This window comes from Sebastes fasciatus, chromosome 4 (genome assembly GCF_043250625.1).
Source record: "Sebastes fasciatus isolate fSebFas1 chromosome 4, fSebFas1.pri, whole genome shotgun sequence".
NCBI lineage: Eukaryota > Metazoa > Chordata > Actinopteri > Perciformes > Sebastidae > Sebastes > Sebastes fasciatus.
In genome coordinates this window covers 34,704,106-34,848,284 of record NC_133798.1, presented here as the reverse complement: position 1 = coordinate 34,848,284, position 144,179 = coordinate 34,704,106, and the positions used below count along the sequence as shown (strand labels likewise).

Below are 144,179 nucleotides of genomic sequence, written 5' to 3'. Positions count from 1 at the left end.
ATATAGTTTTTTTTAATTATTTCTATTTACTGGGGGAGCAACATTAAAGCCGTCAAGACACATGTAAGTATATATTTATTTATTTATCTTATTTTATTTTACTTTCATTGTTTATTTTCAAGCTACATTTCTTAAAATGGATTTTGCATATTGTATTGTATATATATATATATACATATATATATATATATATATATATATACACACACATATATATATTTCTATTTACTGAGGGAGCAACATTAAAGGTGTCAAGACACATGTAAGTATTTATTGATTGATTTATTTTCAAAAAAATCATTTTATTTTTTCATTTTTTCATTGTTTTTGGTAATTTAGACTATTTATTCTATTTTGTGTGTTTTATTTTATTATTTTATTATTTTTAAAGCCTGTCTGTAAGTTTCATTGTCAGGCAGTCAGTCACCCCCACCACCAGCAGCAGCAGCAGCTCTTCGTCATCCAGCAGGTCAGAAGTGAAACTAAACGAACATCGGGGAAGTTTCCACCTTCACAGAAAAAAAAAAACACCTTTTGTTTTGCAACAGCGACCTCGATGTCAGGCGGTCAGATCAGCAGCGTTTAACCGAGCAGGAAGGAGATATATCCGAAGAAAACCTGATCGATCAGCGACCTCACAGCTCAGCTGACCGCACAGACAACTGGCCACGGTGAGTTCACTCCTCTCTCTTCTAACATTTATCACTTCATTATGTTCAGAATAACTTTACTAGCTGAAACTGTGAAAGCTAATTGTGTTAATAGTATCTGTTAATTCACTGTCAGACTTATGAGACATGCCTGTTGAGTGTTTAAATTAATGTTCAAATGTCCTATTTTCTTTAAACTCTTGCAGATGTCTCAAAACAAACTCATCGTTTTCTTTGACCTGGAGACCACTGGATTAGGTAACATTACCTTTATATGCTTCTTAATTATCAGTCACAATGTCATGAATTTTATTTAAATATTTTATTTGCCTTATACGATAACAGATATCAGTGTTATATTATTCATCTTTTTAACAATATTTGCCTAAAATATATATTTTTTTACATTTTTATATTAATTCTAAGGTTCATATTTGATGTTGGAAATAACTGGATTTTTTTTCAGAGCTTTCAGCCAGATCTTGTTGTCTTCAATATCAAAATATTAATTAAAGTTAATGTCAAAGTAATTATTTTATGTTTTACATTCATTGTGTAGATTAGACAGCACAAACATTTTTTTATCCTTGATTTCTTTTAAACCAGTGTATGACTTGGCCTGGAATCAAGTAACAAACTAAGATAAAAAGATAAATAAAAATGTAGATTTATTTATTTATTTTTATATACTTTATTTTTTCAAGATTGTTTTCATATATGCAATTTACAGTTTATAAACAACTTTTAAAGAGACAAAACAAGATATACACAAAATGACAACATCAGCATTAGAAATGATGATAAAATAAATAAATAAATTGTAGTGTATTTAATGTTTCCTTCCAGTTTGGCTGCATAAAGATTGAACTGAGTTAAGTCAACGTCATCGTTGTTTTATCAATCTGGTCTGAAGGCTCCACCTGTTGACAGCTGGCTGAGCGTTTCAGTTTCTTCAGTTTTTTATTGGTTTCTAATCTCACATCTGTCTCTTCTGGTTCATGATGTCTTGAGAAATTAAAGTTTGGTTTATAAAAGGGCGGAGCATCGCTTGGCTGTTTGAACCAATGAGATTAGAGCTCAGACATCACACCAAAAAATCACAACAACGAGCAGTTTGCTGACTAAAAGACGTCGTTTTTATAATTTTGAATATTATAACATGCATCTATTTATATTTCCTTTTTCTCTATTTAATCCCCTCTCAGTCACCACAGTGTGTGACATCATCCAGGTGTCGGCCATCTGCGGAGAGAAGGACTTCAACGTCTACACCCTCCCCGACTGCGCCATCGATCCGGATGCCACAAAGGTGTCGGGCTTCACCGTGACAGATGGCGAGCTGTTTTGCCGCGGGACTCCTAAGGACACCGTCCCTCTCGTTGACGCTCTCACACGCTTCATCAACTTCCTTCGCTCCTTCCGCCGCCCCGTGCTGCTGGCGGCCCACAATGCAAAGCAGTTCGATGCCCCCATAATCTGCAGAGTGATGCGACAGCTCAACCTCCAGCAGGAGTTCCAGCAGGTGGTGTCTGGGTTTGTGGATACCTTCCTGCTGAGCAAGAAACTCTTTCGTGGTCTGAGCATAGGTCATTCTCAGAAGAATCTGGTTCGCCACTTCCTGGGGAAGTCCTACAACGCCCATGATGCAAGTGAGGATGCCACGATGCTGCAGGAGCTGTTCAACCACTGGCGTCCCAGTATATCGGACGTCGCGACAGTTACCTTCTCAACCAATATGTTTTAAAAAATCTGCAGAAAAAAACAACCAAAAGAGCCACGAAAACAAAATATTCTATTTAAAAATGTAACCTTTTCTTTCCGGTTTTGTTCTCATCATGTCCTCGTGTGGTTGGACAAACTGATATTTTTAACATTTAGTAGAAAACAAAATGACGGGTAGTTTAAATTTCTTGTGATTGGGGACAAATAATCCACATTACACCCCAAACTCACATATTTTGTATTGTTTAGTTTAGTTCTCTAATGAACTATAATGTTTAGAAGAAAGAAGAAACCTTTATTTGTCATAGTACATACAGGTACATGCATGAAATGTGACCTCTCCATTTAAACCATCCTAAGTATTTTAGGAGCAGTGGGCTGCTGTAAAGCGCCCAGGGAGCAACTTGGGGTGTCTCGCTCAAGGACACTTCGACATGCAGTCTGTATGAGCCGGGGATCGAACCACCAACGACCCGGACGACCTGCTCTACCCACTGAGCTACAGCCACCCCATGCTGCCCCACGTGTCATACTCACACGTGTTGTACTATTTGTCTTTCCAGTAAATTGTCCAAGTTTGTAACACAATTTTCGCACAATAACCATTAAAGTTACATTTGATTCTTTTAGACAACTTGGTATTTTTTTTATTATTATTATTTGCAGCCAGTTTCAGCCTCATACAAGGAGAAATCATAGAAATCTAATTCTAGTTGTAGTTCTTTTCTCCCTCTTCTCACCTGCCCAATTGCTAATTTAGGAATTTCTTCCTGACACTCCTTTATCTCAAGAGTGTCTTATTCCAATGCTTATTTAGCACCTCACTCCATCACGCTGTTTCGTACACAATAGTATACTTATTTAAGCAACTATTGTTTCAGAACTCATTTATTCCTTTCAGTGGTCCACAGACGATCGTACCCCGTCCACCAGATCACACTGAGTGCCAATCCGGTATAGGATATAGAGTATGACCTTCTTGCCAGTGATCAGAATACACTCACACACACACACCCTCAGTGCAAGAGGAAATACGTCTTCTCTACCAGGTCACGTTTAGGTGACGGTCCAGGACAGGTGTGCAACTCCTCCTCACCAAAGCCGGAGCTCTGTCTTCAATCACACTCACCAACACACACACTGGTTCTTCCCTACTCCAACTATATTGTAAATCCTTGACCTATTTCTAGATTACAGCCCCTCAGGTGAAGAAACAAGAACTATTCTATATTCTACAGACAGATTACCCTGAACTGCTTCCTTTCCTGAGTGCCAAGGCTGCCTATTAGAATACTTATCCCATCTTGGATGACCTACCAATCCTGCAGAAACCTCCTTATTGTAAACCTAGCTAGGAAAGCCATCCATCCTCTGAATGCTCCAGGTCTCTAGTTTGTGGTCAAGTTTCAAAATGGGGACTAACATCATCACACATGAATACAGATGGGCTATTGGAGCTCAGGAGGTAGACACAAAGACACACACAAGGCATGGTCAAAGGTAGTTTTGGAGCTTCTTTTCCTAGGAAGTCAGAGGTTGAGTGACAACATTTACTTAGACAGAGGGTGAATACGGGCATAATCAGTCAGACAATATGAGGAAAATCAAGTTTTTTTATAACATTACCGCATGTAAACATGTTCTAGTAGAAACCAAAAATACAAGTATGAACCTGAAAATGAGCATGATATGGGACCTTTAAATGAGCCGTCAGGATATCTGTAATTTTGTGACGTCACAAATCTACAATATTTAGACCATTTCACAGTTTTAAACATTAAAACTAAGTCTGCTTTTCACGTTTACACAGGACACACCAGCCAAGAGGCTGCATGCTTCTCCATCACACGTTTTCCTACGTCAGTTTGAAGAGGCTGTACAGAAATATATCACATTATTATTATTATTATTATTATTATTATTATTATTATGTTACAGAGGAAACAAATGTACATAGAAAGAAACTCCAGTGCTGCTCCGGGGTCGTTCATTGTTGATTAGTCTCTATTTCCTGTCTGCAAAGTGAAGTGTCCGGAATTCAGGTTCCACTTTTGTTTCTGTGCTGGTTTTCGCTCCGTTTACCGTCATTCGTTTTGTTTTCTCCTTTCCTATTTCACAATGAACAGAGCCGGCTTCGGGTGTCCTCGGGTCATACTCTTGAGAAATAATAATAATAATAGAAGGAAAAGCTGTCGATGTGCGCTCACAGTGCTACGCGTCTGGTGTCACGTTTACTTTACCTTGAGGTGTCAAATGTCAATCAGCCATAAGTGTATTGTCTTTCCCTGCAAGCTTTCTGTTTTTATCCAGAATCATCAGTGTTACCACGTCAGGACTTGAATTTTTTTTACATATATATATATAAATATATATAAATATTATTGCTGTATTATAGGTGTTGTTATTGATATCAAAGATGTTTTTGTTGTCAATATTGTTTAGTTTTTGACAGATGAAAGCCATTTTTTTCTTTCCTGTCTCTGTGTGTGTGTGTGTGTGTGCATGTTGAATGAATGATTCCTGCCACTGTATCAGCTCACACTTTGTGCATGTGTAGTCTTCTCTACACACACATACACTCGTGTTTCCCCCCTAAAAATATTGTTCTTGTAAAGGTGAAAAAAAAGTCTGTGCGACCATCAAGTGACACTAACATCTGATTCGACTGTTTATCAGGCCATTCAATAAGCGTTATCAGTCACTATAAGCACCATAGATGTGGGTCAGTAGGGGCCTACTACACCTACTACGTTGTAAAAGTGAACAGATCTACAGTCTTAGTTAAAGGCAGAATGATGTTGGATTTGTCAGTTGTGGTTTGTACATTCAAAGTTGGCCCCTCCTTCCCGGCTCAACGACATCAGAAGCACACGCCCCCTTACCGCGGTTACGGCGCTCGCCAGCGTGTGTAAGCCGACCCCAGATTCACTCTCGTTTTGGAACGAGCTTTGCCCCCTTGGCATCTCGCCTCGCTATATTTGCGGGTTTTATTCAGTGCTGTGTCCGCCATTTTCGTAGCTTGGTTTTGGATGCGTGCTGTTGCGTGCTATGTAAAGGATAATGTACAGCGAGCGAGACGGTTGTGAAAGAGGTTTATTATCCCGCTTATTACACGGCTACTTTCTTAAGAAATCCATAATTTGACACAAAAATGGTCCGCCAGATTCCGAGATCACAACCCCGTCCATAGCGGTCTGTTATACATAGCAGTGGTCTGCTATGAAGAAATAACAGACTGTCGAATGCTGTGATTGACCAATCAGAATCAAGTATTTATGTAATACTTTTTTATAGAGGTTGACGCCCAGAAACGTCCCGAACACACAAAATACAGGCAGAGGGCAGCGTCTCTGCAGATATAGACCAGTGGACAGCTCTGGGTCTGAAAGGTGAAGCCAATGCTGAAGTGCTTTAAACTTGTATTCTTTCTAACAGCCAGCAGGGGGCGACTCCGCTGGTTACAAAAAGAAGTCTGATTGTATAGAAGTCTATGAGAAAATGAGCCTACTTCTCACTTGATTTATTACCTCAGTAAACATTGTAAACATGAGTTTATGGTTTAAGTCGCTAGTTTCAAGTCTTCTTCAATACAGCATGATGTTCATTTAGTAAATTATGGTCCCATTTAGAGTCAAATAGACCATAAAGCAGGGGATGCCTTAGGTCGTGGCTACCTTGTGATTGACAGGTTGCTACCACGACGTTGTCCGGTCTGGGAGTTGTCCACATTTTCGTCTTAAAACTCCAGTTCATGAAAGTTAATTACAAAATTTTTGGTCGCCTAAAAAAGTCTTATTCAGCGTTCGGTTGTACTTTCCACTACTCTCCATCCTCTCGTGTCACTTCTGGTTGCAAAAAAACAAGATGACGACGGCCAAAAATCAAACTCAAGGCCTCAAAACGGCAGTCCACAAACCAATGGGTGATGTCACGGTGACTATGTCCACTTCTTAGATACAGTCTATTATACAGACACCACTTCTACTTGGCCATAAGTGATTTAATTCAAATTTAATTTTGAACTCAATTCAAAATGATTAGCCCTACTGTTACATACTGATGTAACAGTAGGAAAAGCCACAGGTGAAAATACTGAAATGATTAACCTTTAGTTGCATCAGTTTTAGGGTCCTGCCCATTGTTAATGTCACTAGCATCACCTGTGCTGTTCTTACCATGACAAGTCAAAATGTCTGCTGGGAAAAAGGCCTAACAACTGGTTTGTCAGTGTCCGGTATGGACAATAGCGTAATTAATGAGTTTGAAAACTGATACTGCGTAATAATATCACATGATGTGGCCTTTACTGTTCTGTGACTCAACTGTTCTGAATGTATTTGTTTTATCTAATGCATCATGGTATCACTTTCATTTCTCAAAAAACTGTCTGTGGTACTTTCATTCTTCATTTTTAGGCTATATGTTTTATTTTGAGCTAAAATTATTGAAATGTATTTATATGTTTATTGGTGACTTTAAATATTATATGCAATTATTTTATATATATATATATATATAGTTTTTTTTAATTATTTCTATTTACTGGGGGAGCAACATTAAAGCTGTCAAGACGCATGTAAGTATATATTTATTTATTTATCTTATTTTATTTTACTTTCATTGTTTATTTTCAAGCTACATTTCTTAAAATGGATTTTGCATATTGTATTGTATATGTATATATATATATATATATATATATATATATACACACACATATATATATTTATATTTACTGGGGGAGCAACATTAAAGGTGTCAAGACACATGTAAGTATTTATTGATTTATTTATTTTCAAAAAAATCATTTTATTTTTTTATTTTTTCATTGTTTTTGGTAAAGTAGACTATTTATTCTATTTTGTGTGTTTTATTTTATTATTTTTATAATTATTTTATTATTTTTAAAGCCTGTCTGTAAGTTTCATTGTCAGGCAGTCAGTCACCCCCACCACCAGCAGCAGCAGCAGCTCTTCGTCATCCAGCAGGTCAGAAGTGAAACTAAACGAACATCGGGGAAGTTTCCACCTTCACAGAAAAAAAAAAACACCTTTTGTTTTGCAACAGCGACCTCGATGTCAGGCGGTCAGATCAGCAGCGTTTAACCGAGCAGGAAGGAGATATATCCGAAGAAAACCTCGAGTTTCTGTTCCACTTAAATGAAAGTAGAGTTGAGTGTCTGTAAGTTTTGTAATGAAGTGTCAGTGATTCACCTGTTAAACTCCTCCTGGACGAGTCGATGCATGAAGAGAACCGAGATATCAACTACAGCTGATCGATCAGCGACCTCACAACTCAGCTGACCGCACAGACAACTGGCCACGGTGAGTTCACTCCTCTCTCTTCTAACATTTATCACTTCATTATGTTCAGAATAACTTTACTAGCTGAAACTGTGAAAGCTAATTGTGTTAATAGTATCTGTTAATTCACTGTCAGACTTATGAGACATGCCTGTTGAGTGTTTAAATTAATGTTCAAATGTCCTATTTTCTTTAAACTCTTGCAGATGTCTCAAAACAAACTCATCGTTTTCTTTGACCTGGAGACCACTGGATTAGGTAACATTACCTTTATATGCTTCTTAATTATCAGTCACAATGTCATGAATTTTATTTAAATATTTTATTTGCCTTATACGATAACAGATATCAGTGTTATATTATTCATCTTTTTAACAATATTTGCCTAAAATATATATTTTTTTACATTTTTATATTAATTCTAAGGTTCATATTTGATGTTGGAAATAACTGGATTTTTTTTCAGAGCTTTCAGCCAGATCTTGTTGTCTTCAATATCAAAATATTAATTAAAGTTAATGTCAAAGTAATTATTTTATGTTTTACATTCATTGTGTAGATTAGACAGCACAAACATTTTTTTATCCTTGATTTCTTTTAAACCAGTGTATGACTTGGCCTGGAATCAAGTAACAAACTAAGATAAAAAGATAAATAAAAATGTAGATTTATTTATTTATTTTTATATACTTTATTTTTTCAAGATTGTTTTCATATATGCAATTTACAGTTTATAAACAACTTTTAAAGAGACAAAACAAGATATACACAAAATGACAACATCAGCATTAGAAATGATGATAAAATAAATAAATAAATTGTAGTGTATTTAATGTTTCCTTCCAGTTTGGCTGCATAAAGATTGAACTGAGTTAAGTCAACGTCACAGTTTTTTTTATCAATCTGGTCTGAAGGCTCCACCTGTTGACAGCTGGCTGAGCGTTTCAGTTTCTTCAGTTTTTTATTGGTTTCTAATCTCACATCTGTCTCTTCTGGTTCATGATATCTTGAGAAATTAAAGTTTGGTTTATAAAAGGGTGGAGCATCGCTTGGCTGTTTGAACCAATGAGATTAGAGCTCAGAGGAGACATGTGTCTGTGCCAAACCACAAACCAACCAGAGGCTCTTCCTGAGCGACAGGATGCTACATGACAGCAACGTGCAGCAGCAGACACATTTATATTACCTCACAGTACATTTTGTCATATCGGCCTCTCCTACATCACACCGAAAAACCACAACAACGAGCAGTTTGCTGACTAAAAGACGACGTTTTTATAATTCTGAATATTATAACCTACATCTATTTATATTTCCTTTTTCTCTATTTAATCCCCTCTCAGACACCACAGTGTGTGACATCATCCAGGTGTCGGCCATCTGCGGAGAGAAGGACTTTAACGTCTACACAGTCCCCCGCCGCGCCCTCTCTGCGAGCGCCAAACAGGTGACGGGCTTCACCGTGACAGATGGCGAGCTGTTTCGCCAAGGGACTCCTATGGACACCGTCCCTCTCGTTGACGCTCTCACCTCCTTCATCGACTTCCTTCGCTCCTTCCGCCGCCCCGTGCTGCTGGCGGCCCACAGTGCAAAGCGGTTCGATGCCCCCGTAATCTCCAGAGTGATGCGACAGCTCAACCTCCGGCAGGAGTTCCGGCAGGTGGTGTCTGGGTTCGTGGATACCTTCCTGCTGAGCAAGAACCTCTTTCGTGGTCTGAGCATAGGTCATGGTCAGGAGAATATGGTTCGCCACTTCCTGGGGAAGACCTACACCGCCCATGATGCAAGTGAGGACGCCACGATGCTGCAGGAGCTGTTCAACCACTGGCGTCCCAGTATATTGGACGTCGCGACAGTTACCTTCTCAACCAATATGTTTTAAAAAATCTGCAGAAAAAAACAACCAAAAGAGCCACGAAAACAAAATATTCTATTTAAAAATGTAACCTTTTCTTTCCGGTTTTGTTCTCATCATGTCCTCGTGTTGTTGGACAAACTGATATTTTTAACGTTTAGTAGAAAACAAAATGACGGGTAGTTTAAATTTCTTGTGATTGGGGACAAATAATGCACATTACACCCCAAACTCACATATTTTGTATTGTTTAGTTTAGTTCTCTAATGAACTATAATGTTTAGAAGAAAGAAGAAACTTTTATTTGTCATAGTACATACAGGTACATACATGAAATGTGACCTCTCCATTTAAACCATCCTAAGTATTTTAGGAGCAGTGGGCTGCTGTAAAGCGCCCAGGGAGCAACTTGGGGTGTCTCGCTCAAGGACACTTCGACATGCAGTCTGTATGAGCCGGGGATCGAACCACCAACGACCCGGACGACCTGCTCTACCCACAATTTTCACACAATAACCATTAAAGTTATATTTGATTCTTTTAGACAACTTGGTATTTTTTTATTATTATTATTTGCAGCCAGTTTCAGCCTCATACAAGGAGAAATCTCTCCCTTTTTTCTGTCCTGCTGTCATTATTTTCATTACCTACTGTAGTTTACACGTGTAATAAAGTAAATCTTCAAGACTTTTCCCCAAGAGGTTGTTACACAACGTTTTGGAAAATTGAGGAAATCCGTATCTAGAATGAGATGAGGGGTGAAATGCATCATGTCCTTATTAAATTGGTCCTATAGTCATTATTCGACTCTTCAAGTGATTGGCTAAAGCTTGAAGTTCCGCGTGCAAACACTAAATTTGTGGAAATTGATTTTGGTGTTTGTGCTGCAAAAACTTGGAACAGTTTACAAAACACATTAAAACTTAACACAATTATAGCTATAGGTGATTTTAAATCCATAATTATAAACTACTCTGCTCTTGAATGTCACTTTTTAACAGTGTTCTATTGTTGTCTGGCTGTTTGCTTCTTGTCAACTTGTTGATTATGTTCTTGTGTGTATTTATTCTGTTTTTATTGTACTCTCGACATCATTGAGGGTGTGGCCTCAATGATTCCTCAAGATTTAAATAAAGGTTGAATTGAATTGAAAGTGAGTTGAAGTGGATCCATTCAAAGTTTAAGTGTAGATGTTTTACGCTGATTTGCATAACAAAAACATCGTCTTGCCCAGGATGACCAGTGGAGCTTTGTTACATAAATACAGTCTACATCATAGTTTACATAACGTAATAAAAACTTTTAATTATTGAAGAATACTTTGCTTAAAAAAAATATAATTAATTTTCTTATATTGAAGGGAAAATTATTATAAATCTAGAAGTGACATCACAGCTTTAACATAAAAAGAGGGTGTTAATACCAAATTAATAATCAAAATACATGTATGAAAATTATATCTATGACCAAAAAGAGTCTTTATCAATAACAGTTACAGCAAGTTTTTGTATATACTTTCAAGGAATCATTGCAATAAGGCAATTTATACAAAAAGGAAAGATAATAAATAAATAGATTAAAAATATATTTATTATTTGTGGAATTGCCCAGTAATAGATTTAATCTTGTATTTTGGAATGGGGGGATTACAAGCAAAGTAAGCAACAATGTTTTTGTTATTAAGGTATAAACAGTATCACCCAAATACTCCTCTGGCTTTAAATACTATATGCTAATACCTTATATAGAATTAAGAATACATGTATTGGTTGCTTTTCTTCTGTCTTACAAAATATACAATTATAATCAGCGTCGGTAGGCTGTATGTACTAACCCAGGGGTCTGCAACCTTTACTATCAAAAGTGCCATTTTAGGCAAAAAGAAAAAAAAAGAAAATCTGTCTGGAGCCACAAAACATTTGAGCATTGTGATGAATGAACAGTTTATAGTCTAAGTATATAGTATATAAGTCTAATACGGTGAGGGCCAAAGAGACAATGTACTACGGAGTATGAGGGCCACATTGAGGGAAAAAACATCTGAGATTTACAGAATAAAGTCATAATAATACGAGAATAAAGTCATAACTTTACAAGAAAAAAAAGTCGTAATGTTACGAGAATAAAGTCATAACTTTACAAGAAAAAAAGAAAATAACACATAAAATTACTACTTTATAATATTATGACTTATTTTTCTCGTAATATTATGACTTTGGTCTCGAAAACTCAGATTTTCTCAATGTGGCCCTAATACTCAGTCGTACCGTTGTACCATAGACCTACAACAATGATAAATAAAAATGAAAGATGTAAACAAAAACTTAATTTCCACAATTTTTTTTAAAAATCCACAGGGAGCCACTGGAGAGGAGCTAAAGAGCCGCAAGTTGCTCTGGAGCCGCAGGTTGCTGACCCCTGTACTAACCAAACAGTTAAAGATTTACTGTATGGTTGTATTGTTCATTCTTTGTATTTACGCCTCGTAACGTTGCCATGTATATCCTGTGGGAGGCAGCACTGCACCTGAGACGCTTCTATTTGGGTTATATTTCACAGAAGAAGAAGAAAGGGGACTAGTCTGCCGCAAATTCCAAAAGAAGAAGAAGAAGGGTTTCACTGCGCATACGCAAAACTGAAGAGTATTATTTTGAAAACACAGGCAGTATTTCTTGTTTTTTGTTGGAAAATATAACTTTAATTTACTACAAACATATATTGTACAGTTTATAGCTACATATGTTTAACGCAGTACAACTTTTAAGCGCGAGGCTGCGACTTTATTTCTATTGTTTTCTACCGTAAATTCATCTTCAACGAGGCTTTTGTTTTGAAAGTGTTTACTCTTCTCCGCGGCTGTTTAAAATTAAATTAAAGGTTTTCACGACGCCATTATGTAGCTAGATAAATACCTACTACCAGTGTCTCTAATGTGTCTTTATCTGGTTTATTTTACTAAACTGTGATGTGTTATAACCGTTGTTGAAGCTGGTTAGAGGATGTTACAGTCAGACTCAGACGGAGCTGAAGAGTCTCAACTGGTGTTCTTTGACTTGGAGACAACAGGACTGGGTGAGATCACTTTATGCTGCTGTTAGATCATTTATGACGGATTAAACTTTATGGTAATGGTATAAAGTTTACATGTTTTGTCAGGAAACGGTCCTCAGAGCATCAGGACACTCATGTCTTTATGTTCTATGGGGACTCTGGACACCACTCAGCATAATAACAAAAAGTGACATTTTCATGTCTTTTATATTATAAAGCAGGTTTAAGTGATATATAAATACTGTGAAAGTATCGAAACGCTCAATCCACAGATCAATACACACAGCCCGTATTCAGAAATTGTGCGTTTGAAACAAGCTGTCAGGATTTCTGTCCATTTGTGATGTCACAAATATACAATATTTAGATCATTACGCGGTTTTAAATGTAAACATTCTAAATGTGTCCGTATGTGAATGACATCAGCTGACAGGAAGTAAACATGGACCAAAGCTGTTGCCTAGCAACGCAATTCCGTTGCAATTCCGTTGAAATGTGCTAAAACGGAGCGTATTCAGGCAGACAGTATGATTAAAATAACGTTGTTGTTTTTATCATTACTGCATGTAAACACGTTCTATTATAAACATAAAATACAAGTATGAACCTGAAAATGAGCATGATATGGGACCTTTAGATGAGCCGTCAGGATTTCTGTAATTTTGTGATGTCACAAATCTACAATATTTAGACCATTTCACAGTTTTAAACATTAATCTAAATGCTTCGCGTCGGGGTGCAGCATCGCCCCGTCTGGGATTCTTTCACAACAATGACCGGCTCGCTGTACATTATCCCTTACATAACATATGTTGAATATGAATAATGAACAATGTTGTGGGATTATTCCTTATTTTATGGGCTATTTGGGAATTTATACTTTATTATTACATACTTGTATGTAAAAATAAATAAATAAACAAAGCATTCAAATACTGATTTGGAGGTTGATTACCATGGCAACGGTCGAAGCTTCGAAGCATTCGGATCAGCCCTAATCTAGTCTCATATCACGATATCAATATAATATCGATATATTGCCCAGCCCTGCTCTGACGCTCATGAAGTGATGCTTTTTACCTACACGTTTTATTTCACCAGGTCAGAGCTGTGAGATCGTCCAGCTGGCTGCAGTGAGTGGAGGCCACTCTCTCAACCTCTACGTCATCCCTCGGTGTCGGATGCAGCGCGGAGCAGCCAAAGTAACCGGCTTCAGGGTCCGCAGACAGAGACTGTACCTCCATCGCCAACTTGTCCTCACCAACTCCCTGCGAGAGGTTCTGGTTTCCTTCATAGCTTTCCTTCAGATGCTCGGACGCCCTATCGTCATCGGCCACAACATCCGCCGCTTCGACTGCCCGCTGTTGGCTCGAGCTCTCGACGAACTGGACCTCAGAGCAGAGTTTGAGTCGGCAGTCTCAGGCTGTGTTGACACTCTACCGCTGGCTCGGGAGATGCTGAAGGACCGCGGCCTCCAGAGTTTTCGCCAGACGAACCTGGTCAGGGAGCTGCTGGGTGTGAACTACAAGGCCCATGATGCTTTGGAGGATGTGCGGGCATTACAGGCACTGTATAGTGTGCTTCAGCCCACGCCAGAGTTGATCTGTCGGCATTGGTTTACTCTGGATACCATGAAAAACAAACCAGCTGTCACAGCTGCTAAATCTAAAGTGCCTCCAGGACAGCAGCCCCTGTGGGAGACCTTCAGAGAGACAGTGAAGGTCACAGAGAGCAAAGAAGACAAAGACACAAGGTAGATTGCTTGATGGCACAAAACAACAGGGCTGTTGTTCTTTCTGTGCAAACAGAGCTGAAGCTGTCAGTTTCCTCCAATGGATGATGGTGGAACAAATGAAAAACTGACTTCGCTTCAAACATCCTAATCAGTGAATCAAAAACAATGGATGATTTCAGCAACAGCTCGTGGAAGCTTTTGAAAGGAGAGGAAAGCTTACAAAGACAATGCATGCACATCTGATGCAGCACTTCAATTTGGGTGAGATGGGTTTGTTCTTTGCATAATAGAGCCTTTAGTTCTTCTAGACTGATCGGCTGTAAGCTTCAGTCACCCCCTTTTGATTATTTAAAAAAACATGCACTAATTTATTGCACAATACTGACCAGATTGGAGGCACCAGGCTCTGTTGCATTTCAAGATGATTGTTTAAATCTGTGTGCTGTTTTGCTGGCTCTTCACCATTTACTGTACTTCTGTCACAACAAACAGGCATAATGAGTATTTCTCAACAAAAAGCTGAGATTCAGACCTCTGTTTATGGTTTATGGTGAAAATGTAGTTAATAGTGGGCAGATTTTTCTCGTATTCCACTTTCAACCCAGCAGCTTGATTTTCAGTCATCAATGTGAGGAAATAGTGACGACTGTTGGAAATTTGCATTATGTATATATAGTTAGGTTACTGAGAAAATGTTATGTACTTTTGTTCTGAAGTTACTTCCAAGGTTGCGATGAGTTCTTAGGAATATTTATATTGGAGGTAAATTAATCTGTTAATAAATGTATTGTATTTCTACAGTGTGTCCCAAATGATATACTTATTATATATAATATTACTGGCTAGTGCTTGCTAAATATATTAATATATCAATCAATCAATATCAAAATCACAATATTAAGAAGAATGTTTTCATACGTTTTGATTTACGTTTTGCCCAGCTCTAATTTCAGGCAAGTTCACTGAGTTATCAAGACTTTAACTTAGCAAATAAAACCTTGAACCCCCCCGCCAACATCTGGTTCATGGTCTGATGTAAACTTTTTAGCGATCCAATCAAATGCGGAGGATCTGATTTAAATCCTTCCTAACTCTACACCACTCAAATATTCTGTTTCACTGGGGAATACTCACAGTACAGAAGCTAAAGATGCTCTAACTTCAGTTTTACTGGGATTTTAATATGTTTAGACAGTTACTGTAAGGATTGAACCACACACAATAGAGACGCAACACAAAAAATAGTCGAGTTCAGACGGTGTAGTAATGGAACAAGGCTTTATTAAACCACTTTTACATACACATGTTCTCTGCAGTCTCAGGCTACAGCATCAACCACATACCAAAATGCTAATAAACCATGCCCTCACTAGAGAAATGTTCTCACTATAGTTAAATAAAAGGTAAAACATTGTGGCCTTCAGGTTTGTGTGCATTTGAAGGACATGAATTAAAAGTGAAAAAAATAATCTAAAATCATTTCTGTGCAAAGTCCTGGATGAACAGTATGAAAACTAAAAGGTGACTCAAAACAAGATCAGTAACAAAGATGTGTGATAGTTATATTAAAAGTTAAAAATCAGATACTGTTTGCGAAAAATGACCTACAAGATTAGGAAAACATTTTGAAAAGATGGCAAATAGGAAGTTTGTTGACAAAAATAAGTGGAGGCTCTACAGTGTTAGAGATACAGAAGGATGAATATGAGGTAATGGATGCAGTATTTTAACTATAAACGTCCTTCCATCTCTTCATATTCTTCCATTTTTCAACAGTTTCATCAACAACAAACAACTAAAGGTTTAGTGCATCGCCATCTATATTCGGGACAAGCTCAGAGATCAACCTACGTCACTAACACGGTCATGAAGTAGGTAAAAGCATCACCAGCGTTGGTTCAATTCACTGTGGTCATTCATTCAGGTCAGACTATTAAGATAAATATTTACTCACTGGTATGTAGGACGGCAGGCAGATAGAGCATTCATTCAAATATTTAATTCAAGATGACCTATAAAAACTCTTACAACAAGAAAATCCACTTCATGATTGACTGAATTGAGATTGACCCTGGTACGAATATACGGAATATAATGCACCATACTGAAATAAATTTAGTAACAATATTGTACCAACATGTTGGAAAGTGGTCACCATAAAAGATTTTACTGTAACAATAAACCACTCACCCCATGATGTCATAATGTACAGGTAAAACCTTATAATACAGTGTGGTTTCAGGGATCATTTCTCTTTTTGTATGTAACGTCACATATTGATGAATCAGTACAAACAACAAAACATGCAAAGTCTGTAAAAAATCGGCTTCAAATACTCAGAAATACAGACGTTTGTTCTTATGATACTATAAAATTGAATGCAGCATTTTGTTGTACGACTGTACAAGACGCGGTTAACGGGCTAGGGTCAAATTGTGTAAGTATGCAACAAGCAGCAGTAGTGCATTTTCAGTCCTATATAATTAAGTTTCAATCAATATGCATTCCTGATTCAAATGTAGTCGTGCTTAATGGGACGGCAATGTTAGTGGCCCTCTTTGTTTTTTATCTTTATGATTGTTTTACTACTTCGAGGAGAACTTTCCAGACCGTAAACATGCGCTGGTAACAGTTAAAAGCAGTAATACTGTCCAGGGTTAACTAACTAGGCCCTCTCCAGTATTACTGCTCTAAATCAAACATGCACAGGCATCTCAGTATCACACTATACAGTATACTCTCAACTGTTGATATACTAACAAGGTATTTTTTTTTCCTCCAGAGGTGGATGTTTACTTGTTCAAGCTAAACTAAAATGATAAAGCAGTTAGTTGCACCAGTGACTCTGGGGAAAGAAAGACTAACTGCTGGCTCATATAACAGACATGCTCAGACCTCAACAAGGTGGTTCTGAAGTTGTACAAAGCAGTGAGTGTGAGGTGGTGTGCTGCACCAGTGTAAACATATCCCCCACCCTGCTTCAGTTGAATGTATAATAGAAACATGCAGCTGTATGTATATTAGGAATAAAAGGAAATATGTCCGAAACGCTGAAGGACAACCAATTTTAAGTTTTACCGGGCTCAGTTAACAAGCTAGATAATCACATGCAGTTTGGGGCAAGTCATAGTCAAGTCAGCACACTGACACACTGACAGCTCTTGTTGCGTGTTGGGCTGCAGTTTGCCATGTTATGATTTGAGCATATTTTTTATGCTAAATACAGTACCTGTGAGGGTTTCTGGACAATATTTCACATTGTTTTGTGTTGTTAATTGATTTCCAATGATAAATAAATACATATATTTGCATAAAGCAGCATATTTGCCCCCTTCCCATGTTGATAAGAGTATTAAATACTTGAAAAAAATCTCCCTTTAATGTACATTTTGAAGAGATAAAAATTGTGATTAATTTGCAGTTTATCGTGATTAACTATGGACAATCATGCGATTAATCACGATTCAATATTTTAATTGATTTAATCTATTGACCTAGTACTTTTTTTTTTTTTTAGAAAACAATCTCAGGTTGTTTTATCAACTTTCATACAACAATCGTTCGATCCTCATCAGAACCTGACAAAGGCTCAGTGTCACATGCACTTTTTTAGATTGGGTCCTGTTCAGTGTTGTGGACATATTTTACATTTTATTCGTAGTATGTGTCCTCTGTCCAGCACCTATAAAGAATTTGGGATGTGCTCATTTTCTATAAGATGTAATTGCACCACTACAGGTAAAAAAGACCGTTAAAATCAGCAGTGGATTATACTGCTGGATTTTAAAGCTAGAGAACGCTGCTGGAGCCGTCTGCAGGTTGAGTTTAGGTTGGGAGCAGCGGGCACATACAGGCATCGACACACTGTCTGAAAGCTCATTTAACAGACTACATACTAAAAAGTGCACAACGAGCGATCATTGGGCTCAATCCTTAACAACCTTTCTGAGTCAAACCAAACAACCAAACAAACACAGGTAGTACGAGCTTTAACACACAGACTCACAACTACAGGAGGCAGCAGGCTCGGAACATGTTCATCCCCGTCTGGCTGGTGATGTGCAGGGAGACGCTCTCGTTGGCCGAGATGAACAGGACGGTGCCCCGCCTCAGCGTGACGTCAGAGAGGGCAGCGGCAGAGGTTGCCGTGGCGTCGCCTTCAATGACCAGGAGGATGCTGGCGCTGTCGACCGGAGCGACAGTGTACTGCTTCACTGAGGCTGGGACCTGCAGGAAGGACGGGACACAACGAGGTCAGAATGATTAAGTATTACTCATCATACCCATCAGCAGACATTTAGATGATGTTCCCATTAGGGCTGGTGTATTTATTGTGTTTTATAAGGCCAAGTTCAAGTGGGACAATTTTATATCTGAAATTCACTGACAAAAGGTTTGAAAGCATCCAAGTTGTGCAGTTTTGGGTCTCCAAAACTTTTGAAGCTGTCACATCAGATTTTCCACACAACATAAATAATGAATACTGCATTTTTTTAGGTTTAATCCGAGGCCCAGATACTATGTAGGCTCTCCCTGCAATTACAAGTCAGAATGTGTGTTGTGAAAAAGGTATGAGAAGATATTTTGATATGTCACAGTAGGAAAAGCTCAGATGTAAATGATAAAACTAATCTTTCTACTAGAACATATTTACATGCTGTAATGTAATGCTGTAATGCTGCTCATACTGCCTGCCTGAATACACTTCAATACTTTCACAGTATTTATATAGCACTTAAACCTGCTTTATAATAAAAAAAGACATGCAAATCTCACTTTTTACAATATCGGACCTTTAACTATCACCATTTAGTTTCCATTTTGGGATATCCCTCATAACGTGCAATCATCTGGGTAGCTGAGGATTCCTACCTGTATCCTCATGACGGTGAAGTCTGGCACCGGGGGGTCGTACAGGGACACGCAGGGATCTGAAGCGTCCTGGACACATGGGAAGATTTTGGAGCTGGCGGGAGCTGGGCTGTAGTTCAGCATCTCACACAGCGTGTTGACATCAATGTACTTGGGTGTCAGACCGGCCCTCACCGTGTTGTCTGAGCAGGCCATGCACTCGATACAGTCTGGATGGATGAATAGACAGAACGTTTTAAATAGTAAAGTGGGCAGTCGAGTCTCCCTTAAATGGAAAAATCAATTCTCAAATACTCTTACGATGTTAGATACAGCTTAGATCAGCCTGTGAGGTTAAATGCATTACAGGAGCTATTTCTTCTCCTCCTCTTGCCTTATCTACTTTTATAGTTGGTGATTTCCCAGAATGCCTTTTGACAACGGGTGTGAATTTACACTCAACTGCAGGATGAATATATGGACAGGAATAGTGATTGCAAAGGAAAGACTGCCAGATAAAGATGAACTTTACACATCTTATAGCAAAAGACAAAAACATTAAAAACACAGATGAGCCACACTGTTGCACTAGCTGACATGTTCCTTCATGTACTGTAGTGAATTTTGACTTATTACACGGCTTTGTTGAATATTCGATTAACACATTGTCAGTTTTGGGCTTTTCATGGGATTGGTTGACAATATGAAAAATATAGAATAATGCCGGCCTTATCCTTTAATTCTACTGCAACTTCTCTGTCATACAGGAGCACCAGAGGGACGCCAAGTCACCAGTGTAGGAATTCAGGTACATTCTACTGTTGTTCTAAATCTCATGAACAGAAATAAAGAAGAATCATCTGACCTCCGTAAAGGTAAGCGTGAGGCTCGTTGGCTGCCAGGAACATGGCCTGGCCCGGCTCCAGGACCATGTAGTTGAGGAAGTAGATGGAGAAGCAGCCGATGTCTCCGGGATACTGGGAGTGGAGACGGAGCAGCATGTCGCCGTTGCTGCTTGATGTGTCCTTCCCTGCTGCACCTGCACAGGTCAGAAACACCCACGAGTGTGATTATGTAAGTAAAACATGTTTTATGTTTTTAAGCCCCCTGTTTGTAGGATTAGAAAATGTCTGATTTTGGCGCCTCCCGGTGGTAGTATCAGTGTATTCAGTGTTTTAACTGTCAGCTGTCTTTTGTAAACCTGAGAGGATGATGGCCCTCTTCTGTAATAGCTTTTAGGTAAACTTGTGCTTCAGTAAGTACCAAAACTTGGTGGATTGTTATGTTTTTCAACCGGTAGATATCTCTCTTTCTAACACACATGCATCAGATACCAGATTGTTGACTATGACCAAATTAAAGATTGTTTCCACATATTGAGCAATCCTCTCATGGTCAAATAGACTGCATGCAACAAAGAAAAGAACTGACTAAAATGCTACACCTCTACCTCTACACCTTGACTAACAAACTAAACTAACATTACATTTGTTTTCAGCTGTTGGGAGCTCATCTTTAGCTCCATCATTCAGCCTCCTCACCCTCTTCAGTGACTCTCTTGACCAGCATGTTGAGCTGATCGACGAACACCTTCTTCTCGCAGTTCATCATCCTGGTGAAGCACTTCTTCAGCACCTGGCTCGTGTGAACTGCATCTCCCGCGCTGCCTCGCAGCTCCTCCGCTGCCGCGTTGCCCACCAGAGCACGGAACTCCGGGACAGCTGATGGATGCACACACATAATAAGCACAAGGTACGAATTTATCTTTTGTGAAACATTTACCCTTTAAAGTACAGTACTTTTTCCTCCCCACCCATTATATAATATACAGTATATGTATATGACACCAAAAAGAAATATTTTTTCCCTTGTTTCTCCAGTAACTGCCCAAAATCAATCATAAATCCTCTAATGACGCTGTGGGACCTTGGGACTCACATTTAAGGAATCCCAGGATCTCCTCCACTGGTCTGAAGCCACAGAGGCCCTGAAAGCGGGTGAGAGCGATGGCCATCTCCGGTTTGTGGTTGTTGTCTGGATAGTGCTCCGGAAACTGAGCGTGGAGACGGGCAGCTAACTCCTGACCAAACCATAATGACAGAAAAGGAAGAGGGTTACTAAAGAGGGAAGAGTGTGTGTAGACTAAACACAGGACTGGTGGTTATACTGTTCAAACCAACTGAGCCAAATATACTACATGAAAAATATTAACATGCTAGTCGTCCTAAAACAATTCAAACCATGTTATAACAGTTCTTCTAACCATGCAGATTTGTGTATAGCACTCTTAGATAATTCTGCTGAAATTTGACTTCATCCATTTTTCAGTGGCCTTGGTTCCAAATAGACATTTCAGCAGACCACAATGTATAGCCTTTTTCCATACACTTGAGCTGGCTCAGTTTGACTTGGCGCATCAGCCCAGCTCTGCAGGAATTTGCATCTCCATTACAACAGGGCTACCCGCTTAAGGGTTTGTGTAGACATGGCTGTGACTAGTAGTCAAAGGAGCTGCTGTAAAACGGGATAAACACATTTTATTTCTTATATCCTTCACATTAAAAGTCCCCCGCTACATTTGCTACTTGTACTCTTCCTCCCTGCAGAACATTGAAGAATAGCTGCTAACAAAGCTCTGCTAATTCGGAATTTCATTTCCTTTAAATTCTTCATAGTAAAAGTTCCCCATTATTGTGTTATTTAAAAGTTTAAATCAGGAAATGTTGGGTTTTCATCAGCAGTAACTTAGAACGACTCCTACCGTATACAGCTGAAAGCGAAACAGTAAAATATAGCAGATATCTGAAAGCTCTTTCTGGAGCCACAAAAGGCTTAATACAAGCGACTTTTTTTTAGGACATTTTTCAGATCTTTTTTTTCAGACTTTTTTTGTCCGACATTTTTCAGATCTTTTTTTGTCCGACTTTTTTCAGATCTTTCTTTTCAGACTTTTTTTGTCCGACATTTATCAGATCTTTTTTTTCCGACTTTTTTTTCCGACATTTTTCAAATTTTTTTTTCAGATCTTTTTTTCAGACTTGTTTTGTCTGACATTTTTCAGATTTTTTTTTCCAGATCTTTTTTTTCAGACTTTTTTTGTCCAACATTTTTCAGATTTTTTTTTTTAGGACATTTTTTTCAGATTTTTTTTACAGACATTTTTTTCAGATCATTTTTTTCAGACTTTTTTTGTCCGACATTTTTCAGATATTTCTTTTCAGACATTTTTTAGATTTTTTTTCCAGACTTTTTTCAGACTTTTTTTGTCCAACATTTTTCAGATTTTTTTTGTCCGACATTTTTCAGATTTTTTTTTTCAGACTTTTCCCAGACTTTTTTTGTCCGACATTTTTCAGATTTTTTTTTCAGACTTTTTTCAGATATTGTTTTTCAGATTTTTTTCCCAGACATTTATCCGATATTTTTTTTCAGAGTTTTTTTTGTCCAACATTTATCAGATATTTTTTTCCAGAAACTTTTCAGATATTTTTTTTCAGTCTTTTTTTTCAGACATTTTTCAGATATTTTTTTCCAGACATTTTTCAGATATTTTTTTTCAGACTTTTTTCAGATATTTTTTTTCAGACTTTTTTGTCCGACATTTTTCAGATATTTTTTTGTCCAACATTTTTCAGATATTTTTTTTCAGACATTTTTTTGTCCAACATTATTTCAGACCTTTTTTTCAGACATTTTTCAGATCTTTTTTTTTAGACTTTTAGCAACTTATACAGTTAGTGGACGTCCCCTTTAAGGTTTGGGCAACAATCACAGACACATTTATATTTCCTTAGTAAAAATGTCTCCCGTTGGTAGGAACTCACTACAGTTGTAAGTGGTGAAGTATATCACAATTAATATTTAAATACTAATGCTACTTGTCTGATACCTATGTATATTCTGAGGACAGTGATGATAGTGTGAAATTATAGGTGATTTTTGTTTTACTGCTTTCTGGTTCATATTTTAATCGGCTGTAGTCAAACGCAAAAAACAGTATATTGTTTAATCCATGCTAAATAATTTCCCAATACAGAATAATGAGTCATTTTACGCAGAATTTGAACACTGCGTAGGTGTGTGTTTGTGTGTGTACTCACTCTGTTGGGGTGGGCCTGTATGGACAAGGCTGTATTGACAGAGAGGACTTTGAAGAGGAAGGGCAGCTGACCCTGAAAGGTGTCTTTGACCTTGGAGCCCAGGCAGGCGGGGAAGTGGGCGATCCACTGGCCCAGCGTGGTCTGTGAGATCCTGTTGTCTTTAATCTGGGCGTCACCTTTTGGGTGGGCACCCATCCACAACTGGAGGAGATAGCAGAGACAGAAATGTTATGTCCTATATTGGAATTTTTTCAAGTTATTGGTCTAGTGTATAGTGAAGGTTGATGTGTGAAAATCCTGATCTACAACTTGAAAGATGTGGACATGGCAGTTCTGTTGCTTCCCTCCTTTATCTTCTGTTAACAAGCTTCTGTCCCTGTTGTCCCCAGGCCCTCTGAGAGAAAGGCCCACTATCACACATTTACATTAAATCAATTTATCTAATGCTGCTGTAATCCAAAGTGATTTATACTCAGTGAGAAGAATCCTAACCATCTCACTGAGCGTAGATCACTGTGGATAAGAGGGTTACTCTAATACCTTAAATGTAAATGAAGGATACTGTCTCTCAAGGACACACACTTGTTGGTGGACAAACACTGACTGAGGCTCAAACCTGTATATATCTAGAGAGTAAATAAGGGAATTAATACAAAGATAAAGAAAGAAAGAAAGAAAGAAAATAAATCAATTTATGTCACATTTTATCAATTAATTAATGACTACATTTATTCTTAATATTATTTTTGTTACATTTAATGACATATTTATTTATTTATTTATCGAGTCACTTTTTTATTCATTTTTTTTATTTTAGGTTCCGTCCTCCATACCTTTAGGCAAATTAAAACAAAACACTGGAATGCAACTGAACAAATGTATAGGCAAACAAGGATCATGATCATCTCTCACCTGACATTTATGGTAATAATAGGACATACAACTGTTGCAGACGTGCTTAACGATAAGTCACGTACTGTAATGTAGTGTTAAACATCCGTACCACCCTCTGACTGTAAGCATGGAAGCTAATATGACAAACTATGTGATATTAATGTGACTTGTGGTACATGACAATGTCACAACCTGAACTAATGACCTTCATGACAAACCCTGCAGAGCTGCTGCAGCTAAATAAAGAAAGACTTATGAAAGGCATGACGATAACAAGGCTCTCTGGCAAGGCACTGAGCATTAGACAACCACATTTTAAACCCTGAAAATGATACCAGTGTCACACGGCTCATCTGATTTGTCAAATTTGGAAGGAATGATGGGTCTTTATACGGATGCAGAATGTGAACGCTGTAGAGAAAAATTACAAAATCTTATAAGATCCTATAATGCCGACAATAAGTATAACCATCTGTTGCTAAACAAGTGCAGTTATCCTAACAAACTACACTGAATGTCTAATAGGGATCCTACAATTTAATGTCAAATAATTAGTATGTTATGTGTCAGAAATCTGGAAGGAAAACCAATTTTCCAACTCTGTCTCAACTAAATTACATTAGTTGACCTCAGGGCTGCAACGGAAAATATATTCATTGTCGATTAATCTGTCAATTATTTTATCGATTAATTGATTAATTGTTTGGTCTATAAAATGTCAGAAAATGGTGAAAAATGCCGATCAGTGTTTCCCAAAGCCCAAGATGACATCCTCAAATGTTTTGTTTTTTATCCACAACTCAAACATATTCAGTTTACTGTCATAGAGGAGTAAAAAAACAGACAACAAATATTCACATTTAAGAAGCTGGAATCAGAGGATTTTGATTTTTTTTTTCTCCTAAAAAATTACTCAAACCAATTAATCAATTATCTAAATAGCTGCTAATTAATTTAATAGTTGACAACTAATGGATTCATCAATTAATCGTTGCAGTCCTAGTTAACCTAGAACTGCTGTTCACAATAAAATTAAAGCTACATTTCTGGGGGAATTACATGTTTTTGACATGTTAATTTTAAATTACACCTAAAATCAGCAATTTGTAGTCAAAAACCTGTTCATGCATTTTATATACACTTAATTTTCAACAGATACACCTCTGTTGCAAGTGTCTTTTTCAAGGTCCAGTCTTATGATTTGAACCAGTACCTTCCCAGTAATATATAACCTTACCTCTGCATAGTGCTTGCCATGCTCTACAACAGCTACTGGGTCTCCACCAATCACGAGTTTGGCCACCTCGCTGTCCTGCCCGATCTTCCCCCACGCATAATTTTGCACGGCACAGGTCAGGGGAAACACTGAGGAGGAAAAAAACATTCTCAACAAACAAACAGTGAATACAGAACTGAATCCAGTATATTCCAGGGACCTCCAATCCTTTATAACTGTGAAAACAACCCTCTTTTGTTACCCCTCCTACAGGTGTACTCTTCATCATGTACATGTTCAGCCTCACTGTTCATCGTGTTGCAGTGGTGGAATGTAACTAAGTACATTTACTCCAGTACTATACTTAAGAACAATTTTGAGGTACTTTACTTTAATATTTTAATTTTCTCCTCATTAATATTTCTACTGCACTACATATCAGGGGGACATACTGCACAACATGTATTTGACAAGTTTAGCTACTAGTACTTTTTACATTAAAAAACAAATGCTTTTATGATACGATATGATATGAATTGCATGTTTTTTGACATGTTTACTTCATTTTAACTATACTTAATATCAGTATATTACAACCTTACTGTATTGTCATTGTTGTTATTATATATATCTTGTCCTAATTGTCTCTAGGTGGAGGCTTCAGATAAGCTCTTTTTTGCCTCTTCCTGCACTGTATATTATTCTTTTTTATTTTTTTTTGTTATGTTGTATAGTCTTAAATTGTGCAAAAATAAATAAACAAAACAATAAACCTACAATTTGTAGTGAAAAACATGACCATGTGTTTTATATATGCACTCGTTTGTCAGTAATCTTCAGTAGATACAATGCACCCCTGTCGCAAGTGTCTTACTCAAGGCATATTTGTGACATGGAGAAATAATCACACACAGCTTCCCTAAATATAAACCCTCATTATAAAACAGTAGAACAGTAAAACAGTAGAACAGTAAAACAGTAGAACAGTAAAACAGTAGAACAGTAAAACAGTAGAATAGTAAAACAGTAGAACAGTAAAACAGTAGAACAGTAAAACAGTAGAATAGGGGGGACAGATTCAGTCTGGGAGACATTGACGATGCAACGTTCATTCACACAGTAGAAACACACAGTAAGCAGGGTTCTCTTTGTGAGGCTCTGAGTCTGTTCACCGGTTTGTTTAACATATAGCAACACTTCGGCTGTAACGTTTACGCATATTATATGTGGTCAAACGGCCTAGTAGCTAACGTTACATGTTATTTCCCTGTAGTGCTGCTAAACACCAGATCCGCCCACCATTAAACAAACAAACCGCCGGCTGAGATATTGATGCTCAACAACGAGCTTTATTGTTCAGTCCCGTCGTGTCAATAACCCGCATCAGGTATCCTGTAATGTAAATAAGTAAATAAACCGTTGCACCATCAGCTAGCTACATGTTTATCGACGGAACAGATGATTTAACAGAGTTAGTTCATGAAGGAGAAGATCTCACTCACCTCTCACTTCCTCCATGGCTGCTGTCACACTGGTTTGACCGTTGGTGACGTCACGACCCGACTAGCGATTTAGTGGAGTTTTTTTTTTTTTTACATTATACGTCACAATAAAAAAATCTATTTAATTATTCATTATTAATATTATCATTGTTATTATTATTAGTAGTATTATGATATTTGTTTTACATAATTAATCAATATAAAAAAATCAATTTAATTATTATTATTATTATTATTATTATTAGTAGTAGTAGTAGTAGAAGTAGTAGTAGTAGTATTATGATATAATTTGTTTTACATAATTCATCACTATAAAAAAATCAATTTAATTATTCATTATTATTTTCATCATTATTATTATTATTATTATTAGTAGTATTATGATATTTGTTTTACATTATACGTCACTTTAAAAAAAATCAATTTAATTATTCATTATTATTATTTTCATCATTATTATTATTATTATTATTAGTAGTAGTATTATGATATTTGTTTTACATTATACGTCACTTTAAAAAAAATCAATTTAATTATTCAGTAGTATTATCATTATCATTATTATTAGTAGTAGTAGTATTATGATATAATTTGTTTTACATAATGTTACTATAAAAAAAATCAATTTAATTATTCATTATTATTATCATCATTATTATTATTATTATTATTAGTAGTAGTAGTAGTATTATGATATTTGTTTTACACTATACGTCACTATAAAAAAAATCAATTTAATTATACATTATTATTATCATTATTATTATTAGTACTAGTAGTAGTATTATGTTATAATTGTATTTACATTATACGTCACTATAAAAAAATCTATTTAATTATTCATTATTATTATCATTATTATTATTAGTAGTAGTATTATATTTGTTTAACATAATTCATCCCTATAAAAAAAATTAATAATTATTCATTATTATTATTATCATTATTATTATTAGTAGTAGTATTATGATATAATTTGTTTTACATTATACGTCACTATAAAAAAATGTAATATTCATTATTATTAGTATCATTATCATTAGTAGTATTATGATATAATTTGTTTTACATTATATGTCACTATAAAAAAATCTATTTAATAATTCATTATTATTATTATCATTATCATTATTATTATTATTAGTAGTATTATGATATAATTTGTTTTACATAATTCATCACTATAAAAATTATAATAATTATTATTAGAAATTATTTTTCATATTATTTGAAAATTATTATTATTATTATTTGATTTATTGGTATGGATGTGATCCATTGATAATACAAATTACAGTTTTCATTATTATTATTAGTAGCAGTAGTATGATATAATTTGTTTGTCATAATTCATCATTATACATTTTTTGAAAAAATAAATGATTATTTTCATATTACTTGCAAAGCTGTACAGAAGCTTGATTTATTGGTATCTATGTGATCCATTGATAATAAAAATGACAGTTTTCATTATTATTATTAGTATTAGTATTAGTATTAGCAGTAGTAGTAGTATGATATAATTTGTTTGACATAATACGTCACTATAAAAAATCAATTTAATTATTAGTAATTATTTTCATATTACTTACAAAGCTGTACAGAAGCTTTATTTTATTGGTATCTATGTGATCCGTTGATAATAAAAATGACAGTTTTCATTATTATTATTATTATTATTATTATTATCATTATTATTATTAGTACTAGTAGTAGTAGTAGTAGTCAATATATATATACAGTGTATATATATATATAAGATAAGATATTCCTTTATTAGTCCCGCAGTGGGGACATTTGCAGTGTATATATGTATATATATGTGTATATATACAGTGTATATATATATATATATTGATAATGATATAACTTATACGTCTTTTGTATTGGACTTTCTATCATAAAGAAATTATAAAAAAAAAAAAAAAGAACCAACGCGTCACAGTCCAACTGACTGAGTGCGCATGCACCGTAGCTTCATTCGAGGAAGTGTCCTGAGAGGCAACTCTAACTGACGGAGCAGAGTTTGTTGTTTATTCCGTTCACAGAGCACAAACCGGCCCGCAGCCACATCAACATGTCGGAATTTGATAACAACCCGTTCGCAGACCCTGCCGGCGACAACCCTTTCAATGTAAGTGTGTGTTTTTAGATCATATTTAGCTGGTAAAGACTCAGTCGAGCTGTGACATATTCGTTAGAAGGTAGCCAGCACGTCAGGAAACTTGTCGGGTGGATGTGGGGGAGGGATCTAAATCCGCTCTCCTGCCAACCATTGGACAAAGATGACATGATTGACAGCGCTTAAACCAATCAGCGCTCTTTGTTTCAAAAGAGGGCGGGGCGTTCTGCTTGCTTAGTTGCAGGAAGTTAAACTGTAGCCAACCAGGAATGTGTGTCAAACCCTTTTTTAGGCACATTAAAACCTTTACTATTCACTTTGAGAGGGGTTTATATCATTGGGCGGATTTCCTAATATGTTGGATGTGATTTTATATAATTTTGGAGTCCTGTACATTCCCAAAAGACACTCTATTTCAGGCTAGCTACTGTACCTTCTGGTTAGCTCTCTGATTAGAAATGCTAACCTACAGGATGTAGCCTGGAAGTCTGTTCAGTCTACAAACAGCTCTGTAACTTCATTGTGTTTATGTCAGAAAAATGTATTGTATGTATGTATATCCGGATAACGTCTGGTCTGCTGTGTTCTGTTAGTATTGTACAGGGCTCAGAAGTTATAGGCCATCTGTCACTTTTGCTTCCATGTTCAAGTAGCTGACCTACAGATGAAAGTGTTTCTTTAGTCAAATGATGTCAAAGTGGACTTACTGATTAACTCTTCTGGACTGCACTGGAAATTAAAATTTTTATTTGATTTAATTTACTCTTTATTTAACCAAGTTAGTCCCATTGAGATTAGGAACCTCTTTTCCAAGGGAGACCTGGCCAAGACGGTCAGCAGCAAGAACACAGAGTTGCAGCCACAAATAGAGATAAAATACAATTCACAAACACTAAAAGCTCTAAAATTTGCATTACAAGAGAACAACAAAAAGACAAATGGGGGGACACAAACGGAACTTTTCTGGGTTTAAATGACATGATCCCTGGGATGTATCCTCACATTTCAGATGAAGGATGCATTCCAGACTTTTCCAAATTTGTTTGGACAAGTTGCATGCAAACATTGCTTATATTTTGTCAACATGGACCTTTAAAGGGGCACTCCAGTGATTGAATATTGCACATTCATTTTTTTTTGTGATCAATTTTTTATTGGTATTTAAGCAAAATTATATAGGGTGGGGTTACAAATTGATAGATCACCAATAGAGTAAAAAAAATATATAATCACAAATGTCCATGTACTAATCAATACAAAATTGGCAAGCAGCTACAGAAAAAAGAAAACGAAAAAAACAAATATAAATATTGCACATTCATAAAGTTTGGGTACTTGCGTGAAGCACATTAAAAGAAGAATGATTGTCATAAAAGCAGCAAAGGGCGATATATGTATATAATACAAGAAATTCATGTCAACATATTAGGTAAATCACTCATATCACACTACATATCAAAATGAAGAATCTGTGAAACGTATTTTATGATTATGATTATATAACGCAGACACTTTTACAGTAGTGCAGAGTCACACTTTACTATATCAGGTGCACACATTGCTTACATTATGTCAACATGGACCTCTAAAGGGGCACTCCAGTGATTGAATATTGCACATTCATAAAATTTGGGCACTTGCGTGAAACACATTAAAAGAAGAATGATTGTCATAGAAGCAGCAAAGGGCGATATACCGTATAAAAAACAAGAAATTCATGTCTCAAGAGCAAATGGCTCCACATATACCTTTGTAACATATTTGGTAAATCACTCATATCGCACTACATATCAAAATGAAGAATCTGTGAAACGTCTTTTATGATTATGATTATATAACGCAGTCACTTTTACAGTAGTGCAGAGTCACACTTTATTATATCAGGTGCACACAGTGGCCGTGACGTCAGTGTAGACCACGGTTTGTTTGCTGGGTATGGAAGTGACTGAATAAATAACCTACATGTCGTAGCAGCTGGATTATGTTGTCTATGGTGTAATGCAGCGGTTCAGGTGGACTGAAGGAGGGCAAAAATCAGGAGGGCAAAAATAATTGAAATTGGGCACCCTTTGTGACCTTGAAGTGCTTTTTCCCCCCCCTAATCTACAGTGCGCTTTTATGACCATGTACTTCCAAAAAATGTTGGCACTGTGAGTGACTTAAATCTATTAAGTAGCAATATCCAACTGCAGCCACACCTACTGTAGGCAATCAACAGTTATCACAGCAAGTTTCCTGGCACACAGACTTTGAGGTCAGAGTATCATGCTGATTTTATCCCAAATATACCTGTTTGGGTTATAATTTGTCACATTTTCAGACCTGATTGATATAAAGCTCTACATCAGTATCGGTAGAGAGGTGTTTTTGTGTGTGTTTCCACACCCCACTGCTGTTATTTTGAACATGGTGTCGTCTTGTTTTGGCTTGTCCCAGCTTAGTCCTTATTTCAGACAGGTTTAGATGTTGGTTATAGATTTCTTCATCCATTGCTGTCTATGCTGTGTCATCAAAAGACACAAGCTGTCTCTCAGTTGTGACTCAGACACACATTTAGCATAATATGCTGTTTTGAATACCTCCATAGGCTGTGACGATCAACAAAGACTTCTTAAAAGATGTCATCTGTCATTTAAATCCTACCCTGGCATGATGATATGTTTTGAATAATCCATAAGGATATGATTAGTTTTGTTTTTGAGCTATGTTTTTGCTCCAAACTGTCCCCTCAAAAAAGTTTGATGTATAGACAACCCTGTGTTTCCTGCTGGGAATGTTTACAGGTGTGTCATTAGCAGATAAGTAATCATGAGTAACGTCACACTTTTGATCACATGTCCAGTGAGGGGTGATGTGTTGTTGGGTTATCATCATGTGAGGTTCTTGTTCTCAAACCTAAAAAGGAGAAATTGACACAGATATATTCTAGAAACAGTTATGACATTTGTTAGTGTGGTTTAGCTATGCTTTAGTTTTATTGTATATCAACTAGGTCTGCAACTAACAATTATTTTCATTGACGATGAATCCTTTGATTATTTTCTTGATTAATCGATTTTCTATAAATTCAGAAAATGGTGAAAAATGTCGATCAGTGTTTCCCAAAGCCCAAGATGACGTCCTCAAATGTCTTGTTTTGTCCACGACTCAAAGATATTCAGTATACTGCCATAGAGGAGTAAAGAAACTATTAATACTAATATTTACATTTAAGAAGCTGGAATCAGTGAATTTACTCAAACCAATTAATCGATTATCAAAATAGTTGGTGATTAATTTAATAGTTGAAAACTAATTGATTAATTGATTAATCGGTTGAGCTCACAAAAGTCCTGCAATACCCACAATCCATTTTGCTGCCTTTTCTATTAAAACAACTGCACAGATGACAGATGCGGTAACAGATGTTACAAAAACAAAAAACAAAGCATTCAAATACTGACAAGGCACTTTCACAAGCCAACATTTAGGACCAACATTAGATTGGTTTTCAGCTAGTTTGCACGTGATGCATGAACTAAATTAGGATTTTTGTTCAACTGGAACAGTTGTGTTAAAAGTCCAGTGAGGCATTTACAGGTTTTTAGGTCACGGGTGTGCTCTGATTTAGTCAAGGAATGTCTTGGAAAACTCATGGAATTCATCAGGACCAAAATCTGCTCTAAACTTCTCAGACGCTGCAGATCGGCCTCTCATATCAGTCAGAAACTACTGAATTAATCATCACGTCTGTCATCATACACTTGAGTCAATTAATGTTTACCAAGCCTAACCTCTGTTAAGAAGGTAATGATTCATCAGAGGTTATTGCAACAACAGCTGGATGTTATCGTACTTCATTTTATGACTTGGTCAAAGATGTTTCCAGATTCCATAGTCTGGACTCACTTTCCTTTAGGTTTACCGTCAGTGTTTCAGGAAATGAAAGTTTCTAGGAAAAGGTTCTTCTGAGGATAAGATAAACAGCAGTAAATATTTGTTTTGGTGAAAACTGATTGTTCATTTGATTGTGTCTAGTCCAAGGTTGTACTCTTTTTATTTTCTATTATAATATTATTATTTATTTTTTCCTTAGTTACTTAGTTTATTATTTGTTTGGTTATATGTTTTCTATTTTGTCGCTGTTGTGTTATATAACACTGGGTGTTGTTCTGTTTTTGTACATAATTTACATGTTACATCCTTCTTTATTTCTCTTTTTTTACATTTCGTTATGCTTTTATATGCTAGCAACTAAAAACGTCCCAATTTCCGCCCGCGGATCAATAAAGTATTTCTGATTCTGATTCAAGCAATCGAGCAATTGAGATTGTTAGAATTCATTTTGTTAAAGTTGATCTGGTTTATGTAGATATATATTTGTGGTGATTAGCTGAGTGGCTGATAATGAAGAATGACACATGTTTTGTTCTGTTGTGTTCCAGGATCCGTCGGTCACACAAGCGACCAACATCAACACAGATCCAGTTGACCAGTACAACCCATTCCCTGCTCATCCCACAGTAAGACATCTAAAAGCTGTGTCCTTTATCAACTTGTTTTTTTTTTCTTCTACTTTTTTATCATTAAAGGGAGTTAAAGATAGTTCTGGTGTGATTGTATGAGGTATTTATCCATAGTCAGTGTATTACCTACAGTAGGTGATGGTCGGCACGCCCCCAGTTCGGAGAAACAGACAGAATTTACCACACTGAACCAAAGCAATGTACTGCTGTGAACGGGGCTGGCAGCAAAACAGATTTTAGCCACCTAAAAGAATATTAGTATAAGTGTACACTATATTTAGAATATTTTCACCGCTTTACCTCGCCGTCACACTGCCCTTTCCGACGGAGAATTGAAGCCGTTGTGTTCATCTATTCTCCGACCAAAGCCACCAGACTCCATTGAAAAAACATGTAATTCTACCTCGCAGAACACAGAGGTTATTGGTCTACCGCTGCATTGATCGTTTCATTTATTTGTGTGAATCCGAACTAACCAAAGTCACACAATAACACAAACTAACAGATCGAGGCAACGGTAGACCAGCAACTCCTGTGTTACGCTTGATAAAATTGCTGTTTTTTTCAATGGAGTCTGGTGGCTTTGGCTAGAGCATAGATAACGGCTTCAGTTCCCTGTCTGAAACATAGACTGTATAGCTGTCTCCCACCAAGGTAAACCAGTGAAAATATTCTAAATATAGCGTACACTTAAACCTATATTGATTTTTATAGGTTAGGCTTTTAGGGGGCTAAAATACGTTTGCTGTCGGCCCCGTCCACAGCAGTACATTGTGCGGTAACTCCTGTCTGCTCCAAACTCCAGTAGGTAATACACTGACTATGGATCAGTACCTCATACAACCTCACTTCAAATAACCCAAACTATCCCTTTAATTTTTTTTTCTCCTCATGGTCCTCATCTTTTTTCAACCTGTATTATTTTATCTGTATGTGTTTAAATGTTATTTTTCTTACTCACGTTTCACCACCCAATCTTTTTTTCTCCTCTTATTTGATCTTGATCATGCCCTACTTGCTGTTTTTCCTTTATGTTTTGTTCTTGTTCTCCTCTTCCTTGTTAGTCTCCTTGTTTTCTTTGTTCTCGTACTCCCCATCCTCCTCCTGCTTCCTCTTAACGCTCCCTAACTTTCATTTCCTTTCCTCCCTCATGTTCTCGTTTGTCTTGGTCTTGTTGTCTCATCCTTGTACATCTCCTCACAATCACTGTCATTCGTTTGCTTATTATTGTTTTTCAGGATGGCCTAGCTACTCATACCACTCCAACCGACGCCCCCCCTCCCTACCAGCCTGCAGTGTTACAGCCGTCTACAGAGCCCAGTCCGAAGGTGAGTCACCTATTACTGGACACTACAGTACATACTCTCTCTCTCTCTCTCTCTCTCTCTGCCAAACCCTCCACTTATCTGCTGCAGTTCAAAAATACTACTCTGAAGTAGATGTGAAGGGCAGTACTTCCCAGGGTCCTGTTCCTATTTTGTGTGTGCATATACAGTATATTGCAGCTCTGTTATTGTTCACACAGTTGGTACAGCTGTATGCTTCAGTTTTACACAAAATAAAGGCAGTACAAAAGAACACAGAACATGATTAACTAAGGTAGCTGAATTAAATAAATAGCTAAGTTAATGAACCAAATAAAGAAAAGAAAATACGACCCTACCCAGTAGCCACTACTGACCGATCCTCTGCCGGTTCCTATTTACTAATTTATATGTTTCAATCAATGAAGTTAGGCATCGTCAGTGGTGGGTAGTAACGAGTTACATGTACTCAATTAACCTTTTAGAGTAGTTTTACTTGAGTAGATCTTTAGAGAAAATTCATTACTTTTATCTTGTTACATTTAGATACATTCATCGCGCTACTTTTATTTATTTATGTTATGCATTCATGATCCGTGGTCGGCTGGTCTCAGGTCTGCTGGCGCTCTGTCATCCTACCTCAGCCACGCCTCCACATGGCTCCGTTCAAAGCAGCACGGCTGAAGCTACAGCTGGAGTAACGTTCTCTTGTATTGTTCTTTCACATAGCGATTATAGAAGTGTACAAAATAGGCTACGTCAAATTATTCCCAAGCGACATACATGAGGGGATCCCCGGCATATTCTCTATCTTGTAAGGGGTCAAAAAATATTGAGAACCTCTGCACTAGATAGCACCAAGGTTCCAAGAATCCGGTTCAAGATCCAGAGCTAATTACATAGACTTAAGACTAGAGAACCCAAAAACATCTGACATACAGGCAGCATATATTCAGTGTGAATTATACCTTTAGCCAACAGTTTGCTTATTTTAGACATGTAACTGTAATATTTATAATAACCATATGTGACTAAGAGCTTAGCCATCCATTCTGCCTCCCAGTACTGTCTCTTCAAATAGCAAGTGATACTTGAGGATGTTTAGTGGCTACACACACACACACACACACACACACACACACACATGTACTCAAGTTTACACAATATTATAATGAGTCTCCTTGTTCCACTGATCGTCTTATGAATATTTATAAATAGCACTGAAGATCACCTGTGTCCTTCCCTTTTCTGCCAAGTCAGACATCAGAGGATCATAAATATGTATTTTTGGTTTTACATACTGTAACGTGTCCTTTTTAAAAATACATGTATGCGTTTATAAACACTTGCAATACTCAGAATGGCTGTTGAGCTATGGAAGGCGGAACCTACTGAAATAAAAAAATAATTAATAAATAACTAAATGACTCGATAGATAAATAAATATGACATTAAATAAAGCGAAAATAACATTAAAAATAAATGTAGCCATTAATTGATAAAATGTGACATAAATTTATATTTCTGTTTCAATTTGCTTCTTTATTTATTTATCTTTGTATAAATTCCCTTATTTATTTACTCTTCTGTTTAATTTTCCCTTTTATTTATTAATGTATTATTTGTATATTTTTTAAATTGATTTATTTATGTTTGCATTTATTGTTTATTTATTTTGTATTATTTATATTATTTTTAATGTATATATGTGTTTATTTACATCTGTTATTCATTTATGCACGATTTTCCATCTGCCTTTCGCCCCTTATTTATGTTGACGTCTACATGCAGCTTCTAAAATCATTAACAGTGGCTCACCCCTTCCCTAGATATAGTGAATCATTTTTCATTTGTCCTGTTGTGTCTGTGCATTTGTATATAATGTGAAACTCCTGAGAGTTGCTGATGTGTCTCTGCACTAATGTCAGCAAGATAAATTCCTGCGCATTCAATGTGTTGTTGAGTAAAGTGTTTCTGATTCTCCTTCTTCGCCTTCAGGCGACTGCTGCTGCAGCTCAGGCCAATCTGCTGAGGCAGCAGGAGGAGCTGGAGAGAAAAGCTGCCGAGCTGGACCGCAGAGAGCAGGAGCTACAGAGCCGAGGCCCGTCAGGTCATTAGAGACAAAACCTCTCCTCCTCCCTCTGCAGCACTATCACAACACAATATGCAATGTGTGCATTATATGTATCAGAGATAATGTAAAAACATTCTTGCACACAGGCTGTGAAAAATACACTGAAGTGAAATCCATATCATGCACCCACCCAAAAAACACATTTTTCATAATATGATATAATGGCAGAGTATAAAATTCATATTAAACTAAATAAAAAATCTGAAAACTATTCTGGTGGCACCCATGGATGTTGTATCACCATTCAGCTTGGTTTTAAATTTACATGGATTTTCAACTTTATTTGCTGTTTGCCGAGTTAATCCATTTATCTCTATATATGTAGGAGATATAATAGTTCTGTGCAACTTTTATTTATATGGAATATGTAGATAGGAGCCCCTCAAATTTGTGTACTGAAAATACTAAAAATCCCTACATTTTTACTGCTTATTCTACGGCATTTTCTATCATTTTTGAAAAAACGGTAGTCCCATGTGCAAAAAAACTAAATATAGTTTGATAAGAAAAACTCACTTTTCGGTTTGACTGATTTTGAAAATTTTAAATTACGCCGTGGGCACAGATGGGATATAGCGCCGTCGCTGAAGTGTAGCGCCCACCCTTCTGTTCCCCGACCCCATGTTAACAGTGTTAGCTCTGTCAGCACTCTGGCTGTTGTTTGCACTGTTTGTGCTGTTAGCACAACACAGAATTACAAAATTGTGATCCAGATTCTTAGTCAAAGCTACTTATCAAATGAATATATCAAGCATTTGCAGGTTACAGCATCTGAAATGCAAAGATTTTCATTTAAAATCTCTATGTTATCAGATCATTTTAACTCTACTTCCTCATTAAAGGTTTAAATATGTAAATAGATAGAATTATTAATACATTTAGAATTACCACCTCCGCCAACCAGTCATGTTGCAGTTTACATCCATATATGTCCAAACTGACATCACTTCATCATTTTATCCTGTTAAGACATGTGTGAAATTGTCATAATTAGCATATGAATTCTTAAGTTATGGTCAGATCGAATTTTTGTCTTTCTTTTCCTCTAGGGGTGAGACAAGCTCTTTCTTTCTAACAGGACAGATGTTGTGTCTTGTCTTAACAGGTAAAATGAACAACTGGCCTCCACTGCCCAAGTTCTTCCCCATCAAACCATGTTTCTATCAGGACTTCTCAGAGGAAATCCCCCCCGAGGCCCAGAGAGTCTGCAAGATGATGTACTATCTCTGGATGTGTAAGTACAGTTAAATGATTGGTGTGTACTGTAAGTGTACATCAGGGCTGAGCTGTAAACATTTTTTTATGTATTAGCATTTTTACCTTTTTGTATTCAGAAAAGACACCTGAGATACCAAAACATATAGTGTGTTTCAATAACCAATGCTGGCAGAGCTGTAAAAATGCCACCTTGTGGCAACATAAACACTTTGCATGTAGGTAATACTGATACCTGCTGGTGCCATGGAGCATTTAACATTAAAATGTCTTTTTTCTTTGGACATTTATTTAGTCCTTGACTTATATTGACTTTTATATATATATATATATATTTATATATAAAGTATATAAAGTATATGAAAACTTGCACTAAATTTTGGCGAGGAAAAACTGGCATGGCCATTTTCAAAGGGGTCCCTTGACCTCTGACCTCGAGATATGTGAATGAAAATGGGTTCTATGGGTACCCACGAGTCTCCCCTTTACAGACACGCCCACTTTATGATAATCACATGCAGTTTGGGGCAAGTCATAGTCAAGTCAGCACACTGACACACTGACGGCTGTTGTTGCCTGTTGGGCTGCAGTTTACCATGTTATGATTTGAGCATATTGTTTTATGCTAAATGCAGTACCTGTGAGGGTTTCTGGACAATATCTGTCATTGTTTTGTGTTGTTAATTGATTTCCAGTAATAAGTATATACATACATTTGCATAAAGCAGCATATTTGTCCACTCCCATGTTGATAGGAGTATTAAATACTTGACAAATCTCCCTTTAAGGTACATTTTGAACAGATAAAAAAAATTAATCACGATTTACTATGGACAATCATACATGTCATCTTGTTTTGAGATAATCTCCATTTTAGTATTAGTACTGCTTCATATTGTTTTGTGTTTCTTTTTTTCCCACTTGGACTTTTTTGGCAACGGATTTGCAACAGATTTGTTGCCGTTGTTTTCCTTATTAGCGCTGCTAGCCCCGTTAACTGCGCAAGCCACCGGCTCAGTCACCGCCATGTTGAGGGTCATTGAGAGGCAATAGATCTGCTCTCGATTTCACATTTAGCACCTTTAAGAAGATTTCTTCAACGATTATTAGCCATTGGTCCTTTGTTGACAGCGCTACCTTTTCCCAGTTCCTTGTAATAGCTTTTTTACTTGCTAGTAACATTATTTCAACCAAATATCTGTAGCTTCCCTCTACACTGCCTTCAGAGAACCAACAACTCTTTTATGCACTTAATATACCATTTCCTAAACACAGTTATTTTCTGACATTTCCAAAAAAGCATTAATCTATGTCTGTAAATTGGTGGAAGTATGGTGAATATTCCACATGTTTTGCCAGTCATCATCTGATATTTCAAATTTAAGCCGTTTTTCCAATTTCTCTTTTATATATGCATTATGTTTTTTAAGTGCTTAGTTACATATACTATCATGTTTTTACAAGTTGTGGTATGTTCATCAGTATTTACAGCTTTTATAGTCATAGTAATAGAGGTGTTTCTGCTCTACAAATGAAGATGATGCTGATATTAGCAGCAGTAGTAGTGGTATTATTTTTGACTCTTGTCTCTCTCCGCTGTTTCTTCAGTCAACTGCGTGACTCTGTTCCTCAACCTGCTGGCTTGTTTGGCTTACTTCACCGCCGATACAGCCTACGGTGTTGACTTTGGCCTCTCCATTCTCTGGCTCATCCTCTTCGCTCCCTGCTCCTTCCTCTGCTGGTACCGGCCCGTCTACAAGGCCTTCAAGTGAGTCTCCACCTGTAAAATCGTAAAATGTGTGTGTGGCCTTTATAATACAACAGTCGATTCATGTAGATATCTATAACAAGTATAATCATACTTAGCTTGCCTGTTCCTTCAAGAGGAACTCAATGCTAAGTAACTGTGAGAAGAAATCTTATGTTTCCATGCCAGCCACTCACCTGTAATAACCTACATAGGCAGCTTATGTATTAGTGATAGCGGTAGATGTAACCTAGTCGTATAGGAATGTAATTTTCCTCATTTGCTTTAACTATTGTACATAAGGTGGTATTTTTTTATTATACTGTGGCCATGGAAAATACTGTTTTCTCTTTGGTTTGCATGTCAACACCTCATTCAACAGAGTTTTATTCTGTTCTAAGTAAATGCTTAAGGTATATTAAACTGTAAGGCCTGAATTTTCACTTTTATTTTAATGATTATTTTAATTATTTTATATATATATATATATATATATATATATATATATATATATATATATTATATATATATATATATATATATATATTATATATGTTACTTATTGTACTTTTTCTTATATTTAGCTCCTTTGCTCAATGTTGTATAACTTTTAAACTATTTTAATGTATTGTGCCATTTCTATTTTTTTAAAACACTTTATAACTTTATTTTGAAAAGTGCTGTATAAATAAAGTTTATTATTTTTATTATTATTATTATTATTGTTATTGTTATTGTTATTATCTAATAGTTAGCCATGGTATAAGCACAGTAATACACTCTGCGACATCCCAATATAGAAAATAATGGACTTGGCCACGCTATTCTTTGCTTCAACCTCGTCCTTTATTTTGTTGAACCCCGACACCTGGTCAGACATGCACAGCACATGCTTACTGAATTGTAATACATCATTTTTACAACAACAAAACCTAGTAGAACAAACAGTTGGTTGCCTTCTGTATGCATTCATACAAACATTATACTGATGGAATGACCTGCTAGTTCATACAGTAATGGATCAGTAATCTTCTCATGAGGTTATGCGTCACTTTTATTTTGAAATTGTCAGAGATTCTTTGAAAGTATTTTCCAAAGTGTTATATTTTAAGTGAAATTTATGTTGTTGTTGTTTTTTTCATTTTCAGGACTGACAGCTCCTTCAGCTTCTTCTTCTTCTTCTTTGTGTTTTTCTGCCAAGTGGTGATCTTCATCATCCAGTCTGTCGGCATCCCCAAGTGGGGCAACAGGTGAGTCACACGCTGCATGTTTCATGTTGACATTGGGAGAGTTTATGAAATAAAGCTAGGATTGTGTCCTCGGTGATCAGTGAAGTCTCAAAAGTGTGACATTTTTGTCAAGTTTAAGGTACATTCAGACGTAGCATGAGCCCCAAGTCCAGGCAGCAAGTTAAAAAATATCCAAATCCAAATCCCATTCAATTAATTTGTAGATTTGGCCACCACATTGGTGTGCACTGATCCATAAACAAATAGATTGTAATTAACAGTGGTTTGACTTTTTAAACAAGTTTTTTTATAACTTGATTACCTTACACACTTTTTCTTTGCCAAATCCTACTATGAATAATTAACACTAGTCAGAAGAAAAACATGAAAATCTGAACCAATCTGAACATGTTAATAACAAAATACTGATTGACTCCTGATTGATTTTAAAGGAGTGTTCCGTGTACTTGTGGTTCTTTGCCTTTAGTATCAGAAGTACTACCTTTCAGCCGGCCTATAAGCTGCTGTCCTCTCTCTTTTTTACTCTTTTTCTCATTTTTTCTGCATTCCTTCAGAGACTTTTCATCCTTCAGCCTCTAGCCTGCTGCCTCTCTGTCTGCTGGTTACTCTGTAAGTTTCTGCTGCTCACTGTCTCTGCTACGTTCTGCCAACACTCACCAGGGTTCCTACTTAAAACAGGGTTCCTACGCAGTAAGGAAAAGTATGGAATTTGATTTTAGTAATTTCCAGGTCTGGATAAGTATGGAAAAAAAGAAAAGAGAGTATGGAAAAACATTTTTGTTTCCAGACTTTTGCCCCTTTTCTGTTTTCTAAAATATATAATTCAGAATTTCTATAAATAAATTGATCATACTAGCTGAGTGTTTTTCATGACCTTTGGAGCAGCCAAAATGTTTACTACTATGTGAGAGAGCACCAGAGCAACCAGAGCGAGCTTGATGTTGTCAAAAGCAAGACAAGAAATAGGCTATGGCGTGAACGCACACACCTACGCAGAGTAAAGGAATAAAGTCTCAATGCAAATTCAGGAGGCAGATTCTGTTGAGATTTTCAAATCTTCAAGTCTTTTTCTCTGTGACCTGGCCCGTCCTAGTCTCACTGGCTGGGTAACATTCAACTGATTTCTGCTTTGATAACTAGTTATTGTTGCTACAGTATATGGACTATTTAACTCAATCATGTTAAATTACTGTATGTTTGGGATTATTCCCGTATACATGCGTATGTGAAGGCTCATAGTTCTGTGTCTGATGTTATATTTTAACCTGTAAAATGTGCAGACTCTTTTTCGTGATGCACACTTTTTAAATAAGCCATTTGATTTAAAAATATCACTTTCCAGAATGACCCTGGTCCAAGTGGCTCTTCATTTCCCCCTTCTTCATTTTATAACAGTACTTCTCATCTCATCATGGCTTTGCATAATATCAAAACAGACACAGTCAAGGGGACACTTACTTGTTTTTTAGCGCTTCCTTTGCAGATGAGATGCAAATCACAAAGCAGCACCGTTTTACCAACATATTCTGAAAACAACAGAGGCACTTTTATGTTAATTTACCGTCACTTTGAAATGTGTTTTATTTGATCTTCTAGAGCATGCACTCATGTTGTAATAATACCGCTTTTATTATGCTCATTATTGAGTGATATGAATGAGTTTTTTATTCTGCCTCTTCCTCTTGTATCATCTCAGCTTTTCTTTCACGCTGCTCCTTCAACACATTCTTCTTCTCTCCCTAAATGTAACCCAACTCTCCTCCAGAATATATACATACTGTATATGTACCTCTATACATACTGTTGAAGATGCCCGTCAGTTTGATTGATGTAGTTCATGACATCATCTAAAAGTTAACGGTGTTTGTTGACTCCAGTGGTTGGATCGCTGCCTTCACCATCATCGCTGCAAACAAGCCGGTGGGAGCCATCATGATCATAGTGGCCATCCTCTTCACCATCTGTGCCGTGCTGTCAATCATCCTGCTCAAGATGGTGAGACTTTATTCACTTGTTTTCATATGTTCAGTTCTAATTTGTGGGTTAAAAGCTACTGTATGCCCTTTGATTAATCTGTGCTTTTACTTTGAGTGTTTTGTTGTATTAACATACAAGTTTGGAATTTGACCCCAAAATTGCCGTTTGCATTGAAATCTCAGAACGACTTCAGCAGACGGAGTTTGACCAAAATCAATTAAAGGGGACATATCATGAAAAGCTCACTTTTTCAGTGCTTGTGCTCATACATTTGGGTGTCTGGAGTGTCTACCAACCCACAAACTGTGAAATAAGACAAACCAGTCAGCTTTTTTATGAGCTGTCTAGATCAGAAAAACATGTGATTCAACAAGCCATTCAGATTTGGCTCCCCTTCCTATGTCACATGCAGGCTCATTAGAATATACCGCCAACAGACCGTATGAGAAAAATAATGTGCTTTTTGAACGTTAAAGCATGTAAAAATGTTCTAGTAGAAACCCGTATGAACGTATGAACCTGCAAAAGAGCAAGATATGTCTCCTTTATACAAAAGCAGACGTTGAACCACTGTGACCGAGGGCAGCCTTTTGCTCACCATCTCTTCTCTCTTCAGGTCCATGGCATGTACCGCCGGACCGGGGCCAGTTTCCAGAAGGCTCAGCAGGAATTCTCGCAGGGCGTCTTCACCAATAAAACCTTCCAGACAGCTGCTGCTGGTGCAGCATCCTCCGCTGCACAGGGAGCTTTCCAGAGACCCTAAATGATGGTAGAATGAGCTGAGCTCCATTTAACAAGGTCAAGGTCTATACGTTATCAGGTCTAGATGATTCATTAAATCAACGCTGAGTGAATCAGGAAGCCGAGGTTCATTGTGTTTCTTCCCGTCTCAAATTATAATCTAACCTGATAACGTATAGACCTTGAGCTAGGTGAGGCTACATGATTAGTCTCCCTCCTTTCACCCCCACTATCAGTGCACATGTAATTCCCCCACCTTAACTTTGCTTCTCACATTCAGCGTGTCTCCTGCAGAGGGACTGCAGTCGGGGGGGGGGGAAGTCTCACATTGAGTGCATTCTGAGGTGGAAAGCATGAATGAAGTTGACTGATCGCTATTTCAGTTTGTCCTGGCTTTGTACATTTTGTGTGCACTTTTTGGCGATGCTCTTCAGTGTAATATGTGACTGTGTGTGTGTATGTATGTATGTATGTATGTGTGTGTTTACTGGCATGCTGATCACATGTCTTCATGTGGGCGCAGTACGCTTTTGTTTCTCCACACCGCTGGTGGACTCCGATCCTGTAATATAAATAAGATGAAGTGGTTTTTTTCTGTCTCAAAGGCATTTCTCTTTGTTGTTGAACCTATTTTGGCGAAATATCTCTCTTTTATGTGCTGCAAAATATCATTCTAATAAGGAAGAAAAGTAACAGTTGAATCACACAGTTAATCGTGATCTGTATAGCGTTAGATTTCAAGATTTTATCACTATTACTGTAACTGTTCATTTAAATCTGTGGGAGAAAACACACTGGATTCCCATCACTTTCAGATTGTAGTACTAAAACATGTGCCTTTGTCTTTTGTCTGGAGCCAAACTTTTGCCAAGATCTTTCTGAAAAACCACTGTGGTGTCAGAAAACTGGTAGAAATCCTGTATATTTTGGTATTTGGTCACATGATAGAGTTTCTACATAAAGATCATATCCACAGAGGAAATCAGAGTGTTTTACTTCCATTAATTTCTTGCTTGTAAACAGCCAATTTAGGCCAAATTACTTCATCCGATTTTTGTTTCCTATCATATACATACATTTTTTATGAAGCAGCTTCAGCTTCTTTGATCACTGCCTTTGAAGAGTTGTTTCTAAGGAAACCAAAGCAATACGGGCGTATAAAAATGGAACATTTTGCTAATAAAATTAGTTTACAGTTTGCTTTAATGGGCTGAGCCTATTCTATTGATTTTACTAACAGACAGTAAATGCAGGAGGAGGAACGGTTTATTTTTCATGAAGATTAACAGTGTAGAAATGTATTCAGCTCTAATGAGGTTTGACAGGAGAAGCAGGACCTGAATCCCAAATTTCCCTGATGTGTCTCTGATTTATAATTTCTACAAGAGCGGTGTAACCTTGCCATAACACTTATCTTCCTTTAAAGAGAACCAGTGTCTCAACATCACCAGTATGCAGCTGCTGCTGCTACTGCACTTTTTTTCCACATAAAAAACTTCTTGAAAGAATTTCAAGTCTTCCTTGTACCTCTCAAAGACGACCACCAATCTCTAAATTATTTGTGTACTGATGTATATTTTCTATGTGATTACTTATATTGAAGAACATGCACACGTGTGTGTATTTGATGTACTGTTTTAAAACATCAGCTTGGATGTAAACACACGTTGGCAGTCCTGAAGAACGACTCCGATCATCGAGTGATAGCGGTCTGATTTAATGTTCGATCTTACATCCATAATTACATAATAAAAGACTTGTATTAATTCACACATCGCTGTATGCATCGCTTCGAGAGAACGAAATCCAGTGCCTTTTGTATTTCAATATAGCATCTAATAAAATGCTTTGCTTTCATTTAAAGCTGTAATTGTTTTTTTTTTGCTTATAACAATTGTTTTTGATAAAGTTATGAATGCTTTACAAAAAATATGTAAAATTCTGAACATAACGTAAATAGATATGGCTTTGCTTTTAGTTTAACTTATCAGGTTGATGAAGGCTTGTTTGGCATTTTTGCACTGATGATATATTTAATCACCATTTAATCAATGTTTCACCATTATTCTCCTGTTATAAACATTCAGTCTGTTTCTTGAATAAAGAGAAGAGTTGATTCTGGTTATTTAAACGTGATAGTTTGAAATGGTAAAGGCACTTTTTACTGTTGAATCACGTCATGAAACGGATCTAAAGCTTACTCCCAAACTAACAATTTAAATTTATCACCCTGCAGATTCTCCACAATGGGGAGCTATTTGGTGACAAACATGCACCGTGTAAAGCGGCGGTGTAAGAATCAGAAATTGCTTGTTAACAGCGACACCTGTGGCCGTTAAGTTAACGAAAGTCAGCGCCCTGTTGCTTCCGTGTAGTTTGTGTTGGAGTCTGAGTCTGAACAGCGTAGCCACCCGCAAGCGCGCATGGGACACCGACCCGCAATGATTTATACTTGTAAGAAGTTATAAACAGTCCCTTTAATTAAAACAGACATTCTTAAAATAAAACATTGCACAAGTAGACATTACCTTGTTTTACAGGGTTGCAAGTCAAAAAGGATGGGAGACACTGATCTAAAAGAAAGGTTCTAACTGCAGCAGTTTAAGCTGCGTCTCATGGTGCCTTCACATGGGGTCGTGTTTACCGTGTTCACGAGAAGAGTCCATATGAACACCCACCTCTTGTCGTATTCACGACCTAGTAAGAGTAATGTTTCTGAAAGCTCCGAGTTCACGACTCGTGACGTGTTTGTTGACGTTGTCAGAAATGGCGCAGGCCATGGAGGTTAATTTTTCGGTGCATAATAAGTTAATATATTGTAATTTTAGTCAGTTATTGTTTTTCTTCGTAATTTTATAATATGTCAGGAAAATGTTGATATTCCCAACAGCCTCATCTTTTTCCTGTCATTATTATGTCTTTGCATTTACTGCATGATGACCCAGTTGCTAGTTTGCTAAATTGTTAGCCTCTGTGGCTTCTAGACGTCGACAGTAACGTTAATATTGCCGTTGCTTAGCGGCGGTGTTCTTCACGACTTAACCACTGGAACGCCAAGCATATCGTGTACACGACTTCCCATGTTGTAAACACAAGCTTCATTTGAAGGCACCATCAATTCAGATACTTCCATGTAGTACACCGTGTACACAATCTACTTCTTGTGTAGTGCGGGAATTTCAACGGGCTAGTGTTGTCTCAAATGAAACATGGCTGTTGTACACTCGCCGGAAATGACGATCGCCCTTTGTTAGCTAGCTAGCAGCGTTATCGTTTGCCGTTCCGAATCATTACAGACTGCTAAGTAAGAGATAACGTACAGCGAGCTGATCATTGTTGTGAAAGAAACCCCGACAGGGCGATGCCGGAGGGGTCTCTCATCGCCTTGAAGGGGATTCTTTCACGACAATGACCCGCTGGCTGTACGTTATCCTGCTTATTACACAGCTACTTACTGAAGAAATCAATAATTTGACATAAAAACGGTCCGTCAGAGTCCGACATCAGAGCTGCGCCCATAGCAACGGTCTGTTATACATAGCAACGGTCTGCCATAAAGAAATAACAGACTGTAGAACGCCGTGATTGACCAATGAGAATCGAGTATTCAACACAGCCGTGTAATAAATTGACCTAATAAACAATACTGATGGCTTCCATCTTCTATCTCTACAATATAGTGGTGCTTACATTTGTATAGTGCGGTGTTCAACGGAGCAACCGCAATCGCTGCTGGAACCTCCCCTATCCGCTACGTAGCATGGCGACCGTTGAGGGTGAGAAGTGTCCAACGTTCCACACTTGACCGTTTACACCATGCGGGTACTTATCTTGCATTTTAGCATACTTATGCACTCAAAATAACAGTAGGATGGAAGTATGCAAATTGGGATGCAGCATTAGACTTGACACCTGCAGACAATAAATGCTAGAGACTTTTCTTTAATTGTTCTTGCCTGTAGGTGCCCTGTAGGGGTCGGACTGGAACTGAGCAGATGGTTTTGTCTGGTGTCAGAGGGTTTCACATCAGTAGATTCTCTGATGTGTCGCTCGCTTGCTCAGGTAGTCCTGCCCTTAGACAGAACATTTAAATTCAATGAAACAACAGCTAAACCCTCTATAGACCGCTTACTCATCAACAGCTCCAGGCCATTTTCTCCTCTTTCATAGAGAGTCTCTCCCAGTTGCCTCCTGTCTATATTTAGGAGACCGGACACAAAGCAAAGAGGAGAGGCCGACCTTTGTGACCTCCCTGTGTCTGCAGTGACCCAGACAGCCTGTGGGGAATCTGCCCTGAAAGCCAAACTGCTGCTTCTACCATCTGTCACTCTGTCTGTCTGTCTGTCTGTCTGTCTGTCACTCAGTCTGGAGCTCAGAATAACTGCAGCCACTTCCCATCAAACACTGCAGCCATCGACAAACTGGGCCAGACAGGTCGGCGGCTACCTGAGCAGACGGGCGCTTTCAGAAGTACGACAGAGGCTGTAGCCAATGACTGGTGGATTTGTTTTTATTTTTAAATCAAGGTTTCCTTTATTAATGTCCGTTGTACAGGGGGGAATTCTACAGAAATATCTAGTCCATGTTTTGCTGAGGTACTGCCAGTAATGAGAGACGTGGAAAGGTCACATCCCAGTGGTTTTATCTCCAGCATACTAATCACCTCTACATCTAATCACCAACACCTGGCTGTCTCTAACAAACCAGCCGCTCTTTCTACATCAGTCATATCCTCAAATATTGTTCATCTCTTTCTATGGAATAAAATATGACCAGTAAACTTCAAATACCATTTAATTCTGCCGTTTTCTGCACTCACACAAGATAGGATGACCCACGTTTGTACAATTCCACATCCTGCTTATGATTAATATATAATATGGTTGCTTTATAGTCTGTGAAAGATGACGCTATTACTGCCAGTCTCAATTTTACAGGTGAGTGGGGTCTACCTCAAGTGAATTTGAAAGTAAATGCTAATCACACCTGACATTTCCATACTTAAATTCACTAGATTTGATTTAAAACATATTTACTGTTTATAGGTTTTTGAGTTTTGATAGAATATATGGATTAATTTAAATATTAGTCTGTTGGGTCAGAGGGATACTTATATGTTTATTAGTGATTTGATTCAACAATGTGCTTTAAAATTGGTTGTCCAGTAGATGGCGAGGTAGAGGCTGAGCTATAGCTGCCAAATCTTGAAACTGTAAACTTGACAATGTGGCGTTGGGATCAAAATGATCTAATCTGCTGCATGTTTAAAAAAAAAGTGTGATTTATCTGATTGTGGAGTGAAAATAGGGATTAGTTGTTAATTAAAAGTTGATTATTGGGAGCATCCTCCAAAATCATTAATATATAAATAAATAAATAAATAAATACAATTTAATATTGAATAAATACATGTAAAATTAAAAAATGAATGCAAAAATAAATAAATTAAAAAGTTAATATAAATAAATAAATACAATTTAATATTTAATAAATACATGTAAAATAAATAAAAAATTAATGCAAAAATACATAAATAAATTAAAAAGTTAATATAAATAAATAAATAAATACAATTTAATATTGAATTAATTCATGTAAAATAAATAAAAACATGAATGCAAAAATAAATTAATTAATTAAAAAGTTAATATAATAAATAAAAGGGGAAATTAAATATCCATCCATCTGTGAAATTAATACAAAGTTAAATAAATAGAGAAGCAAATCAAAACATTTTATTAATAATTAATGCCTACATTTATTTAATAGCATATTTATTTATCGAGTCATTTATTTATTTATTTATTTATTTTTATTTTGGCAGGGTCCGTCCTCCATAAGGAGCAATGCACTATTATCTAGTTTTACTAAAGTCACATTTTTCTATGGAACTTTACTTTACCAAAATTTGCTCTATGCCTGCTCTGATCATCTACTTCAAAACAATGTTTTAGTCTATGATTACATACTGATGATGATTAGTGTATGATTGACATTTGCTTTCTCTATTTTATTTTTCTTTTACAATAAAATAACCAATTTGAAACTGTACATTTTAGTGGGTTTGACACTTTTGTCAGCCATAACCTACAGATGTATTATAGCTGACATCATCCACCAGCTTGTAGTGAGTTGGGAGTCTAGTTTTCCACCACTAGAGGACAGCAGGTCTGTGGTGGTTTGGGTCTCTATGAACTGAAGTGCTGACTCACTGTCAGAGAGACCTGCAGCAAAAAAACACATGAAGTATCTTCACACCCTGCTACTGTAGGATGTTACACAGTTTATTTTTACTTCTTACAAACAGCTGATTGGTGCAGGTAGTGACTGAATTGCCCATTGATCATTGCAATATATTTAACTTGAATTCAGGAAGAGAATTTTTTTTTTTTTTAAATAAGATATGTTGGGATATTTGAGTTTTTAATCAGAAATACTAATAGAAAAAAGCACATAAAGCATAACTTTAATAAGAACATGAGCTAAATATTAAGGAAAGTATTTCCGATCTGCATCAATGCAAACTGGGACAGATCTGAACGTGTGCTTCTATTTGCAGATATCTCCCGCCACGTGTTAAATCAGTGATAATTACAGTAAAAGGACGGTTCAGCCTTACTCGTGAGGCCTAACAGGAGCTGGTGTGGAGCTCCTTATTATCCCCTCAGTGTGATGCTGACAGTTTATGCTGAAACGCCTTCGGCTACACGCTGAAAATGTGCCGAGCTCAAGGTTAACCAGGAGAAAAGCTGAATGAGGAACACTTCTCTGCAGAAGAAGAAAGAGGCTATTTTAAGGCTGGTCTGCTTTCTCTCTCTCTCGTCTTCATCGGTGTGCTTAAAAAAACACGTTTGAGCTCTGAAGGAAATTGTCCTTTAATTTTCTACAGATTATTTTAATAAATCCTCCACATTCACTGCACAAGACTGACTACATTCACACACCATCTGAATCCTAAATGGAGATTAAGGAGGAACAGCAGGGCCTGATTGACGTTTAGAGAGGTCTGATCCTGTTTTACTCAGAAATCCTGCCCTTTTTTCCATAAAATGTCTTTTTCCAGTGTTACAGTTTATTGTTACGCTCAAGCTGTTTCAGGTTTTGTGAGATTCCTAAACATTCGCACTGACACAGTGAAATGTTTCAGCTTCTAGGTTTTTACAAGGCCTTCTTCAATTTTAATACTTTAAGCAGCAAGATAGACTGTTGTGCAAGACTATCCTGTAACAAATTTACAACAAAGATAATAGAGTGAAGGCAGTTTGACCATTAGGGCTGCAACTAATTTTCATATTGTTAATAAATTTGCCAATTACTCTCGATTAATCGATCAGTTGTTTAAAATGTCCGAAAATTATGAAAAATGTCGATCAGTGTTTCCCAAAGCACAGAATGACATCCTCAAATGTCTTGTTTTGTCCACAACTCAAAGATATTCAGTTTACTGTCATAGAGGAGTAAAGTAATTATAAATACAGTTAAGGCTATTGTAATTAATTTATTAAAAAGCATAGAATACAAATGAACCCTGATCTGTTCCTGTTTTATCTTGTTCTTAAAGTGTATTCACACACATTATACATTTAATTTACTATTTTATTTTCATATTTTCTTGTTTTACTCTTTTAACACCTGACATTTTCATACTTTAATGCACTAGATTTGATTCCAATACACATATTTTGTTTATAGCTTTTTGAGTTTTGATAAGTGTAGAATATTTCGAGTAATTAAAATAATACTCTGTTTGGGTAGATATTCGGTTTACTGTCAAAGAGGAGGAAAGAAACCAGAAAATATTCACATTTAGGAAGCTGAAATCAGAGAATTATCCCCTCAGTGTGATGCTGACAGTTTATGCTGAAACGCCTTTGGCTACACGGTGAAATGTGCAGAGCTCAAGGTTTCAGGAGAAAAGCTGAGTGAGGAACACTTCTCTGCAGAAGAAGAAAGAGGCTATTTTAAGGCTGGTCAAATCGATTATCAAATCAATTATCACAATAGTTGGCCATTCATTTAATAGTTGACAATTAATCAATTAATCGTTGCTGGTGTATTATCCACTATCAACCAGTGGCTCTTTATGCATTTTCTATTGTAATGATCATGTACATTGCACACATGTAACTGTACAGAATGTAATATTATGTCAAGGTTTGTGCAATATTCATGTTTTTTTTATGCATAAGCATGCAGGATAGGAGCTACTTGCTGGATGCCAGATAGTATGTGAATGCATTGCAATTCCTTTCACTGGTGTAACAAAACAGGAATGCAGTTTATTAGGTACACCTACAGAGCTAAAACTAATGCAGTCTAATGTCTAATACAACAACAAATCCTGCCTTCATGAAGGTTCAGTTTTTGTTGAAACTGTTTTACAGATTCAACTTAATAATCATTTTGGAGGATGCAGTTTGTGGTGCAGTTGAACTATATTACAAAAAGAGGTGTTTCTGTTATTTAGCTCATTGACATAAATGTGGTGGACACAAAAATAGAAACACCTGTCAGTATAATGCAGCACATTCAGCAGCACCACAACCTACATCCTCCAAAATCACCATAAAGTTGTTTAGACAGTTTAAGCAACAACCTTAAGATAAGATAAGATAAGATAAGATATTCCTTTATTAGTCCTGCGGTGGGGAAATTTGCAGTGTACAGCAGCAAAGGGGATAGTGCAAAAAACAAGATGCATCAGCTAACACAGTAAAAAAAGAGCTAAATAAAGTGTAACAAAATATGAACCATTTAAATTGAAGGAAGTATAAAAAAAGGAGCAGTATATACAGTATTGACAATAAACAGACTATTAACAAAATTGCACAAGTGAAAAATGATATTGCACAGTGAGAATGAATTAATGAATGAATGAAATTCCACCTGAAAATATCAGGTTATTGTCAGTTTTTGGTGTGTAAGTGGTCTACTGGGAGCAGTGCTGGTTGTGGAGTCCGACAGCTACAGGAAGGAAGGACCTGCGATAGAGCTCCTTCACACACTTTGGATAATAATAAAAGTAGGATTTGTTTCATGGCTGTTTAATTAGTCTGAATTAAACTCAACAAGCAGGTGTTTTCCTTATTAATTAGTGGGCGTTACCTTGGTTACGAGAGTGATGGATTCTGGGTTGTTTGTGACTTTACCTGTGTAACTTAGCAGCAGCAGTCCCAACTCTGTCCAGTTCAACCAACAGTACAAGCTCAGCCTCCTGCTGGTTTCCAACACAAGAGCTCAGCAAAGCGAGTTTAACAGTTACCTGAGTTAATAACATATAATAATGGATAACTTTACCTTCACTCTAAAACACACCTGTCCAGCCACACAAAGGTAAGATTACTGCTCTATGGGAGGATATTAAAACAGTATGACTTGTAGGTTACATGAGAAAAGACTTCAATGATGATAACTAACTTATGAAATCTGCAGATATATATTGGGTAAACTTTAAAAACAGCAGGTTAAAAGTGCTGCATTGGCCTGAACTAAGGTTAGCTTGTTATTGAGATCTCGCGTGACTTCAGAACTCTCATTGCTGCGTGATTCGGTCACATGTCATTAGGTTAGTAAACAAAGGAGAGGTAAGTTTAAACTTTATATTTCACCTGTTATTTAAGAGCAGGTTACATCTCTTATGGTGTTTTCTTTATCTAACAAGTGTCTACGGTCAGTCGGGGATGATGAAATGTTTATCTGGGGTGATATTAACTTTTAAATTCAATGTTTTCACACCGTTAGCTAGCAGTGATCGGGAATATTATTTTGAAATAATGGATTTAAACCACTTTTTTTTCATTCAGGACAGACAAACATTTTTTTTTCTTAAACCCCACCATGTTTTGCTCAGCTTAAATGTTTGTAAATCGTATTCAAGCCAAACTAAATCCACAGATTCTAGTTAAATAAATATCTTATATAAATATATATATATATATATATATATATAATATTTCTATATATATATATATATAATATTTCTATATATAAAAATCAGGACGCCGGCTTCGCTGCCCAGGCTGCAGGACACAGAGGAGAAGGGCAACCTTTGGCCCCAAGGCTGTCCTGCTCCTCAACTCCTAACCATCCCTGTCCCTCTACCCCCACAATCTCCCTCACACACATACACACTTGCACATGGCTTCGGCCCTGGACAGCCTTTTCATTACCCGTTTTTTACATCCATATGTACCGTATATTGTGTATACTGCACTATTTGCACTATTTTAAGTATTTTACTAGTATTAGTACTATATTAGTATCATTGTTTTTTTTTAACTTTCAAGATGTTTCAAATTTCCTGTTTTGTGTTGTTAATTATACATCTAGCCTCATTCAATGCCAAACCCACACCCATTATCCACATCACACACACACACACACACACACACACACACACATACACGTACACACACACACGCACACGCACACGCACACGCACACATTCTTCAACCTGCTTTTATCCCCTTGTTTTGTTTTGTTTTGTTTTGTACTTTGTTATTTTTCTCTTTTTTATATATGTCCCTGCACATGTCTTCACTTGTTTTGTAATCACTTTATAACACAATAAAAAATAAATAAATAAAAAAAAAACACTCTTATTTTGGAAGCTCCACCGGAAATAACTGTTTTTTTAATAATGTGTGCTGTTTGACTGGTTATCCCCATCCTGTCTTCGTGTCATCACCTCTCTCCCCCCTCCTCACCTCCCAGCATCACCCCCCCCCCTCTTCCCCTCGCTCACACCGCTAGTTGTCATGGCGATGGAGTCAGCCTCTGCCTCCGCGTCGGCTCCAGGGGTTGTTGCCATGGAGATGCCGGTGCGAGGTGCGCTGGCGGTGGTTGAGGAAGACGAGGGCTGCACCGCTCCGCAGCATCAGCCGGGGTCCGAGGAGCGATACCGGTACCGCCGAGGAGCAGGAGGAGGGAGACGGCGGCGCGGTGTGCCTTTCAACCGGAGCGGACACTACATGCTGGTAGTGATCGGAGAGATCGGCACCGAGCTCCAGCTGGACGCAGCCAGAGCGCACATAGAGCGGGGTGAGTGATGGACGAGATCACCGGTCTGCAGCTGGAGGTTGTTCATCTGTTTTAGTGATGTACTGTAGCAGATTTAGGATGGAAAAGTCATGCACTGACACCATCAACAGTGAGAAGAAGTGTTTTGACGCAATGGACAGCATAGTATCCATAGGTAGAGGCAGTATGCTGCAGCATTGCACCATGGGACACCACGCATTTTCCTTTACCCTCTGGGAACTCTATCACTGTGAAACTGCAGAGTCAAGTTGTAGCTGCAGCTTTACTTTAATTCAAGAGATTCAATATTCACTTTATTGTCATTTCACTGAGTATTTGCATAAACAGAAGGAAACGAAATATTGTTTCTCCCTGCTCCTGTCAGTGCATTAAAAAGGATAGAATAAATAACTTAATATTAACATACCTAAAAATAACAATAGAAGAATAAAATAAGTAAACGTTTCAGACACAATTTCATACAATTTGCAGTCATACACCCAATTTGCAGTCGTGTTTAGCAGCAGAGAAAAGTGCTTTTATGTCCTTAGTAAAGTGCTGTTTTGCATTACTGTTCCAAAAATTGTCTTTGACATGTGATTAGCTTTAAAAACTGTTTCTGTGTTGATGCTGGGGGGTTGGATGCAAGTGTGTGTGTGGGGGGGTAATAGAGCAGTATTCTAGCAAGCTTGCTCCATATCAACAGACCTGACCAACAGGGAATGAAATTAGCACCTGCCACCTGCCAAATACAGGCTAAATGTTGGCTGTGGCAGGTAAAAATTTCAGGTCACCTGCCACCATGGCAGATAGGTTTTCCTTATAAAAATAACATTTTTAAAGTGTTCTACCTAGATTTCAGAAGTGGCAGACAAAAAAACTGAGTGGCCGGTAGAAATGTTCAGTGACCTGCCACTGGGGCAGGAGAAGAAAAAGCTTAATTTCAGACCCTGATGACCAATCAGCGTGGCTGGATAAGTTAGGTAAAAATAAGTAAAACATGTATTTGCGCCCTGCACAATAATGTGCCTGTCTGTGTTGCAGCAGGCTTGCGTGTGTGTTTTTATGCTTGCATGTGTGTCTACATGGTGTCATGTAACCTCAAACCAGTAAACAAACACAATGTGCAGGCTGTGCTCAGCAGCGAGAACACAACAGATAAACTAGGGGAAAAAAGTTTGGAAACTTGTGTTTAGTGGATTATTTCTCTGTTGTTACAATGCTAACTGGCATTGTATTTTACATCTTTGGGAAGCCTGTTTATATACCTTCACAATGATGTCCAACTTGTAAGGATCATGCATTCGTGGGATGAGCAACACAGCTGATTATGTGGGTAGCGCCCAAGAAAAATTTACCAAAATGCTCTGCCAATGGTAAACCGTATATTCTCCTGTTGGTATTGATTCTTGTTTTGAGTTGTTTGGTGGATTGGATGATTGAACTCTCTATCAATAACAAGGAACAAACAAGACATATTGTTTATTTTACACTCTATTCATTTAATACACCGTCAGGAGCCTCAGTAGCGGTGGAAGATCCATACGCAGCTACAACAGCCTGGCACCTCCTCCTCATGCTGGTCACCAACCTGGTCACATGTTGCTGTGGGATGGCGTTCCATTCCTCAACCAGGATTCGTTGCAGGTTATTATAAAAGAAATCACGTAGCTTTCTCTTTCCTGCTGGACTCTTTATTTCGTCACAGTGAGTCAGGCATCGTTACTCAGCTGAATATCTCTCGGCGAGTTCAAACCCCGCTTCTCCTCCTCCTCCGCTTGAGGTTTTTGCAGGAAGCTGCAGTCATCCTGTCAGTTCGATCCGTCTGAAGTTCAGGGATGTTGAGCAGTTGTGAAAGATGTTTGCTGTGTGCGGACTCTGGAGTATTGCCGGTCAGCAATTTTCTGCTGTGCCCGTTGCCAGTCTAAGCTGTTTTCAGTCCAGATGATCAATCACTCTTTTTAGATGCCAGTCTGGCGCCATAGCAACCCCCATCCATCCCCTCTGACCTCCTCTTACCGTCGTTAGGGACTTTACTGCTCTGTAAGCTTCGTATCCCCCTGCCTCCTCCCTCCTCCGGCTCATCACAGCATTGATTCTTTCGCCCAGGTCGGTGTTTTAAGTGTGACTCAGTGTGAATGTCATCGACTCTCATTACATGTTAGCTGCAGGGGCCTTTTATAAACCCGCAACAAGTCACCCACACTGCAGTGTTGTCGTCAAACAAGACTGAGGATAAACATCTTTTTATTTGGATTTCTTTAAAATCGGACTACTGGTGCAACTAATAATTCTTTAATTCTCTCTAAAATGAAATAAACTTTACCAAAACCCAATGTGGCGTCTTAAAATTGCTTATTGTCTTCAAATAAATATTATTTTTTAAATAAATTAAATTCTAAATTCAGAGCGTGGCTTCTTCCGAAATCACATAGTATGCTCTACATACTCAATATGTGTCCTATCGTTCAACATACTTTTATGTGAATAAACAGTAGTGTGCATCTTTTCGGAGGCAGTAATTTACGTCGTCACTTCCTGAGAGCTTCCTTGCCTGAGATGTAACCATGGTAACCCGTGCCAATCTCATGTGACCAAGCAACGATTTGTGAGAATCAAAGTCTGAATTAATTTAAAATATATGTATGCCTTGCAAAGTGCCATCTTATACTTACACTTAAATTGAAGCGTTAATGACGTTACAGAGCTGTCCGTCAACGTCTGTTATGAACCTTGTTGTCAATACCGCATTGCAATGTGGGATATTTATGCCACCGTAGTGTCCAGTGTTGCATACTGTAATATTTCACCGGAAATAATATGCAATTCACGTACTTTAGGTTTCATACTAAGGTTTCGTTTTACATACTAAAAAATGTCATGCATACCCTTTTACTGCACTGAATAGCTCTCAACATGGAGGCGGCTGAGCTGGTGGCTAGAAGCTAACAGTGCTAATAGCACGAACAGTGCCATCAACGGTAACAGTGCTGACAGAGCTAATAGTGTTAGTGTTTGATTTAGAAAATGTCAAATAAAACTCTGAAAAATGCCCATCACAATTTCCTAAAGGCCATGGTGACATCTTTGGATTGATTGTTTTGTTGACCAACACTCCAAAATCTAAAGATAAAGAATTCCGCAGAGCTTCACATTTGAGAAGCTGGAACAAGGGGATGTTTTCATTATTGCTTGAAAAAATATTTTAATGATTATCATAATAGTTGCAGAATAATTTCCTGTTATCAACTAATCGATTAATTGATTAATTGCTTTGGTTCTAATCCAACCAAATCCATAACCCAAAGGTCTTAGATTTACAATCATAAAAGAGAAAAATTGTCAGCTAATTTTCTTTTTAATTTGATAAACTAATCAATTAATTGACTTATCGTTTCAGCATCAAATATGGCAAATTAGCATGTTATCATTACTGCCCTGTCCAAATTAAATCTGCGCCGAAATGCTGTATTTCTACTACATTGGTTTTGTCATTCACAAGATCTCCGTATTTAGAGTGAATTGTCACAAACTCTGTCTGAGTTGCTTTACTATTCGTTCATGTTTAGTGAGGAAACGCCACCAGGATGAACGTTTAATGGGTACCACTGGGGTCTCTTAGGTTATTCCAAATACTTGTAATACAGAAACTGGTAGCTTGCACGAAATAACAGCATGAAACACAGCAGCTTTTTACACTTTTTAAGCCCTGGGCTAGCCGAAGCCCGAGGCCACAGAAAGCCCAGGGCTACTAAGTCTAGCACATGGTTATTTTTCAACCCTTGGTTTATTGTCAGCTACTTAAGGATTCCCACTTCCGGATTATAACTTTTAACCTCACCGTGCAAGTTAATTAAATTTGATCGGACATTTCTGTAGTCTTTTATTTCATACTTTTTCTTCTTCCCTCTGTATTCGACGATAATCCTCAAAATTTGAGAATAACCCCTGCAGCTTGAAAGATATGATACTTAATTTATATATCATTGCACTGCTGATATAATGTTATAGATGTTTTTTTGTGTATATGAGTGAAATTCCACCATCTATTGTCTTCATTTACTCTGAATTTGAGGCCCAGTTCCTTCGCCGTGTTTGTCCACTACTGTTTGTTTTCTGTTAGTGTCCCTGCACCAAATCCCTGGTACACTTTATTGTTCCTGGAAGAGAAAGTGTCTGTTCCTGAGATGAGAGGCTAATCAAACATCACTAACACATCCTGAGCTTGTGATTCTGTGTTTTCCCCAGAGGTGCCGGTGAAGACTTTCAGTCTTGGCACCTTTTAGGTTGAACAGATCTGAAACCTGGAGGCAGTGATATAGAAAATTAGTGCGACTTCTGACACTAAGCTCAATGCTCTTCCCCTCTCACCTCAGACAGCAGAAGACACCGTGTCCCCACTCTGAATTTTGTATTGGATATAACTTTGAAACAGTGTTACTGTCACCTTTTGCCCTCTGTACAGGCGAGTGTAGGTGTTCTGCAGCATTAAGCAGCCATGATGTTTTGGCTGCATCTCAAAGTGAAAAATTGTTAAATATTTTTACAAACAGTGCAGTTAATGACTCATTCAGTAACATATTTGTATTAATACCATTATTAACATTTCACAACTCTCCCATCCTCCCACACCTTACACCTTTGGTGTATCCGACGCTCGACCCCCTGTGGGTTTGAAAAGTGTCTGTAAAAACTTTGTTGCTTTGCCCTTCACAGAGAACGACGGCTTTGGTGTGTTATGACGGCCACAATAGAGCTCAACAGTGAGTTTCCAGAAGTGAAAATCCTAATCATATTCTGAATCTCAGATTTGATTATTAGCCACAATGTTGTAACCATCCAAGGTAGACTTAACCACGAGCTACGAGATTGTGAAACAATGGTATATGCTCCTTTAGAAGCCGCAAGTATGTATGATACCAACCTTGTTTTATTCGCGATTTCATGGAGAAGTACTACACTATCCACAATCCTAAGTGTAACAGCGACGTCTATGATTGGTGGAACTCGCGGCTACCATGGAAATGTGTACCGCACCCGTGAACAGCCAGTGAGGGTACATGCCATGGATGTATAGGTACCTGCTCGTACGTGTTGCTCCGTGGTCTGCTCCTTTATTTCAAACCAGGCCAACATGGCGACTCGTTTGTAAACTTTCTCTTATATCACGAAAATAGTTTGTCGAAATGTGTTTCTGGAAACATTTGAGGCCAAAAATAAGGCATGCAGCTGCTGAATCTGTCTTCATTTTAGATCGACAACGGCTAGTTTAAAAGTTTTTTCTGGAGTTTCCAAAATAGGCGAGTCGCCATTCACAATGGTTTATGGGATGAGTAGCTTCTTCACTCTTCAAATGTTTTATGGTCACGATTCATCTCGTAGCTGGTTGGCTTGGTTCCATGCTTAAATCTCTTTATATAAGAATTTTCTGAAACGTAAATTTTCACAGTGGAATTAAAATGTCAACAAAAAAATCTATCAAACCACTTCTGCATCATAACCCACTGCTCTGTTATTTATCTGCGTGCTTAATATAATCCTTGTCATATCTCTGCAACATTTTGACTGTCACTATTTGACTCCATTGTAACTGTCATAAATCAAACTGCTCCTTTAAAGAGGAAACAACAAACATATTATAGCCATCTTAGGAGACGTGCAGGAGAACTACGGTGGCCGATGTTATAACGCGAATGGTCCTATCGAGAGCTGTTTTAGAGAGTAGTGAAGGTCATTTGAAGCAGAGCAAAGTGCGTAGAGTGTGTGTCTATGTTGGAAGTGAGTGGTGAAGCAAGAGAGAGAGTGGTGGCGAATGTGTGTGAGCAAACTAGTGAGCGAGTGGAGCAGAAGACAGAGTTATAGTTAAGCTTTGAGAACATCAAGTGAATTTACAGTGGAAGTTGCTGTTTGTGCAGAAATAAATGCTGCAGCTCCTCCAGACCAACCGAGGTTTCCTGTGTCTTGTTTCCCGGCGGCTGAGTGGAGTGACGGCGGGGGTTAACTCCAGAGCGGGTAATGTTAGCGACTCCAGCCCTAGCAGGAAAAGTTAAGAGTTTGGTTTGTCCGTTCTGGGCTACTGTAGAAACATGGCGTACTGCGTGGAGAGGACCCGCTCCCTATGTAGCTCATTCTAAGGTAACTAAAACACGATTCTTATTTTCAGGTGATATACTCTGTCGTGAGCTATCGCTTAAATAATCACCTCAATCTCTAAACATGCTTTCCGCTGCGACTGTATGTTGCACTTTTGTTGCTATGTGTTTATTTTATGAAACCTTACCAGGTCTTATAAAATGAATAATCTACTTGAGGCCTCTCGTGGCTTCTTGCTTAATTTTAAGACGACAGCAGAGAAGTGTTTACTTAAAAGATTTTGGGTTGAGTATCAGGTGGATCGTTTTAATGCCCAGGACGTAGCTTTACTGGCTTCACTCTGGTTCAGGTCTTATTCGGGTTAATACTGAGTCGGTATGTTGCCACAGGCAAACCAAATAATTATAAATATTTCAGTGCACCTGCAGCGTGCAGGTTTGTTGAATTCAAAATGTCTCATCCACTGATGACGCAAAGATTTCACCTTTTTTGTGTTGCTAGTAAGTTTTTGAGTGCAGCTTCTTCTTTGCTTCATCCTGGTGTACCGAGCTGTAATTGGCCCATTACTGCCCCTCTGAGGCTGGAGAGCAGAAGAGATTCACTGCAGCCGGTGACAACTGCAGTCATGGTGGGTGTTTTCCCCATGTTGGTCACAAGGTGCAGCAATGAACCCATTCAACTCTAGAAGATAAACTTGTACGAGCCACACAAGGCTGACGTTTAAGCTTTATCAAACAGTATGTTTTAGTTTTACGAGTATGAAGGCTTCAAGGGCGAGATCGTAGCGTTTGATTTGGCAAATTGACATCTAATGAAAGTCCTCATCCCATAATAAAGAGCAGCGTACAGCCGCTTCTCAATGGGAAGTATAAGTCACTCTCTGCCATGCAGGGGAGAGTCATCATCATGCATATTGATGCGCAGGTCTGGATGACTCAGTGACTTTGAGCAGACGCTGACAAATAACAGTAAAAGCACAAACGAGGTTTTCACTCCACTTTATAAAATCAGTCTAACCAGCTCTCTCTTCATAGAAGAGTGAGCTTAATTGTGATAACATTGATTCAGCCACTAGATGACGTATTCTCCCTCCTCCGTTCCATTGCATTTACTTCACAACAAGTCGTTGCCAGGCACTTAACCGTCATTCTCAGACATTTATCCCTTTTTTTTCCCTACACTAACTGACGACCCAGAGAAACCACGTGATGCTAACGTTGTTTTACTATTGGCTCACAAGCCTTGTTAGAAGTGGGAACCAAACGTCAGATGTTTTCCACGGAGATAAACAAAACATTAATTTTGGACCTGCCAAAAATTTTTAAAATGATTAATTAACAATCATAATATTTTTTATACTTTTATTTGCCACCTTTCTAAAGGCTCTGTGGATGTATTAGTTAAAAAAATTAAAAAATAAAATATTCGACTACATAAATATGTTATCAATAACACCTTTTAACTGGCTTATTTTAACTGGTATAGTGCTGCCACTAATTATTGTTTTAATTATGGATTTCATTGTTTAATTCATTAATCGTTTAGTCTATTCAGTGTCAGAAATTACAGAAAATGTCCACCATAATTTATCAAGACACAAAAGATATAAAATTAGCTATCGTATAAAAGAGAGAAAAGCAGTAAATCCTCACATTTGAGAAGCTGGAACCAGCAAATGCTCGGCCTTCCTGCTCGTAGTAGTTGCAAATTAATTTTCTGTTGATGGACTAATTGATTGATCAGCAATAAACCGTTGTCATGTTAACGTACATCGACACAAAGCTGGTTACTTTAGTAATAAGCGATTGAAACTCTTCATGCATGGAGACACAGCCACTGATGGCTCTCCTGTCGTCCATAAACAGGCAGTCGTGTCTGAGCCTGCAGTAGTTTAAATGTTTGACACTGATATCATCCTCCAAGAGGAGCAGATTCAGATGTATAAATATGAAGGCCTCTTTTATTCCTTTTCTCTGTCTCCTTTGGAAACTAACAGTCTTTTTATCGTGAGGATCGGGTCGAAAAGGCATCAACATCAGAGTAGGAGGTTGTCATTTTTATGTGTCTGGTATAGTGCACAGAAAGACGTTCGCCAATGAATTCTAGCGAAAAAGTTAATAAGAGTGACGCAGCGTTTCTGGGAACAGACTGCAGACTGCAGTCTGCAGCGAGGGAACATTTTCTCCTCCGTTAAGGGCAAAACAAGGTCTTCATCAAAGAGTTTAGTACAGGGGTATGGATTTGAAAAATAATCTAATTTCTTGCTCTCGCTGAAGGAATCCACCAGTGGGTAAGATGAGAGGTGTCTGTGTTGGTTTCTATTCTGCTGGATGAGATCTGATCAGACACAAGTTCTCTCTGAAGTTTGACTCACTGCGGCTCAGTACGAGCTGTTAAAGCTGCTGTATGTATGTATGTGAGAGTGAGAGTGAGAGAGAGAGAGAGAGAGAGAGAGAGAGAGGGAGAGAGAGAGAGAGAGAGAGAGAGAGAGAGAGAGAGAGAGACAGAGAGAGAGAGAGAGACAGAGAGAGAGAGAGAGAGAGAGAGAGATATTATTACTGAGTCATTCCTTCTGATCCAGTGAACTCCAATTAGTTGTAGTGTTTATGTGGAGGATTTTACTTTTACTAGATATAATTATTACTTCATAAGGTATGAAACATTTGATGATGATGAAACGATAAAAGACTGATTAACAATTCAAAATTATATAATAAAACTCCTATTCAATACCTCAAAATATCGATATTACATCATCAGTTAATAAAATGTGTAATGTAAAAGATGTTGCTTGTAGTGACGAACACAGAGAACTAGAAGGGCACTCGGAGAGCGCAGACCTCCGCCAAGGCCATGCCCTATCTCGCAATGTTAACGAAAGGGAAAAATAATTTGTGGATCCGCTCCAACATTGAATGGCTTCTTCATTAGCCCATGCTACATCCTTCCACCAAGTAGTTTTTTTCATAATCCTGCTGGTCCACCTTAACAGTCCACCTTAAGAGAGTCTGAGCCGGAGTTGCAAGATACAGGAAGTTGGCTCCCATCTTGAGCTCGCTGGAGCGCAGTGGAGCCGAGGAGTTGTAGCTTCGTAGCATGTATTCACCGACAAATAAACTGTACACACACTGCTGCATCTACGTTCACAGCTAGAGCGCCACCAACAACCACACACACACACACACACACACACACGTGTATCATTACGGCGGGCGGCAGAGTGTCGTTACGCCGGGCAGACACACAGCTGACAACCTGCTAGACCAAACTAAATGTGCGCTGGAGACTTTTACTGAGAAAGTGGCTGCATGTCCGCGACACTACACGCAGCACCGTAGCTGCTACAATAACTCTCCCGGACGAGTGAACTGGGGACTCGGCAGACAAACACTGCAGCTGGCGCACCGCTGCATGCAACGCATCAATCTTGTCGGTTAATGTTTAATAATCGGTCAACGAGGGTCAGTTATCCGTTCATTTTTTTTGTCAAAATTTGCATCCCTACGTCTTGCAGTTCATTGTTTTGTTTTCTGGTCCTCAACTTTACTGTTTTGACTCTCTCCTCTCTCATTAGAGTTGTTTTCAGACCCAGGAGACTCCTGAGTTCCTGCACAGCACCAAATAATTCAGACTAATTTGGAGACTAGCTGGTGAACGTTGTGTAGCATTTATCAGCTAAAGAGCCAGATATTTCCCTCAGGAGGTGGTTGATACCAAAAAACAGAACTAAAAGAGAGTGAATATTGGACTTACATTCATCAGGTGGATGCAAACATGACTCCAGACAAAAGCTAATGTTGCTCTGAATCTGCTGGATGTGTGAATGAGCAGCTGTTGCCAACAAGTTCATCCTATCAATTTAAAAGGTGATGATGTGTTTACAGCTTGTTTCCACCGCCCCCTAGTGGCAAAAAAACACAGTTAATGCAGGTTTAAATTGGAGTTGTAAAGATTTGTAAAGACCTTAATAAGTGACTGATGACACGATACAAATGTATGGGATTAAATTATGTTAATACATGATCCATAATTTATAAGATTAAGAGTTTTATTACATTTTCTTTTCATTTAAAGATTAAGAAAAAATCCAAACACAGAATTGAAGACATTTATTGCAAACTGTGTTTTAGTAGGATAATTTGATAAAATCTCTCAGTGACTAAGCAAAATTTTTTTTTTTTTACATCAAATGAGAAAAGCAGAACATACAGTAACTATACTATGAAAAAAATCTAATTTCATGATGTATAAATGTACAAGACACATACATTAGAGCTGCAACGATTAATTGATTAGTTGTCAATAATTAATTGCCAACTATTTTGATAATCGATTAACCGGTTTGAGTAATTTTTAAAGCAAAACAAAGTCAAAATTCTCTGATTCCAGCTTCTTAAATGCAAATATTTTCTGGTTTCTTTACTCCTCTATGACAGTAAACTGAATATCTTTGAGTTGTTGACAAAACAAGACATTTGAGGACGTCATCTTGGGCTTTGGGAAACACTGATTCACCATTTCCTGACATTTTATGGACCAAACAACTAATCGATTAATCGAGAAAATATTCAACAATGAAAATAATCGTTAGTTTCAGCCCTACTATTCACATTATACTATATTATATTATATGAGTTGAGTGGAAAAGGTGGGAGGGAGGCAAGATGCAGCAGCAACATCTGGTAAAAGGTTGAGCATGTTTGTGCCTCAGGTTCATCAGATACCAATTCATTTCACTAATGTTTGTCCTTTCCTGCTTCACGTTGTCCTCAAGCAATCTTTCTCTTTCCTCCTTTCCTGGCAGGAATTCGATCCTGGGACGTCGACCTCAAGAGCTGCGACCTTGATCAGCAGCTGCAGCTGTTTATAACTCGACACTCTGCCCACTTCTCCTCCAAGGTCAGAGGTCAGTGTGATGTGGTGCTCTTTGAGCCGATGGACCAGTGATGAGTACAGTTATACAGTATGCGAAATTTAATGTAAATATAAACCTGTCTTACTAGCTGAAATAAGAGGCTGTTGTAGATAGATGTATATGTGCTTCTCCTTCTACAAGAAGGGATTAATTTCAAATTATCAGCGGCTGATGAAGCTGGTGTTACTTTAGAGGCGATCCTCTCTTCTCCCTTTTGTATTCTTTGGTACGAATCATCTCAGACTAGCTGGGCTGACCATGAGCGTGCTGAGTGCAGCTCTCTGATGTTACGTCAGATGATTTAAGGAATTTGAAATGCAGATTTGTGAAAAGAGTTAGTTGCTGCCATTTGGAGCTGAGAATGTGCCAACACGTTCCTAATGCAGAGAGATGAAGCCCTGAAAAAATACCAATATTGTGACATGAGACTAAATATTATCTATATTCTACTGTTCTATATGCTGATTTACAGTTTAGTGATCTTATTTGCATATTCCGTCTCTACCTGCCTGACCGTTATATTCACTGCATTTGTTTATTTTTATGCCTCCGCACCAGTGACACCCGTAGCCAGAGGCACGATGTTTACGGGTCGTCTGTCCATCCGTCCGTCCGTCCAATTCTCGTGGTACCTCGGGAACGCCTTGAGCAAATTTCAGCAGAAATGTCCACCTGGACTCAAGGATAAACTGATTAGATGTTGGTGGTCAAAGGTCACTGTGACCTCATAAAACAGGTTTTTGGCCATAACTCATGAATTCATTTGGTTATTATGAAAATTTCAAACAAATGTCTAACAGGATAAAATTATGAAGTGATGACATTTTGGACAGACATGGATATAAACTGCAACTTGACTGGTTGGCGAAGGCATACTGTACAACCACGAGGCGGTAATTCTAGTTTTACACTGGAAACGTTTTGATAATAAATGCTCTAAAAATGTATTCGCTGATTATGTAGGTTCAATGCGCCAGCGACAGCCGTGGCCGGAAGCATTATGTTTTCGGGTTGTCCATCCATGTAAAATTTCTTTAAATTTGGCACAAATCCACCTGGATTTCCACCTGGACTCAAGGATGACCTAATTTGATTTTGGTGGTCAAAAGTCACCGTGACCTCACAAAAGACGTTTTTGGCCATAACTCAAGAATTCATATGCTAACTAGAATGGCACTCGTAGAGCGCAGACCTCCGCCAAGCTGTCCGAGTATGATTGCCTCCCCCTCTCCGTGCAGCGTGCGCCATCATCCATATGTATTTTTGTTTATGTTGAGATCAGCTGTACGTAGCGGAGCAGCGTAAAACACTTTATTCAAACTGGACAGAAACTAAATAAAACTCACCTAAACCGTCGTCGTTACTCTTTCCAACAATCACCAAGTGTGCTTTGGTTGAACTCAACTGTAATTTCACAGAGTTTAATGTGAAAAAACGCCGATTCTACAGGTTTCCCCCCCCTCCCTCCACCCCCCGCTCTCTCTCTCTGTCCCTCCTCTCTGCAGGCAAAAGGAAAGAGGCAGGGTGACACGTCATCATTTACACTGCGCATGTCTTAAAGCCTGTGGTGTTAATGCACAGGCTGAGCAGAGTTATTAAAAAAATCCTGTATGGATTGTTCATTGTGCCACCCCCCACCCCTTTCATTCAAATCCATCGCGGACTTTTGGAGTAATCCTGCTAATAGACAAACAAACAAACAAACAAACAAACAAACAAACCAACGCCGGTGAAAACATTACCTCCTTCCTAGGCTTTTGGCCGTGGCGAGGTATTTATGACAATTTCACACACACATATCTAACAGGATAACATGATGAAGTGATGACATTTTGGACAGACATGGATGTAAACTGCCACTTGGACTAGTTGGTGGAGGCGTTCAACCACGAGGTGGTAATTTTAGTTTTTACTGGCAGTAGTGAGTTGCATTTAGTGGACATTTAATCCATCTGCATTGCATCAAAGCTGAACTGTTTGTGTATAATCACCATGGTGACTGTTCAGGGAGCCGTGGACCTGCAGCGTTAGGCCTGTCTGGAGTGTGTGTGTTTGTGTGTGTGTGAGTGTGTGTGCCTCTTATGTCTATGTGATGTGATGACTTAGGGCTCAGAGCCCAGGTTGAAAGTACAATAGATGCTGAATAGGGACTTATTTCAATCATCTTCCAGGTAAGGGCCTGATGGGATCAAACACACACACACACACACACACACACACACACACACACACACACACATATACAAATACAAGGAAACAGACAACCACAGGAGAGATTATTACTGCACTGGTGGCAAGTGCTAAGTAGAAGCAGGAGTCAGCAGAAAATGACACAGCATTTTTCAACACTATTGTTAAAACAGAGCAAATACCTTCAGAGGAAACAGGGATTCCTGTGAAACAATAAACATTATTAGTGTCCTCCGTCCATCTGTCACCCCGTCTGTCCTACTGGGTTACTTTCATAAAGAAAACACTCCTCCACTCCTGTGAACCAAAGTGAGTCACCTCCATTTGTGCTTACAACTGTTGTTTACTGATGAAACATGAAGATATTTTAGTGATTAATTCCTTCAGGTCTGCTCCATCTGTGACACCAGAGAGTCATATTTGATCTTTGAACGCAGGGTGATCTCAGGGGACAATAACATGTTTTGATAGATAATTATTTTGACATTGAATGGACCTTGGTTGGCTGTAATCATATTGCTTTGAGAGGAACTGTATTGATTTATAAATGGTATATTGTATTTCTAATGCTCTGTCCTTTAATGTGAAATAGCGTGGTGGCATAGCGTTCGGACAGGACGCCCTGTAAGTGTCATTGTTTCATTGTCCGATGACCTTAAGCGTCCTCCCTGCAGACGTGACGCTGAATCCCTGCAGGTCTGGCTGATGTTGGTGTTTCTGTGGAGGTTGGTAGTTTAAATTAGTGTTTCCTTTGGAGATAAACAACAAGGTATGGAGTCTTCTCACTGCCCTTTAGAGTGTAGACTGATATCACATCTTTCTCACTAGATGTTTACTGCTGCAGTCAGAGTGACGTCTGAGTCTGAGTCACGGTTTGAACTTCTCTGCTCTCTTTTTTTTTTATTTGTTTCACAACTATTTCTGTCACTTTTTATGTGAACAACAAAGTGCAAAACTATCAACGTCTTCCAGGAGACACTGTATGAAAATATATAAACTATAAACACTTTTGATTTCCCCCGGCTCATAGTGTATCTGTACTGTAACCCAAGTAGCCAGCAAACCGACCTGTAATTTCTGTTTTAGGCTTGCTAAAATGAGCTAACATCAGCCACCATAAGCTACTGGTCATCATACCAGACCAAGTAAGACTGCAGTGGTAAAACATCTGCATGCAATGGACTGAGCAAGGCTTCACTCTAATGCTCATGAATTAAACTTTTCATTTGTAAGAGGAACAATATGTTTCCTTAAAAAGTTACACAGTGGCACTTTTAATAACTAATGTATATAAAAATACTCATATTGTTCCTCACAATAGATGTAAAGCATTATGGAGCAAAACGTCATGTGTCATTCTCAACGGTTACGGTGACGCGTTGTACTGGAGCACCATATTAGTATTCAACATGCATACATACAGTACAGTATGTGGTGCTGAGAAGTCACCGTGTGCTGATAAGGGGAGATAATTGAAAATGCTTCATCCCTTTTGAAGACTGTGAGTTGTTCTGAGGCCGGGAGTATCGATTACACCCCCACCTAGTTTTTTCGGTACAGCACACAAGGCGGATCAATAGCACTTCAATGGAGAGCAATCCGATGGCTGCAGTGCAGAAATAGATAAGGGGATCACATTGCTTTGGGTTGGCGGAAAAAAAATTCCATTGTGGGAAAATGGCAGCAAACAGACCTCCCTCTCCACTCGGCTGATTTTGGACACAAGGTGATAAGGTGAGGGAGGGCTGATCGGTTCACTGATAAAGACCGGGAAGGTCCGGGTGAGTTGAGCGAATATGCTCTACTGTCTCAACTAGCTGAGGTGTCCTTTGGCTCCTGTTGTTTGACTGTGAGTCAGGGTGTTGATGGAAACAGCATATACACTCACCGGCCACTTTATTAGGAACACCTGTTCAATTGCTTGTTAACACAAATAGCTAATCAGCCAATCACTTGGCAGCAACTCAATGCATTTAGGCATCTAGACGTGGTAAAGACGACTTGCTGAAGTTCAAACCGAGCATCAGAATGGGGAAGAAAGGGGATTTAAATGACTTTGAACGTAGCATGGTTGTTGGTGCCAGACGGGCTGGTCTGAGTATTTCAAAAACTGCTGATCTACTGGGATTTTCACGCACAACCATCTCTAGGGTTTACAGAGAATGGTCCCAACAAGAGAACATATACAGTGAGCGGTAGTTGTGTGGACGAAAATGCCTTGTTGATGTCAGAGGTCAGAGGAGAATGGGCAGAGTGGTTCGAGATGATAGAAAGGCAACAGTAACTCAAATAACCACTTGTTACAAACCAAGGTATGCAGAATACCATCTCTGAACGCACAACACGTCCAACCTTGAAGCAGATGGGCTACAGCAGCAGAAGACCACCCGGTACTAGCAAGGTGTACCTAATAAAGTGGCCGGTGAGTGTACATGTATGCTCAGCAATCCTTTTCTGAATGAATGAATATTCTCAGTATTGTGGTACATCCCTGTAAAATTACGTTATGGCTGACATCTAAAATTCAGCTTTACAGACTACAGAACATTCAAGTGTTCATTTTCAAAATGTTGGAGGAGAAAATAACCATTTGCTTTTACAAGCATCTCAGTAATAGAGAGATTTGGTCTGTTTTTAGTGGTTATTTTCCATATCCCCAAAGCCCCAATTAGTTTCAGTTTTGTGTTGTGGTCCCCTTTGAAACATTCAATGTCATTTTATTGTTGGATTTCTCATTTGGCAGCAAAACTCTCGTCCTTGATTTCTCTCGATGCACATAACTACTTTGCGCTCATGGATGTACTGTTTTCTCCGAGGGGCAGTTGTTGATTAATTGAAAGGTGGGGCGACGGTTCATGGAGGTGTTTAGGGATGTGTGGTTTTTAAATTTATAATTGTTGTCCATCAAAACCCCTTTTTAGCTGCATCATGAGAGTCACACATGAGAAACAGTGTTGGGTTTAATGTTCAATTTAAAATGCTGCCAGCTGACGGAGTCGTCGGACTCCGACAAAGTTTGGTTTATTGTTCAAAATGAGATTTGCAGTCTCCCCGTGTTCATGCTACCTATCCCCACTTGTTAACTAACAACAGCAATTTAATCTCAACTTGTCAGGATGTTATTAAATTGGCAGAATTCAACATTTCTAATTGATATCATTTAAAATTACACCACGATCTGTTGAAACCGAGCTACAATAGTTTAATTATATCTTCAAATTTCACAGTACACTGGCTTTTAATAAGCATTTCCAAGGCCCTCTGCACTCGCGTAGAATAAGAAATATGTTTTCACATTGTAGTGGCAAAGCACCAGTTCACATCACAACAATACTGTAAGCCGTCTGTGGGATTTATTGGTTTTGACTGATAACGAAGATAAGATCACTGCTGGATCCGAAACACTACTGTTGTTTGTCCACAGCTTTGTTTCTGGTCTGTTTTTATCACTCGTTGTACACATGTCATTTTAAATGACTTTCTGTTGTGTTTATATTTCTGAATGCTGATTTCATAGGATGTATTTGACCTTGTTACTAACTATCTAACATCCTTTGTAACCTTTATATTTGTTTAAAAGTAGATTTGAATCCAGACGACAACATTGGGCCGTTGTAACAAACCTGAAAATAAATATAACAGATGCAGTCGGGGAAGTGTATTCATAAATTGTCTTTATTGATCGAAGATCTAAAATTCTCCCCCAGAGTTTCCATGCTGATCATTTTCCATCTAATGGGTTCATTTAGTCGGAGAGTGATGACGCTGCTGTTCAGTACAGCAGCCTTTCAGTAAGTAACACGATCACTCTTTTCCCTTTTTAAAAGGCTGATCAAGTGTAAAACAATATGCCAATATGAGACTGAGGGCTCTATTTAAACTATCTATAGCACATGGTCTAAAGCGCATGGCGCAAGTGCATTTAGGGCATGTCCAACTCCACTTTTGCTAGTTAAGCGGCACATAATCTGGTAAAGTAAGGCGCAACGGCTAAAGGAGTTGTATTTAGTCTCTTGCAAATGTTGTTTTTGAAAGGCTAAACACCTACAAATATGGATTGAAGCAGAATATTTTGTTAAATAAAAACATGTTTTGCATTTTGGAAATTATTACATCTACATTTTTTCAATAAATTTTGACTTTTGGACTTTACAACACTCTGGAAATGTTTACCTCAGAAACAATCCTGCGAGGTCACCACTGGAATCTAATTTTACAAATAATATAATACTAATGATATTAATGTAGTCTGATCTTTATCTGCAACTGTGCAGAAATACCGGCTTTAAAACAGAATGAATAGACGTGCAACAGAAAAGCTGCGCAGCATTCGGATGTTGATTTAATATTAGACTGTCAGCGTTATGAATTAAGCTTTCAACTGTTACACCCACTTTGCGTTGGGTGTAAGATAGGGCCCTGAATGTGACATATTTGATGAATAAAATGCTCCAAGTTTAAGTATGTCATATACAACATATACTGTACATGCTGTATTTATAGTTACAGGAAAGGTTTACTTCACTTTTACATGAACATCCCTCCATAACAAATATTACACAGCACTCTTAGTGTTGACATGGTGTAATGCAGTGATGACTTAGTATTTTTAGACAGGGACTGTCTCACTCACAAAGAAGCACAGATACTGTACAGCTGACAAACCCAACGACACTTAAGAGCCCTGTGAAGCTCAACCAGCCAATTTATATACAAATGCATAAATGCACACACCCACACACACACAGGCTGCCTACACAAATACTCCCGAGGACCGGGTAAGAGGCCATGGATTAGTGTCAGCGATTTACTCTGATTAACCCTCCCACATTGAATTCACAAAAGTGTGTGTCCATTTACAGTGTGTGTGTGTACCTGCAAATGACCTGTGGGCTCGCTGTGTTTTGTGGAGTTTGTGTGATTTCTGAATATCAGAGTTCTTATTTGATTTCTCTAAGTCACTGAAAATCCCATCTCCCTGCTGAGATTTTTCCAGCAACATAACATAGTTTCTTTCTTGGAAAATCTACCTTTTTGCCTGATTTTTAGTTTTGAAATTTTGCTGCATTGCTTCATGCAAAAGGAGTTTTAGTTAAAACTTTCAGAGTTATGGAAGGTGAAGGAAATGCGTGACGTGAAAAAGAATCACTTCCACGTTCATAGGGACAGGATGCAGTGGGGTTTATGGGAAATTAGTTCCTTTAATACCTTGATTTTGTCCCAGAGGGGACATGTCAGCAGCATCACAGACGCATCCATTCATCCGACCCTAGTCCAGGTACTTTACTTAGTGTTTTCATTTTGAGCAGTTTGTTCCGGAGCTTCCTATTAATGTTTGGTGTGTCTTTTCATTATTTATTAATTTATTCTATTTCCCCCAAAGCTTTATTATATAATCATAGTGAAACTGCAGGTCGTGAACGATTAGTAGAGTTCACAAGTTCACAACGTATTGAAAGTAGATGTACTGTAGAGTAAATGGCGGCCTACGGGGATTACACTTAACATCTATTTAGAGCCTTAAAAAACTCAGTCACTATTAATGAAGCATGACACACATCTCAGTGTCAAAGTGAATTTACAAACACAGTTGTAGGGCTGCACGATGTGAGGAAAATATGCAATAACATTGTTGAATGTAGAGCTGTGTGTTGGCGAGAATCCGGAGATACGATACTTATCAATATATTGCCGTACTGTAAGTATGGCGATATATATATATTTTTTTTCAAATCTAATTTTAGGAAAACTGGCATAGTATAAAGAACGCACCACCATATGTATAAAATCTGAATTAAAAAAGTCACTATATGAAATGGCATAATTACACAGTTGATCTCATTGGATCTGCAAGAGTCTCAGCTTTCCAGTCATAAACCAATTTATGTAATTCTAAGACTGTTTAGGGACCTCAGTATGCAGAAATATTCAAATACACCATTTTAGTCGAGGTGAAAATAACACATTTGTACTGCATTCAAAAACAACTGCATGTGATTATCATAAAGTGGGAAGTGCAGAAATATTAAAATACACCATTTTAGAATAGATACGTAGATACAAAATACATTTACTGAATTGTTATTTATTATTAAAATGATAAATCATACACCAGCAATTTGGTAAAACATTTTGAAAAATTAACAGGAATTATAATTCAAGTCTAAACCTTTTAATGCAGCAACAACTTGGTCAAAACTTACACGGGAATTTATATTCTAGTATATAGTGAACATAGGATTGAATTGAACAGATCGGCCCCGTGGTCACCGATACCTGATCGAGCTATTTAAGTCAGTATCGGCCCGATATCCGATCCCGTATTGGTGCATCCTTAAATATTGCGATCTTTCATGATGTGTTTATTGCACAAGTTGACATCATGATGACAATACAATTTTTTTTAATATTGTGCAGCCCAAAACTAATGCAGTCTAATATAATAGTCAAGGTAAAAACGTCCATCTTCATGAAGGTTATAATGTTCAGTTTTTGTTGAAACTGTTATAGAGAGATTCAACTTTGAAGCACTTTCAGTGGTCGGAAGACTAGAAAGACGTTATATAAATGCAAGTCCATAACTTCATTTTCTTCAACGTCATTTTGGAGAATGTAATTTGTGGTGCCGTTGAATTGTATAGCATTATACTGAGAAGTGTTAATAATATGTTGTCAATCATTTCCAAGGACTGTACAGTACATTTAGTCTGGCACTAACAATATACAGCATATAGTGGTTGCACATGCTACTATAGTAATAGTATACCAGCCTGTCAGTGCAGGTATTTCTCTAAGATGTTTATGAAACGTATTGAACAAAGCACCTAGAATGCTAATTAGGACTATAGCAGCGGTTGGTTTATGGGAAGCAGGCTTTAATGTCCCAACGGTCCTGAGATCCTTTGAAGTGAGATGTGAAACATCACGTTTTTCTTCCTCCTCTGTCTCTCTGTATCTCGTTGAAGGAGATGTGGGTGGAGAGAAAGGGAAAAGTAAAGGAATCAGTGGGAATAAACTCAATGTAATCGTTATGTGTGGATCCTCCCTCCTACACACACACACACACACTCAGGTTGAACTCTGTAAGATGGCTTAGTCAGGCAGGAGCTCGTGAAAGCCTATAGACATCCAGTCACTAATAAGAGGCTTCCAGGACATTCTGCGGTATGGACATTGTTTCATTCATGAAGGCAGTCATATTGCTAAGATTACACTTTCTTCTGTAACTTTTCTGTGGGAATCGGTGGACCTCTGGAAACAAAAACTACACATGAACACAATTAATGAGTGAATAGAGGGGATTTATCTTTCAACAAAAGTAATTCCAGGTTGCAGCTCTACTTTCGATAATTAGAAAAGTCCTTCGTAAATGGACTGTCGGTTGTGTACGTAGGTGTAGATGTAAGAAAATGATTTTTTTTTATTCCATTAGAAAACTATTTCCATTTTCTTATCTTCATGACTTTCCCTCAGCCTGACTCCTGTGTGTGCATTTAAGGAAACACACACACACACACAAGGGAGTGTTATCTCCATGGCATTGTCTGACGTAGATGTGGTAGGTGAGAGATGACCTGGGGACGACACAGAGTGATTAAAGATTCACATTCGATGGTGGAGCTAATTTGCTCCGGAGCCTGGGGTACCGTACCTTTACATGGCTGTTGCCGTAGCGACCTCTCCATCCCTGCATGAACGGGATGACGCCTGGAAGACCCTGAAGGCGTCAAAGATGAAAGGTTAAAGAGGCTGGTGTACTTTATTGATATATCATGACTGAGGTGGAGGATGGACAGGACCATAGATGGATTACTGAACAGGCCCACCGGGCCCAAAGTGTCAGGGGACCCCTGGCCTTCACCTGAAAAATGTCACTCGAAGAGACCCGTAGCAACCACAAAAATATGAAAAATGATCACAAAGAGACTAAGAGACACTGCTAAGAGACACAGGATGACTGCACAGAGACACAGGATGACTACAAAGAGATACAGAATGACAACAAACAGACACAGGATGACTACAAAGAGACACAGGATGACTACAAAGAGACACAGGATGACTACAAAGACGCAAAGAAGACTGCAAAGAGACACGGGACGACTGCAAAGAGACACAAAATGACTACAAGGCGACACAGGATGACTACAAAATTACCAAAAAAAGACACATTATCTCATGGACAGGATGCATGCTGACAATCTTAAGGAGGCATAGTATTTACCCGGCAAAGTAATATAAAGGTCAACTGTTCTAATCTCTAAAATAAAAATGTGACCTGTTGGTGGCGCTGGAGGGAAAGTGGAGGACCGACCAACCAGCTGTCAGACAGACCATCATTGTCCTCCCGGGAGCCATAAGACACATAAGCATGGCTAAAAAAAGGTTTTGTGTTCGTTTTTACCTTTCTCTTCTGCAATCAATTACAAAACAGTACAGCATGTATTGCTGTTAGCGACTGTGTACATGGATTTATGCCACAGTCTACTACAGCTTGTAGTGTCTTGGTTCAAGGTCCATATCAAATATTCATGCAGCTGCAGCTACTAGATACATGGCTTTAGGTAAAAGAGGAGTGTAAATCTTTTATATTAGCATTTAAAAAAAAATGGTGAGCACTTGGGGCGTTTCAACCTTCTGAAATAGTCACAGCAAACCTGCAGGTGTGTTATTGGATCCAGTGCTGTACACGAACATCTTAGAGTATTAGAGTGTGTTACATGACCAGAAACCATCATTATCTCAGGTATGAGAAGAAGACATTTGAAGAAGTCTGTTTAGATTGCCTGAAAATGTAGATAGTGTTTGTATCAAAGTGTAGATTTATTTAACCAAACAGTTTTGACCTACAATGGACTTTTCTTTGTGAAAATACTGTCTCACTTGCCAGTTTATTAGGTACACCTAGCTAAGACTAATGCAGTCTAATACAACGACCTTCATGAAGGTTATAATGTTTTTGTTGAAACTGTTTTAGAGAGGAGTTTCTATCATTTAGCAAACCCTAAAAAATCTAAATGCACTGCCATATCCGCTATATTAAACTAATGCTATTTAATTTTTTTGTGGTTAACAGACCATCCACTAAGATCAACTTAAAACCACTTATTTGAAATGTCAGGCTTCTTACTTTGGATAATGCCTCATCATCTGTTATCGCTCGACCTGTGCTAAAGTAATAGCATTGACTTTATAATCATTACTTTAAAAGCTAATGTAGAAGTTCACCCGACGGTCAATCTCCCAAAAACTCTGTCTTTTAAAGTATGAAGAATGGATGGGAAACTTTTCAACATTATATATTAGGAAGCAGTTCCTCATTTCTTCCTCTTCCCATTGTGTCACATCCCCTCTCCCAAATCTTCCCCCTCTACTTTCTATAATATAAGCTTATCTGGAAGTAAAGAAACCCCTTCTACATCTCCTGTAAGCTCTCATTGCTGTTATTTCTTGCACTTCTTTCTCACCTCATCATTCCAGGCTTAAATGAATATTTATGCACCTAAATCTGAGTGATAGATGGATTTAATTACTTTAAAATAAAATCCCTTCGATGTCTTTCCTCCGTTCTCATCATTTCTGTTCCTGACACTTTTCCTCTAAAAGGTCACTGCAGTATTTGCACTTTGGCTCTTACATATTATTTGTTTGTAAGGTTGAAGCTCTATTTGAATGTGTGAGAGGGAAAGTCTCATATTAAGGCACTAATAAGGAATTACCCACATAGATTAAGCAGCTATAATCTGTACTGTAAGAAGTGAACAGAAGTCCAAGTCATGATCCCCATCTATCCCGAACAGCTAACCAACAAATCATTTAGGCATCATCATTTTTTATTTATTCAGGGATGTTTTTGCTGACCATTTCTGTCTGAGAATGAGCTTTCCACCCAGATCGTAGAATAGCCTTGAGGGAAATGTGAGGGGGAGAGACGGGTAAACACATGATCTGACAGTATTTGGGCTGTAAGTGTGGCCCAGTTGTGGTTCCACTCTCTGCTGTTGTGGTAAATAAAAAAAGTGGCCAAGTAATTACCTCCAATTAGTGACTTCCAAATCAGAAGAAACCAGTTATGTCAACTGTAATTTTAGTTTAGTATACATTTGTGCTTTGAGTTCTTGGAGAGAGCACCACGTTGATACTGCTTACTTTGTGTCTTAAAAACAAAATTGGTTGGATCTGAGACAATCAAAGCAAGTAGGATAAAATGTATATGTTTTCATTTGAATAGTCATAATGAAACTCATCATAATGTGTTTTCGGACTGGAGGAACTTTTTTGTATTTCTACAAACCCCCTCTTTTTATTGTGTCCGAAACCGCAAGAACAAGGAACGATCATAGTTCTTAGAACGCCGTTTTGAGGGACTTCTTAGCTGTTTCAGAGTAGATACTCTCCCTGCACAAGACGACAAACCATGTCTGGCTATTTTGCTTGAGTTTATATGATCGTGGCATATAACAGATTTGTTTATCTATTCTTATATTGCTAAGAGAACTGTAGTTAACTAACCACTTACTCATCTCAGCTGGAGATGTGTGCGAGCAATGCCGGTCGGCTTTCGTCACTTCAACGTTCCTATTTGTGGTGTGAATGCAAACAGAAAAAAAGCCCTTGAAGGTTTGTAGTTCTCAGAGGACGCCGATAGCCTCTTGACCTTCAACAGGGTGAATCACAGAATATTATTCTGTAAATGATACGGTTGGTAAACAGGTGGGAGTGATCAACCATAAAGTGTGACTCAGAGGAGATTCTGCAATAAGAGACTTTATATTTTTGTATATTGCTGTATCTGCTGAGCCATACTTATGGAACATGATCCTCTGAGGTGATGATTTGTAATTGCTCTCATCATTGAGATCATAAATATTGGATCAAGGTAATAATAATAAAATCAAGATTCTGACTCATACTGTTCTATGATGACTTGACAAAACCCTGAAATATACATCAAATTGGAATGGTTAAAGAAGGCAAGATGGACTATTTAATTTGTATTTACACTTATTTTCTCCAGTATTATATAATACATGTTTGTCAGTGATTGGTGAAAGTTGTTGGAGTTGTTGTTTTTTATTTTTTTTATTTTGTAGTTTGAAAATGTAACAGTACTCTGGATCATCTCATATGAATTTGTGGTGTATTGGGCATAGTTTTATTACCTTTGCATGGCAGCTGGATTCTCACAATTTCACGAGAATCGCGGGATCACATATCAAATGAAAATCCATCTTGTCAGGGTTCAAGTAATGTGTTTCTGTCTGACCAGACAGTAAACTGAACAATCAGCTTCCTGTGAGGAGCTACTGGCAGCTACTGACAGCTACTGGCATGGTTTATTTGTGTGTGACACAACACAGAGAGGCAGCTGTATGTCAAAACAACAATGGTGACTCCTGAAGAGGTCAGCGTAGATGCTGCAAAAGCATCAGTTAATCAGAACTGGAGAGTATTCCTTCATTGAAAAGAAGAGCAAAGAACAGCACTGAAGCTTTTCTCGATGGAAAAGATGTTTTTGCTCTTCTCCCGACTGGCTTCGGCAAGAGTTTGATTGACAGATGGTTAATCCAATCACCTGCCAAGTATTTTTTAAAGTGTCTGCCCTTTTTCCAATCAGCTTCCAATGACGGCTTCTCAGATGGTTCTGTGTAAACAAACAATCTGGCGCGTCAGATTAATAGTTTTATGCATGACACAATAATAAAAACATCATTCATTCATTTATACAATCATTCTCATGTGGCAATGATTCTGCCGAATTTGCATTAGCAGGGAGATCTTTTGCATCAAACCAAGCGCTCCTAATTTGTCCCTAAGCTGTATATCTACCACGTGGCAAGCAGAGAGAGACAGAAGAGTGACACAGTGAAAGAAAAAACTCTGATGGAACAGCAAACATGAGAACAAAGTGTCTGGAAAAAAAATGTTTTTATTCACTTGGGATAAAAACATTGTTAGTGGAAGGTCCCCGCTGAGAATTGGAAAAATGTTTAGTTTGACGCCCTCTTCTCATTATTCTTCTCTTGTCTTTAATATTAAATAAGGATACTGACAGACCGATGATGGAGTCAGTTTTGGGAAAATATAACCCCATGGATTCTCTATCATACATGTATAAACATACACCTCACACTCAACCTGGTTGTCTCCACTAACCTGTGATGTTTGTCATGTTGTTCACGTTTCCATAGCCACAACGATGAAAGGGCAGAACCGTTTCTCATGTTTATGGTGCCATTGTTCCTTCCTATTCCCATCACCAATCACCTCCTGCCTCGGAAATATTTCTTCCTGTGTCAATCTCTGTGTCTGTCTCCTATATTGGACGGCGAGAAGGAGACATTTTCATCACTGTAAAGCTCAGCCGGATTGCCTTGAAGGAATCGATTGAGCACAGTGGCAGCAGAAGTTATGGTTTAGGAAGCTGGGAGCTCTGGAGACTGTGTCGGCTGCTTTCCGCCCGATGTTTCTGGGTGTTCCTGAGCTGAGCTTTTTTAACTCCTCGGTGTTTTCCTCTAATAAAGGCCTGCACAACAATTAGTCGTATAAAAATTACACTCCTCTCTTCTGCACTTTCCAGATTGCATGACGTTGCTGTTTTTATTTAGTCCCAAATGGCTTCGTAAACAAATTACTGTGGTGCTGTGGAGATTTAGGCAAGCTCAGTTTTATGACAAAATAGTCCTTGTTATTCAACTCACAATCAATATTCAGCTCACAAATTTGTTCCACCTAACATTTCAGGGAAATCGTTTTTTGAAGAAAAGCATTGCACTTGTAAACAATTCAGCATTATTTCACACCTATTTTATTTGTCAGTATTGCGCAGTGTCTCAAGTATCGATCGATGACTTGATAGTAGAGTGTTCATTATGCTTTGGGGCAACTGTTCTTTACATAATTAACTTCTTAACCTTCAACGTCCTCAGATTTCTCTGTAAGTAGCTTTTATTTTAAATGATTTGCTCGCTTTAAGGATTCTTTGAATCAGTGTGTTGAAAGTCTCTTTATGATCTTTTTTATTACTTACTTTTGTGTGAGTGGTGTCTGGCAATGAATTAACCACTTTATTTATACATTCTGTTTTTTATATTGATATAAAAACATCAGATGCATAGACGGAGTACTGCATGGGCAAAGTGGACACGTGCCCTGAGCTAATGGAGATTTATTATCTTTTTTGAATGTTAAAGGGACTGTTTGTAACTTCTTACACGTATAAATCATATCGGGTTGGTGTTCCATGCACACTCGCATGTAGCTACGCTGTTCAGACAAGACTCCAACACAAACTACACGGCTGTGTAGGGCTGTACCGAATGTCAGTGTTCATGATAATATGATATTTCTGTTGTTGTTGTTGTTATATAAATGTAATTTATGGCGCTGTTAGATTGCTGCTAGACCGCCCCGTTAATACAGGTGTGAGCCTGTTGTTTTTGAAAGGCTAAACGGCAGCAAATATGGATTAAAGCAGAATATTTTGTTAGATAAAAAAATTTACATTTGGGATAATTATTACATCTATCTTTTTACAATACATTTTGAAAAAATGGGAAACTGGCAAAATGTGTTAATAACAAAAAAAAAAGAAATACAACAAAATAAATACATGAGCAAATCGCTGTTGTTGCATCACTACAGTCAGCAGATGCTGTTCTTGTGTGAGGGGATCTACTGTACCAATAAAACTTACCAGAGAGAGGTGACGTGAATTATATAGCACATTATTACAGTTTTTCTCGATTGTTTACACACATTTTCTGAAAGCATGCCTCATACTCTCAGAACTCTACACACAAATCAAAAAACACACACACAATGGGCAAAACCCCTCAATTCTCCTGCAAAATGAAACTTTACATTCAAAACAATGTTATTTCTTCTCAAAATGGTATTTTGTTTTCAAATGACACACACAAACCATCATATGAATAGACATTTATAAGAACCAGTTGAACACTGATGTGCTCAATGTAAAACACTATGATGAATGGAAAACACTTCTTCTCCATTCATCATAATGACTTAGGCCTTTTTTTTGTTCAGTGTTACACTTACTACAGACAGTACATACATAAGTGTGTTGTAAAATATTTTAGAATATTGTTTTTATACTCAGAACACACAAATACACGGTAACAAATATATTTTATTTTCCCCACAAAAACAATGTACACAGTGTACATCCCAACCAACACAAAGTTGCACATACAGTGGTCTACATACAAAACAACAGAAGAATTTACTGTATACAGTTACAGGAAAAAAAACGGGGAAAAAAACTATGCTGCATCCTCTCTTCTGTTTCGGTCTGGCCACAGCACCTCATCCACATCACAAGCAATGTTTTCCCTGGCCAAGCAGTGGGGGAAATATCGCTTAGCATGTCGAATCCAGCCATGAAAAGCATCAACTGATTGCTAATTGTAACACTGTGTGACAGGTGTTTGCCCATGTGATGAGTCAGTGTGCATAGTAGGGCAATTGACTTTAGAATTTTGAATGACAGTGTGTTCCTTGTGAAAACGAGATTTTCTTCATGAAAATTGTGCCAAATGCAGAGAATTGTGTGTAGTGTTTTGAAAAAAGTGTGTTTTAGAACTGCAATTTGAGTGTAAAGCAGGAATTGTGCTTGTAGTTTAGCAGAATTGGTTCAGGGGGTTGGTGCATGAGTTACATGTTGTGGTCATTGTGTGTCAAGTACCAGTATTTGTGTGTAAACAATTGAGAAAAACTGTAAGCTCTTCTAGACCATCTCCTATGGGTGCTTACACATTAATAATCATCATCGTCATCCCAGCTGTGTATCATTGGCTGTTAACAGCACTCAAGGTAACTATTGTTTTAATTTTGCTGTGTAACAGTGTCCTGACCCAAACTGTGACACAGCACTTCTGTTCTCTCACCTTGTCGCAGCAGGAAAGGGAGGAACTGTGTGTGTTGTGTGTGTCTTTAACCTTTCTAAACAGACCTGCTGACAACACACACACTCACATACTCCTCTTTCTCATACAAGTACAGTAATGCTTATGTGAGTACTGTATGTTCACGCTCTTGTGGACGCAAACTCTGCTCTGCAAATACACACATCGCTATCGTCAGCTATCGTTATAACGGCGTCTGAGGAGCTGTCGGTTCCCATTTCGCTGCCCCTGAGATGAACCAACGTGGAAAGGCCATTTGCGCTTAGTCGACTCCTTTCTTTCCGCCTCTCTGCACATCGTCTTGTCTTGTGCTTTCTAGTGAAACACTCCCCAGTGCCCGGAGGCAGTGAGTGGGGTGAAGAGTTGATGTTCCCTCAAGTTCACGAGTGCCACTGGTTCCCATCGGTTAGTAGAACATAAAAATGTAATGTTTGTTTCTAGTATTCGTGTCGTCGTCAAGTTGTAGCTTTCATTCAGAATGAGTCCACCAAAGCATTTTTTCCCAGCTGAAAATACCAGGCGCTCCTCTGAAAACGGAGACAACTGGGAGCCGGTGGACGGATATGAACAGCGGAGTGATGTGTGCTGTTTTGGGTTGGTTGCAGACCAGTCTTGCTGCTGTGTTCTGGATCATCTGCAGAGGTTTGAATGTGCATGCAGGGAGGCCTGCCAGTCTAGAGTTGCAGTAGTCAATGCCCGATATTACAAGAGCCTGTACCAGGAGTTGTGTTACACACTGTGATAGCAAATATGTGGCAAATATGTGCCTAAGAAACTGAGGAAACTTCTGATTAAAGTGAATTAAAACTTATCTTGCTGTAACTTTACCCAGTTTAGGTGACGAGAGTACATTTAACTCTTTGGTGATGATGAAACTGCTCCGCTAGGAGCTGAACATGAGTGAGTAGCCGTGTTTACACTAATGCTAATCCAGCAGTGATTAAAGTGCAGCGTCATCATGGACTGTAATCTCTCACCGGCCTAACCCTCCCCATGAGGGCGAAAGAGAGGATGTGTATCTGTTATGGTGTAATATTTCAGTGTTGTGTCAAATTAAATTTCTTTCCTAAAGAAAAATAACCAAGAAGAGGCCGTTGCCAGAGTCCATTTTTCACTATGCGCGCAGGAATCTGTGACTGTGAGGGACGACATCTAAGAGAACTTTTTCAGGTAAAACACGTCTAATATTTGCTCTACTGCTGTAAAAGTGAGAAATGTCGGCACTCCTTGAATAATGAATACGTGCTCACTTTGACGTCTTTGATCTGTGGTGACTGTAGCGTTGGAATAAGTGCACTGCAGGCTAACAGGTTGATCCCTGTCATACTGTATGTTGTATTGTCTCTTGTATTGTGTTTTGTTAGCGTAGCAACAGGAGGAGCACATTTTCTCCATATGGAACTGAGACATGCAGGGAACAAATCTGAACATGGCAAACATTCATAAATTGAATTGAATGCTACACATTTATATCATTAATGCAAATAGCTGTGCAGGTAGACTTCATCTGATTTAGGGAGAGAGAGAGAGAGAGAGAGAGAGATCCTTCCAAAGTGGCTCATTGCGTCATACATTATTGAAGCAGCTGTTGAATTATGCAAAGCTTTGATATTGATCCCAGGGCTTGCCATCACTGCAGTCTGAGGGATAGAGAGAAAGTGAGTGAGAGTGAAAAAGAGGGGGGGGGGGATAAGTGAGGAAAATAAAGATTGGGAGAACAGGTAGAAGAGGAAGAGAGATGTATACTAGAAAAGGGACTTAAGGGTGGTGAGACGGAAAGAAAAAGACATGAAGAAAGAAAGAAAGGAGCGAATAATCCACTGAAAACAAAGTAAGAAAGAGATCAAGACACACTGCGATGTCCATATGGTGTGTGTGTGACAACAGGAATACATCCTGCATTCATGAGCTCATGTCCCACCTTTGTTTTTAAATTAGTTGTTTTTCACGAATAGAATCAGCACAAGAAGTTACATCAGAAGTGAGAAGACTAAGAAGTTACTTCAGAGGGAACAGAAAGAGAGAGAGATGTTTTGGAAAAAATATCATGCACATCATAAACGGCCTCCCTGAAGGGCCGAAGCATCAGACCTCGGCAGATACTGAGTTTCCATCTACAAGTAGACTGTCTGGCTTTCTATATTACTGAGGCCAGAGATGCACACAGGAACATCTGCCATCGATCACGAGCATGAAGTTGATCTCCAAGTGGCCTGGCTTGAATGTTGTTTTTGTTAAATGAGGTAAAACTCAGACTTGTCAGTGTTTTACTGCAACCAGTGAGTGAGCGGTAATACTGAAACACCATCTGCCCTAATGTGTTCTGCTCTGCGTAGTGATTGATCAAACGAAGGCTTCCAGAAACTACAGCCTCAGTCTGAAAGTGAGACATTTTTATTGTCTGTCAGAGGATAAGTCTCCTTTTTAAATACTAAGAGCTCACTAGATTAGTTATTTTAACCTTCAGTGTAGAGTTACCACTAAACATGGTAAGAAAGATGTCAGGGAATGCTTATCAATAAAGCTGGTTAAAGGCCGGGTTGGTAAAGATTTTAGAAGCATTTTTTTGTTATATTTGTTGATATTCTCTTTACATCCCGACAGCAATCAATAAATCAAATGATCTGACAAAAAAAAAAATCCGGTATATGTGCCTGTCACAGGACTGTAATAAAACCGTCCGAATGAAAGGATTGGACGGGCTACCTGCCTGTCTGCATGCACTCTGCTCGTGCACTCATTGCTCGTCACTGGAGTCTTCCACAAGCTGATAGCTTGACAGCTGTGAGTACAAACATTAGCCATGTTCACCGTTCACATTCATTCAAGTCGGTAACATTTCAGTGTTGCCGACTTGACGATTTTCTCTCTAGATTTAGGGACTTTTGGAGCTAGTGCTGCTAGCTACCATCACTCGGTTTTTCGGTTGGATTATTTTAAAAAATCCAGTTTACTCTTGCTAGTTTCTCAAGATCACCAACCCTGCCTTTGAATAAACGATGACGCATGAAATTAGTTATGAGTAATTATGAGTTATGGTAACAGGCATGGTCAAAGATTTCCAAAACACCTGTATTAATAAAACACTGACATTTACAAAAGACACACAGGGGACGCTAGGGGATGTTAACTACCATGTTAACTACCATGTTAACTAACATGTTAACTAACATGTTAACTAACATGGCTAGCTTGCAAATGTTACCCAGCTATCCCTCATAAGGTTATCTTGCTTCTATTATAGAGCCCAAACAATAAATCAGCTTGGCCATCATTATCACAGATATGTTGTCATATACGTCAGCTGAAAAAAGGTACTGTACAGAAAGGCCAAAAATATGTTTAAGGTCATTTAGAAATCGAGTCGCTACGACGTAGTTTGTCCACTGGAGCACACTGACAAGTGTATTTTGACTTTTAATGTCCCGTTCTGTACATATGTTGGTCACAGTTCTTAAGTAATCAAATTTTAGGTATCTTTCATATTTTGAGTTTATGTTAAAAATTGAAGATCAATTTATTATTTATTTTTTGTCTCACCATTGATATTTGCCTCAAAAATCCAGCATCGGTCGTTCTCTCTCTGCCAGCAATGCAGATAAACTCTATTACAGAATAAAGTCATCATGAACATGTTAAATTTAAGGCTTATTAGTTATATGGTTTGGTTACATTCATGTAGTTTGATCCGTTATGAGCAGTGTTTCAGGACAGTGTTTCAGGACAGTGATTGAACTGTTGACTATGACTCAGCTTTTAGTCCGACCCACAAACGCTCTGATTGTTTTGCTCGTTTCTCCAACAGCCATTCATGAGCGCTTCGCCTCACCTGTTTGCATCACTCCACAAAAAGAGATGTGGGTAGTGGAGTAAAACCAGGCTAGTATGACTCTGTCTCTGTCTCTGTCTCTGTCTCTGTCTCTGTCTCTATCACAGATGTGGCTGAGGTGCTTTGTTGCCAAAACCAGGATGGAAAATCTTTTTCCTCTGGTTGAAACTGCAGCCTTATCTCTTCAGAGACGTGTGTGGGGGGGGGGGGGGGGGGTCTCTCGGCTCCTCTGATTGGCTGTTTCGGTGAAGGGGGCGGGCTTAGTGTTCGGAGAGGTGTGGCCTCAACATCTACTGAATGAGCTCTGGTGATCTGATCAGCTGACTGGTTTTATTCCAGAAGGAGATGGAGAGATGGATAGATCCACACACACCTCTGTGGATTGTTAAACTGTTAGATGGATGGCAGATGCTGCAGTGTACTCGTGGCACCAAACAACACACACAGAGCAAACACATTTACATGACAACACATAACGGCCAACAACAACACATATTAAGTTCCTAATACACAACATACAAGCATGATTATATATAATAGCCAACACAATCACAAAGACACACAGAAGCTCACAATCCCCTTTACTGGAGCGTAAACATTGTCATAATTTACTTTTATGATTTATTTTAAGCTATTTTTATGAACACAGTGTGGCGGAGAGAGGTATGACAGATTAGAGAACGTGTGAGAGAGAAAGAGAGACGTTGGGCTGCTCTTGTTTGTCACATAACGTGACACAAAGTCAACAACTAAATACAAACTCATCAGTGTTGTGGGTGGACCTACTGCACACAGTTAGTGTCAGCATTATGATTAGGCCTGTTCAGGTCAGACTCTGTTGTTTGTGCATTATATTTCTCTCTTTAACTAGGATGACGCTGCATTCTCAAAATGTACGCTGTCCCTTAACATGCTGCTGTAACAGCCTCCGCTCCTCTTCTGTGAAGGCTTTCCACGAGATTTGCAAACGCGTCTGCAGGGATTTGCTCTCATTTGGCCACAAGAGCATTACACAAGAGGTCGGACACAGATTTTGGGCGATAAGTTCCTGACTCACAGTCGGTGTTCCAGTTCATCCTAAAAGGTGTTGGATGGGTTTAAGATCAGGGCTCTGTGCAGGCCAGTCAAGTTCACACACCTGAATGTGAAAACCATTTCTTTATGGACCTGGCTTTGTGCCTGGAGACATTGTCATGTTGTAACAGGAAATTACCTCAAACAAATGGAGGACTTTCAACCAGGAGAGCGGTGTTTAGATCCTGAAGTGTTGTGGAGTTATTCGGAAGTTACGTTAGTGACATTAGTGACGTGTTTTTCGTACTAATGTTATGTTGTTTATGTACGTATTTTACTTAGTTTACGTACTTATTTTAAGCCCAACCATGATGTTTTTCCTAAACCTAAGTAAGTGGTTTTGTTGCTTAAACCTAACTGCGGCTGTTACCATAGATTTGTTGCCTAAAACACAACCGCGACCGTTTCACTGATGTGGCGTTAAATGACACGCAAAAAGCCTAAAATGCCTTATCATGACACACAGACTATCCTTAAAATACCATGTTCTTTATATGCCTTCCCATGATATCAGGTACATAAAAGTATATCTGTCGAACAGTATTTATACTATACATAATATGACTAGCGAGTAAATTACCAACAAAGTGGGCAACTGCTGCAGAACTGCAGACCCACAGGAGTCCATAAGGCTCCAGGTTCACTACGAGGCAGTTAACCTGTTGTAAAGTGATTAATGGCACAATTGTTTTTACCACTAAAGCAAGTTTAAGGCCCCATTTTGTAGAGAGGCCCTGGGTTGAAATGTAGTTTTAAGGCCATTTTATTTCAGTTTAAGTGCTTTATGGCGCACATTTTGTATAAATGTGTGTTTACTGTGAGAGAAACTTAAGGGGTCATTAACTTGGTTTTGATAGTTTTGGTCCCTTGATGTTGATTCCTAATCATTTTGGTGCATCCCTGATCAGTCCTGTAGCGCCACCATCAGGACGAAATGGAATTTTTTTTTCTTCATTTATTTCATGAAGACAAAATGAACTGTCCCAAGAGTGGTTGAACTGTTAAGCATTCGACCTGGTTGGTTGCATTATGAACCCTTACAGAATATCCACGTAATGTTAATTCACACTTTGGCTCCTCTTGGCCCTCGGAACATACTCTTTTAATTTTTAAAGTGAATTCCTTAGAGAGTGAAGTTGAGGGCTAATCCTATGTGTACCCCCTATAATATTCCTTTAATTTCATATATAGTCAGTTAATAGCAAACTTTATTTGACAAATTTTTAATTTGCTGCATTTGTGTTTATATATATATATATATACATATATAGATATATATGTATATATACATATATATCTATATATGTATATATATGTATATATATATATATAGATATATATATATATATGTATGTATATATGTATATATGCATATATGTATGTATATATGCATATATACATATATATCTATATATGTATATATATGTATATATATATATAGATATATATATATATATGTATGTATATATGTATATATACATATATATCTATATATGTATATATATGTATATATATATATATAGATATATATATATATGTATGTATATATGTATATATGTATGTATATATGTATATATGCATATATGTATGTGTATATATATATATATATATATGTATGTATATATGTATATATATACATACATATATGTATATATATGTATGTATACATATATATACATATATGTATGTATACATATATATACAGTAGGCTAAACAGGGATATAGACATACAATACATAGGAATATACAGAAATATAGATGAAACGAAACCAAACAAAATAAATAAATATATAAAAACAATATTATTGTTATTATAAATATGTAAACCAGTTGTTATCTCTACCCTTACTCGGATACCATGACCTGGATGACTGAGCACCTTCACAAACTTATTGTCATCTCATGGTGTCTGATTGTCTGACAGCAGATGTTTTTATTGAGCTCTGTGAGATCTGGTGCATAACATCACTCACTCACAGACACACAGACACACACAGACACTCCGAGCTGCTGTCTCTCTCTCTCTCTTCTTATAAAAGCGGTCCACCCACCCTCACCGGCTCGGCAGTGAATGAGTTACAGCTGGTGCAGTGTGAGTGTGTGTCTGGGTGTGTGTGATCCTGGTGCGCCCCTCCCTGGTTGCATCGCACCACACCGCCGCTGCTGCTGCTGCTGCTCGGCTGTTTCTGCAGACGGATGTTGCCGCAACCCGGCGCGCTGCGCTCCGCTACCAGGCTGCCAGGTCCTCTCCAAATGTGCCAAATCTCCTCCTCTATTCTCCGGTCTCTGCCTGACGCGCAAACACACACAAACACACCTCTCCTCTCCGGTTTCTAGACACACTACTCTCCGGTAAAGTGGCTCATCGTCCATCACGGTATGTAAACTGTTTCTGATGTTTGTTTTTCTGCCTTTTGATTGCGACGCGCAGGTTTCTTGAGTGGGATGCTGTGGAGCGACTGATGCGTATTTCTGCTATGATTTCTCTCCACAAACAAACTGCGTTTCTGTTTTTAGCCTGCATGGTTTTGTTTGACAAAAAATCATCTCTTTTATTTGTGCGCAGTGCTTTTTTTTCTTCTTAATGTCTTGCAAGAGGGAGAGAGAGAAACGTCTGGAAGTAATTAGGGCATGAGACAGCATAAACTCGTTAAACAATCAATCCTCTCAGATCTACCTTGACATAAGAGGAGGCTATGCGAGGTTCAGTAAGTCCTTTTCTTTATCCAAAGTAACAGGATTAATGCAGCAGACAGAACAGAACAGTATGTGCCTATTTAACCTATTTTCTACTGAAAATACTGTACATGAGCCAGCAAATCAATAATGTGTATGAGCTTTTATGGAAAGGAGTGCAGCCTATACCTAGTTTTTTTTAATTTTTTATAAATTATATCTTTATTATGATACATAATTAAAAGATAAAAGGTTTCAGGTTGATGAGCCTCTTTTCTGCCCAGTCACTGAGTCGATATGGATCACAGACATGAAACCTTATACATGCAGTTGATGCAGCCTATACCTAGTTTTTTTTTTTTTTATAAATGAAATGATTATTATGATAGATAATTAAAAGATAAAAGGTTTCAGGTTGCTCTTTCTGCTCAGTCACTGTGAGTCAATATAGAACACAGACATGAGAAACACCTTATCCATGCAGGTGATGCGGATGAACTCAATGCCCCCTATACAGCTATGGGGTGGGGAGGAGGAGGAGATGGAGGGAACAAAAAAACCCAGTTCTGTGTTCGTGGTGTCATTGCTATGGTTTCCAGTTGGCATGCTGGTAACGTAATGGGGATGAAGTCAGACTCCAGGCTGTGTTTTGGTCCAGAGGAGGACAAATGACCGAGCAGGTTCAGACTTGAGTGAGCAAAAGAGAGGATAGAGGCAGCTTTTGTGTGAGTGTTTTGGTTGCGAAACAACCAACCATCATTTGTACTCTAAAATAGATAACTGTGTTTTGTGATGATTCATTCATGCCGAGGATGTTGCCGTTGCCATCGCAGTGAAACCATCCTTGTCTCCGTGTGTGTGTGTGTGTGTGTGTGTGTGATGACGATTGATGCCAAGAGAAAGCTGCTATTTTTCAGTATTAGTATTTATCATGTGTTATTGAGTTATCATCATGTAACAGGCTGCTCCAGTTTCCTGTGTTGGTTTTCTTGGGACTGGATGTTTCCAGTGACTCAGCAAAGGTGGTTCGATCCCAGCCAGCCAGTGTGTGTGTGTGTGTGTGTGTGTGTGCGTGCGCGTGCGTGCGTGTGTCACTGATCTGATTGACTGCGTGCTCGATTATTTTTGGCTCTGTGGTATAAACTGTGATGGTCTGTCTGTGTGTGGTCGTGTCTCAGTAATTACTTTCGCAGCATGCTAATCCCAACATTCATTTTGGGGATCAAATTGAACCGTCAACTTCTGTAATCATGTGTCATAAAAGATTTCCTCTGATGTGCAACTTTGATTTCCGTGGGTCAACGATGCTGCATATCAGTCCATCCCTGTGTTGTTGTTTTTTTTCATTTGCATTAGTCATGGAGTCCAATACTGTCAAGTTTGACTCTGATGACTTGAGAGATGGAGCTAGAGTACTTTAACCATAGAAGTAGAATCGCAGTAGAACGGGCATTCCCATTTTAATCAACGTAGCAGGATGGTCAGAGCGGCGGCCATTTTTATGTCTACCTTTGCCAATGCGACCGTTAGAGCGGGCTAACTTCCTTATAAATTAGTGCTGTCAATCGATTAAAACATTTAATCGCGGTTAACCACATCATTGTCCGTAGTTAATCGCAAAATAATCGCACGTTTTTTATCTGTTCAAAATGAACCTTAAAGAGAGATTTGTCAAATATTTAATACTCGTATCAACATGGGAGTGGGCAAATAAGCTGCTTAATGCAAATGTATGTATATATTTATTATTGTAAATCAATTAACAACACAAAACAATAACAAATATTGTCCAGAAACCCTCACAGGTACTGCATTTGGCATAAAAGATATGCTCAAATCATAACATGACAAACTGCAGCCAAGCAGGCAACAACAGCTGTCAGTGTGTCAGTGTGCTGACTTGACTATGACTTGCCCCAAACTGCATGTGATTATCATAAAGTGGGCATGCCTGTAAAGGGGAGACTCGTGGGTACCCATTGAACCCATTTTTATTCACATATCTTGAGGTCAGAGGTCAAGGGACCCCTTTGAAAATGGCCATGCCAGTTTTTCCTCGCCAAAATTTAGTGTATGTTTGGAGCGTTATTTAACCTCCTACCTGACAAGCTAGTATGACTCGGTTGGTACCAATGGATTCATTAGGTTTTTCTTGTTTCATATGATACCAGTATCTTCACTTAGCTTTAAAACTGAGCCCGCTACATTTCAATGTCGATTCTATTCCTATTCTATTTCTATGACTTTAACGCTCTGCTTGAGATAAACTGAGCTAACTTGGCCTTGTCAAAAGGGATGTACTGCTGTAATACTTGGATTGGATAATGAGTTTAATGTTACTATTTGTACTAAAGTAATATATGTCACGTTTATTTGAATTTGTACCAAAACTAATATCTTAGCGGAGACATCTTTATTACTTTCTAGAGTAGAATCTGGGCCCTGTGGCCCTACTGGCTGTTGGTAAGCAGCCAACACATTGTATACATGTTAAAGAAACAAGCTTAAAACTGCACGGATCAAATCCCCGGAGTAGGGACGCTCTGTGCTTCATAAACAGGTGCTGCTGAAGTACCACCGAGCAAGGCAGCTCATCATTGACACATGAATATCTGAGCTGCTTGGCCTGCCGGTGAATCAACAGCTAGTAGTTGCAGTGAGAGTGCTGAGTCACAGGTTGACATTTGCTTCCCACGATTCCGTCCTCACATCCCACACTGACTCACATAAATGCTTATAAAGGTTTCTACAGGAACTATAGAAAGTGCTGCGGACTGTAAAGAAACAAATCAAAGAAAAATATCTTCAGTTTTCCAACCATTTTTTTTTTGGTACCTTCTGGTTTTAGATGCAGGTCAGTCATCCACCATTTGTACTAGTCTTCTCTCATAAAACAGAAAGTCTATATTCATTAATAAATCCTCTTGGGTCTCCTTTTATAGTTCAAGAATCATAATGGAGTTTTGGAAACGGATATGCTCTCGATAGCCCTGGAGGGAGCACTGGTTTTAGTTTTAGGCTCTCTAAAGCTTTAGACTAGTGTTCCAGTTAATGGAGCAGCCGAAGCGTAAAGGTTAGAGAAGATTTTAAACCACAAGATAGAAATCTCGGTGGAGAAAGGGAAATAAATGAATGTAAATATCAACATCTGTGCCACCGAGCCGAGCATCGCATTTTCTCCACTGCTGCTGCTGAGAGCAGGTATTATTGGTTGTTAACGTATTATAGTGTTTTCCTGGACTTAACACTACACAGGTAAAAAAAATATGTGTTCATATTGAGGCACAGCAAAAACCTTTACAACCATCTCTGGAACGAAAATGTGAAGTTAAACATAAAAAAATGTCCTTTTGAAATCCACCAATACGGTTTTTCATAATAAAGTGTTGCGACCTGCACTCCACATAACTAATATTAAGGGATAATAATGTGATAGTTTTAATTGGCCACTGAGGAGGGTTTGTCTTTTCTTCTCCCCTCTCTTTACCACAAGGTCAAAGGGTCAGCTGGAAAACAGCTATTCTGGAGCTGATGGGTATTTCGTCTTTTTGCCCTCCAGCAGCGCAGGTGTTTGACAACATAGGTCGTCCAGTTGAAACATGGGTTCTGCTCAGGGACACCGGTACAGACTAATGTTCACAATACGAGCAACACAGCAACAGTCTACAAGTCACTTTTAATGGAAGTCGGTGATATTAAGCTACGGACTTACGACATTTGCCGCTGCCTAATGGGCGTGACGCGCTACAAGTAAAGTTGAGCTGGACTCACCTCTTTTCAGGGCTCCAATGACGCGGCGAAGCCTCAACCTGTTTCACCTTGTTCTGTTCCAGCTAAAACAAAATGCCATTAGCCAGTTCCCAGTGCTATTTAACAACAAAATACGTCAACGAGCTCTTGAGCAACACTTCAATAGAGACTCGCGACAATAGAGCTGGCGACGCTTGGCCGTTTTGTTGCTTTTGTCGCTCATTGTGTGAACACGGCATAAGGCGGCAACTGATGATTAATCTACTGATTATTGTTATTAATAGTGCAGTGCCCTTTTGTGGCGCGGCCGTTCGGAACAAACTGTTTGCTTGGCTCCCGGTATTGCTGCATTCACGGTTGTCGGGGGGGCGTGTCGCCATTCGGAGCACGCCCATTTCTTAGACCACGCAAGTGCTGCTTGCAGTATTGTCGAGAACTGTTCATCGCTCGTTGACTCCAGGGAAGTGAAGACGATTTCGGCTGTAATGTTAGTTTATCCAGCAGCAAAACTGAACTGCAGTCAGTGAGCCGCGGTCTGCTTCCTGCTGACGACATGCTCGACCCAATCCGCAGAGCCCTGAAGCCCCGCCCCTGCTGCTGCACAGAGCGCTTTTTTTAATTCAAAGTTTATTGATATTAACCGTGTCATGTGTCCAAATTGCACCAAATTTCACACTGACAACATACCCCGCCAAATGTGAAGTAGATCAGATGAACGGTTCTCGAGATATGCAAAGGACATCCACCCACATACAGACAAAGAGACAGAGATTCTTTGCTTTACAGTTTGTGTTTTTGATGAATTGATGAATTGTTTGCTCGACAAAATGTCAGAAAATTGTGAGCAATGTCCAACACAATTTCTTAAAGCCCAAGTTGACGTCCTCAAATTGCTTGTCTAAAACCGAAAGCTATTTAGTTTACTGTCACATAAAACAAAGAAAAACTGAAAATCCTCACAATGTAGAATCTGGAACAAGTGAGTGTTCATTTTTATTGTGATTGGCTAATCGACTAATCTTCTTTAGTTTTTGTTCCAGGAACTTTTTTTTAGGAAAACTGGCAGGTCGTTCCATCAGGTGATCTGACTTGATCCTGTACTATTCCACCTGCGTTTTCAAATCATTAACTCTTAGCTATTCAAGACGGTGCTTTTTTTTTTTTTAAGCTGCAAGGATTTGTTGGATTGTTGATGCAGACAATGAACCGCGCTCCGTCTCAGATTAGCCACTGGCATCTTACCACGGCGGAGGGTTAGGCGAACCTCTGGGGAAACTGATCACATGATAAACCTCATTTAGATTAAAGTTCATTGATTGAAATCATCGTCATGAACACACACAAACTCACAGCTGTACACATGTGCAACACACACACATACACCTCCATCACATTTAATATCTCTTAATGGTTTCACCGCTGACCATTATAAAGCCCTCATGACTCTCCCAGCGCCACTTGGCAGAGCCCGAGTTGCAGACCACTGTGATCGTTGACATACTTCATTAGGTCGTCTTATTAAAGTATTAGCCGTCTTATGTTGCTGGATAAATGCTCGAATGGGGACATTAGATGGCTTTCCAATTAGTGACCAACTCGATTATGTAAATGCAGTCGGAGGGCAGCGCTGTTGAAATCGGCTTCTCTTGCGTGCCAGCTGGACTTTGAGCGATCCTCTTGGGTCGGTGAATTGTCAAAAAGACCTGTTGTTACTTAGAAAAATAGTTTCTGCATGTAGCAAAGTCCAGTGATCTGCTAATAATCAGCTTCAGAGCGCTGCTTTACCACCACTACTTCTTCTACTATTACTCTGAAAACTTGCCGTTTCTCTTTTTCCCGCCACACCTGTCCAACAAAGCAAATCGTCCGGGTGCCTTTATCTGCTCTCCGCAGGCCCGGCGGGGTCGTCGAGCTGTTGGAGAGGCAGACTTCTAGCAGGAAAGTCGTGGCTTTTATGCCAGCTTCCATCAACAGCACCGCTTTTTTTGGGTTGGGGGGACGGACACGGAGCTCCAACCTGCTCAGTTCAGATAAGAGCATCCGTTAAATGCTTAAATGTAGTTCAGAGACACCGGGAGTGTGTTGCATTGTTAGGTGGACTGGCAGAACATTATAAAGCCGATGCAGAATACTGGCATCACTGTGCCGCTGGCTCATACCCTTGACAAAACCTGTCTGCATTTTGTGTAGTCTGTGTCCGCAATATATATATTTTTTGGCTCATCCAACTGGAAAACTAAAATACCAGCTTATTAAAGAGTTATTTTTAGTTTATTTGTTTTTAATCAATATATACCAGTTGCACCAGTCAAACATATTGTACCATATTAGTACAGGATGGGAAATACGTATTATCCCCATACAGGTTTTTTTCCTACATACATGTCATTTTACACACCCAACAACGTAAGAGTCAGCCAATCAAGAGGTTTTTAGCCACGCTAACTAACTACAACGATTAACCGATTAGTTGTCAACAATAAAATTACTCGCCAACTATTTTGATAATTGATAAATCGGTTTGAGTAATTATTTAAGAAAAAAAGTAAAAATTCTGTGATTCCAGCTTCTTAAATTTTCTGTTTTCTTTACTTTTCTATAGAGCTGTCAATCGATTAAAATAGTTCATCGCGATTAATCGCAAATTAATTAGTTTTATCTGTTCAAAATGTATCTTAAAGTGAGATATATATATATATATTTATTATTGGAAATCATTAACAACACAAAACAATGACAAATATTGTCCAGAAACCCTCACAGGTTCTGCATTTAGCATAAAAAATATGCTCAAATTATAACAAACTGCAGCCCAACAGGCAACAACAGCTGTCAGTGTGTCAGTGTGCTGACTTGACTATGACTTGCCCCAAACTGCATGTGATTATCATAAAGTGGGCATGTCTGTAAAGGGGAGACTCATGGGTACCCATAGAACCCATTTTCATTCACATATCTTGAGGTCAGAGGTCAAGGGACTCCTTTGAAAATGGTCATAACAGTTTTTCCTCATCAAAATTTAGCGTAAGTTTGGAGCGTTATTTAACCTCCTTCGCGACAAGCTAGTATGACATGATTGGTACCGATGGATTCTTTAGGTTTTCTAGTTTCATATCTTCACTCTAGCTTTAAAACTGAGCCGCTACAGCCTAGAAAGCGTAAGTTGCGTTAATGCGTTAAAGAAATTAGTGGCGTTAAAACAAATTTGCGTTATTATGTTAACTTTGACCGCCTTAGTTTATTCATATGTTTTACAATTCATTCTTACCTCCTTTAAAGGAATAGTGCATTCTATACCTTCCCGTGCTATTGGGTCACCCCACCTTTAGAAGAAACTGACATGCCTAAAATATTTTATCTTTCAAAGGACAGTTTTAGTGTCCTATTTCTAACTGCTGGGTCAGAGGAAACACTGAGTACTGCACTGGTATTTTAAGGGAAAGAAAATGACCATTAACATGCGGAACATCGTTACGAAACACTGGCTTACAGGCATAAACATTGGTACCGGCTTTCATAAAACATCATTGGTCAAACCCTTGCGAGCTTTACCTTTTTGTCCGAGCAACAGCATCTTGATAATCACTGTGTAATTTGTCATAATATAGTTAATCCTGTCTACTGGCGATATTTCTGTACGATAAAGAAGTGCTAGTTACATAAATAACAAGCAGGCACAAATCGCCATCGCCGCCGCCTAAATGTCTGTATATTATTTCTGTTTCTAAAAACCATGGGTAGCGTTTACGAGACAAAGGAGGAGCACAGAGAGGACGGGTACTGAGCCGAGAGTCTCGGGACTCGTCGACAACAATGGAGAGAAAAGGGGAGGTTCTGGCTCGGAGAATGCAGCAGTGAGCAGTCTTTGCAGTGTTTCGCACCTCCCTGTTTGCTCTGCTGCTTTAGCCGACTCTCCCTGCTGCTGGAGTCTCTGTGGGTGTGTGTGTGTGTGTGTGAGAGAGAAAATGTACAGATATGCAGAAAATAGCCATGCTGTGTTTGTATTATATTTATGTACAAAGAGACGGTTTGGACTCTTAGTACAGACCAATGCGACGAACTCCTCCGCCCCTCCCTCCTTTCTCCAGATCCCCCCTGCTGAGATGAGAGTCCCTGTTTTTCTGAAGAGATCTCAAGGTGCAGAAGCTGTATTCACTTTCTGTCTTCGTTCTGCTTGACGAGCTCTCTGTCTTTCTTTACATTAGCTCTCCCTCTGTCTGAATTTTGTCTTTTATTCTTTACCGTTGCAACCATGCGACCCACATCCGATGGTTCTTAAACATACAGCCGCTAGCCGGTAGATGAGAATCAGGGACGCACAGGGTTAAAAAACACAAATGTTTTTGTTCAATTTCTCTCGCTTTCTTTCTGCACCCCCAGGGTGTTATAGAGGAGAAATAGAGAAATAGATGTACGAACTGAAAGAGAGTAAGGAACATCATTATGCAGCTTTTTTTGCGGTTGAAGCTGCAGAAATTGAAGAGGCTGAATGACAACGCAAGAAAAAGAGAGAAAGATGGTCTGACACAGAGAGCAGAGTCAAAGTGAGAAAAGGAAATAAGGACAAAGAACAGTCTGCCTGTCAAACAATATTGAACAAAGGCACAACGACAAACACAGACGGACTGGAAAAAGAGAGAGTAGTCACACCGCAGACGGGCAATTCATGCTGATGGCAGCCATATTGGACCGGAGTGCGGAGGTGATGCCTCAGTGTCTGCCGTCGTTCCTCTCTGCCGTCAGAGGGGGAGAGCAGCAGTAAACATTGATCCCTCTGTCAGGAGTTGTTCCCAGAGGGCCCCGACCTCCGTCCGTCTGTCCTCTCTGATCTGCTGACGGGGATGCCACCGTGTATCCACTGTGCCTGACACACCCAGACTCTGAGGGGACGGACCTCAGCGAGCCAAGCAACGTATAGGCGTCGTGAATGTGAACCGTTTTGCTGCATTTCTGCCTGTTGTATAACTTACGTACCACTGCAGTTACAATGGAGGTTAAAGGATCATTTTTGATTTATTACAACTTGAGTCTTATGCTCCTAGTTTTGGCCATCAAGTGGTATCAATAACATTGTGATTACCTCGTCAATTGCTGAGATCAGGGAATGCGGGGACATTGTAAAAAAGTTTGACAAAATTGGCGCGTATATGCAGGTTTTATTAAACACGAGAAAACCCGCTAAAAATAGGCGGTAGACTCCTTTCCCGTAGAGATAAGCTGTTCCGTTGCACCGGCCTCTCTGTTTTTATATTTCCCTGCTGTATTGCGTTCGATGTCACTGACGTGCCGGCCGGCCACGGAAGCAGGGTAGTAAACAGTGAAATTTGTTATGTTGGTTACTTCTTTTTTATATACAGAGTTTCTCTTTCAAATTCTCAAACCAGAGTTGTTGATTGTTGGAACAGTGGAACGACTAACCAAGACGATTTTGACGAGTTTTATTGTTTCTGTCGCAAAAATATTTACCCAAACTGTCATCCTTGTTCAACTTTCACTCACCGAAATGCACCAGTGCAATGAGGGCTTATCACTGACAATTACGTGATCTTTAGAAATAACTGTATGAGAAACAATCCCAAATCAAGGTCCACTTACTAGCTTTTTCTAGAGCTTTCAACTGTATCACATGGTCTTAATCAGCAGATGGAGTTTGTCATGGAAATTCTGTTTACATGTGAGCTCGGTAGCACAATAATGTTTTTTAGGATGTTTCGTCCAATGTTCATTATTTTACTTGGAAATAAAAGTTTGACAAAAGAGACCCAACTTGAGGTTCAATACCAGCTGTGTTCCGGGCTTTCAAGTGTATCGCATGGTCTTCGTCAGCGGATGAAGTTTGAGACCCAAGTCAAGTTATCCCTCAATATCAGCATTTTTTTCATCACAGGAAGAAATCTGTAAAGGAAAACCCAGAAATACCTACAGTAGTTTTTAGCTGTTCCATCGTGGTTTTCAGTTTTTGAATGATATAAATAAATGTTATAGCTTTTGGTGGTCACATTTTCCACCCTCTATGGGAAAGTGGAACAAAGGCACGGCTTTGTTGTTTCTATAACAAGATATGATGTTCTCACTGTAAAGCTAAAAGGTGTCTATTTTTCCTGGAGGTTTTTGAAAGATATTCTGCTGAATGTATGAAAATGGCTCAGGGTGATGGTGCGTGATGCAGGAGAAGGAAGAAGTAAATCAAAGCATTTCATTACAAAATAACTCCTTTGATGAACTGAGCGGTTGAGACAAAGTCGATCTTTGAGGTTGAATTTTGTTTCCTCAGATCTGGACTGAAGTTGCACTGAGTTCAAGATGCCACAAAAAAAATGTTGGAGTGAACACTGGCAGCGAGTCATTAGATAAAACATGGACAAGAAACGCTGTCTATGTGTAAAAAACAAAAAACAAAACAATGACGAAGCTTAACCTGAGGACCTGCATCTTGCTGAACATTGCAGGTTTGAATGTGCTCTGCAACCAGGAGATGCAAATGAGGAGGGAGACAATAACTAATGAGGAGCCGGTGTCCATGGTAACCCGTCCTTCACTTAGCCTTGCTGTAATGTGAAATAACTTCTCTGGTTTATTATGTGCTGTGACAAAGCTGAGACAGACTCTTGTTTTCAACACAAAAGTGTTGGAGTAGCTTCGGCCTTGTAGCACCCAATAATGTCATAATTTCCTGAAAATGTAATAAAATTTGCACTTAACTTGATCGAAAGTGTAATAAAACCCAATAATGTAATAACTTGACTAATTATGTAATAAAACGTCTGATAATGTAATACTTTTTGACTGATAATGTAATATTATATTTCAGTCTAGTCCAGTTCTACATTTTGTTTTTTAAGATTTTAAGCATGATCAGGGGCAGCAAAAACCTTGATCGGGATATCCCTACTAATTTTGCAATTTAAATCTTCAAATCCTCCTGCAGACATTTAAACCTGCAAACAAAACAACAGATTGTAAAAACCTCCACCAGGCCAAGCTGGATAGTCCTGAAATAAGCCTGTGTGCATGTTGATCCAAATCTACGAGTAGCTGAGCCCAGAAAGGAACTAGAACACGCAGCTTTTTTTCCTTCTTTCATTATTACTTTGAATTGAATGCAGCAAATAAATAATAGTGAAAGCTGAAGCCGTGTGCTCCAGTTTCCTTTTGAGCTCGACTAGTCGTAGATTTGGATCTACATCATCGGCTTGTGCTTCTCTGAGAGCCTTTACTGCAAAGATACAGAGCTGTATAATCACAGTATAGTCATTAGAGAAGCTTCTGTATATGTTAGACTGGATCAGCATCCAAGTCATCGTCCATCCAAAGCCGTGTATCTATGAGGCTGTTGTTTCTGATAAGCTGTTACCAAGCGACCAGTCAGTAACTTGAACCGGCACGCTGGCACTTTTAAAGCCACCTTAAGCTGAGAGTAAATCCCTGAGGGCCAGCGCCTCACTGCAGAAAAAAGCTCCAAACAAATAGCCGTCTTTCTGCAGCCAATTTAACAGACTGTGACTTCTGAATGGCATTTTTATTTTCATTCCCATTTTCTCTTTCTCGAGCTTGTGATCTCTGGAGTGTTCTCTGTCGGGGGGAGGAAAGCTTCTTCTCTCCCTTTTCCATCGCTTTGGGTTTTCCCACCTTGAGGGATTGGATATCTTGTCATTGTGTGAGGGAAGGTCACATCGACACCTATTTTTCATAACTGTCTTCCCCCCCTCGCCGGTTTGCGTCTGACCCAGAGACCCTGTCTTGTGTCTGTCACCGTGATGAATGAGACGTCCCAGCTCGTCAACGCATTGCTGCTGACAACCAGTTTATAATCATTGTAGATCTCTCCTGGCACACCGCAAGACCTCAGCGATGAAAATGAGGAATGTCCTTCTTTTTTTTTTTAAAAGATGTGGGCATGCGAGTGTGTGTGTAGGTGTGTGATACAGCAGATATTTATGTCAGTGCCTCATAGTGAAAAATTAGTCTTCAATATGCTCAAGTTCTTTCTGCTTTTAGGCAAATTTTCTCAAGTTTGCATGCTGCAAATGTAGTGAGTCTAACTCTAGGTTGTGTTATATACAGTAGTGGACAAGCACCTCTTAAAACACTTTATAGCAAAATACCACAGATGGCATCAGCTTCCCTTCAATTGTAAAGAAATAAAGCATTTACACGGTCTCAGTTGGTTTCCATCCAAGTGTAGCATGAATTTGAACTGAATTTCCCAAAAAATCTGCAAAAAAAATATGAACATTTATGCGTGTTTCCAACCACTACTGTTATGCGAATGTTTTGGAGTTGGTTCAACATGATAAGCAGTAGGTGGCGCTAATACTTGAGTCAGGTACCATTATATCATTGCAGAAGAAGAGGACACTGAGATCTTCTGTGCGTTCCAATACCCTCACTAAAGAACGTATTTTGCCAAGAAGTGAAAGTCAATTGTTCATTCCATTACAACATCAGCGCCCAGCAGCAAAGCTTCACTTTCACCCGACGTCAGTAAAACGTCCGCCTTAAAAGTGTCGTCCAAAGTAAAACAAAATAACGTACTAAAAGTAACATTTTTAGAAAATCTGATGGAAATGTGGCATTTATGCTTGTTTCATGTATTAATTTGAGGAAGGTTAAAGTCTCCTCATCGCTCCACACAGATCTGTTGTTTTTAATGTCTTCAGTTGACACGTTTTGCTTTTATCGTTTCACCAACTTTTCCACCTCAGCCAAGCTCAAAAACGTTTTGGATATTTTTTTTATTTTTGGCACTTCCACTTTTATGTGCAAATTGAAAATGTGCATGGATTGAAACGTTATGAATTGTCAAATACGCAACAATTACAGAAGCAGTTGTTTTGTTTTGAAAATCTTGGGTCTCAAGCTCCCACCAACAATGCTAATTAAATATGTGTAAAAGAAAATCACACAAGATATAAATTAAAAATGAGAATCTAAGACATAAAATAGTGCATGTTAGAATATAGTGATAAAATATAACATGAATAAATATGAAATAAAGTAATATAGATCAAACATATTTGGAGAGCATATTGTAAATTCCACATTAACATAACTGAAAAATATTACAGCAGAAATGCTCTCTGTGCAATAACATCAGCATAGTCACAAATTGCTCCACATTAGCCAGCGTTAGCATTGCAAGTAGCATCAACAGCAGCCCTGCCACACACACACACACACACACACACACACACACACACACACACACACACACACACACACACATGCTATGACAACTTTTAATTAACAGATTTATGCATGAAAATCAATACAACTTTTGCTCAAGTTATAAAAATATAATTCACTTTACACTTGTTTAAAGTAACTCAACATCACATATTTAACAAAAACACAACGGACGAAGCACCAAAAATAAAATGAAGTTAAAAAAAATAAGTGTTGCTAAACTTCCTATTAAAACACAGATTATTCCCTTTAATATCAAACTGTATTAATTCTATAAGAACGTATTTGTTCCTATGAAACACATTAACAACTCTTTAGGAAATGTAAGAAAAGAGGTGATAACATGTACCCTTCAAAATAAAAGTCTCTCTTTATGAGGTCCATAATTTATGGCAGCAACATTACACACTGCCACACGAGCTCATTCAGGACAAATAACGCAGACGTGTGTGAATGTGACTTCTTGTTCTAGATACAGCCTGAACACAAAGGCTCATTACTGTGGGTATTTATACTGCTGGACAGCGGGGGGGGAAATGTTTGAGGTGGCCTGAAAAAGATGGTCTGACACATTTTAGTGTGATGTTTTGGCAGCATGTACTGTATTTTAATGTGTGTGTGTGTGTGTGTGTGTGTGTGTGTGTGTGTGTGTGGTTTGAATTTAGACTGCTTTCAACGCCTCTTTAGGTCTTTAGACGGTGGCAGGGGGGGAGTACAGGGGGTAGCAGTGATGTCATGGTTGGCACGCTGTGGACCGGACTCTAAGAGACGATGTCACTTTGCCAATATCCTCCTGCTGCCCTTTTCTAGCAGCAGCTCTCGCTGCATTTTCATGCTTCTCCTCACTCTCAGGGTGGTCAGTCGGCCCGTCGGTCTGTTTGTTTCTCTCACTGTCGCTCTCATTATATCTTCTTCTGCTCCTGTAAAGTTCATTATGAAGGTCTTTGGGTTTATTGGAGTGCTTCAAATAAATTTAGCATTACTGCAATTACAATTTGAAAGTATTAATCTAAAGCTGGTTGTGTGTGTGCCAACTAGGCTATCACACTATCATTGATCCTTCATTATTAATGCAGTATAAGTCAATATATCCCCTACAGTAGTCTTACAGTAATGTTGTTCTATCTGGGCCACGGCTTCATAAACTTTTAAACATGCTATTGCTAAACAGACTATTTTTTAGGTCATATAATTGTTCAGGAATGTGTTTAATTTCTACTGTAATCCATATTTTGATCTAACATTGAATGATTGTTGGAGAGTTTTTGTGTTCTGTGATGATATAAATGTCATTTCAAAGGCATAGTAATGTCCTCTCTTAGTAATTGACATTTTGGGCATAGAAGTAGAACAGCCTGACTAATACTTAGTTTTAGAGGCCAATATTGAGATTGATATTTTAGAGTTTCATTGAGTCTAATTACAACAGATCAGTCAGTATTCATTTTTTCAGTAAACATTGTTTTTTTGGGTAAGAAATCCTTAAATTTGATTGCTAAAGAATCGTGATCGTGATACGTACTGAGTGGGACATTTTATAGTTGAAAGATAAACAGTCGGTTCAGTTCTCTCTGGTAGAGGAGTTATGTAATGGTGACAATGTTTTTTAAATGACTTCAAACAAATCTTTATCATTTCCGTACTTCAATTCGACACCGAGCCCCTTTTACTCGCCAGGTGTGGCTTCATGTTCCGACAAATAAACGCAGGTCTCAATTAGTCGCCGAGTAACCTCTGTCAATATAAACATGCTACACATCGTTCCATCGGTTAGATTCTCCACAACTCAACCGTTCAGTTCATTTTACGGAAACCACGAGCACCAAAGTATAATTAATTCAGATTTACCGGCATGGTAAAGAAGGGAGACGAAAAAAAAGTGACGACAGTTTCCAACAACTATTTCTTAAAGATTACAAAACTACAAGATCCCATTTCATAAAGATTACGTTTAATAAAGATAACATTTATTAAAGATTACATTTCATGAAGGTTACATTTCACAAACCTTTAATACCACAATTTCCATAAAATTCCCTACCTTTTGAAGCGGTCATAAAGTCTGAATATGTGTCCATTTCTTGATTATATATATTCCTTTAGTCCGTAAATTCCTTTAATCCATGTTGTGAATATTGTCATGTGAAGTCCATTGCTAACTATCTGCTAAACTCGTCCGTCAAACAAAGACCAAATTTAAACTGACATTAAACAATATTGTTTTTGGGTATGCTTTTTTTTGTTACCTTGCTGGCTACAAAATAAAAGTGTCCCCACCTTTTTCTGATTAGTTTTCACACATTTTCGGTTTGCCAAATAGGCTCGTCGGGTAGGTGGTTCTTAAGAGGATAAAGAGAGGTGCTGGTCGATATACTGGGTGCTGTAAAACAAGCGTTGTTAACTTTCTAGATCAGTTTTGTGCGAAGGCCTGTCCCATATAAACACCTTTCCCAAATATACGCCGGTTGAGTTCTGTCATTGAAGCCAATTAAAGTCCGGGCATATAATAGCAGTTTTATGATATATATTGTCAATACCAGCCAAAATATCTGCTCTAGAAAATGTTCACATTTATGAGTAATAAATATCTGCAACTTCAGTCTAAAACTATTGTTATCAGACATTATTCATTCACATGAATGTGTGTGTGTGTGTCAGTGTGAGTGTGTGGATGTGAGAGCTGTAGGGCGTCACCATGGCAGTCTGCACCAACAAAGACTGAATGATAGACTTGCAAAGAGGCCCTTCAAGGAGCGGACGAACAGGAGGAGATTGGGATGGCTGCTATTACAGAAGTTGAACTAGCTCTAGTCTGCCCGGAAATACTTACAAACCGAAGTATCAAAGAGCTCCGACTCTTTCATCGACACGTCCTCGCCCTCTATCTTCTACCTCTTCTCCCTCCTATTGATTTCTCTCTTTTAATGTGTCAGACACGATGATAGTCGGCTAATACTTCAGCCCCGTGTTAAATCAGGTGAAAAGTTCTCCTGAAAAGACGTGAGAAGTTAGGAAAGTACTTTGCAATCTAATATTCTTTCCTCTCATCTCCTTATTCATGTGGTAACGACTCACATGCTGATAATGAGTTGGAGCTATTTAAGAACCTAATTTCAAGTTTTCAACCAGATCGTTTTTGCTTTGTTGTGAATTAAAGGGACGAGATGTAAGAATCAGAAATTGCTTTTTAATAGCGACACTTGGTGGCCGATCAGTCAGTGACAGTCAGCGTCATCTTCCTCGTGCTCGCACTACGTAAAAACGAGCGAGCATCGGTCAAAACTGTGAGGCGACACACACAAGACTGAACCTGATTGACAGCTAAAACCACAACATCACTATATATTTCACTTGCATGTGTTAGTAATGTTAGCTTACCTGTCCAATAGGGTTTTTGCCAGCTCGGGGTCCGTTTTGATTCCCGGAGGTCCCTCCATGAATCGAAGAGTTTGTGTTGGAGTCTGAGTTGTGGTGGGGGCTGGTCGTTTGTTGGCGTTGGCGGACTCCATTTCTAACCGAATGTTAGCTATCGTTGCACACTGTTAGCCCTGTAGCGGAGCTAAAGAGAGTAAAGACACTAGCGAGCGTGCATGACGACAAATCCTTTGGATTTTCCCAGAAAAAAACGTCCCGCATTCTTCACATTAAAAGCAGTTTATAGGCTGATAGAGGAAACCCAGAAAGTTGCAGAAGGTCTAATTGTTTAGGTCACGTTTATATGAGTAAAAACGTACATACAGTCCCTTTAAATTATATTTTATCATAATCGTTTTATGGCATTTAATGTTAATAAGCGAACATGTAAATTGATTATTACAACATCTCTATTGTACCATGATCATACTGTATATACATTTGTACGTGCTTTTTTGTGTCTTATTGCAGCTTTTTGATTTTAAATTTCACAATTACTGATAAACATGACTTAAAACTAGCCCCTTTTTTTAAAGTGAATTGCTGGTGAGCACACCTGTTGCTTTAGTTAAAGGATTTAATCAATGTCTAAAAGAAGAGCTTAATCACTAATTTGGAGAAATCCTTTACAGTGGCAGAAATAACACAGTTAAACAGGTTTACATTTATCACGTTTTTGTTGGATGTTTTCAAATGTGTCCTTCTTTCAAAGTGCTTGTTTCTAAGGTGCAATTTACTGCAGCGTCATGGCTCGCTGTTTGACTTACAGTAAGCCCCAAGCAAGCCATTTACGACCATACTGGCCGAGTACATTGACAATAGACAATTTATCAGCAGCAGTTTGCCGTGGTGAGAATTCAGTAGGAAGATTAGTTTTGAGAAAACTCTGTGTACATATTTAATGCCAGACAAGAGGGACCGAAGTTTTTTTTTTTTATAGATAAAATACACTTTAACTGATCCCTGTGGGTATATTTGAACGATTTGCAGAGGCTTTGATATGTAGTTTCTCATTAAACCAACATTGTACTCCTGACTCAACAAAACACCACTTTACTGCATCGCATATCAAAGTTAAGTGGAATTTGTTGTGTTGAGTATCTCTTACACATACTGTACATATCCCACTCTGTTTGTAGATAAATGAGCATTAGTTATCCCCAGAGCCAAGAAGAACTTCTTAAAACATACAGTTACGTACATGTAGAATGGAAGTTATTAAACAGTATCAGAGAATCAGAAAGTGCTAACACTTTTAAAAAACAAATGCAGGTGTACCTAAAGCAGACTATATGACTGAAGGAGGCATTGTTTTTTTGGGTTGTCTGCCCGTCCCATTCTCTTGAATGCGATATCTCAGGGATGCCTGGAGGGAATTTCCACTGCAGTTATCAGGCCATTAGATAGGTGTTATCGGTCGCTATAAGCACCATAGATATGGGTCATTAGGGACCTACTACGCCTACTACGTTGTAAAAGTGGAAGCAAAACTTAAAATTAACACGTTCTAACACGTAAAACTGCATGAAACGCGACGTTTTGAACACAAACAAAAAGGCTTTTTTAGGTTTAGGCAACAAAATCACACAAGTTTAGGGTAAAACATCATGTTTTGGCTTAAAAAAAAAAACGTTTCAAAAGTGAAAGCGAAACTTAACGCGTGTGAACACAAAGACAACTACATGCCGTTGGTTTCACCCAGGAACCCGACCTCCACCCCATATGGAGTTTCAAGCTGCCTGACTTCCGCTTCTGCTCCTGTCATAATTATACCCCCGCAACAACGTAGTCGGGGGTGTATAGCGCTCCTCATGTCCGTCCGTCCGTTCGCGTGTCACACTTTCATTCCGGAGCAGAACTCGGACACTATTTAACTTAGGAACTTCAAATGTGGTATGATGGTTGACAGTGTGGTGTATTTGTGTCTTTTGAGGGTTAGAAGTCCAGGGTGCCCAAAATGTGACAATGAATACTGCATAAATGTTTTTTTTTCTCTTTTCCTAGAGACACTATAGCTAACTGTAGCTGGTAAAAAGGCTTTAGGTGGCTTATCAACAGCCAAACATTCAGCGCTGCCAAATCACAGGACCAGGATTAGCATCAGGAACTAAGACTCTGGCTTCCTGTTGCTGTTGTGAAGTAATGACCATGATCTTGGTTCAAGGTGCAAGTTTGTGTCCTGGAGGGTTACCTGTGGTGGATTTAATCATTTTGGCTGTCGAGGGTTGATTATAGGGGCTGAGGTAATCATAATTAATGTATGCAATTACGTGTTTAATTATAGCAAACAACAGGTAGCAAACATGGCATGATTTTGAGTGTTTGGTTAGATAAGACAAACAATTAAATACCTGACAGTAATTAATCAGTATACTTTCCATATATTCTAATATCATAACTGTTCAGACGAGTGAAAAATGTGTCATATTTTAAAGTGTCTGGATGCATTTCATCGGTCTGCACTGCGGACTTCAGCGATGACTCAGCACTGACTTGATGCTTTTAGACACAAAACCAATGTAGTTTTGATGTACGGCCGTACTGGTGGGTGAAGATGAGCACGGAGACGGTCGGGTCTGTACCGGCTTCTTTAATTTTCCAACCCACTTCACACACCACGTTATCGCTAAGCTCAGACAATAGTTCTCAGTCTGAGGGGAAAGGAATGAGCTCACATTAGGCAAATGAGATTAAGACCAGGGTAATAACTTTTTGATGTCAGCCTCCATCAACCTCTGTTGGTCTGACGTGTATATGAAGATGAAGCCGGAGGCATCAGTTCGGCTCATTACTTAAATTCATTTAACAGAAAACAAGGCCAGAGTTACAGCGATAGGGCTGCAAATAAGAATCACTTTCATTTTAATTTCAGTGAATTTATAGATATACAGTACATAGATAAATAATCAAAGCTCAAAGGTTCACTTGCCAGCTTTCAGAGCTCTCGCATCTGGTGGTCTCGATCAGTAAGTGCAGCAGGCGTGTCAGGAGTCATTACATGACACAAGTCAAGGTCCTGCTAGATAAACCTGTCTTTGACGTAGGATGTGAACGTCCTCCTGGATCTTTCTTTGGCCGTCCTCTGACTCCTCACTGACACAGTGTTGTTATGTGTTACTCCACTCTTCCCTTAATCGGTTGTCTTGTCTTTAGAGTGAACCAGCAGAGATCTTAAGGTGTGAAATGTTTTCTGGTAAGCGCCAAATCTATCGAGACATGAACACTCTCGCTAGATGTCACGACAGCTCAGCCACGTAAGGGAGGCCCCACAGCGACGCTCCTGGTTGTCCTTGTCGAGTTAGCGGTGTCTGATGATCGTCATTCAGTTTAGATATATTTTTTTTAATATAAATTGTTCCCTTAGGTCAAGAATACATTTTATTTGTCGATTAATTAATTGGTTTTATTCTATAAAAAATAATGTCAAAGTTATTTGAGGCCAAATTGGCAAATAAATTTAAAAAAAAACAATCTTTGCATTTAATTAATATTCGATTATCAAACTCCATTGATGAGGTTTTTTTTCCACATTATCTTTATTGAAAGTATCAATAAACAAGATTGTAACAGTGTCTCAAAGTTTGAAAAAATATTTTTAATATCTCCCCACTAGTCAAAGTCCTCTCATGTTCACCTCTTCTCCCTCCCAACCTGAAAATATATTATTAAAAATAATAATAAGGATGATACAAGTAGTAACTACATTGAGTTCATAAACTATATTAAAACAAATGAATAAAAATTATAATATTTAACGAAAAAAAGAAAAGAGGTATGACCACAAATAAATGAAAATTGATTACACGGTTGTGTTAAATACTCGATTCTGATTGGTCAATCACGGCGTTCTACGGTCTGTTATTTCTTTATAGCAAACCGTTGCTATGTATAACAGACCGTTACTATGGCCGCAGTTCTGATGTCGGACTCTGGCGGACCATTTCTGTGTCAAATTATTGATTTCTTAAGTAAGTAGCCGTGTAATAAGCGGGATAATGTACAACTAGCGGGTCATTGTTGTGAAATAAACCCCTTGAGGGCGATGAGAGTCCGCGGCATCGCTCTGTCGGGGTTTACATAGTGTATATACTTAATAAAACAAACACAAGGTTATATACAATATCTCAAATTCAAGTGTGGCTTTTTTCTGCCGTCATTAATATGACATATTTACCAAATATTGCCTTAAGTTGCTCCAATATTTCTCAAAAAGGACTGTTTCTTTTGAAAGTAAACATCATTTTTTCACAGCCCATATATACAGTATATCTTATATTAGGCTATTTCTTTGAACCACAGGAAGGTGGGTCATCATTCTTTCATGTCATAGTGATGCATCTGTTGCCAGCAGTTGAGGCCATTTTGATAAATTGGGCTTTATGTCTTATATCCCGAGATAATACCGATGTGTTGCCTTGGAGGAAACGTCTGGCTAAGCAAAGTATACCAACCCCCGTTTTTCACTAATGAACTAATCATCTTAGCTGTAACCTCTGCTTTGCACTGTAGGCTGGAAATTAGCATTATAACAACATTAAATGCTTTGACCTTGTTTGTGTGTGTGTGTGTGTGCTGACGTGAGTGGCTTTCATAGCATAACACCATCCATCATCAGGCTCATTGGTTCTATATTTAGACCAGGATGTTGGCTGTCTGTCTGATATTGCATCAGAATTATGACTTTTACATTTGAAAGAGGAGCTGTCCCTGGTACTGAACCATTTCCAGTACTTTATGATGCATTGTGGCATCTTTCTGACACTAAGCCGTGAAACACTGATCTTCTGCTGAGTTTAAAGTTTGTTCTCCACTTTAAATATTATTACAACTTCCTTAACTGAATTTTAGCAGAATATTACCTCATCTGCATACTAAACTGTGTTAGAGTCCGTCTCCCGAGAAGCAGCTACTGCTCTGAATGTTTTACATGTTGTCTTCGAATTCCTTGAACCCTCTCACCATCCCACTTGCCACTGTGAATGTGGAACATGCTATCTGGAGCAGTGCAGTGGCTGGGCCTCGGTCGATCAGTGCTCCGTTTTGGTCGCCTTTAAAACAGAGCGTTCTCGTTTTGGGAGTTCAGACGTGGATATTTATATCAAGCAGGTCAGCTGAGGAAGAGCCGGAATGAGCAGAAGCACTGAGCTCTGTCTGACAAATGACCTTCCTTCCTCTGGGCCTCGCTGTTATGAGCGAAGACCGAGAGGGAGTGAAGAGTTCACCCTCTGAGATCCTTAAGTCAACCGACAGAAGCGGGGCACCGTGACATCCAGCGTCTACTCTGCCACGAGTTATTTTTATCAAGAAAATCATGCAGATGTGTGATTTAGTTCACACAGATGTCCCGGCTGGATTAAACATTACTCAGTGTTTCTTTGGACTGAATTTATAAATATATATTTTTTTATCAGGCCAAAGAAACGGGTCAAGTTGTGGTTACGACATGATCACGGCATGTCGTGCATCATAAATAGAGATCTAAAATCTATAAATGAACATGACACATTAAAAGTCAGGCTGGTGACGTAGAGTGGTGCAGGAATGAGTCCTGAAAAACAGGAATGAGTTAGCATTTTAGCACTTCCTGTTCCCTCGTCTGGAAGTCAACGGGTCTTTAGTTAGATGACTGAAATAAGGTCAGTGGTTAACACAAGCTGAAGAGATTTTAACGTTTTGTTCTACGATATAAAACACATCAGTTAATATCCCACTTGCTAATTATAATAATAATAATTATTATTATTATTATATACTTTTTAAGGATGCACCAATACCACTTCTTTTCAGACCGAGTACAAGTACAAGTGCTTACATTTGGGTACTCGCCGATACCGAGTACCGATACGAGTACCTCTCTGTTCCAAAAGCCAGCTGGAGGGTGTGAGTGACACTACAGGCTGGGGAGTCCCGCATACGAGGCGGTGCGCCGCGACCGGCTCTAGGTCGGCTTGGAAAGACTCGGGGCAAAGGTGGCTTGCGGCCGCAGCTTTACAACGCTCCCCGCCCGGACCTTGCCACACCGTGACGGGACTCCCTGCTCCCGGTGCGTGATATATTTTGATCACGCTGGTATCGGATTGGTACTCGGTATCAGCTGATACCGCAAGTTCAGGTATCGAAATCTGTATGGTATCGGAACATCTCTACAGAAAGGACAACATTATATGTTTGAGGCAATTTAGTCATCAAATATCCTCTAGATAACACACAGTTTGTTTTACAACTGTAAAATGTCCCGCTCAGTACATAACCTCGTCAAAATTCTTTAATAACCAAATTTAAGGGATGCTCATCAAACAATTTGGTTTATTTTGTCTTTATGTAAAATTTTGAATACAATATCGACCAATATATCATTATCTGATAAGCTTTGAACTTTATTACATTTGTCATATACATACAGGTACGTACATGAAATGTGACCTCTGCATTTAACCCATCCGTAGGAGCAGTGGGCTGCTGTGAAGCGCCCAGGGAAGGAGCTATCAACATTGCATCATTGATTAGGCTGTAATTGCTATCCAAACTGGCTAAACCCTGAAAAAGGTTTAGTAGATGAATTGTTAAACTCTTACATTTATTCCTTAATTAGGGAAGAAGTTTTCTATTTTTAGCTCTCTGGGCCGGATGCTTTTTAAAACAAAGAAGCACCGGATTCAAAGCTTTGACACTCGACAACACGAGTCTAGTTGCAGGAGGAGTTTTTTTAGTTGTGGACTCGGTGAACTGCAGAAATGTGTCACAATGACATGCTAATGAGATGCACAGCTTTGATGTGGAAAATCACCAGCATATTACTGAGCTAGAGAAGATATGATAAGAAGAATTTAAGAGTACTTAGTGTGAGATTGCTTCAGCTGACAAAGAAAGCAGGGAGCCAGAGATGAGAAGTATTTTAAAAATGGTGCAAGTTAGAAATTATCAGTCAGTGTGAACATTTTCATATGATTCTCCAAATGCCTTTTGGCTTAAAGTCACTTTGTGTGAAAGGATGATGCTCCGTCTCTGTCTGGGATGCCAGTGAAGGAAAGCCACGGGGATGAATAGATGAGGGCAACTTGGCTGAACATCGCACTCTTCAAAAGGACTGTTTAAACAAACACATTTAAGCTGAGGAACAGATGCCGGCCTGCCTGAGGAGGCTTTAGCTTCAAACTGTTTGTATCTCCGTGGGTGCAATGAGGCACCTATAGGCTGACGCACATTATTGAGTTGTAATTTCCAGTAAAAGCCTCGTTATTTAATACAATTTATAGGGTTAAAAGACTGGCATGATGATGGATGTTTGTCATGAATATCACACGGTTTTCTTTGTGTTACTCAACTGTGGCTTTGACTGTGTTATCTGCACTGTTCTGCTGCAGTAAAGCTTATTGAAATATGCCTCGAACTAGTATTGTTAATAGTTTTAAGGAGCTTTATTTTTCTTAAAAAAAAAGGTGAATACAATGGTTTTAATTTGTGCGAGCCGTGAGGATACAGGCAGAAAAAGGCTGACGTGGTGTTGTGTGGACCGTAGGAGGTGGAGATGTGTTTAATCAAGGCGTGTCTGACGCACTGCAGAGATAAGTCGATTCCCACCTTGACTCAAGTCATCGAAAAAAACATCAGTCTTCTCCGTTTGACGTCTTTCTTCAGGCCGAGCACATTTATCATGTTTTGTAAGAAACCAAAGCTTTTATGTAAATGTGACATCCGTCATTGCCACGCAAAGATGGTTATTAAAATGTAGATATCCTTTTTTTAAATAGTGTGGTGATGTTGAATAAAGTAGTTATACATGATATGTTAGAGCCTTTTGTTGATTTTATCTTTTTTTTTCTTTTTGAAGATCATTTTCTTGCGACCTTTCACTTAAAAAAAACCCAATAACTTTAGGTTTGAATTTTTTAAAGGGGACATATCATGAAAAGCTCACTTTTTCAGTGCTTGTGCTCATACATTTTTGGATATCTGGAGTTCCTACCGACCCACAAACTGTGAAATAAGACAACTCACTCAGTCAGTTTTTTGTTGGCTGTCTAGATCAGAAAACATGTGATTCAACAAGCCATGTCAGATTTGGCTCCCCTTCCTATGTCACATGCAGGCTCTTTAGAATATATCACCCACTAGGGCTCGGCAATATATCAATATAGTATTGATCTATATATGAGACTAGAGATTTAGATCAATATTCTATCAATATATTATTGATCTAGATCAAGACATGAGACTAGATATCGTCCTAGATTTTAAAGTCATGTAATTTTTTTGTTGTTATTATTCATTTGTGTCAAACTGCAGCCTGATTTTAACACATACCGACACAACATATTTCTTAGGATATTTGTTATAGTAAGTAACACAAATACAGACTGTGATAAAACAACACACCCACATCTGACAATGACACAACTTTTTTTTAATAGTATATAACTCTGTCGTCTTTGGCCAAAAGTCATAAAATAAAAATGTTTACATTTAATTTCTCCTCAATAGGAGCGATGACCTAAAATCCTCTGTTGACTTCTCAGTTTACACGTGCTGTTGTCTCTCAGTACAGACTATTCTCAACAGACTGTCTGATATTCTATTAGAAACACCCGTCTGTCTCTGCAGCAGCGATAATAAGAAGGTCTTTATTAGAAGCGCAGGTCAAAACAGACACACGTCCAAGGAGGATGTAGCTCATGTCGCACAAACTAATTAAATGCTAAGATTAAATGTCACTTCTGTTGGGGTGAGAACCCTGTACCATCAGTATCAGCTTAGAAGCAAAGATATTTTTTTACCTTTTTTCAACTTTAAAGCTTCAGTAGGTATATTTTTGGCATCATTGGGCAAAAATTCCATAGTACACTCTCATTATATAGTAATTCAAGTGTTCTGAGAGATAACTAGATATCACTTTTGGGCAAAGACGACAGAGTTATTTACTGTTAAATAAAAAGTTGGGTCGTTGTCAGATGTGGGTGTGTGTTTTTATTACAGCCTGTATTTGTGTTACTTACTGTAACAAATATCCTGAGAAATATGTTGTGTCGGTATGTGTTAAAATCAGGCTGCAGTTTGACACAAATGAATAATAACTCCTATTACTTAACATATAAATTATAATATTAATGCTAAAATCATACTTAAAGCAGTAAACACAACATTGACTTGTTGTTATGGCGAACGTGTTACACATTCAGCAGCATTATTATTTTATTTATTATGGAGTCGTGTTTGTGTCCACCTGATGAATGTAAGTCAGTCCAATAATTTCTCTCCTTTTAATTCTGTTCTTGGTCTCCAACAACTCTTGAGAAACATATTTGGCTCTTTATCTGCTAAATGTATGAACTATGTTCACGAGCTAGTCTCTTAATTGTGCCAGTCTGTCGTTTGGTGGTGGACACGTCGTGTTTATCAGAGCTTTTTTTGCAGAAACAAAGTTGAGGAGAGCGATGAAAAGTGAACCAAAACAGTCTGTAATACTCCGTAGAGCCATTTCACATTAAACATAATTCAATTAAATATTAACGTGGCAGTAGGCAGTATATATTTGGCATCATTGAGCAAAAATCCCATAATAACCTTTCAGCATATTGTAATTCAAATGTTCTGAGAGATAACTAGACTTCTGCTCCTCCTCATGGCTCTGTTTTCAGGCTTTAGAAAATCTAGCCCGTGACGGGAGACTTTGACCAATCACAGGTCATTTCATTGAGAGAGCGTTCCTATTGGCTGTGCTCCGGTCATGTGACCAGAATTTGGCGTTCCTTCACCAGATTTCACAATGGCGGTGGCGTCACAAACTTTCTATTCTTACAGCTAAACCGTGCACTACAAGATGATTCTGAGAACATCTGAGGAGAGAAATAGGCATTAATGTAACATAATATTGATTCATATTTGATCAGCGCTGCCTAGTTTGACCGTTTGATCGGAGTTCGCGAGTGATTGACGGCCGGCTCTCATAGACAGCAGCTGGACAGCAGACCTCAGATCAGCTCTGACTGCTTGTTTTCCTCCGGTCTTTGAAATCTTGCAGATGCCATTAGGAGCACCGGAGGACACAGAGGTACATGATTTTTTTCAGGTTACCTGTTTCATGTACTACTGTCACCATATAGCGACCGTATTATAAAAATATTTTTTTTTAATCATATTTGCTCCAATCTCGCCTACTTCAGCTTTAAAAGATTAATTGATTATCATAATGGTTGCTGATTAATTGTCTGGCGACCAGCTAATTAGTTAATTATTTCACAAAAATAGCATAATTGATAAATAAAATACTGTCAGTGGCCTTATTCTGGTTTATACGCCATTTGAAAACAAAATCCTGAAATCTGAGTCTTACAGGACCTTTTAAAGTCTTTGTGCACCAATGTCACCTCCACAGATTCCCGTCCATTAGCTGTGTTCGGGGGTGAAATGAACCTGATCTGAGCAGTGACAGTCCTCTCAGACGCTCTGCTCTGTTGATGCTGTCTGACCCCCCCGAGGGGGGAAACGGCAGCGATTTTCAGAGCGACTTAGAGTGTCTTTGTTGTTGTAGTATCACGTTGTACCAGTCTGCAGTGTCAGCGAACAGGCAGCCATCAACGGCAGCTAATGCAGCCTCTTCTCCTCCGTTTCACCTGAGGAAAGCACATCAGGAGGTCAAAGGGACACTCCGTCTCTCCGGGCTTCATTCTTCTGAAAGTGGATTTACAAACTCATACCTTGACGCTGGCGTCTCCGGTGTCTGCATCGACGAGGTTGCCTCAGCTGTTGTGTGTTGCTCTGGTCGGCGTTAGAAGTATCAAAGCAAAAAAACTTGCAAATCATCACTCACCCTCGCAGCTGAGCTTAGTCATCGTGCTGTGAAAGCGGACGCGTCTGTGGGCAGTTCTGCTGAAGTGTTAGAACTCCTCCTGACTGCAACACCAGCATGTTTATTTGATCAGTGACACGGGTATCATCGCTCTCCGTCCATCGACAAAATCCTTCAATCTCCTCTCCTCACTCGCTCCATGCAGCGGTCAGCTGAGTAAAAATATCATTGTTTTCTGTGTCACATTAGTGAAGGTAACTGCAGTGTGTCTGCAGGAGGAAAAAAAACATATGGCCATCAGTGTGTTGCTATGGTAACATCAACAGAGGGAGCCACATCCTCTCGTTTGCTCCAGTGATGCTCTCTGAATGTTATGAAGTGATGGGATTTCTACTTTTATTGTGCTTGACTTTTTGTCTGCAGAGTTCATGTCTTTGTTTTTAACATCTTTGGAACAACGTGTTTTTTACTGTGGCGGTACCGTTATCTTTGACCTTCTGTTTCTGATTTATTGTGTCATTCTACTTATTGTCTGTTCAACCGTGGTTACTGCTGCTCATCCCCACAAGCCAAGGTGATTTTATTTATATACTGTAGCACCTGTCGTACGCAGCAGCAATTCAAAGTGCTTCACAGGTCGCATTGAAGATTTTAAACAGGATAAGATGAAAGAAGAACTGCAGATATTTAGAAATTAACTACAAAGTTAAAGCAAAAAAATTAATCAATAGTGAATCTTAGTCGATTAAGATAAGATTAAGAAAGCTTTTCATGCTTAATGACTTATTTCCAAGAAACTTGTGAGCACATCTCTGGTAAACACAGGATTTAAAGAGGTGCTTTTGTGTGATTCTTTGTCGAGAAACTCAGTTTCACAGATCTGTCGATTAAATCAACTAATAGATTAGTCGCCAAAATCATATTGAGTGTTAGTCGACTATGAATTTCTTTGGTCGAGGACAGCCTTATTCAAATTGCTATAAGATATTATAGGAACACAAGGCAGTATAAAAAATGCATAACAGTATGATAAAAGAGAGATAAGAATATCCTTTATTAGTCCCACAAATTTGCAATTTGCATATGATTTTAAAAAGAATAAAATAAAGTTAAATTACAAACAAAAATTAAATAAAAACAGAATAGATAGAGTAAAGAATACAAGCAAATGGTCCCAAAATAAAGATTCAATTAGATTAAACCGACAATGTCTGATTTGGACAATGTGTGAGATCGTCGGACAGGTTATTTCGTGTACTTTTTTTACACGGCTTTGTTGAATACTCAATTCTAATTGGTCAATTACGGCGTTCTACAGTCTGTTATTTCTTTATAGCAGACCATCGCTGTGTATATCAGACCGTTGGTATGGACGCAGTTCTGATGTTGGACTCTCGAAGACCATTTTTGTGTCAAATTATTGATTTCTTAAGGAAGTAGCCGTGCAGTAAGCGTGATAATGTACAGCTAGCGGGTCATTGTTGTGAAATAAACCCACACAGGACGATGCAAGGGGTCCACCGCATCGCCCCTTCTGGGGTTATTTCACAACAATGACCCGCTAGCTGTACCTTATCCCTTCCATATGTGAAGCAACTTTTCCATTTTTTTGTGTTGACAACACGAACCTCGGGTAGACGGACATCAGATAAACTGTTCTTAAAGATTTATGTGGAGAAAGTAGCATTCAGCATGACTGTAGTCTTTTGTTAAAAGTCAGCTGCATTTTATGTAAGGGATAATGTACAGCGGTCATTGTTGTGAAATAAACCCTGCCATGTAATAAACAGGCTGTAGTTGTCTCAGAGCTTATATGGGGAGACCTGAGAAAAGACTGTTACAATAGAATAATAATAACCAGCTCAAGATGAATATATAGATAACACTGTTGTTGTTGCTGGGAATGTGAAATGCAACTTTTGCTAAAGGTTAGTTTCCATAAAAAGAGCCACCAGAAGAGCAGAGTAAAAGTTTTCATGATCTGAATTTAGAGAGGAGAAAAAAAACCTCCTTTCTGACATTTGTTCATATAAAAAAGTCACGGACCGCTATTTGCTAGATAAGAGGAAATTGTGGTTGAATATAAAACGACTGAATTCAGCTCATGTTTTTCATCACTGTTATAATGTTAATACCATTTAGTTCTCTGAAGAATAAGAAAGCATAAAATACAATCATGAGCTGAAAGCAGATAATACGGCTGTGATTATCATCAGTAATATAACAGCTACTTTATTGAGTGCTTCTGACTCACACATGGTCTAGACTTTAAAGTACTGCACTGATTACCTTCTTGATATCGGAGCTGAGTTGTTTCTTTAATGTACGAAATTACTTTTCTTATCAATTTCATTCAAACTCTCATGCATCTGAACTATTGATAATGTCTCTAACACCGCAGTATCTGAGGCTGAGAATGATTTACATCACAGGTTTTTCATGGAAAAACACATGTTGACAGCCCAGATCCTAAAAGAGATGGCGAAGCACCGCAAACTCAGGGGACGCATTGAAGATCCCGGTGGATGGTGGAGTCACACTATTATTAGACCGCTCTAATATTAGATCTTGCATCTGTGCTGAAACAAAGGGGAATTAAAAGCTTAACATCACCCCTGAGTGGAATTAAGTGCTGATGCATAATTATGTTGAATATGCATGAGGATGTATGGAAATGTGCTCAACAATGAAGTGCATTTTGTGATATTTTCTTTGTTTTTGTGTGCGGATTTCCGTGCATTAGTGTTTTTAATCACCAAGTCGTTAATATTTCTGGCTTGCAATTTAAAAATCAGAACCCTTTTCAATCAGGGATAAATTACAAAGTGCATATGTTCCTATCTGTGTCCTGAGAAGCATGATATTTAAATTGCCTACATTTTTATATACCTAATATCAAGGGCAAATATTGGTCTCAACTTAGTGTGTGTTGTTCTCATAGCTTTTTAAAATATTTCAAACTTCACCCAACGGACATCAGTGACCTATTTCCTATTCCAGCTTTTGTTCTTGCGTTGATGCAGGAGTAGGTTGCCTCTCTCTATACAGTGACTGCCCCACATACGATGCAGAATGCAGCATAGCAAATCTCCTCCACTCAAAGAGGTCTGGATGTCGTCCAGCTGGATGTCTTCAACCAGGACAGCTGAGCGTCATCTCGTTCACCTCGTCCAACCTTCACCAGGCCTTGACAGAGTTGAATCTTAATCTTAGGCTATTGTACTAACATAATGTTTCCAATCTTCTCCTTCAGGACAAAGAACTCTCCACCACAGAAGTGATGTCCTAGAGACCGTGGTCCTTGTCAACCCTTCAGAAGACACCGTTGTAATAGAGGTGGGTTTGTCAATCGATTAAAATATTTAATAACGATTAATCGAGTGATTGTCTATAGTTAATGTTGATTAATTGCAAATTAATCACATAATTTTCATCTGTTCAAAATGTACCTTAAAGGGAGATTTGTCAAGTATTTAATACTCTTATCGACAAATGTATTGCGGTTGACTTAAGAAATATTTGACCAAGCACTGATATCTTTAAAAAAATAAATATGTCAGTGCTGTCTATACATCAATACCAGTATATCTGCGATAAATAAAAATACTAAATAATAAGAATAAAGACAAAAATAATTGTTCAGCTTGCTTTGGGGAATGTGTTGAATTTACTATTTTTAATTTTTTTTACAAATTTGCCAGAGTAAAATACAGTCTAAAATAGGCAAAACTAGGATTTAAATCAGGTTCTATCTAATCAAAGAAAACTAATTTATAAATGAACCAGACATTCACTTTGCTTGACAGTTTTTGACCGTAGTCTCTAAGGACACATGTCAGTCAGTATTGTGTAGTATTGTGATTAGAGGCCCAGGTAATCGCCTCCTTCACATTTGTTAAGGACATAGAATAATAAAAAGACTAGTGACATTTGTGTCTCTTAGATCTTTCTGTGTTTTTTTTTTGCAGAGAATTCATGGCCAAACATTGTTAACCTTGACACAGTTAAAGTGCTGCAGACATTTCTCCTTGTATCTTGGAAATGTTGTCTCTCCTTTAACCGTCCTCCGTCTCCCTCCCTCCCTCCCTCTTCCTCTTCCTGTCCCAGATCCAGTCTCTAGTCACAGACTCAGCAGGACACAAGCTCCTGGTCTTGAGTGGACAGAGCTCAGATCACGGTGGCCTTCTTCTCCAAACTGGGGTTTTCACCTACCAGACCTTTTCACGTGTCTTTGCTGATCCTGGGGTGAGTCACATCTACTGTCCTCTAGCACTTAGCAACAATCTGATGAAATTAGGGCGGGGCGATATGGCCAAAATCTTCAACCTGATGTAGGTCATTTCATGTCTCTATAACAATATATATCACGATATCTTATGATATTCTTATTCAATAAAAACATAGTCTATATGAAATGACCACATGATAAACCCTATTTTGAGTTTTTTCTCATTTTATTAATAATTTTGGTGCAAAATAAACACAAGTTTCAGGTGAAAAAAAAAAAATAAAAAAAAATATTAATATTTATATATTATTTTTAAAATAATACATTTTATTTTTATTATAAATATTATAAATATTTCCAGCTACACAGGTGACTACAAATACATTTTAGTTTTATGTGCTTGTTATTATCAATTTAGACAACGTTATTGTGTATCACGATATCTCAATATATGATTTTATATATATAATATATATGATTCCATTGAAAGACAGTAAATTATCATATTGAATTATTGCCTAGCCCTAATTGAAAATGCATCCTGTACATTCATGAATGCGTTTCAGTGTTTTAAAATAGGTGAATTTGAAAGGATTGGTACATGCTTTGATACATATTAAGGATGTATTTATTGGCACTGTGGACAAAAATAACCTAATTTGGTCAGAAATACACAAAAAACTTTCTCATATAACAATTAAATTGATATTTTTGTTCTATTTAAAACATACCCTTGATACAAAGATTGTCTACTGGACTATTTTATTCATTTATATATATTTTTCAGCATGTCTTTGCAACACAAGTCGACCACATTTATGCATTCATCACTGACTAATGAGTCTGGGTGTGTCCCTCCTGCAGGTCAGTGAATTGCTGGGCACCACAGCTCCCAAGCAGCAGGCTACACTCACTGTGTCCTGCCGCGGGGAGGTGGGCTGGAGCTCCCTAGGACAGCAGCAGACCCTGCAGGACTTTCTGGAATACAAACTAAACCCTGAGACTGTACTTCCCAAGATGGAGGGCGTCACCGAGTTCACGGAGTACATCTCTGAGACGGTGGACGTCCCCTCGCCTTTCGACCTCCTGGAGCCTCCCACATCCGGAGGCTTCCTGAAGCTGTCCAAGCCGTGCTGCTACATCTTCCCCGGCGGACGAGGAGACTCCGCTCTCTTCGCTGTGAACGGCTTCAACATCCTAGTGGACGGAGGCTCTGATCGGAAATCATGCTTCTGGAAGCTGGTTCGTCACTTGGACCGCATCGACTCGATGCTACTCACACACATTGGCGCCGACAATCTCCCAGGAGTCAACGGGCTGCTCCAGAGGAAGATAGCGGAGCAGGATGAGGATCAGTCTCAAGACTCCACCAACTATAGCGACTGGATGAAGAACATGATCTCTCCTGAACTAGGTGTGGTTTTCTTCAACGTGCCAGAGAAGCTCCGTATGCCAGAATCTAATCTCAAAGTGAAACGCAGCATCGAAGAGGCCTCCCTGACTCTGCAGTACCTGAACAAGCTAGGAATCAAACCGGAGCCTCTCTTTCGAGTGGTCAGCAACACCATTGAGCCCATTACTCTGTTCCACAAGATGGGAGTGGGCAAGTTAGACATGTATGTTCTCAACCCTGTCAAAGACAGTAAAGAGATGCAGTTTTTAATGCAGAAGTGGGCCGGCAACAGCAAGGCCAAGACTGGTATTGTGCTGCCCAACGGGAAAGAAGGAGAAATATCTGTGCCCTACCTGACATCAGTTACAGCCTTAGTCGTCTGGCTTCCTGCCAACCCTGCAGAAAAGATCATCAGAGTGCTGTTCCCTGGGAATGCACCACAAAACAAGATCCTAGAGGGGCTGGAAAAATTAAAGCACCTTGACTTCTTGCGGTATCCTGTAGCCACACAAAAGGATATCGCCTCCGGAGCTCCTCCCTCTGTTGTAAAACAAACCAAGTTAAAACAAAGAACAGACAGCAAAGAGAGTCTCAAGTCGTCCCCGAAGACTACCGCGAAGGCCTCGAAGAAAGAAACCGAAGGACAAGATGATGTGTCAGCCGCCACAGAGGCGAAGAGCGACTCTGTCAAGGACAATATATCGGAGAAAAAGCCCACTAAAACTATCAAATCTAAAAGTGATGTGCCAGAAAAGAAAAAACTCCTGAAAGAGAAATCCTTGAAAAAGCACCCGAAGGAAAGGGTGTCAAAAATGGACGAGAAAAAGGACAAGGAAAAGAAAGAGATCAAGAAAGTTAAGAAAGATGACTCCGCTAAAAAAGATGAAAAGAAAGATGTTAAGTCCAGAGACGACAAAAAGAAGGACGCGTCCAAACCAGAGCTGAGGAAAATGACAAAGCCTGACCTGAAACCGTTTACACCAGAAGTCAGAAAGACATTACACAAAGCTAAAGTGTCAAGTAAAGCAAAGACTGGAAAAGTCAAAGCAGCAAAGGCTTTACCTGCTGAGCCGAAGCCAGAGGAGCCAAAACCTGAAACTATTCAACCCGAACCGCTAGAGAATGGAGCTACAGTTTCCTCAACCCCCGAAGACCTCACTAAGGATTTTGAAGAAATGAAAAAAGCCGAAGTTGTAGCTGTATCAGCAGAGCCTCCAGACAGTTATGAGCCGACGGCACAAAGCCAAGAGACGCAGGAAGCACAAGAAACCGTATCTGAAGTCCCAACTGGCACGAAGTCTCCAGAAAAGGAGGCCCCAGAAGCAAAAGTTGATGACAAAGAGTTGACACGAGCGAGAGAAATGGAAGAGGCTCAAAAGTTTGAGGATGAAGGAGCAGCATCTCAGGATGAGGACGAGGCAGAGGAGGAAGAACAGGCCCCAGCTGCTGCAAAGAGAACAGAAGAGGAGGTGGAAGAAGATATGGGAATAGGCGAAGAGGAAGATGAGGCGAAGGACGACGGGCTTGACAGGAAACACGAGTTAGAAGAAATGGAGAAATCTGAAATTGTCCTCGCTAAGGTTGTGATGAAAGAGGAGCTACAAATGATTCCATCCGAGGATGAGGAGGAGGAGGATGAGGCAGTGGAGAAAGCCGAACTAGAGGAGGTGGAAGACTTAGATGTGATAGCAGATGAAGAGATCAAACCTGAACATGCAGCTGAAGAAGAAATGAAAACCACTGAAATTCTGACTGCAGCTGAAGAAGAAGAGGACGAGGAGGGCTACCTGTCGCATGTCGGAGGGGCCACAGCTCCCATAACCTCAGTAGCTCAAGGAGCCGCCGCAGCTGAACCCATCTCCTACATCCAAGACGAGACCATCCCCGGCTACTCCGAGACGGAGCAGACCATCTCTGACGAGGAGATTCACGAGGAGGCTGAGGAGAGGATACCGCACCTTCAGTACGACGTCGGCACCTACGACATCTCCGTTCCAGATCAGACCGGATCATTCGTGAACATTCACGGCATGAGGGAGATGCAAGCCGCGGCTATGACGGAGAAAGGTTTCATCCCCGGCGTGCAGGAGCAGGTGTCGGTGTTCACCAACATCATCACCGCTCCTCTGGCAGAAGAGGAGCACGTGTCCTCTGCAACGTCCATCACAGAGTATGACAAAGTGTCCTCCTTCCCAACTTCTATCGCCGAAGACCAATCCGTGGCATCTGTCCCGGCGCCCGAGGAACCGCCCAAAAGTCCCGTTACAACTCCGCCTGACGCCAGTCAAGGCAAAGAGCAGCCGCTCTCTGCAGGAACTCTTTCACCACCTTCTTTAGAGGAAGACAAACAGTCCAAGTCTCCGTCTGATGACTTACAGCTTCCTGTTGTGGAAATGAAGATGCCAGCAGAAGTGAAGATGCCAACTAAAGCTCACGATGAAGAGGAAGAGGAAGAAGAAGAGGAGGAAGAAGACCAAACTCCTAATGTTGACATTTCACTTGAGAAACTCCAAGAGGGCTATGCTTCTTCCCAGTTATTACAGGGTAAAGAGACAGATGTTGAAAAGCTTGCCGGCTCAGTTTCTATACAAGACACCAAACCAGTCCACCTACCAGTCGAAGAGGAAAATATAGATGCTGTTGCACCTAAAGATATTTCATCTGTCGTGCCTACTAGACCTTTCGGATCAGACTCAGTGACTTCAGAGAGTGAAGAGCGCTGCTTCAGTCCGGATGACATCACTGTGAAAATGGCCTCCCCTCCGCAGTCCGGACCACCGAGTGCGGCTCACTCTCCTCTTCGTCAGTCACCAGTGAAAGACAAGATGAAGGTCTTCCCTGATATGGAGGAGCTTCTCGACGTCGTCGCAGCAACTGAAGACAAAACTAAAAAGAAAGATGAAGCAGAGACACAAAAAGATGTCGACAAACAGAAAGCAGATCAGCATGAAGTAGAAGTTTCAACATCTTTGGACGACATAAAAGAGGTCCCGGTGATGAAGGAGTCAGAAAAAGACACTTCGTCTGTGCCAAAAGATGAAGGCAAGCAAACAATCCCTGCTGCTGCTGCGTCTTTAACAGAAGTTCAGTCATCTGGACAAAGTGATGAAGAGGTTGACGACAGGCTCACAGAGAAAGAACCTAAAGCGCCTATAACAGGTACATTTCCAGAGAGTCGTTTTCTGGACGACGATGATGATGATAAGAAAGATGATGATCATGATGATAAATCCGCTGTTAAAACCGTCAAGGCGGAACAGGCCGACACCACTGACGTCCCACAAATCAAGGATGAGCAAAAACAGAAATCTGTCATCCAGGAAGACGTTTGTGCCGTTACGTCCATCACGGATGAGAAAGCAGAGAAAGAGGCAGTAAAGGATGACACCTCTGACATGAAACCCATCAAAGAAGAGCAAATCGCAGAGGATATTTCCACTGCTGATAGAGCCATTAAAGACGAACAGAAAGAGCCTGAAAAGGACCACACTCCTGACATCAAAAAAGAAGCAGAGATTGAAATTGTTGCTGCTGAGGTCAAACAAATCAAAGATGAGCAGAAGCAGAAAGATGATGAATTTGACCTCAAAACCAAAGGTGAGGTTAAAGGTACTGAGCTTAAAAAGGATGATGTGTCTGATGCGGAGGAGAAGAAAGAGACAGACAAGGGCGATATGTCTTTTATTAGCCCTATAAAGACTGAAGAGAAAGAGATGGAAAAGGTCCACGTCGCAGATATCAAGCTTGTTAAAGACGAGATGGAGAAAGAGGTAAAGAAAGACGATATGCCAATTATTGAGCCTGCTAAAGATGAGATGAAAAAGGAGACGGAAACATCTGATATCAAAGTGATTGAAGATAAGAAAGAGGAAAAAGAGATGGAAAAGATAGATGCTTCTGCTACCTCGACAGAAAAGGAGAAAGAAGTGGGTGACATCACTGTTGCTAAACTCACCAAAGAAGAAGAAATGATTAGTAAGGTTGATACTGTTACCATGAAAGAAGAAAAGGGGCAAGAGATTTGTAAAGATGCTGTCTCACCCATTAGCCTCGCTACGACGGAGGAAAAGGATGCAACAGTGAGTAAAGATGCTGCCAAACCAACCACAGAGCAAGAAAAAGAGACAAGTAAAGATGATATTTCTGACACCAAACTTTCCAAGGAGCAGGAAAAAGATGCAACGACGGCTAAGGATGACACTTGCTTCCTCAAACCTACTATAGAAGAAGACAAGAAGGAAGACATAAGTAGAGACGATACTGCTGCTATAAAACCTACCAAGACAGAGGAAAAAGATAAACTACCAACTATGGAAGATACTTCTGCTGTTAAACCAAAAGAAAAGGAACAAGAGGAAAGTAAAGACGATACTGCTGCCATCAAATTTACCAAGATGGAGGAAGTAAAAGTATGTAAAGATGATGATGTATCTGCCGCATCAACCAAGCTAGAAGTAAAAGAGACGCTTGATGATGCCGTCAAACCAGTCGTGGAGGTGGAAAAAGGCCAGGAAGCAAATAAAGATAAAGATGTCCCTTCTGCTGTCAAGATGGAGGAAGAGGATGTAAAGACGAGCGAAGATATTTCCGCCGTCAAAACATCAACGGACGAGGTTGTTGCTGAACCCACCTCGCAAAAGGAGAAAGAAATCAGTAAAGATGTTTGTGCCATCACATCAACGATAGAAGAAACAGAGAAAGCAGTAGATAAGGAGGAAACTTTCACTGAGGAAGAAGTGTCACTTCAAGATCAAAGTGCTGCTATCAAACCCATCAAGGAAGAAAAAGACACAGTAATAATTAAGGAGGAACTTTTTGATAGCAAACCTACTAAGGAGGAGGAAAGCAAAGATACGGGTGGTGTAAAACCCCCAGCAGATGAGGAGAAGGTAGAGATAACAGATGTTGTATCTGATGTAAAACTCATCAAAGAGGAGGCAAAAGAAAGCCCAAAGGATGATAAAGAAATGAAAGTAAAAGAGGATGAAATGGAGAAAGAAAAGTCTGATTTTGTCTCCGTTAAGGAGCAGAAGGATGATACTTCTGTCAAAGACATGACGGATGAAAAAGAGGTGGAAAAAAGTGACATTTCTGACAAACAGATAAAAACGCAGGAGGTCAAACAGCAGGAGAAGGCTGATATCTCTGATCACAAACCAATTCTGGAGGAAATTAAGGATAAAGAAACTGAAAAAGATGACACAAAAAAGGAGAAAGAAACAGATTCCAGCGTTGAGCAACCCAAGGACGCGACAGAGACATCTAAAGTTGAAACCATCGAAGTCAAACAGGACGGTCGTGAAGCTGAATCCACAAAACAGGAGACATTCAGCGCCAAAGATGCGAAAAAAGGGACAGATGATTATCCTTTTGAGCCTGAATCTAAGATGGACGATAAAAAAGATGTAGATCTTCCCGTGGCTCAGACCTTGGAAGAAGAAAAAACTAAAAAAGATGACATTTGTGGCGTTAGTGATAAACATATACATGAAGAAACCTCTGATAAGCTCACTGGAAATCAGAAAGAGAAGGAAACTTTTGCCGCAACATCAATAGAGTTGCAACAAGACACTTCAAGTGAAGACCTGAAACCAGTGAAAGATGACATTTGTGTGTCTCCCAGCCTCATCCAGGAGGAGAAAAAAGAGCAAGATAAACAAACAAAGGTGGTTGTTAGTCAAGAAGAGAAGATGGAGAAAGAAAAAGACGACACACATGTTGCTGAACTGAGCAAAGAGCAGAAAATGGAAAAAGAGCAAGAGAAAGAATACACCTATGAGACTGATGACGCCAAAGATGAGAAGGCAAAACCGGAAGACGATGAAAAGATGGTGAAAGAAAAGGATGTTGCTGACAAGAAGACGGATGAGATAACTGAGAAAGACTCCTCCGATGCAGACCACACCAAAGAGGAGAAATGGGAGAGAGAGGAGCTCCAAGAGAAGGAGATTAAACAACCAGGAGAAGCAGCAGCGGCGTCCAAGTCAGATTACAAACCCGCATTTGTGGTTCAGTCCTCTGATGAAGACCGGGAAGATGAAGAGGAGGAGGAGGACATTTGTATGGGAGGAGCAGGCTCCAGACCTTTATCAGTGGAGCCGAGAAAATCAGAACATGACATCTCGTCTGCAGGTCTGCCCTCATCCCCAAAACCACCGACAGGTGACCAAACTAAACCGCCAGTATCGGAGCCGATTCCAGTGATCATACCGACACTCACAATGCAGGAGCCCTCTATTGATGAAGAGTCTTGCAAAGAAGAATCCAGACTTTCACTTGAAGATGTTGTGAAAACAGAAACCACAGCTGCACCACTCGCCAAGCCAGAGCCCTCCTTTGATATCGTCACATCGAAGGAGGAGACTATTCCCAAACAAGAAACAGCTTCTGACATCCCGGCAGCTAAAGCAGAACCAGGGTCGGACTCAACTGAGAAAAAGCCTGTGTTGTCAACAGTATCGAGCACCGACAGTCAAGCCAGGAGCTCTACGCTCTCGAGCACCGAGAGCCAGTCCAGCGTGGAGGAACCGACACAACAAGAGAAACCGACGAGCCCGTCGGGACTCAGCGCTGCAGAAAAGACGAAGCCGGATGAGAAACCAGGAAAGGAAGCAGAGAGGGAGATGGAAGGAGAACGAGATTTGGCTTCTCCGGGATTAACACAACCTTGTTCATATTTTACGTTGGACTCTGAGGACGCCAGCCACACTGATGTTGTAACTGCAAAAATGACCCCAGAGAAGGAAACCGTCAGTGGAAGCCCCGGAGACGAAAAGCAAACCTTCGGTGCGTCCAAGTACGATCCGTATGAGAAGCCCATTCCAAAGGATCATGACTTGGACTCTAGAGAAGAAAGCGAGGTGTCTTTAGGTTTCGATCACGCCTCTGATATTGGTGTCGACGATAACAGAAGAACAAGCCAGACAGAGGCCGGAGGAGCCATGTTCCTCCTGGACGATCAGTACAAAGAAGAGCCTCTGTCCTTCAGTAGAGTCGACTACAGCCCGGCGTCTCTCACCGAGAGCGAGAGAAGCAGCCACCACAGTCAAAGTGCCTCGCCTAGATATGAAGACAGAGAGAAAGGCCAAGAGGAAGAGAGTGAGCGAGAGGAAAGACCAGATACACCTTATGTTGAGAAGAGCTTTTCATCCGTAGACATGCAAGATAACAAAATGTCCCAGGCTGCTGAGTCTTATTCCTTCAGTCCCAAAGAGGATAAACCTGAGAAATCAGAGAAGGAGAAAGATGATATGAAGGAAGGTGCTGCAACAGGCGGACAAAGTGAAACGGTCTCAACCAGCGCTGCTGTTCAATCACCATCATCAAGACAAGAGACACCCTCTCCGTCATGGAGCCAATCAGATCTCGGTCAAGTTTCAGCTCCTCCCGAAGCTTTTGGGGAATTCACAGAAAAGAAAACAACAGAAAAAGAGAAATCTGCTGAGTCGCTCAAAGACAAAATGACGTCCTCTGATCATGAAAGAGAGGGATCTCCATCTGGTCGGCATTCACCTGCAGAAAAAGACATTTTACCTCAACAAGCGTCGCCTTTAGGGAAAGAAGAAAGCTCAAGTGACTCGAGGACGGCGTCTGCCGCCACGTTTTCAGGACGTGAAATAGACGATAATGTTTTGGCGTCTGACAACAGTCAGATTAGCAGCTCTGCCTCTTGTAAATCCATGTTAGACTTTCCCGATGGAAAAGAGAGCCTGATAGATAAAAGGTTACTCGTAGAAGGGGAGGACTTCAATGTTGATGATGATGATGAAGATGAAGATGACGACGAGGAGGAGGAAGAAGAGGAGGAGTTGAGTGATGTAGATATGGAAAAAGGTGCCAGAGAGCAATCTGAAAAAGAAACGTGCAGACGTGGCTCTGGTGATGGCGCTACGTCAGCGGAGGTAGAGGACTCGAATAAAAAGTCTCCTGAATCAAGCTCCCTCAAAGAGGAAACAGTCTGTAAACCAACACCTGATGATGCTTCAGCTTCAGACAAGCAGGACGTCAGTAAAGAAACAACATCTCCTGGAACAAAACCTCTCAAAGAAGATGCTACAACCACATCCAAACTTCCTGAGACAAGGAGTGAAGACGTCGGTAAAACAGCTCCATCACCAGACCCAAGTGCTCACAGAATTGACGACAGTGGTTTCGCTACATCAGACGTTCCAAAACTTCCCGAAACAAAGAAATCAGAGGACACAGACGAAAACTTCTTATGTCCTCAACCATCCACAAAGAGAAGGTTGTCATCGGCGACGGATTTCTCTTATGATCTATTCCAGTCAAAACAAGGAGATGACGACAAAGTGTCTCTATCGCCAAGCTTTTTGGAAAAGGAAACCTGTCAACCAATGTCTGCAATCAGCTTGACGGGCAGCTACTTGCCACCTGACCCTTCAGAGTCCAGGACTACATCCAGTCCCTCCCTTCCTCTAAGAGGTAGCTACGCCGACATCGGACAGAGTAGATCTGGAGGATATTCAGATGCCTCCCAGCTACCCAAGCTAAGCGATGATAAATATCACAGCCAAAGAGACGTCCAAGAAGAAAGTCTAGATGAGAGGCAGACCCTAGATTTCACCCCAAGACATGAAACTGCCTCATCACCCTGCACATACACCACCTTAACATACTCTACTTCAACATACTCCTCCACATCGTACAGTTACTCGTCCTCAGCCTCAACTTCTGCCCCTTTGAGCCAACAGTTTGGAGACAAAACCTTCACAACGATATCGAGCTCTGCAGTTCCTCTAGCCAAAGAGGAGCCGTCGTTCACGACAGAGTCTACAAGCTCTTACTTTGGAGGGTTTCAGAGAGACGAGTACATGGAGGTGACGACGAAACCTGCGACAAAAATGTCTCTAACCAGCCAGTTCGATGAGACCAAACCATCATCTCCAGTCTCCACTGCCAAACAGACTGAGGATCAAAGCGGTTCTGCAAAGCCTGAAACAAAGTCGAGCACTGATAGTTTTTACATGCTAGAAACTAGGATGACAACGTCCTCCGCAGCACCATCTTCACAAAGCGTCGAACCAATACAGGTGTCAGAGAGTTTATCCACACTAGAGGCTCGCTTCGATGTCTCTCCCCTCCAAAGGGCTGACTCCTCTGACAAGGCGTCCCAAGAGTCATCGGAAGACGAGGAGCCTGTTACACTTGAAATGGAGGACAGCACCATACCATGTCGTATTGGGTGTCAAAAAATCGTGGCTGAGCAACAGGAGAGTTTTTCATCAATAACAGAGTCGTACGTGGTAGGAAGTACCACACAGTCCACGGAGACGAAGACCGTCACCGTCACCTCTACTGCTGTTGTGTCTAAACCTGACGTGGTGATGGAAACAACTCAACAAACCGCCTCGCTTACTTCACTGGGTGATAGTGGAGCTAGCAAAACCACATGTGCCACAACAGACGTGTCCAAAACGGAGGAGGATAAAGAGAAAAAGGAGAAAACATCGGAGGTAGAAGAGGAAAAGTCAATCGGAGCTGTTGCACCTTTGAAAGAAGATGCAAAGGAAAAGACAGCTAAAGACAGTGAAGACAAGCAGAAAATAGAGGAAAAGAAACCGGATGAAAAGTCGAGCAAAGACAGCGAGGAGGAGAAGAAGGCAACAGCTGATCCAAAGATGTGTGAAAAAGCCGAAGATGGTAAGAAAGGAGAGGCAGAAAGAGTAGAGGAGAAGAGCTTGTTGGAGAAGCCAGCAGAGAGATTAGAGGGGAGGAGAAGGAGCAGTATATCTGATTGGGAGCTACTACAGAGGCCTGAAGACTGCCCAAGTGCCCCTCCTCCAGGTTATGGTGATGATGATGAGGAGGATGAGGAAGCAATGGAAGCGATGGAATGGATGAGCAGTGTCCACGGCACCTCTATGTCCTCCTCGAAAGACACCTATCGCACAGAAACATCTAGCCAAGGAGCGGTAAGGGCCGATCGTCCCTCTGACTTGAACACCGGCGCCACCTCCTCTTCTTCCTCCCATCCAGGCTTCTCCTCCTGCGAATACAAACATCGCAAAGGAGAGCTCTCGCCATCGTTCATCAACCCGAGCCCTCATCAGCTCTCCAGTGACGAGGGCGAGGGCGAAGAGGACGGCCGCAGCGACCACTCCCAGGAAGGGGACGAGGACGATCAGGAGCAGCACTCTGTGAAAAGGAGGTCACACAAGCAGAGGCGCCCACACACTCAGAGTTCCCCGGGAGACGCTGGACAGGCGCCACAGCAGCTGCCCGGCGCCATGTCATCTGGTTTGGCTGTGACGTTAGCTGGAGAGGAAACGCCTCCGACATCGGCGAGCGAGTCGTTGCCTTCACAGTCCGATTCTGACGTCCCTCCAGAAACCGAGGAGTGTCCGTCAATAACGGCTGAAGGAAATCTGGACTCTGACGAAGACGCTGAACATCTGCCGGTGGACAAATTATCCGGCGGTGGGGGCGGTCACCATCCTCCATCACCGAGGTCAGCTCAGAAGACTCATGACCCCCCTCCCACCCCGATGAAGGACCCTCATCCCCACCCTCCACACCCAGATGTGTGCATGGTAGACCCTGAGGCTCTTCTCAACGACCACAGCAGCACAGAGAAACTTAAAAAGGAGCACAAGAACACCAAGGGCCTCAGAAAGGGCAAACCCAAGTCGGCCTCCCCGGCTCGTAAGGGTGAAGTCAGGAAGAGGTCCTCTACTCCAGTGAAGCAGACCTCCAAGGACTCCGCCTCACCTCGGTCCGCCTCCCTCAAGAGGAAGGACGCAGACCGGAGCTCCAGGCTGATCAAGATGTCTGAGAATCAAGGCTCCAGGAGTGAGATCCTCAACCCGGGGAAGGGCTTGGTCAACGGTGTCAAGAGCAGTTCAGGTGTGTTAACATCTTCACATCCGGCTACATTACATGAATTTACTGTTAAATCAGACAAAACATGGATTTGTTTTTCTTGAGTGAAAAATCATAATTTAGATAATGATCAAATACTTGATATTGGATCTTTTCGGCAATAAAAATGAACTCAGAAGTAGATCTTAAGACCCAATTGAATTTCAGCCATTAGTCACATTTAACCACACCTTCCCAGCACAACTGCTGCCGTACCTCGCAGTAGGATGTTCAATCTAGGTTGTGTCGGAGTAAAAAAACACCACCGCCGTTGCGTCTTTGCGTGGCCAAGTCACAACAAGAATTTATGACTCTCAATCGTCTAATCTGACATAGACATAATAAACATAAGTAAATATAAAAAATCTTTTGCAAGCTTTTGTCGGCTGCTGATTGATGGTGCACCTTCGCTGTTAATTTAGGAAGCGCTTGATTTATGCAGCAGAGTTTTCTATGAGCGGAGCATTTTAATCGCAGTCGATCATGTTCATTTAATTGTGGGAAGCCAAAATTGTGATCGCGATTAATATTTGATTAATTGTGCAGGCCTATTCAGGTGTTAAAATTATGTACCTTACATTAAACAGCATAACAATTATAACTTGAAAAGAAAACAGGAGCACATTAGAATGATGAATGTGCATGACGGACATTATTCTATAAAGGTTACAATGATACATTGTGCTCATATTTTAGAATACTTCATTTGTATTAATACATTTGTGAGAAGAATGTTATTTGTTCAGTTGAGGAAAAAGGTCTTTGCTACGGCAGTGTACTGTTGTTGCCCTCTAATGTTGTTTTATATCTTGACTCACCTGCAGGCAACAACTCCCAGAAACCCAGCTCAGCTGTACCTGCTGGACCACCCGTCTATGTCGACCTGGCCTATGTGCCCAACCACTGCAGTGCCAAGAACGTGGACCAGGAATTCTTCAAGCGAGTGCGAGCCTCTTACTACGTGGTGAGCGGGAATGACCCGGGTAGCGGAGAGCCCAGCCGTGGAGTCCTGGATGCCCTGCTGGAGGGCAAAGCTCAGTGGGGCTCCAATTTACAGGTATTTACCTTCATCTGTCTGTCTACGCCTTCATTTCTATTGTCTGCAGTACAGACCAATGTACAGGGAAACAGGCAGGAATACTGAAGTTAAAAATTAATACCTTTTAAGACCTATGTTGAAAAATGTCATAAAAAAGTTATACAATAGTATGTTGAAGAAAAGTAATAGTTTAGTATATCAAAAAAATCGCATTGTTGTATATCGAAAAAAAAAGTCATACTAACGTTTGTTGAAAATAAAGTCATAGTTTAGTATGTCGGAAATAGAGGCAAAAATGTCATATGGTATGTTGAACAATTTTTTAAAAATTTTTACGCGCTATACTGTGACATTTTTTTTACTTTTTTTTCGACATACTATTATGTGACTTTTAAATTTTTTTTTGACATAGTATAATATGACTTTTTTTGACATACTATACTAAGACATTTATTTTCTTTACTTTTTTTGACATACTATACTATGACTTTTTTTCCCCACATACTATACTATGAAATTGTTTTACTTTTTTCTTTGACATACTATACGATACTATACTTTTACTTTTTTGCGACATACTATACTTTAACTTATTTTCGACATACTATACTATGACTTATTTATTGAGCATAGTATACTATGCAATTTTTTTTTTTTTTCGTCATATTATACTATGACTTTTTTTAGACATGCTATACTATGACTGTTTGATCTTTTTTTTTACATACTAAGCTATGACTTTTTTTGTAACTTTTTTCTTGATATACTATTCTATGATTTTTTTTCCAACATACTATACTGTGTTATTTTTTGACTTTTTTTTCGACATATTATACTATGGCGCCATTTTTAAAAAAAAAATTCCGTCATACTTTAAGACAACTTTTTTTGACATGATATACTATGACTTTTTTTTTGACATACAATACTGACATTTTTTTTTTTTTTACAACATACTATATGACTTTTTACATGTTATACTATGATTTTTTTTTTCGACAAACAATACTATGAGATTTATTTACTTTTTTTTCGCCATTCTATACTATGACATTTTTTCTTACTTTTTTTGACATACTATTCTGACATTTCTTTTTTTACTTTTTTCTACATACTATATTATGACATTTTTTTTAAAGTAAAAAAAAAAGTCATAGTAAAGTATCTCATTTTGTTTCCCCCGTCAGGTGACTCTGATCCCGACACACGACACGGAGGTGACCCGGGAGTGGTACCAGCAGACCCACGAGAGGCAGCAGGACCTGAACATCATGGTTCTGGCCTCCAGCAGCACCGTAGTCATGCAGGACGAGTCCTTCCCTGCCTGCAAGATCGAGTTCTGAGCTTCACGAGCCCCGCTATGCTTCCTCCCCTTCCCATCCTCCCCCTCCCTGTCATCTGTTCTTACTGGAGGTAGAGCAACAGCGAACAGCACTCTCTGCTTCTTCAAAGCGTCTCGCTCTCATGGTACCCGTCTCAAACACATTCTGCTGCTGCAGCCCTCAATACACTAGATTCTGTTAGCTGAAATCAAAGTCAAAACTCTGGGTTTATGCTCTCTGTGACAGTGGGGTTATGACGCAAATAATAACGTACTTTTATGTTTGTTTTCTTCTGAGTTAACCGTCTGCCCTAACACACCTCTTATACTTACAATTGTGGTAAAAAAAACATTTTCTTTGCCTCATATCTTACAGACAAATGGACATCATTATCTCACAAATGCCACAGTTAAACTACAGATTAGTAGCCTGAGGTGTAGTTCTCAAACGGTTCGGCTCAAATCACAATTAACACGGGAATTTAATACTCCTAAATGGCAAATTCCTCATCCAAAGTGCCAAAACACTGTTAAAACTGAAGTTCTTCATAGTTAACTTCTCCAAATTTAATCAGTGATCAATAACTTGTTTAGATTATTTGCAGTATTTCTTAGAAGAGTAGATATTTTTTCCATTTATTTTCCATCTGTGCTCATCCTTTGCAATTCTGATCACGCTACAGTAGTTTTTGGATTAACTCAGTAATAACATAATTTGATGTTATGTGAAAGACACAAAAAAAAAAAAACGTCCCTTCTCGTCATTTGTGGTGAAGTTTTAGGAGGTGCCTGAAGTTGCCACCGTTGGACATCTTTCCTCTCGGCTTTCACAGCTTAGCTGGTGCATGATGCTTGCGTTTTAGCTCGGACTCTTAGGGTTAAGGGTTAATCCTTTCTTTAGCCAGCCTTCACGTGTGGAATGCAGTAAAAGTGTAGATAGGTTACTACACTGTTTGGCTGTCTATGCTCGAGTGAATTTAATAGGCGCCAGGCAAAAGGACGATGTTTGTACACTAATCATATCTCCGCTGGATGTAATGGTTCCTCTTTAAGTCTTTATCATGCTCTCTGTTGGTTGAATGTACTCCAGTATACATTATAGGGTAAATGTTTCTATATCAATACAGAAGTTACGTTAAATAAATTATATATTTTGTGATGATGCAGCAAATTATGAGGCGAATGCAGCGTTTTTTGATCATGCGTTTGAGAAGAAGGTTTAATTAACGTTATCTGTCATTTCCTCTTGTTCAGCGACATTTTACCGTCCGTCAATATCACAAAGCGATGGGGGAAGAAAAAAACAAGCAGTGACCGGTGACAAATGTAGCAATGGAAGCTCGTCCGCTAGTGTTACGCCTGTGGGAACTGCAATATTTATACATTATTGGGGTTGTTTTTCAGGAAAAAGTGTGAAGTGTGTTACAGGAGGCTTCTTTCATGTGCCTTTAGATTGTGGTTTTGGAGCGAGGGGGATATTTTGAGGACATGTTAGCCATTTTGAAGCGGAGCCAGGAACCAGGGTAAAACAAGTACACAACTTATGAAATAGAGGACCAATCAGTTCACACAGTATACGCACAACAATGATCCACACTCTTGAAATAGTACACTAAATAACTTTGGAGCGCTGTAATCCAAATCAGCATTAATTCCACATCCTGAAATGCCACTTTTCAAACGAATATGAATGTCTTCGAGCAACGTGTTGCACCAAATAGGAATGTACTTTTCTGAGAGTTTAGAAGTCGGGTTTTTGTTTGTAGTTGAAGCACAGAGAGCGAGTGTGGTAGCAGAAATAACTTTTCATTGTATTATAAAATAATGTACGAGACGTTCCTACAAACTGAGCTTTCTGTTGAGCGAGGGACAAGACCTTAGTTGTGAAGCAATTTACCTAATATTAATCCCAGAGTAATATTTATAGAATGAGCATGAATGATTATGATTGTACTGGACGCAAATATAAAGTAGGAATGTTGTTGAAGTAGTTTTGAGTAAGACAGAGTAACTGTTTTTATAACGCAGCACGGTTCCTTTCTGACGCTGATGTGGCGGAGTGACTTTTCTGTGGGTTCAGTATGAAAGATCTTTCTGCTTGTTCACAGCCGGATTGGAGACAGACGCACAGTTTTATTTTTTCATTTATATCCGACTTTTTAGAGAAACAATTAAAGCTACAGTTGGTAACTTAACAATATCTAAAAATATCTTTTTGCTCCGGCCGGTGCTTGGTTTTTGGTGCCTTCAAACTCGTGAGCTAGTGTTCACGACGCGGGAAGTCGTGTAGACAATACGCTTGGCGTTCTCGTGGTTAAGTCGTGAGAACGTCGCTGCTAAGCAACAGCAATATCAACGTTACTGTCGGTGTCTAGAAGCCACGGAGGCTAACAATTTAGCAAGCTAGCAAGTGGTTAACATAATGCAGTAAGGCATAATGACAGAGGAAACGTCACAACTCGTGAACTCTGAGCTTTCAGAAACTTTCCACTTAAGAGGTCCTGTAGGAACTCTTCTCGTGAACACGACCCCATTTGAAGGCACCATTTGGTTTGACTGTTTTCAACACGGCGGTCGAGTCATAAACTCTCATTTTAAGGCTAAACAGTACACTCAAATGTTTCTGAAAACATTTGAGGTGAGAAATAGGCATTACAGTAACAGAATATTGAATCATATTTGATCAGCGCTGCCTAGTTTGATCATTTGATCGGAGTTCGCGAGCAGTGATTGACGGCTACGTTAGATACTCCTCGGCTCTGATTGGCTGTTTTTGTTCGGGCGCGGTGGAATCTTGCAAAAGGAGCATTAAAAGGAGACGAACGTGATATTTTTCACAGATTATCCGTCTCATGCACATTCACATATGACAAGAACTTATTTTTTATTAAAGTTACCAACTGTAGCTTTCATTCTGGTTTAATTTTCTCTGAATTTGTGCTGAGAAGCAAATCAGAATTATTTTTTTTTATTTACATTTTGTTTTTTGTCTAAATAAGAAACCCATTTTCTCATCACATGCTTGTTATTATAGTTTGAGCTATCGATGACGGATTGATTGTCAGGGTGTTGCCAACTAAAAACAGGGAGGATCCTCTGCTTTCATAGTTTAACTTCACTCAATCTGATTAAAACAATACGGAACAAACTCCACAGACGGCTAGAGCGTGTTGTCAGCTGATGCTAGCCTGGGACCAGTGCCATTTTCTTTCCCTGTAAAAACCCATAACGCTCATATACTACCTTACACCTCATCTTCCAAAGCCTCTTTGCTCTGCTCTGCCTGGCCTCCCTTAACATTATACATGCCCATTTTGCACTGTGTAAGCCTTGATATGTGATGATTCAGACAGCTTTTCTTTTCTTTTATCCCACTGGGGAGAATCTGAGTTTGATGCAAGTTGTATATTAAACAGCTGGGCACGCACAACTACACACCTAGTCTGGAGGGAGTTGATTAGCTGAAGGGCACGTGAAGACGTGCACACCAAGGGGACGGCTCAAAATAACTCCCTTAACAACAAAGCAAAAAGTCCTTTTCAATGTACGGATCAAATTTTGCGGGCGGTCTGATATGTTGTACTCGTCGTTGAATGATGTTTTTTAAGTTGGCAGATTCCAAATACCCAGCCTTGAGATATTCAAGGTATCAGTAGAACGCTGTGAATCACTCAATACTGAACTGTATGACTATACAGGAGCCGAATGCACTAAAGAGGAGATCTATTTTTCTGAATGTAGAGTTGGTACTACCATGTGAATGCTGCTGGATCAAAACAATAGAGAAAAATAAATAAAAACAAAACAAACACTCACACCAGCCTGGACATTTTAGGGAGCTCAGAATGAGAGCAGATCCATAGTTACGGTTCTGCTCCAGAGGGGAGAAGTTTGATTTCTAACGCGACGGAAAGCAACCGAGATCCCGCAACAAATACATTAACAATAACACAGAAATAGTAACTAACTGCAGCTGCAACTTTTTCCTTTTCCTGAATATGACTTGAAACACATGCAGACTCAAAAAAACATTGATGAAGTTAAACAAATGCTACAGTGCACACAGATTTGTACATAATCGCTCTGGACAGAACAAATCTAAACAGATATAACAACCTTATCCTTCTGATACCATTGTACCTGGTTTTAGTGACAATATGATCAAGACTGCTAACTACTCCTAAGAAAAACTACACAAAACGCTGACAAGATACCGAATGAAAACAAAATCGCATCTTTCAGTTCAACTTCATCGCCATACCTGCATTGAAATGAAGATATAATTTGATCACAATATGGTGTCATCTGTCCATCTAATCTCTCTGCATGTGATTTATTTAGTTATAATCCTGAATGTAATTGTTTAACATGGAAATAATAATAAAAAAAATACAATGCTATTTTAAAGAGGTATAATTGAAAAAAAAAAAAAAGCTAATTGTCTTAACTGGTACTGAAATGACCTACAGTAATATAATACTGGGCTGTGCTTTTATTGTTTGCCCTATTAACATGTTGTTAAGAAGACGCTGTATTGGTAGTTCTGTTTAATTCTATCTCTCTTTTTTTTTTGCATTGTATTACTCTATTAGTTATGTTTTTCTTCCTCAGCGCAATATTCAATATCTCTGTCTCTTTAAATCTAACTGGTAAAACTAGAACTACTGCAGATTCATTGTAAAAGGGAAACAGCCTGGTGATCATCAATTAAAGTACATTTAAATCTTAATGTGTCACGAGTGTCTCTTTTGTCTCTTTACGGGTCATTATTATTATTATTATATCAAGAGTGTAAATCAGAGTGCAACGTATCCTCATACAATGGTTCGTATGATATCTTAAGAAAAGGTATTCCTCATTTTTCATGTGTTCTCCTACGTATGTCCAGCAACATGTGTCTATTTCAGCACGTTGCATGCAGACAGTCTTTTCAAAATAAACTTCACACGAAAAACATGGTTAATATTAGGAAATAAAAGTACTTTTAAGCAACAAAGCTACTTGGTTAGGTTTAGGAAAGGATTGTGGTTTGGGTTAAAATAACTCCGGAAGTGGCGTTACTCAAGTACAGAAGTTATCTGACAAATAAGTCAACGTCTGGGTTAAAAAAACTACATAAATGTGGCGTTACTTAAGTACTGAAGTTACGTGAAAAATAAATCAATATCTGGGTTAAAATAACTATGGAAGTAGACATTACTTAAGTACGGACGATGCATGAAAATAAGTCAACATCTGGGTTAAAAAACTGTGGAAGTATGGCGTTACTCAAGTACAGCAGTAACATACAAAATAAGTCAATGTCTGGGTTGAAAAAAAATACGTCAGTGTGGCGTTAATTAAGTACGGAAGTTACGTGAAAAATAAGTCGAAGGTGTGGAGTTACTTAAAGCTGCAGTGGATCGAATTGGAGCAAATATGATTAAAAAAAGTTATTTTCATAAAACGCTCGCTATAGCCTGACAGTAGAGACAGCTAACCTGAAAGAAATCATGTTCCTCTGTCCTCCGGTGCTCCTAACGGCATCTGTAGGATCTCACAGACCGGAGGAAAACAACCAATCAGAGCCGAGCTGGAGCTACCAAGAAATACCAAGCACCGCCCACCAGCAGGAGCACAGCCAATAGGAACGCTCTCTCTCAATGAAATGACCTGTTATTGGTCAAAGTCTCCCGGGCTAGAATTTTTAAAGCCTGAAAACGGAGCCATGAGGAGGAGCAGAAGTTTAGTTATCTCTCAGAACACTTGAATAACAATATGCTGAAAGGTTATTATGGACTTTTTGCCCAATGATGCTAAAAACATTCTGCCTCCTGCAGGTTTAAATGGGCAGATAATATCGCCTCACATCAATCGCAGGCCCCTAAATTGAACCGAATTGTGATATCGGCTGTATCATTGTCCAAAGAATCTATATAATATCGTATCATGATGAAACTTGCAATTAACACCCCTACGACAGAAACACAAGTCATTATAGTAAAAAGCATTGGTCCTCATTACTTCAGTTGCAGCGTCTCCAGATTGTGTTGCTTTAATTAGTTCATCAGTCAGTGGTGAAGCTTACCTACCCGAAACTGTTGAAGTCCTGTAGACCGATGAGATGCACCATCTGTCACAACATATTACATAACACTAACCAGAGGTTATAGTTTTTGCAGTAAATCAAATATGAGCTGAAGAAGTGAGCTGTTGTCTTTAGTATCGCAGACAACAGGTCAGCTTGTTAGCTTTGATACGTCAGGTGGAAAGATGAAGTTAAGCTTCAGCAGCTTCGGCTCAATTCTGGCTCCCCCTCTTGTCAAAATAACTTAGCAGTTTTCCAGTTGATATCTACAGATCTTTGACTGAGCAGTGAGGGAAAGAGAACAACTCAATAATCTCACTCCCTGAGGGATGGGAGGTCGGTGGAAATCAATCTGGGCTCCCAAATCAACCTTGATAGATCAACGCCTACACCTGATGCTGTAACACACTCTGCATTCATTACAGCCGGTGATGAATGGCTCCTAATTTATCTTTGTCTCTCACTCCACTTCTCCCCGGCAGTAAAGTGTCACTGTTTTTTATTTTTTTATTTCTGCACTCGGGAAGAAATAAAAAGTGGAACAGAAAAGAATAAATCTGGCCTGTTGCTCATTCATGTTGGATGCTGTACTATTATATACATTCAGTGGGGTGACGGAGCCCACACACTGCTGCTCGGCTGCCACGTCACCACGAAAAGCAAACCCCCCCTCCCTCCTCCAGGTTACCATGACGATGCATTTTGACTTTGGAAGAGGGTTATGTGGGAGTAGAGGACGCGGTGTGGGCGTTCACTCAAGGTCTAACTGGACACCTTCCTGCCTTCCTGTCAGGTTTTTGTGTGGAGACTCGACGATGAGGGTAATTCTCTCTTCAGCACAACTAACAGTTCCTCTCCTCTCTCTCGTCTCGTCTTTCCCTCCCACTTCTCTCTTTTGTATTTGCATTTAGATTTCAGGCAATTAGCGGAGTAAAAGCTAAATCACTGAACAGGAGGAAGGGACACGGTGACCTCCTACAGTTGGAAATACAAACGTGGAAGAGCTGAGACAGAAGAAATAAAATAAGAATTTATGAATTTTTATATAAATGTCAGTCTGTACTTGAGTTTTCTGTTTCTTAACCTTTATCTCTGTCACAGAAACAATCATAATGTCTCAAATAATTGGCTGCTGTACCATTAAATTTATCAAAAATAATAATTTTGTTCTGAACTGAAAACAACATCTTGAATCAGCCACATGCTGAACTGACACTTTACTGATGAACGTACTGAAGTGCAGTTGAAGGTGAATGAACTACATAGTAACTATGAACAACGACGAACTCGACTAAATAAAACGACTCAAATCAGCAAAATGATTCTTAACTTCCACCCCCAGCGTCAGCACTCCTAAACTACCAGGTAGCTTGCACGTTAGCAAACACTGTAAATAAGCAACCTACGACTTTCTCCAACAACTGACAACTTTGTGCCGAGTAGCACTTTGTTTTTGTTTGTATCTGTAATCTTGGAGGCACGCATCACACAGAACTACAATAATCATCATCATCTCCTCC

The 144,179-nt window shown here is 39.2% G+C and overlaps 6 protein-coding genes across 8 annotated transcripts; 5 read left to right on the top strand and 1 right to left on the bottom strand.

Moving 5' to 3' along the window:
• Positions 1-472: 472 nt before the first annotated feature.
• Positions 473-3,006, top strand: LOC141766739 (DNA polymerase III PolC-type-like). 2 transcript variants are annotated; one of them, XM_074633840.1, is made up of 3 exons: positions 473-671; positions 857-908; positions 1,856-3,006. In XM_074633840.1, exons 2-3 carry the CDS (start codon positions 857-859, stop codon positions 2,392-2,394), a joined length of 591 nt encoding a protein of 196 aa, XP_074489941.1. In that variant the 5' UTR covers positions 473-671; the 3' UTR covers positions 2,395-3,006. The 2 variants fall into 2 exon arrangements, with proteins under 2 accessions (XP_074489941.1, XP_074489940.1); XM_074633839.1 differs by having other exon boundaries at positions 652-908.
• Positions 3,007-7,304: 4,298 nt separating this feature from the next.
• Positions 7,305-10,683, top strand: LOC141766738 (DNA polymerase III PolC-type-like). Its single transcript, XM_074633838.1, has 3 exons — positions 7,305-7,696; positions 7,882-7,933; positions 9,019-10,683. Exons 2-3 carry the CDS (start codon positions 7,882-7,884, stop codon positions 9,555-9,557), a joined length of 591 nt encoding a protein of 196 aa, XP_074489939.1. The 5' UTR covers positions 7,305-7,696; the 3' UTR covers positions 9,558-10,683.
• Positions 10,684-12,392: 1,709 nt separating this feature from the next.
• On the top strand, positions 12,393-14,486 carry plex9.2 (PML-like exon 9.2). The gene is made up of 2 exons (XM_074633837.1): positions 12,393-12,602; positions 13,683-14,486. The coding sequence occupies exons 1-2, from the start codon at positions 12,530-12,532 to the stop codon at positions 14,336-14,338; spliced, it is 729 nt and encodes a 242-aa protein (XP_074489938.1). The 5' UTR covers positions 12,393-12,529; the 3' UTR covers positions 14,339-14,486.
• Positions 14,487-17,871: 3,385 nt separating this feature from the next.
• mpi (mannose phosphate isomerase) lies at positions 17,872-26,969 on the bottom strand. Its single transcript, XM_074633836.1, has 8 exons — positions 26,880-26,969; positions 25,399-25,526; positions 23,268-23,468; positions 21,106-21,247; positions 20,709-20,888; positions 20,033-20,206; positions 19,189-19,397; positions 17,872-18,543 (listed from the first exon to the last, which is right to left on the bottom strand). Exons 1-8 carry the CDS (start codon positions 26,893-26,895, stop codon positions 18,325-18,327), a joined length of 1,269 nt encoding a protein of 422 aa, XP_074489937.1. The 5' UTR covers positions 26,896-26,969; the 3' UTR covers positions 17,872-18,324.
• A 1,810-nt stretch (positions 26,970-28,779) lies between these two features.
• Positions 28,780-45,731, top strand: scamp2 (secretory carrier membrane protein 2). Its single transcript, XM_074633835.1, has 9 exons — positions 28,780-29,013; positions 33,426-33,503; positions 34,745-34,834; positions 36,809-36,920; positions 38,050-38,178; positions 39,768-39,927; positions 41,055-41,156; positions 43,034-43,151; positions 43,750-45,731. Exons 1-9 carry the CDS (start codon positions 28,957-28,959, stop codon positions 43,894-43,896), a joined length of 993 nt encoding a protein of 330 aa, XP_074489936.1. The 5' UTR covers positions 28,780-28,956; the 3' UTR covers positions 43,897-45,731.
• An 8,848-nt stretch (positions 45,732-54,579) lies between these two features.
• On the top strand, positions 54,580-140,529 carry map1ab (microtubule-associated protein 1Ab). Of its 2 annotated transcripts, XM_074633833.1 has the most exons (7): positions 54,580-54,914; positions 65,791-65,892; positions 120,987-121,069; positions 121,841-121,978; positions 122,826-134,217; positions 135,057-135,289; positions 136,459-140,529. In XM_074633833.1, the coding sequence occupies exons 1-7, from the start codon at positions 54,632-54,634 to the stop codon at positions 136,612-136,614; spliced, it is 12,387 nt and encodes a 4,128-aa protein (XP_074489934.1). In that variant the 5' UTR covers positions 54,580-54,631; the 3' UTR covers positions 136,615-140,529. The 2 variants fall into 2 exon arrangements, with proteins under 2 accessions (XP_074489934.1, XP_074489935.1); XM_074633834.1 differs by lacking the exons at positions 54,580-54,914; positions 65,791-65,892 and adding an exon at positions 90,027-90,298.
• Positions 140,530-144,179: the final 3,650 nt, after the last annotated feature.

What these genes read in the sequence shown, in the direction of transcription:
- LOC141766739 (XM_074633839.1), top strand. Translation starts at nt 821, where the DNA reads ATGTTCAAATGTCCTATTTTCTTTAAACTCTTGCAGATGTCTCAAAAC. An exon ending in CCTGGAGACCACTGGATTAG is followed by an intron (nt 909 to 1,855) that starts GTAACATTACCT and finishes ATCCCCTCTCAG; the next exon opens with TCACCACAGTGTGTGACATC.
- LOC141766738 (XM_074633838.1), top strand. Translation starts at nt 7,882, where the DNA reads ATGTCTCAAAACAAACTCATCGTTTTCTTTGACCTGGAGACCACTGGA. An exon ending in CCTGGAGACCACTGGATTAG is followed by an intron (nt 7,934 to 9,018) that starts GTAACATTACCT and finishes ATCCCCTCTCAG; the next exon opens with ACACCACAGTGTGTGACATC.
- plex9.2 (XM_074633837.1), top strand. Translation starts at nt 12,530, where the DNA reads ATGTTACAGTCAGACTCAGACGGAGCTGAAGAGTCTCAACTGGTGTTC. An exon ending in CTTGGAGACAACAGGACTGG is followed by an intron (nt 12,603 to 13,682) that starts GTGAGATCACTT and finishes TTATTTCACCAG; the next exon opens with GTCAGAGCTGTGAGATCGTC.
- mpi (XM_074633836.1), bottom strand. An exon ending in GATCCTGGGATTCCTTAAAT is followed by an intron (nt 20,889 to 21,105) that starts GTGAGTCCCAAG and finishes TGCATCCATCAG; the next exon opens with CTGTCCCGGAGTTCCGTGCT. An exon ending in TCACCGTCATGAGGATACAG is followed by an intron (nt 18,544 to 19,188) that starts GTAGGAATCCTC and finishes TCCTTCCTGCAG; the next exon opens with GTCCCAGCCTCAGTGAAGCA.
- scamp2 (XM_074633835.1), top strand. Translation starts at nt 28,957, where the DNA reads ATGTCGGAATTTGATAACAACCCGTTCGCAGACCCTGCCGGCGACAAC. An exon ending in ACAGAGCCGAGGCCCGTCAG is followed by an intron (nt 36,921 to 38,049) that starts GTCATTAGAGAC and finishes TTGTCTTAACAG; the next exon opens with GTAAAATGAACAACTGGCCT. An exon ending in CAATCATCCTGCTCAAGATG is followed by an intron (nt 43,152 to 43,749) that starts GTGAGACTTTAT and finishes TTCTCTCTTCAG; the next exon opens with GTCCATGGCATGTACCGCCG.
- map1ab (XM_074633833.1), top strand. Translation starts at nt 54,632, where the DNA reads ATGGCGATGGAGTCAGCCTCTGCCTCCGCGTCGGCTCCAGGGGTTGTT. An exon ending in CAGAGCGCACATAGAGCGGG is followed by an intron (nt 54,915 to 65,790) that starts GTGAGTGATGGA and finishes CTTTCCTGGCAG; the next exon opens with GAATTCGATCCTGGGACGTC. An exon ending in AAGACACCGTTGTAATAGAG is followed by an intron (nt 121,070 to 121,840) that starts GTGGGTTTGTCA and finishes TTCCTGTCCCAG; the next exon opens with ATCCAGTCTCTAGTCACAGA.